The following is a 144,179-nucleotide window of genomic DNA, read 5'->3' as shown; positions in this document are numbered from 1 at the left end:
TGACCCACAATTAGCAGGGTAGGTTTGAGTAATCTGCAGGCACTTGGGATGGCCCAAGAGCCCCATAGGGAGCAACTAGGGCCCAGTGACCTAAGGCAAGTTGGGCAGGTCCCAGTGACCCATGTTGTGTTAGGTAGGCGTAAGATACCTGCAGATGGTGGGTCAGAATAAATGACCTGCAAGTGGTAGGATCAGCTCAAGTAACCTGCGGGCAGCTGGGTCAGAACGAATGACCCGTGATTCGTAGGGTCAGCTTGAGTAACCTGTGGGTGGTTGGGACAGCTCAAGAGCTACACACAGGACATGCAGGTCCCAGTGACCCACAGCAGGTTGAGCCAGCCCAACTAACCCACTTTTGGATTGGGTTGGCTCAACTGACCGGTCATGGGTTGGGCACCCTCAGTGACCCATGATGGACTGGACCAGCCAGAATGATCCATGGTGGGCTGGGTGAGCCTGACTGACCAGTGGCAGGTTGGGCCAGCCCAAGTGAACTGCAGCAGGTTAGGCCAGCCTGAGTGACCCACAGATAGTCAGGTTCACTAGGGGGATGCACGTGTAGTCGGGTTAGCTTGGGTAACCCCAAGGTGGTCAGCCTGGCCCAGGTGACCTGCAGGTGTTTGAATCAACCTGACTAACCCACTGCAGATCAGGTAGGCTCAACTGACCCTGGGGTGCTCAAGCTGACTTGGATGACCTAAAGGTAGTTATGTTGGCCTGACTGACCCACAGGTGCTCAGGTCAGCCAGGGTGATCTGAAGGTTGTCACTTTAGCCCATGTGACCTGCAGGTAGTTGGATCAGTCCAAATGACATACAATTGGTTGCATCTGACTGAGTGACATACACGTGGGCAAGTCAGTTCAACTACCCTGTGGGGGACTGGGTAGCCTAGACAGACATACAGGTCGTCAGCCAGTGTGACCCGTGAGTGGTCAGGTTATCCCAACTGAACTGTGGGTGCTCAGGTCCACCCAGGTGACCCATGGCTGGTTGAGTGGCCCCAGTTGACCTGTGGTGGGCTGTACTGGAACAACTGACAAGCTTGTGGTTAGTTTAGACTGAATGACCTTTGGCTTCTCAGGTTGGCCAGAATGACCTGCCAGTGATTGGTTCGGAGGCAGTTGGGCCAGTCTGGGTGATTTATGAAGTGGGTTGAGCTGGCCCAAGTGATGCATGGCAGGTCAAGCTGACCCAAGTGATGCGCAGCAAGTTGAGCTGGCCCGAGTGATGTGCAGTGGGTCAGGACAGCCACAGTGACATGCAGAGGGTTAGGCCAGCCTCAGTGACACACAGGGGGTTGGGCTAGTATTAATGAACCATGGCAGCTTGGGCAGGTTTGAGTAACCTAAGGGAAATTGGGTAGTAACAAGCAGGCAGGCAGTAAAGTTGGCCTGAGAGCCATGCAGGGTGTTGGGCTGAAACAAGTGTCCAGAGGCAGATTGGGCCTGCTTGTATGACCCACAGTAGGTTGGACTGGCCCTATTGACTTGCAGAGGGTCAGGTCAGTCTGAATAACCTGCAGTGGGTGACCCATGAGGGGTCAGGTCAGTTTGAGTAAACTGAGAGTGGTTTGGTAGTAAAAAGTGCCATACAGACAATAGGGTTGCCCCAAAAGCTTGGAGGCCTCAGGCTAGCCCAAATGTCTTGTGCCAGAGTTGGCTGGCCAAATGACCTGTGGCTAGAAGGGTCCCAATGGCAGGCAGTGGGTTTGGAGTACCTGACTGGAGTGTGGCAGTCCAGGTGAACCCAAATGATGCATGATGAGTCTGGCAGGCCCAACTGATGTGTAGCAGGCCAGTCTGATTTACCCACAGCAGGTTGGGAGTTCCAGAGTGCCACACAGCAGGTGGAGACTGCCCAAGTGATGCACAGCAAGTTGGGTCAGGCCAGCTTGTGTGACACACGGCAGGTTGGACTGGCTCAAATTACACATGGTGGGTCAGGCTGGCCTGAGTGACACTTGGCAGGTTGGACCAGCTTGAGTGATGCATAGTGGGTTGGGTCACTTTGAGTAATGGGAGGGCAGTCAGTAGCATTACCCCAAGAGCTGCTACTGGCTGGCCTGAGTATCCCATGGCAGATTTGGCTGGCTTGAGTGATCCATGGCAGGCTGCAAGGGCCTGAATGGTGGGCAGTGGGTTTGGAGAGCCTGACTGAGGTGTGGTAGGTTGGGTGGGCCAAATGACAGGTGGTGGGCTGGCTGGATTTAGCTGTGGAAGGTCAGGAATGTGAGTGACATGCAGTGGGTCAGGAGTGCCAAGTGATATGTGACAGGTCACACTGGCCCAGGTGACATGGTGGGTTGGGTCAGCCGTACAGACCCATAGTGGTTTGGGCCAACCCCAATGATCTGCAGTAGCTGGGTTGGCTGGAATGACCCTCAGCAGGGTGGTCAGGCCTGAGTGACGTGCAGTGGTATGGGCTGGCCCAAGAGCTCCATGGCAGAAGGAGCTGTCCTGAGTGATGCATGGTGGGTCAACCTAGCCCAAGTGACCCATGGTGGGGGTTGGGTTGGCTTGAGTAACCTGAGGGGGGTGATGTAGTAATGAGTGCCATGCAGACAGACAGGTCACCTTAAGAGTCACATGGGGTGTTGGGTCGGCCCAAGTGATCTGTGGCAGACTGAAAGGGCTTGAATGGTGGGCAGTGGGTTTGGAGGCCCCAAGTAACCCATGGCAGCCTGGAGTAGGCTGACTGGTCCACGGTGGTTTGGGAGGGGACATGGGAACTGAAGCAGTCCAAGTCCCAGTTATCCATGGCAGGTCAGACCAGTCTTATTGTCTCACAGTGGGCCACACCACTCCCGGTGCCCCGAGGGTGGTCAAATCAGCTCAAGTGACCTGTGGCAAGCTGGAAAGGCCCAGGTGTGTTCCGACAACCCAAATGACATGAGGTGGGTCAGGTGATCCTGAATGATGTAGCAGCCTGGCTTGATTCACCTGTGATCACTCAGAGTCCCAGTTGAACCAGCCCCAATGAACTGTGGTGAGTTGGGTAAGCTTGAAAGACCTGTGGCAGGAATCCCGAGTGATGCATGGTCGGTTGGGCAGGCCTGAGTGACATGCGGTGGGTTGGGCCAGCCCAAGTGACCTGTGGCAGGCTAGTGAGTTCAAAGAACCCAACAAATGCATGGTGGGTTGGCATGCCTGACAGATGCACAGCAAGTCAGGCTGGCCTGAGTGACATGTGGCAGGTTGGACTGGCCCAAGTGATGCCCAGCAGGTCAGTCTGGCCCCAGTGACCTGAAGCAAGTCAGGTTGATTGGAATGACCTAAGCCAGGTTGGGCTGGCCTGAGTGACGTGCAGCTAGTTGGGCAGGCTTGAGTCTCACACAGCGGGATGGGATAGATTAAGTCAGGCATGGCATGGTGGGTTGGGTAGATGCACTGACTTACAGGGGTTGGGCTAGCCCCATTAACCTGTGGTGACTTGGGTTGGTTTGAATGATCTGCAGCATAGATTCATAGAATGTAAGCTGGAAGGGACCTTGGAAGATCATCAGGTCCATCCCTCCTGCACCAAGCAGGAAAGACAACTGGGGTCAAGTGACCCTAGTAAAGTGATTGTCCAGTCTCCTCTTGAAGATTTCCAGGGTGGGCGATTTGTACTACCTCTGGAGGGGGCTTATTCCACAGTCTGGACACCCTGACTGTGAAGCAGTTTTTCCTAATATTGAGCCTGAAACTGTCTTCCAAGAGTTTCTAACCATTGCTTCTGGTTTTCCCCAAGGGTTCTCTGGTGAACAGTTGTTCACCGAGTCCTTGGTGCACACCCCTGATGTAGCGGTAAGCTGCTACCAAGTCCCCTCTCAGCCTTCTTTTCTTCAGGCTGAAGAGTCCCAGGTCCCTCAGCCTTACTTCATAAAGCTTGCCATGCAAGTCTCTCATCGTATAGGTGGCCCTTCTCTGGACTCTCTTGAGCTTTTCAACATCATTGTTGAAGTACAGCACCCAGAACTGGATGCAGTACTCCATCTGCAGTCTCACCAATGCCGAGTAGAGCAGAAGAATCACTTCCTTGGTTTTGTTGGAGATGCATTGATTGCATGCCAGAGTGTTATTTGCTCTGCTGGCTACAGCGTAGCACTTCTGGCTCATGTTCATACTGTGGTTAACTATTACCCCCAAGTCTCTTTCATTCATAGTGCTAGTCACATTGGCATTGTCAAGCCTGTAGGTGTGCAGGGGATTGTTCATTCCCAGGTGGAGCACTTTACATTTCTTGATTGTTAAACCTCATCTGATTCTGATCTACCCAACTTGCTAACCTGTCTAGGTCTGCCTATATCTGCAGCCTGTCTTTAAATATGATCATACTTCCCCATAATTTGGTGTTGTCCGCAAATTTGGACAGTGAGCTCTTTACTTCCATATCCAAATCATTGATGAAGATGTTAAAAAGCGCTGGACCAAGCACCAACCTCTGAGGGATACCACTGACTACTTCTCACCAAGAATTCAGAAGAATTCTCTGGGTCCTACCCTGTAACCAGCTTCCTACCCACCTAACTGTCTTGCAGTTAAGCCCACAATCTTCCAATTTTCTCATGAGAACATCATGGGATACCAGATCAAAAGCCTTTTGGAAGTCAAGGTATACAATGTCAACCTCCTCTGTCTTTATCCAGGTGGCAAGTTTCCTGATCATAAAAGGAGATCAGGTTGGTAAGACAAGACCTGCCCACGATGAAGTGATGCTGCCATTCAGAATCCTACCTTCTGCAACCCTATTGCACTTAGACTCCTTGATGAGTTTTTCCAGGGTTTTCCCTGGGATAGAAGTTAGGCTAATTGACCTATGGTTGACCAGGTCCTCCCCTCCTCCACTTCTTGAAGATGGGGACAGCATTAGCCCTCTTCCAGTCCTCAAGGACCTCTCTGGAGTGCCATGGGTTTTGGAAGAGCTTCACCAAGGGTTCCGCTATGACTTCAGCCAGCTCCTTCATCACCCTTGGATGAAGTTCATCTGAGCCTGCTGACTTATATGTCTAACTTTTTAAATTGATTACACACCAGTTTTACGGCAATAGTAGGAAGGTGGTCCTTCCTACCCTGCTCTTTCTGTACCCTGTCTGGCATGTTTTTTCTCTTGGCCCTGTGAAAGACTGAAGCAAAGTAGTCATTCAGAAGTTCAGTTTTCTCCTGAGCACCAGTAACCAGCTGTCCTGTATTGTTGAGCAGTGGCACCGTTTTTTTTTTCCCCTCCTGTTCCCTACATACCTAAAGAAGGACTTCTTGTTGTCCTTGATCCCTTTTGCTAATTTTAGTTCAGTTGCCACTTTAGCCCTTCTAATGTGTTCCCTACAACTGCGGGCCATTGTTGTACAGGCCTCCCTTGGGGCATGCCCCAAACTTCCATTTGTTGTACACCTCTTTCTTCTTTCTTAAGAGGACTATGATTTCCCTGTTTAGCTAGGAGGGCTTCCCAGCCCTTTTGCTATGTTTCCTCTGTGTGGGAATGGACTTCCTTTGCGCTTCAAGGATCATGTCCTTAAGGAATGATCACTGTTCATGTACTCCTTTTGCCTTCGGTCCCTGATCCTGCAGCACTTCCCCTACCAGTGACCTGAGTTTGTAGAAATTTGCATTTTTGAAGTCCAAAACTTCAACCCTGCTATCTGGTTTGTCTACCTTGCAATGGACAGTGAACGTGATGGTTTCATGGGTGCTGTCACCCAGGCTGCCCTCTGTTTAAGTCAGTCATCAGGTCATCTCCTTTGGCCAGGACCAAGTCTAGAAGAGCATTGCCTCTGGTTGGCCCTTGTAACTTCCAAGGCAAAAAATGTTCTTTGATGCAGGTCAGAAAGGAATGCAACTGATCCAACTTGGCTAAGCATTCCTCCCAAGAGATGTCTGGGTAATTGAAGTCGCCCATGATGATGATATCCCATGCATATGCAGCCTCTCTGTCAGTTCTCGGGCAAACTCTCTAGATTGGTTCCTCCCCTTGGTTTGGTGGTCTGTAGTATACACCTACAGTTAGATCTCTCTCACCACACCCCCCTGCCCCTCGCCCTCCACACAGTTTGACCCAGAGGGTTTCAAGTCATTCTTCCTTGGAGGCCGACATCAGCCTCCAAGGAGGTGTATTGCTCCTTCACCTAAAGAGCCACACCCCCATCTTTCTTCCCGACTCATTTCCTTCTATGAAGGGCATAGCCATCTATGGCTACTCTTCAGTTGTGTGAGGAGTCCCAACAGGTCTCCATATTCCCTACTAGATCATAATAACCACTAGAGAGTAGGAGGGCTAGCTCTTCCTGCTTGTTCCCTGTGCTTCTGCCATTAGTATACAGGCACCTCAGCCCTCTTTCTGAGGCCCTCAACTTCCTGTCATGCTGATGGAAACTACTCCCTCCGCTCCCATGAGAGTGGCTTTTCTAGTGTCTCTATCTACGGAGCTTTCTTGTGTGTCAGTCCCCAGGCACACTCCAGTCTGTGTTTCCCCATCCCCCAACAATCTTAGTTTAAAGCCCTTTCTAGAAGATAGGCCATCCTGGCTGAGAACAGGAGCTTACCTCTCTGTGTGAGTTGGATGTTGTCTCTTCCCAGGAGTCCTTTCTCCCTGAAGTACACACTATGGTTGAGGAAACTGAAGCCCTCTCAGTGGCACCACTGTCGGAGACATCAGTTTACTTCCTCTATGCATCCTTCCATCCCTCCCTTCACCAGGAAGTTGGGCAGGCCTGAATAAGGTGCAGCAGGATGGGCCAGCCCGAGCAACGCATGATGGGTCAGGTTGCCTTGAGTAACTTGAGGGTGGCCAGGTAGTAACAAGTGTTGTGCAGGCAATAAGGTCATCTCAAAAGTCACGCAGGTCATTGGGCCACTCCAAGTATTCTGTGGCAGGTTGGGCTGGCCCAAGTGAGCCCATGGCAGACTAGAAGGACGTGAATAGTGCATAGTAGGTTCAGAGGCACTGATCAACCTGCATCAGCTCAACTGATGCATAGCAGGTCAGGAGGGGCCATTTGAGCTGCAGTGGGCCACTCCGGTCCCAGTTATCCATGGCAGGCCAGAATAGCCCCATTGCCCCACAGTGGGCCACACAGGCCCCAGTGCCCCAAGGGTAGTTGGGTTGGCCCAAGTGACCTACAGCAGGCTGGGCTGGCCTGAGTTTCCTGGGGTTCATGTGGGAACAAGTGACCCATGGGTGGTCAGTCTAGTACAACTGAGCGGTGGGTCGGGACAACCCATTTGACACATGGTCAGTTGGGAAGGCCTGAGTGATGCACAAAAGTTTTGGCTGGACAAAGTAAGGTGTGGCAGGCCAAGCCAGCCCCAGTGCCCCGTGGCAGGCCAGACTGGCCTCATTACCCCTCAGGCAGCCTGCATGTGATCAGAATGATCCCAGAGCTGCACGGGGGCAGCCCAACCTCAGTTACTTGTGGCAGGTTGGGCAGGCCCAAGTGATCCATGGTAGGTCAGGGGGGCCAGGTTTCTTGTAGGTGCTAGGGTCAGAACGAATGACCCACAAGTGGTTGGATCCACTCAAGTTACCTGTGGGTAGTCAGGTCAGAATGAATGATCCATGATTTGTAGGGTCAGCTCAAGTAAACTGCAGGTGGGTGGCATGGCCCATGAGCTGCACTCGGTATGGGCAGGCCTCAGTGAGCCATGGGAGGGGCTGGAAGAGAAGGGGGCAGGCCACAGTGGCTTGAGCAGAGCATGCTGGCCCCAGTAACCTGTGAATAGTAAGGTCAGAAGAAATGACCTGCAAGTAGCTGGATCAGCTCGAGTAGCTTATGGGTAGTAGGATTGAAATGAATGACCCATGATTGGTAGGTCTGGCTCAAGTAATCTGCGGTTGGTCAGGACAACCCAAGAGCTGCACAGGGGGTAGCCCAGCCCCAGTGACCCACAGTGGGTCTTGCTGGCCCCAGTGACCCATGGTGGACCAGGCACCCAATGGCATGCTGCCCCCCTGCACCCACCCAAACCAGCCCCTGTGCCCCGTCATACAGGCCAGGACCTGCACCCCATCCCCACAGCCAGACCTCTGGTAAGCTTCCATAGGGCCACTGCCCACTGTCCCAGTAAGCCTGCTGCAGGTCAGATAATCCACTCGCATGCAGTGGCCCACCACAAGCTCTGGTTTTTCACATACGCTGGCCTGCCTTGAGCTCAACCATTCACTTGCAGGCGTCTCTCTGGCCTCCCAACTCCCCTTGCAGCTTCTGCAATGGTTCTCATGCATTAATATTCAAACCCAGTGGTTGGCAACCCTTTCAGAATGACTAAGCTCATGTCAGGGACAGGCAATTGCTAGGACCTGTCCACCACTGCTGCCACTTCTCCCCACTGAAGCCTGAGGGAATTCACCATTGCCAAATGCTGCCAAAGTCACAGGTCCACAGATGAGATCCAATGGCTCTGTGGGCTGGATATGACTGGCAAGCTGTAGGTTGCTATCCCTTGTTCAACTTCCCTCCACCTTGAAGTTTAAAGTTTTTAAACTTCAACTTTAAAGTCTGACCAAACACTAAACCAATCCACCATGTCCATGGTCTTAGCTAGCAGCGCCATCTTGTGTCTTCTACAGGCAGCTGCAATGAGACACCACCACTGCTGGCTAAGGACCTATTCTTTAATTATTTTTTTCATTCTCCCCTGAAACAAGTAACAGAGCTTGCAGCACCTTCCCCAGACACCCACAGTATTCTCCCTACTTCCCTTCAAAGCCACCCCATGCCTTGTGGCAAACACAAACTCAGGAACCAAAATATAAACATTTTCTTGTTGGTTTTTCTCTCTCTAGTCCCACAGAGCTTCTTCCCTGAACCTAGTATGGGCCATTCAAGTTCATTAACGTGCAGTAGTTACTGCACTTTTAGTTTAGTACTTGATAAATGAAGTATTAACTAAATACACAATAACTACAGTTAGTGCACAGTAGCACAACACAGTTTTTTTTGCGATGCTTACTTCACAGTCGCCTAATACTACTGCGCAGTAGCATATTAGCATGGTTTTTGCCCAGCATGCTACTGCAGTGTTATTAGGCTACATCAAGTGTCTTGTGCAGATGCACCCACTGGGACTTAAGCTCAGTAACCAGGCTTATATAGCCCCTGGCTCTGCACCCCACCCCCTTCTAAACACATACCTTTTTTGCACCCAACGGTTACAGGGGTTTTCCACTAGAATCATCAACAGGTATGAGGCTCCGTTGCAGCTCTTTCAAGCCTGAAATAGCCCTGTCAGCTCTGCTGCAGCTCACAGTTTGCATCAAGTCGGCTGTCTGCAGATTTTGCAGCTATATGGTCCTGCCACTCCATTTATGTAACAGGCATTAGGGGTCTCTGTTACAGCTGTGCGAGTCTATGGGCAGCAAGCAGACAACAGTGAAACAAAGGCATCCTGCAAAAAGAAGCACTGGTAACATAACCCTGAGGAAAAAGCTGAAAGAGAGAGCTTTTGGAGCTGAGCATTGGTTGATTTTTAAGAGGCTTAGAAACACCGATGCATTTCTGTTCTTGAAATATGGGGGGAGGGAGAGGGGTTGGAAATATAATTACATGAAAAGAACATCTGCTTCCATCATCAATTTCTCCTCCTGAAAGAAACACTTTCAGTTGCACCCTCAGCTCCCCAAGCTGCATTGCCCTGCGCTGGGGTAGGGCAGGCAAGTGAAAGTCATAGGAGGCAGAGAAACCCAGCAGTTGTTGGTATAACCAGAGCGATGAGGGGAGTGGCAGCCAAGGAGATCCAGGGATGACAACTTAACCCCTCTCAGGCTGCAGGCCACCAGTTAAACAGCTGTGCTCTAAACTATCTAAATCCAAGATGCTGAAATAAGATGAGATGTGTGAGACCCACCTCAAAGGAATGCCAAGGTGGAGATGGAACTGGATCTAGCTACCTGGATCAAGGACAAGAAGAAATCTCTTTTTAAATACATAGGGGGCAAAAAGAAGGTACTGGGCAACGTGGGGCCCCTGAAAGACATGCTAGGAAATTTGGTCGTCACACCAGATGACAAAGCTAACCTATTTAACGACTTCTTTGCCTCCACTTTCCTGAGCAGGGAGCAGATCAGCCCTGACACTGGGCCCCCTTCAAGCCCAAGGGGAGGTGCACCTAGGCCAAGGGTCAGTGAGGATCTAGTCAGGGAACTTCTGGAGGGCCTGGATGTAGTTAAATCAGCTGGTCCAGATGGTCTCCACCTCAAAGTGCTGAGGGAATTAGCTGAGGTCATTGCGGGACCCCTGGCACGGCTTTACGAGCACTCGTGGTGCTCAGGTGTGGTGCTAGAGGACCGGAAGAGGGCCAATGTGGTTCTCATCTTCAAAAAAGGGAGGAAGGAGGACCTGGGGAACTATAGGTCAGTTAGTCTTACCTCCATCCTGGGCAAGCTTTTTGAGAGAATTATTCTGGCACATATCCATGAGGGGCCAGCGAGGGAGATTATGCTTAGGGGCAACCAACATGGGTTCATTAGAGGCAGGTCCTGTCAGACCAACCTGGTGGCCTTCTACGACCAGGTCCCCAAATCCTTAGATGCAGGGGTAGCAGTGGACAAAGTCTTCCTGGACTTTCAGAAGGCCTTCAACACTGTCTCTCACCCCATTCTCATGAAAAAAAAATGGGGAACTGTGGTGTCGACACCTACACAGTCAAATGGGTCACCAACTGGCTGGAGGGCTGTACCCAGAGAGTGGTGGTGGATGGGTCATTTTCCACCTGGAGGGATGTGGGCAATAGGGTCCCCCAGGGCTCAGTCCTCAGGCCTGCACTGTTCAACATCTTCATCAGTGACTTGGACAAAGGGGTAAAAAGCACCCTGTTCAAATTTGCTGATGACACTAAGATGTGGGGGGATGTGGGCATGTTAGAAGGAAAGAATAGGCTACAATCAGACCTAGACAGGTTACAGGGGTGGGCGGATGAGAATAGGATGGGATTCAACACTGCCAAGTCCAAGGTGCTGCACCTGTGGAGGAAGAACCAGCACCATACCTACAGGCTAGGAAACTCCCTTCTCGTCAGTGCAGAGGCAGAAAAGGATCTTGGAGTCATTATTGATGCCAAGATGAACATGGGCTGGCAGTGTGAGGATGCAGTCAGGAAGGCCAACCGCACCTTGTCATGCATCCACAGATGCATCTCAAGTGGGTCCAGGAAGGTGATCCTCCCCCACTATGCAGCACTGGTCAGGCCGCAGCTGGAGTACTGCATCCAGTTCTGGGCACCACACTTCAAGAGGGATGTGGACAACATGGAGAGGGTCCACAGGAGGGCCACTTGCATGATTGGGGGCAGCAGGGCAGGCCCTACAAGGAGAGGCTCCGGGACCTGAACCTGTTCAGCCTCCACAAGAGAAGGCTCAGGGGGGATCTAGTGGCCTGTTACAAACTAGTCAGAGGGGACCAGCAGGCACTGGGGGAGTCCCTGTTCCCCTACACACTACCAGGAGTGACTAGAAATAATGGTCACAACCTGGCAGAGGGTAAATTCAGATTAGACATCAGGAGGCGCTACTTCACGGTCAGGGCGGCTAGGATCTGGAGCCAACTTCCAAGGGAAGTGGTGCTGGCTCCTACTCTGGGGGTCTTTAAGACAAGGCTTGACAATCACCTTGCTGGGGTCGTTTGACCCCAGTACTCTTTCCTGCCATGGTAGGGGGTTGGACTTAATGATCTGCTCAGGTCCCTTCCCACTGTACTGACTATGAAACTATGAGGAAGATAAGCACAATGATTTTCTGGGTACTTGCCTGTTCATCTTTCAATTGATCTGCCCTCATTCTATTCCTTCTTGATTGCTCTCTTTCAAATCTCTCCTTATAAAACAACCGATTGCCACACTATTGACACAAATTCAGTAACAGTTAGGTTGCTGGTATGCTGACACCATTGCCTGCCACATAGACCAAGGAAGTCTCATAGTTTCTCCGGGCTTCTTAGTCTGTCCTCACTCAGCTGTGTCTTTTACTGTTCAGAACTTAACCCAAAGGGGTCTTTGTCCATGATGAAGTGGTGACGCATACAGAGGCGACACATGATGCAAGTGGGAGTGGCTTGGACGAGGCGGTTGAAAGCACATTGTCCAAGTTTGCTGATGACACTAAGATGTGGGGCAAGGTGGGCACACTTGAAGGGAGAGAGAGAGGCTGCAACTAGATTTAGACAGACTACAAAAGTGGGCAGATGAGAATAGGATGGGGTTCAATGTAGACAAATGCAGAGTGCTGCACCTTGGGAGAAGGAATCCACAGTATACATACAGACTGGGGCATTCCCCTCTTGAAAGCACAGAGGAGGAAAGGGATCTCGGAGTCATTATTGGCTCCAAGATGAAGATGAGCCACCAATGCCAGACCGCAGCCAGCAAGGCCAGCCATACTTTGTCATGCATCTAAAGATGCATCTCAAGCCAGTCCAGAGAGGTGATACTCCCCCTCTATGCGACATTGGTCAGGCCACAGTTGGAGTACTGCATCCAGTACTGGGCACCGCACTCTAAAAACGAAGTGGCCAGCCTGGAGAGAGTTCAGAGGAGGGCCACCCACTTGGTGAGAGGGCAGCAGGACAGGCCCTATGAGGAGAGACTGAGGGACCTGAACCTATTCAGCCTGGGCAAGAGGAGGCTGAGGGGGGACCTGGTGGCTGCCTACAGACTCATCAGGGGAGATCATCAGCAAATAGGAAGAGCGCTGTTCTCCCCAGCAGCACCTGGGGTGATGAGGAACAATGGTAACAAGCTGATGAAGAACAGATTTAGGCTAGAGATCAGGAGGCAATATTTCAGTTAGGGTGGCTAGAATCTGGAACCAACTTCCTAGGGAAGTGGTCCTTGCCCCTGTGGCAGGCCAGTAGGGGGCGCTCCTGCGTTGAGCCACCCACCTCCCTGCACCCGACCACCTTCCAGGCTCCGAGTGCCTCCCTAGGGATGCCTCGCATCTGGCTGACCCCCTTCTTGGAGCACACGAGGGTAACGTAGCTGCCACCACCACAAGAAGGGACTGTTTCGGCTCTGTCCTCGGGGAAACACAGGCCTAATAGTCCTACGGTACCCAGTACAGGCACTTGGGGCACTTCCCCAAGTCGGGGGCCAAAAAGGAAAGTCTCCCTTAGTCCGCAGACCTAAGGGGCCTCTTAGGCATAATTTAGACCCACCCTTCAGTAAGTCTCCTACACTGGTCACAAAGGAAAACTTTATTGATTACAGGGGTAGGGTGAAAATAGGGTACAGGATAGAGCAATCTCATAGAAATCCCATAGAGCAAAACAGTCTGGCTGAAGTAACCTTTTGATCACGCATCTGAGTTACTGCCAGCTAGATATCTAATCAGATCTCGAGTAGCTTACTCACAAGCATCCTCCAGAGGTTGCTGGAGATTCCCTCTGGAGGCAGGCCATTCCTAGCTCATGAGTTATGGGGGAGAGAGCCAGTTTCAGATGGTAAAACTCCTCTCTAAGTCTGAGTCCCCCACATGGCTGCTGCCCCCTCCTCCTGGGCAGTCTTAACTTATATAGCCTCTGTGACCTCATTCACCTGGTCCAGTGGAGGCCAGCTCCAGTTGGCTGTCAGCCAACCAATCTGAAATACATCACTAGCTGCCGGGCACACTCTATCCCACCAAGTAGAAGCCCCTCACCCAGGTTAGGTGATACCAGTCATGAGGCAGAGAGAGCAGGTTTCCCCCCGTCACTCAGGAATGTAGCCAGCTCAGATTACCTAGAGATAGGGTAAGGGTGTGTCTCCTCTGCTGGGCCCATCCTAATCAAATTGTCACAGCACAGAGATTTTGGGGAGAAACAAAGGTGGCTTCCTGCCACAGCCCCTACTTTGGGTAAATTAAAAAAGAGGTTGGATGATCACCTGTCTGGGGTCTTGAGAACCCAGTATTCATTCCTGCCTGTGGCAGGGGTTCAGGCTAGATGATCTCTTCAGGTCCCTCCTAACCCTAGCTACTATGAAACCAGTGACCCCCACTGCGAGCGCCAGACAGGGAGTGGGAGTGCCGGATGTAGGCCACAGCTGCTTCCAGAAGTGCTGCAGCTGCTTTCAGAAGCAGTGCAACTGCTCACCGGTCAGTAAGTTTTGCAGCGAGGGGACCTCTTCCCCGCCCCCCCGACCCCAAGTCAGTGAGATTGGCCATGGCGGGACCCTCCCAGTTAACTGGTTGCCAGGGGGGCATGTGCCCCCCCGACTCAGGTGGCACCAGTCGCCCATGCCAAGATAAGCTCCTAGGTGTAACAGAAGTTTAAATAAATAACAACACACTCATCAGCCTTAAAAATGAGGTTTAGGTTTAAGTGTCTCACGAAAGGGCAGGTTTTATATTTTTCAAACTATTCTTGTAATTCTCCTGTGAATCCTTTCCAAATTTGCACCACCTTTTTTGCCACATGGACATCAGAATTGGACATGCTATCCAGTAATTATCTTGCCAGTGCCATGCACAAATAAGATACCCAGGTTTCTTCTCCTTTTCTGTTTCCTGCTTACATCTGAGGATCATGTGAGGCAAGAGTTTCACACCAGGAACCTTTTAGATGGTTTTCACCAGGACTGCTTGGTGTTTTTTACAGTTGCATTTTTCCAGATATGCATCCATTTTTGTTTCTGGATGGATCAGCTTGAATTTGGTTGTACTGAAGAACATCATACCCAGTCATACTCACCTACTTGAGCAAGGGTTTGGTATCCATTTCAGTTTCTGGGTGAGGCTGTTTGCATTTTCTATCACCTATAAGAAGACTGCCTAGCCTGCTGGGCTCTGAAGGCAGGTTTGACTCCATGATGAGCTCCTCAACCCCCTTCACTTAAAATACAGTCTTTGAGCATCGAACAAATGAACAAATAAACAAGAAAACTCAATCCCTCCTGCCCTATGAGAGGACTCCCTAGATGCCCCATGGCTAGGCTTCCCCAATAGGGCTGATTATTTCATCTTAAAGGGCCAGACCATCCTGTTACAGCTCTCTTGAACTGGATAGAAGAGGAGTAGGAAATATAACTGTAGATACTGGTGAGGATAAGTCAGAACATTTGGTGTCCCAATCAAATAGCATGAGTAGTAACAGGCAACTGAGAAAGGACAAAGGTGCTTCTACACAAATGCCAGAAACCTAAAAAATAAGATGGGTGAGCTAGAATGTTGGTATTAAATACTGTTTTGACTTAATAGGCATCACACATACCTGATGGAAGGGTGATAGTCAATAGGATACTGTTATACAAGGTTACAATCTACAGAGGAATGCCAGGGTAGGACATGCAAGTGAAAGAATGGTATTATAAGTAAAAGGATGATAGGACCATAGCCAGTAGTATTAAGCACTGACTGAGCTGGGGGGCACAAAACCAACATCTGCTACCACAGCTGCATTATCATGCTAGCAGCACAGCAGCAGCAGCAGCTGGAAGTCACCACTGCCCCCATGCATCCCAAAGCCCTGAGAACCTATCTGCCATGTTATACCTCTGGCCATAGCAGAGGAGCTAAGTAAATTGTTTTCATTGATTTCTGCAGCAAAAAAAAAAAAAAAAAATACTGAGGGAATTCCGACACCAAATCAATCCTTCTTAGAAGATAAGTCTGAAGAGCTGTATCACATTGAAATGACAACAGAAAAACGTTTGGAACAAATTGATAAATGAAATACTAATAAGTCACCAGGACTGGATGACATGCACCCAACAGTTCTACAGGAACTTAAAGGTGAAACTGCAAAATTGTTGGCACTGGTATGTAACATACTCCAGTCTCTGCCTCACCAATCTGCTGGAGTTCTTTGAGGGTATTAAGAAACATGTGCACAAGGGGGATGCTGTTAACATAATATATTTGTACTTTCACAAAGCTTCTGGCAAGGTGCCTCACCAAAGATTTTGAAAAAAACTGAGTTGCCAAGGGATGTGGGGGGTGGGGGGGAAGTTCTTTTATGGATCAAGCACTCATTAATGATTGGAAGTAAAGAGGGGAGCTAAATGGTCACTTTTCAAGATGGAGAGACATCAAAAGAGGGGCCCTGCAGAGATCCATGCTGGGTCCAATTTTGTTCAACATTTTCATCAGTCCCCTGGAAATGGGGGTTGTAATAGAGAGTCAAATCCGTGTTACTGAGAAGGGGCAGAAAAGCCTGGAAAACTGGTGCGGCCCCTTTACGGCTCAGACTTTATGGGATGCCAGTAGCCAGAAAGATTAGGCCAGAAGAAAGAGGGCACTCAGGCCCAGATGGCAGGAGAAGACAGATTGCTCCCTGCTAGATTGAGGGAAGACTGTGATGGCAAGTGAGTAGACCCAGGTGGGGAAATCCTTCTGAGACACTGTATTTGTGTTGGTCAGATAAAGATAACAGAGGCTTGGGACAGACATTCAAAAAGTCAGAGACTGAATTGATTCAACCTTTGCAGGTCAGTCTAACCTGTTTATGTTGAACCACTTTGTAAGAGGACAGACATTCGATATGGACTGAGGCAATGTAGGCAAATGCCTGCACTTACGCAGGCTAGGACCTGGCGGGGGGGCTAGAGCATGGCCTCAGCTGAAGGGAAGTGTGCTGGGGGGGGCTGGCCAATCTGGGCTGAACTGGTTAGAGAGTGGTTTAATTCCCCGCTTCCTGTCCCACTGGTAGGGACCCATGATGGGTCTGCCCGCACTCCTTCCTCACTGCTGCAGCAGCAGGGCACCATGGCTCCTGAGGCAAAAGGGGACTAAGAGTGGGGTTTGTCTACACTCTACCTACACTGGCAGCCAGATCTGCCTGCTGTGGCTGTTGCAGTTACTCCCTGGGCAGAATAAGCCCTCTGCTGTCCCCTCTGCTGGATGCTGGAGGGAGCGGGAATGACCCCAATCCCTGCCTGCCCCTCCCCCCCACCAAGAGGCCCTGCTGGCTGGCATCTGGTTGTGCCCCCACCCTGCTGCTGCAGCAGGAGGAGGCAGGGCCCTTGATTGGGGCAGCAGCCCTGCGTCTGATGTTGGGGAGTGTGAGCCCCTTCCCAGTGGGGGCGCTGCACTGCAGGGCGGGCAGAGCTGCAGTGGACTGCACTTGGCAGCACCGGGATCCAGAGGGCACTAGACCCCTCCAAGGCCCTGGCAGCACTGCCTCGCTCTGCAGCAGCTCTGCCTGCCCTGCAGCGTGGCCTCCCGCCGGGAAGAAGCTTATGCTTAGGGAAACCATGATGAGGGTTGCTGCCCCTATCATGATCACTCACTGCTCACTGCTCCACACAGGGCACCTGGGGAGGAACAAGGAGCAGGGTTATTCTGCCCTCTGCCCCCAGCGCACCTCAGTCTGTCCAGCCGCAGCTGCCACTCGGTCTGTGCTCAAGGCAGCGTATGGCAGGATAAGCCCCCTCCTGCTGCAGCAGCAAGGAGGGAGCACCCAGCAGACCTGGCTCTGGTCCCTGCCAGTGGTATGGGGGGGGGCATTAAACCTCTCTCCTGCCAAACCCCTACCCCTGCCTGTCCCTGCTCTGGCTGGGGAGCAGAGGGGTGAGGCTGGAGCAGAGAGGCCAGCCCAGAGAGCATGCTGGGATGGTGGGGGACTCTGATTTAAGCTAAACAAGCAAGGGGTCTGGGACAGACATTTCATAAACCAGTTTGAACCAAATCACTTAAGTCTGATACTACATTCAGGCAGGTTTATCTCAAACTGGTTTCGGCCATTTTGAAACTGGTTTATGTGCACTGAGTGTCTGTTCTGTTACAGGTTTAAACCAGTTTCTGATCAATTAAACCTGTTTATGTGTAATATCTGTCCCTAGTCAGAGTGTGGGCAATCCTTTGTAACTAGGAGAGAAATATTTGCCTGCTAGAGGAGTGAGCTGAAGGAACAAAGCTTCATATTACAGACCATGTCTTTCTACCCAGAGGGGAAACCAGCTTAAGTTAGAATTTTTGCTTCCTTAGTAAGCTCGAAGAGGCAAAGCTTCACTTTACAGCCTATGTCTGTTCACCCAGAGCAAGGGATGAATTTAAGTTATAATTTCAGTTTGATTGACATCTGGTGGACCAGGGACATGTCTACATGAGACATTTACTGAGGAGTTGCCTAATCAGCTCTGCAGTAAAAAAGTCACCATCTACATATGCAGTGCTGTTAGGACAGAGTAAACTAATTAACTCTGCTTCAGGATAGTATTGCCAAACTCAAGTACTATCCTATGACAGTTATTTACTCCACTGCAACACATGTGTAGATGCTGATGGGACTGGGTGGGGCACAAGGATGCTTCAGGGCAGGGGCTGCCTGCAAGCTAGCCCAACACTGAAACTGACTTGTGCCCCATCCAGCCCCTCCACAGCACATTGAATTGGGTTGGAGCAGCCCCAGGCTGCCAAACTAACCCCCAGAGCTCCCTGCCAGCCAGAGCTGCTCCACCCCAGCTCAACATGCTGCGGTCCTGGGCACATATGCAAACAGCTTGCCCAGGAACAATAAACTCCAACATGAACTGCGCCAGAGTTTACTGAATCGCTTTAATAGCACATGTAGATGTGCCCCAGAAGTGGCTATTAGGGACCATAAGGAGGCTGCAGAGCAGAGTGCTTGACATCCTGAAAGTTACACTCCAGTAGAAAGAATATGCTGAAAGGTGTAGACATAAAATTTCTAAGCCTAGAAGCCAAGCTGGGTGTGTGGGGCCTGAGAGCCTGCTGCTGTGGCCTAAGAGTTAGGCTGTGGCCTTGCCAAACTAGGGGCTCTGACTTCTAGACCCTGTAGGGGCTGAGTTAAGAAGGTGGTTGATAGGTTGGGTGAAAGAGTGGAGCACATGAAGACCACAAACCTAGTAGGACTGAGGTCCAGAAAGGGTTGGAATCATGGATTGACCTGGGTATATGTCACAGTACAGATAAGATAGCCAGATAGCAAGTAAGCACTAGAACCCCTTGTCATCAGTTTCCTTCCTCCTATAGAAAGAGAACAGCCTTTCTGATTAATTCTAACAGCAATGCCTACAAGTGAATTGGGGAAAGGGGAGAGTGGGCCAAGAGTGACAGGAACTGTCACAGAATGCACTGTGAAATCTTCAAGTTTGCCGATTATACTAAATTATTCTGGATAGTCAAATCCCAAGCTGCTGGAGAGGAGCTACAGAAAGGTCAAGCTGAACTAAATGAATCAGCAAAAAATGGGAGATGAACAACTGCAAGGTAAGGCACACGGAGAAATGTAACCTCAAATATACGTATACAATGCTAGGTTCTGAACTAGCTGTTGTGACTCAGGAAAGAGACACTGGAGTCACTGTAGGTAGTTCTCTTAAAAACATCTATTCAATATGCAGCAGAGACCCCAAAAAACCCCCAGTAAAATATTGGATATCATTAAGAGGGGAATTGAAAACAGAACAGAAGATGACATCATGCCATTATAAATCCATGGTGTGCCTACCATGTGTGTAGTTGAATACTGAATACTGTGTGCAATTTTGGTCTCCACATCTCAAAAAAGGATAGAGTAGAATTACAAAAGCTACCAAGAAGGGCAACGAAAATGATCAAGGATATGGAGCAGTTGCCATACCAAGAGCGACTAAAAAGACTAGGGCTCATCAGTTTGAAAAAGAGAAGGCCAGGGGGGATAGGAGAGAGGTCTATGAAATTGTGACGACATGGACAAAGTGAATAGGGAATTGTTGTTTAACAAGTCCCAGAATACTCAGACTAGGGGGCATTTGCTGAACCTAATAGGAGACACGTTTAAACCTATCAAGAGAAAGTATTTTTTATGCAATGAGCAGTTAACTTGTGGAACTCATTGCCACAGGAAATTGTAGAGATGCATAGTACAGCCAGGTTCAAAAAGGGACTAGACAAATGCATGAATGATAGAACCATTAATAGCTATTAAACAGCAGTCAGAGATGCTTCCTCTGGCATCTTGAAACCAATGATGGTAGATGCCAGGAAGGGTAATGAACAGGGGATAAATCACTCTAGATAAACCTAATTCATTGCTCTCCCTAAGGCATCTACTCCTGCCACTGTTGGAGACAGGGTAGCGGGCTATATGGACCATTGTTCCAACCCAGTATGGCACTTCTTATGTTCACCCCAAATCAGTGAGCACTTGGAATTTTGGGGCCTGAATTTTAGAAATTTGGCCTTGTTTCCCCACCTGTAAAATGGGAGTATTGATCTGGGTTTAAATAACTACATTTCCAGTAAAAGTAACAAGAATATTAGTGCATTTTCGTTCTTACTCTGCTACCAATTAGTGAAATAAGTGCATTAAGCACAGCTAGAGGTACATATGAATCATGTGGCCAGTAGGGTTTCAAAACACCATGCAATTAGACTTCTTTGCATTTGCACGTACTTCTAATCCTCTTTTGTACCAGTATATACTGAAACGATAGCAACTGCCAAGTGGACCACCCACATTGTAAAGAAGGAATACTTTCACACAATTGACAACCTCTGGGTTGTATTCTTTTATTCATATTCCTCTAAAGCTGTCATTTATAGAAGAATGGATGTAAATAATGGTGGCAAAGTTCAATTTTCTATATGTTCATGCTGTTGACAAAAGAACATCAAAATTAAAGGATGAAATTTTGTCCCAGTAAAATGTGTAGGTGGTGAGATTATTTCTGCTGTAATTCACATTTGGATCCTCCCTTAAAATGCAGCACAGTTTTATTGTCAGGGTACCTGCAGCTTTGCATCAAATTAATGAAAACAGCATCTAAAAATCATTGATTATGTATGAGGTGTCTTCATGTCAGTTCAGATTTCCAAGTCAAGAAAAACAATGAATCCAACACACACTGACCCTAAAAACCTCTAGTGAGTGATCAAGTATGGGTTTGTACATAATCCTATGACAAGCTTCCTGTAACAGGAAGTGGTTTCATCAATCCTAAACTATCCCTGATAGTGATTTGTATGAAATCTAACCTAGTTCAAATTTCTAGAAATGCCCTATCTTGAAGGAAAGCCTCTGAGAATAACCTAATGAACGTTATACCAACAGAATCCCTCCAATCCTACCTAAACAACACAAGAGTCAGGATTGTCTTGTAAAAAGTAGCACCCCTTATTTCCAGGAGCTTTAGCAATATTTGTATACTACTGGTTTGGAGTTTAGCTTGGGACAAAAATACACTATCTGCTATACATGTGGCTTCCAAAACCTCCACCCCAACCCATGTCCAGCAATGCTGCCCCTGAAGTAATCTTTTCTGTCAATCTGTACTTGAAAGTTCTGTCCTAACAAGAATATCTTCCCAATCTTTTTGACTGACTTTCTGTCAAGGTATTAGACACATTAGTCAGTCATTTTGTTTCCATCACTCTTGAGTCTTTGCAGCTGGATAAAAGAATACAAAGGAATCCATCTCCCCAGCTGCAAGGCTGTCAAGACAAACGTGCATTTTGTAATGGGAGTTGGTCTCATCTTAGACAATGGCTCTCCATCCCAACTCTGAACAGTCAATTCCTGAGTAAATACAGCTTGAACAAGAGGCAGTGTGCTGGAAACCAAGGTAAGCTAGGAAGGTTGAGCAGAAGGAAAAATGGGTTGGGTTTTTATTTTCTTTGGATCCATTTTACTCTCATTTTCATAAACAAATGTGTAAAACTAGGTGCACAGTTTTTTTTTTCTGGGTCCGCTGCAAGCCCAGGACTGCTCTGAGTGGGCCCTATGGGCTGTGGAGGGGCTGGCTGAGGCACAAAGGTGCTTCAGTGCTGGGGCTGTCTGCTGGCTAGCCCTGCGCAGGAGCAGCCTGTGCCCCAGCCAGCCAGGGCAGTATCTACACATGTACTGCTATGCACAAAAAACCCCTCTGCAGTAGGGTAGTAGTTATATTTTACAAAACTGCTTGGTTGCAGAATTTATTAGTTTCATGCACCCTAACAGGGGCTTATATGTAGAGGCTGAGACATTTACTGCACATTTAATTAGTTGACTGCACAGTAAATGTCTTGTGTAGATGCACCCTCTATATATCTTATTTAGTCTATAGGGGCACCTATACACGTGCAGTGAGACTGCTCCGATGTGCTGTAATTCCATGTGTAATAGAGTCTGCTCGACTTGATAATTGCTGTGCCTCAGCAGACTCCAGCGTCACATGTATCAGTGACCCTACACTGAAAAATGGCTGCAGGGTTCCTTTAACTAGAGCCCATTCAATGAGCTTTAGCTAAAGCACCCCTGCTGCCATTTTTCGGTATGGGGATGCTGATACACATGATGCTATGGGAGCTTTAATTAGAGCAGATCTCGGAGTTAATCTTTAATTAAAGTGCTCTCCCCCACTCCTGGAGCAGGTGTATAAACGCTGTAGGGGTGTGTATCTACCCTGCCTTTTGTACTTTGGAGAACATCTTGGTTTTGAATGGACAGGGGCAGCTGGACAGCACAAAAACATGGCTGAGGAAGTTTAATGCAAATCTGACTGAAAGCAGGGGCTGAGCATCATTACCACTCATCCCCTTTTTGTCCTGCTGCTGAATTTGGGGTGTGGGTGGGCAGGGAGGGCAAAGGCAAGTGGCAGCAGTGCTCAACCTCTGGCTTCAGAACCATGCAAAAATAAGGATTCTGGCCAGACCCCACGCTGATCAGCTGGTGAACTCAGAGGTCACTGGCATCCAGGATCACAAGAGTGGTGCAGCCACACACCTTTTGATTGCATACACTAGAGATATTCTTTTCATGTGAGGCTACACCTGCTTCACCATAATCCTGGATTTGCCCATGGGTAGACATTATAATGGCACTTGGACTATGCTTTTCCTTTTGCCAAAAGCACTCACTTGACTAATGAGTCTTGACCTATGAGGCCAGGCTCCTATTAGAATTATAGAAAAGTAGGGCCAGAGGGGACCTCAAGAGATAGTCTATCTAGTCCAACTCCTTGCTCAAGTCAGGTTTATGACTTATCTGCTCTTAAAAAACATCCAGGGATTGCGTGCTGCCACTTACATTTATTTTTTCATTATGTCCCCTTTTATAAAGGATTTTGGGATAGATCCAATTAAAGACATAGGCACAGGTGCCAACTTTAATCTTTGCGGGGGGGGGGGGGGGGCTAAGATGGTGACATGGCTGGTGCGCAGGGGTGGATGCAGGCTCAAGGCTCCTCACCCTGCTGCTTTTCTCCCAGGAGTACTGCACTGGCCACGCCATGGTGAGACACCCCCTGCCCACTCAGGAGCAGCGGGAGGCACAACTCTGCGCCGCCACCCCTACTGGTGCCAGGTGGGCAGGAAGTGCCTCTCCATGGTGGCATGTCCAATGCAGGGTTCCCGGGGGAAGGGCAGCAAGGCAGGAAGCCCCAACCCCACAGTGGGCAGTCCACATATGCCCCCATCCCATGCACAAATCTGGGGGACATGTGCCCCCGCATGTCTCCCTCCCCAGAGCACATGCAGCAGCAAGGAGCCACCCGTGGCTCCATGAACAACACATGCCCCTGGCGGCTGGTGGGGTACGGTAGCGGCAGAAGCGCGGCGGTGGTAAGTTGGGGAGTTCCCGCAGATACTACCAGCGCTGTTGGTGGCAGGGTCAGCGACCACCTGCAGATGCTGCCAGCAGTGTCCAGTGGGGATCTCAGACTGCCTGCAGACGCCCCTGGTGGTGTCGGCGGCAGGGTGGAGAGCGGCAACTGCCCACTGTCAGCAGCACCTTTTTGTAGGGGGTGCACCGCCACACTCAGGGGCTGCACGTGCACCCGTGTGCAGCCCCTGCACGTCGTCCCTGTGTGGCTCTGTCCCGTTTGCCGCCCCAGCCCTCATGCACCACCATGGCTGAGCATCAACCCCAGGCCCAGCCCCTGTCCCACTCCCTCCTTCACTATGGGCCTCAGTCTACTCCCACCATAGATTTACCTGCAGGCAGCTGGAGGAGCTGCTCTCTACCACTGCCTGGGCTGTATTCCTGGCCACGTGAATGTGGCACTTTCTACATTCCACTCCCTGCAGCTCCTTGCAAGCTAGAACTCTGCCAGCCTGCAGGAAGAAACCTGCCATTCCTTGTGTTTTGCCATGGTGAATGGAAAACCCAGATCCCTGCATGATACTGGTAATCTGAGAAAATGCTGTCCCAGAGTCATGCAACAAGAACTTGATATTCCCATTTTGGGACCGTCCCACTCCTGCCCAATTAGGGACAGGTGGTCACCCTACCCTCTTCCTGAGGGGGCCAAGGCCCTTGGGCCCCCATGTACTTGGTGCCTATGGATATAGGCATCACAGTGTCTAACTTCTAGGCCCCAAGCCTCCAGAACAGAATTCCAGATCCAGAGTTGGGCACCTTGGCTTCCCAGATAGTGCACTGGAAGATCAAATGTATCATTAGGGTGATCCAGAGGACTTGAACACTGAGCAAGACACTACCTAGAGCTGGCCAATAGGCAGCACTAAGCATGGGGGTGGTTTGGAGCTCCTGCCTTGCCTAGGGGCTCAGATGTCTGAGGTAGAACCTGCGGGGAGCCTCCTCCTTCTCCAAAAAGCCCTCTCTTGTGGATAGGTGTGCTCTTTTTAAACAAAACATTTCAGGGTCACAGAACTGGCATCTTCCAAGAAAGCTTTGTTTTAAACATGTTGGGTTCATAGATTTCATAGACATTAGGGCTGGAAGAGACCTTGCAAGATCTACGAGTCCAGCCCACTGCCCCAGAGGCAGGAAGTCAGCAGGGGTCAGAGGATCCCAGCAAGATAAGCTTCTAATTGTCTCTTGAAGGCATCCAAAGTAGGTGCTTGAACCACCTCCAATGGCAGTCTATTCCAGACCAGAATAGAAGTTCTTCCTTATGTCCAGCCTGAAACGGTCATGGAGGAGTTTGTGACCATTTGACCTTGTCATCCCTTGGGGCGCTCTGGTGAACAGACGTTCCCTGAGATCCTGGTGAGAATCCCTGATAAACTTATAGATGGCCACCAGATCACCCCTGAGCCTGTGCTTTTCCAGGCTGAAGAGTCCCATGACTCTCAGCCTCTCATCATAAGGTCTGTTTTCCTGACCTTTGATTATGCGCGTGGCTCTCCTCTGCACCCTCTCAAGCTTCTCCACATCCTTTTTGAATTGTGGAGCCCAAAACTGGACGCAGTACTCCAGCTGCGGCCTCACCAAGGCCGAGTACAAAGGGAGAATGACGTCCCAGGATTTGGATGCAAGCCAGCGTTTTGGTTGCTTTACTAGCTGCAGCGTCACATTGATGGCTCATGTTCATCTTGTGGTCAATCATGACCCCCGAGTCCCTTTTGTCCGTAGTGCTAGCCAGCGTTCAGGTTCAATGAACTCCAACTGAATCCAGGGTGGGGGGCCCCCAGTATTCCAATATACACTTGTTGCAAGCTCTCTACCATGAAATGGGGAACTCAAAAGCCCTAGGAGCCTGGGCTAAACACCTGGCAGGGAACTGGGGAGCCCTGGCTTGGAGTCCTAAAGCTTATAAGACTTATAACTCTAGAGCAGCCTGCATGGCATGGCTTCTTAGGAGCTGTGGAAATGGCAAGAATGGAACAACTGTGATGTCTATAGAACTTCTACTTTTCAGAGAGGTCTGGAACATTTGGATATTTTTACAGGGTTTTTGGTTGTAGTCATGTTGGTCTAAGGATGTAGGCAAGCAAGGTTCCTTGGGTCAATGTGATATATTTTATTAGATGAACTAAGTAGTTGGAGAAAAGTTCTTTGCAAGCTTTTGGGCACAAACACCCTTCTTCAGGCACTGGAAGACTCTGCTGTTGTTTTGAGTTCTCCAAGGTAGAAAAGAAGCTAAAAGTGTGACATTTTTACACACTTCTCTGATTTGGACCAAACCTACATTTTGGAAGCAAAATTAAAAAGTTAAAAAAAAAAAGAAGTATTTCCCCATGGAATAGAAACCTGCAACTTTTGGCCAGCTCTGCCCAGGATCACACAAAGGAAGAAGAGGTAGGTAGAAGAGCTGCAACAGTAGTGCCAGGCTCACGCTGGCAATCAGTCTCTGGGCTATGGAATACAGAGCTGTCTCTAGGGGACTGAATGAAAGAGCAGTTGAGATTAACACAGCATGAAGACACCCAACCAGGCCCCTGTCCTCCAGTCACAGAGGAGGGGAGGCACAGGAGCCTATAGAACAACTGCTGTGCTTGCTCAGTGCCACCAAAGGATGCCATCTGGAGATACTGTCCAGTTCCCCTATGATCCAAAAAGGCAATAAGGAATGAGTGATTTCTCATCTGGCAGCCTGAGGCACTTGATTCCTTTTTAAAATATCTAATAGGTGAATCAATGAAGTTTAAAGTATTTGGAAAAAACTGTAGGTGGCAGGGAAATTGTAAATGGAGGCAGAGATGCCCCAAACCAACATGGGGGGGGTGTCCTCCCCCCACTGCCTCCCCCACCCTCCAGTTCAATGCAACAGAATGAAATGGCTTCATACAAGATCTTTCTAGGACCTCTAGCTAATGATGTGATGTGAGAAAGCACCTTTGACTGAAAACAAGCTACAAAGAAACTATGTCCATTCCTCTTGCTAGTGAAATAAGCAGGTGCGTTTCTATTTAGACCAAGCATACCAGCCACAGACCACCAGTCAGGAGCAACACCTGTGATACTGGAGGTCCAGGGGGAAGGTGAAGCATAAGAGAACAAGGAAAACAGTTCTACAGTAATCATCCTCCCAAGCCAGGATCGCACTGAGAAAAGAAACTGGGTTCTTGTGTAGCACACATATTTCTAACACAATTTCTAATTAAATTCTGATTCTAAATGTTTTGTTGCTAGCAGTGATAATGGCCAAGCCAGAAAGTGTTCATGCTGCTTTTCTGAACCCAACTCCAGTTACATAACTATCAGTTAGACAGACTAGCTGACCATGAGTTTGGGTGCCCATCTTGAGATTTTCAGAAAGACAGAAGATCCACTCTCCAAGAATAAACTCCTTCTGCCATCTAAGAAATAAAACAGCATGGATATGTCTGAAATTTGGCACCCCTACATTTTCTATTCAGTTACAAAAAATTAAGCCCCTATCTTTTTGATGTTTGGCCAATTTGGTTTTGGAAACTAGTGATGAGCCAGATCCTCAGTTCGTGTCAAATCAGCAAAATGTATCAGTGTCATTGAGGCTTGCTTAGTCTCTTTCCCAAAAGCTGCAGTGAGATATACAGACTCTTTCTCTGCAATCTAACCCCACATTGCAGAGACTATAGTTGCACTGTACTGTTATCCCAGCTCATGTATTTCATGTTACAGAATGGAAACTACTAACTTTTTAAAGTAACCTGTATGGAATCACAATAATGAATCATAAGAAAAAAGGACTAGGAAGGACCTGAGAAAGTCATCCAACCCAATCTCCTGCTCACTTTTTGAGCCCTTCCAAAAATCATGTATATGTTTTAAAACGGTATTTATTCTTTCAGTTTTTAACTGGGGAATATTGACAAAGGAGAATGAAAGCCATGCTAGGTTCTCCTGACAAATGCATGTACTGACTGGTTTCACAAAGACTGGGATGGGCACACTTCACAGACTTAAGTAGTAAGAGTTGTAGGGCAAAATAGCTGCGCCTACATTTTTCTGTTACCCACTGGCTTCAGCTGCTGAAATGTGGGATACACTTTCTTGTGTACTTAGCTACGTCTGACTGCCTCTTTATATGTGCAGTGATACAGAACGCTGGGCTCTGCTACAAGCATTTGATCAAACTGGTTTTTCACACTGAAACACCCTCTGAACTTGCAGAGCATACCAGACAACTGTGTAATAAACATGTTAATTAAAGTGACAGCTGCTGAACCAATGTCAGGGACTTTACCTGCATTTTTCACAAGGGCATAAATGCCCCCATACAGAAGTGGATCTGGGGGGGGAAGGTACAGTGGTGCAGTTCCTCCCCTCCCACCCCTCTTTGATTCCCAGTTCACCCAAAGTTTAAAAACCGCCTGACAGCGGCAGCAGCATTTCTATTCTGGCTGCAGTGAGGGAATCAATTAACCTCATGGCTCATTATACTCTACCTGATTCCTTCTAAATGCTTTATTGCACAGGTATTAACAGCACTCTCTCCTTTTTAGTGGTCTTGATAGTCCATTAATTAAGCTATCTTGTTTTCTGCCATTCTGCTGTCTGCTAGTGGCTCCTGGTAATGGAGCACCTATTTCATAGCCCCAAAGACTGTTTTTTAATTCTAGCCAGGAGTGTTAACTGAGGTGAAGATTAACTCAGACATGAAGAAACTTTTAATGAAGCGTTGGATGAACTGTCAAGATGTTCAAGAAGGCTAGATTTGCCTTATGAATCTGAAAAGTATGTACATGTAATTCTAATGACTATAAGACTAATGAAACAGCATTCTTTGATGATATTTGCCTAGTTTGTTGTGTTGTTATGCATAATAGATGATACAGCAAATCAGTGCACACTCCAATACACTTATATTTCTTTTTATTTCAATCTTAAACTGAATAATATAGCCCTAGCCCCCAGTATATTAGTAAAACTTGTAGTTTTTCTTTAACTGGAGAAAAATATATATTGTGTTGTATGTGATGATGTACCATGCCATCTGCATCCCACACAATGACACAAGATTCTCAGATTAGCCCTTTCCCCACATGAACAATAACCATCCAAAAACACCCCACTTTCAACAAGAAACATCAAAACAAACAATACAACCACATAATCAAATTGCAGGGGGCAAATCCATTCTGCTGCCCAGCAAAGAGAAGTACTGCCACCATGCTGTAATCAGTCTACTTGTGATCAGATTAGTCTACATCTACTTCAATGACTCCGCCATATCCTGGGCATAACATGGCGTGATGATATCTCCAACTTTACTGTTCTGAAATGGGCCAAGAGACTCAGTATGTTTGTGCTCCTGAGACAGAGATATCTCCATTGGTTAGGACATGTGAATCATCTGAGCAATGGCCAAATCCTCAAGGACATACTCTACAGCGAGCTGGCCACTGGCAAATGTCCACTTGGATGGCTGAAGCTCCATTTTGTTGATGTCTGCAAGAAAAACCTTTGCAAATTGCGCATCAATGGCGAATGCTGGGAATCAATCACTTTGGACCACTGCCAGTGGAAAGCTGCCATAAAGTAGGGCCTACATTGCTTTGAGATGGAGAGGGTCAATGATGAGCTAGAGAAGAGGCACCAGAGATAAGCAAGACAAGACAGGACTCAGTATACCTATTGGAATAGGAAGTGACAAGAGTTGCAACTAAACTTTCCCCACAAGTGCCACATTCTGAAAGCTAGTCCAAGACAGCCCCCATCACCTGCCCCTTCCTCTGGCCTTCCTGATGGCTGAAATGCCACCTCCCTCTCCATGCATAATTCAGTGGCCTTGATTAATTTTGACAGTCTCCCTAACTACAACCAGGTCATGACAAAACTATGAATGGTGGCACATATCTGGATTATCCCATGACTGGGAGGTTTTGTCCTTTGGCTGCACTGCAGTGTACCCTTTCCAGGTACAGTTAGACTGGATACTTCTTTAATTGATGGAAGCCACAGTCCTTAGCTACCATTTATAAAGAGATGTTCATGCTCCTCACATTAATTTATCCAATGCTTACAGCTGTGGAATAGCAAAGATCATAACAGAAGCTTTTTATTCAGTTGGGAAAAACATTAGCTGAAGTATCAACTTGTGCAAACAGTAACTTCACTTGTTAGCCACGTTTGAAGTCTTTCAGCCACTTGATGTTTGATGATCAGCCCCTGCTCTCATTAGTCCCAGTGATGAAGCCCTGCCAGGTGTTCTGCTCTTTCTTCAGCAGGTCCCTGAGGGTAATATGGAGCAGTTACTAGCAAGGGCTTCTCTGTGCAGGGTTCTCTAGAGGACCATTTTGTGACTGTCCCTGTTCAAGGACTTAAGGACACAGCTTGTGCCCACATTCTCCTTCATGACAGTCTTTGAAATACCTAAGCCATGGGGATCCAGGTACTATAATGACTGATGTCATACCAATGGGACATTTGGCCATTTTAGAATGAGGGGGACAAGAAGTTGCTGGAAGTTCAGTCCTGATGAAACAAAAGTGATGCTGGAGAAATACAAGAGTCCATACAGGGACTGACTGAGCTCCCACTGAACTCATTGTAAACTGGACCAACCCCCTTAAGTTACGGGATAGTGGGAAGTTAACCCCAAAGTGGTGTGTGATGGTCCCAGATGTAGGGTGTTTTGAGATGTTATTTCTTCTGAATCCTCAGGTGCTAACATTGATTAAAACAAAATGTTGAGTTGTATTAGACCAAGCAGTTGCCACCATTTTTTGTGTATAATGCCAGAAGCCTAGTATAACAATACTCTGAGGCTGTGGCTCTCAACTATGGTACAAAATGTCTCACAGACCACTAAGCATGAATGAGTACAGTGCCTTGCTCTTGATGTTGGCCATCCACTATGATTCCATCAAGTCTTAAAGTGCTAACCCGGTCACAGTTATATTTAATCATTCAAAAGTGTCGATGGGATTAATTTGATGCATGAGGTAACTATCAGTTCAGACCATCATCTCACGCTGGACAGGGTTTTCCTGAGAACTGCATTGTTTCTTTCTTACTCAGACCACTCTAAAAGAGCTTTTGTTCACCTTCTTGTCTCACTTCTGTTTTGGCTTCAGTTACTCACATGGGTAATTCCATGTGTTTCAAAACTTCCCGTGCTTTGAGCTTTTTGCACTAAAACAGCCATTAGATACCAAGTTAAATAGCAAACTTCAATTTTGTGATTTTTTTCTTGACTTAAAGGATTTGGTAATACAAATAATATGTGTGCAGGAGGAAAATATGTGCAAGGCTAAGCTTTGCAAAGTTTTCTCATTGGTGGGATGTTTAAGGTGGTTTTATATGGAAAAAACCTCCATGTTAGCACTATTTGAAGGCAGTTTGAGCTGTATCTCTGGTTCAGCTCATTTTATTGTGTAGCTACGTTTTGTTTTGAAGATAATCGATGGAAGAATGCTTTTCTTCATACAGATATGTTGCTCAAAAAAGCTGTGAGTATTTCCTAGATGTGTCTAGTAGTTTTGGAGGGCCCATCTGTAAGGCAGCCAGAGCTGCAAAATGGCATTTTTGGTAAGAGGCATTTTCAAAGAACTGTCCCAATCTAATAAAGAGGTGGGTGGAGGCAGTCCAGTACAGTGGTGAGGGCTGGGGGCAAGAGCAGTGGGTTTAATCCAAGAGGCCCCAAGCAAGTCATGGGTCTTAAACCAGGAGTCAGGAATTAAAGAGTAAGGAATTGAGGCAGTTATAAAATTCAGGAGCAACACAGCACTTAACGCCTGTTGTATGCATAATTAGGAGGCCTGTTTGTGCTTCTTGGGCTGGCCTGATGGACTCTGAGGTGGCCAGTCAGGTGGGTGGATCTTACTACTATAAGTCTTAGCAACTAGATAACAATTGATAATAAAAAAATTCCCATTAAATGTTTTTGCATTAAAAAATTACAGCTTGACAAAAAGAGTTTCCAGGAATGGATTTCTCACTTCAACAAAACTTAAAAAAGGTAGCTTGAGATTGTTGAGGCATTTTTTATGACTTTTTTAAAATGAAAAGTTCCCTTTTTAGGAATTTGAAAAGATTATTTTAATATAAATTCATTTAGAGTAAAACAAGTAAGAAAAAAAGAACAAAATATATTGACTTACCTACTTATATTTTACAATCCAAAAAAACCGAATAAAAACCTTTGAAATTTCAACTTTTCAACCAACTTGGGAAAAGAAAAAAATTGCCATCTCCAAGATTCTTGTAGCTTCTAGTTGGATAACTTCAGAGCTAACTAAAAGCTTTTAACAAAATGTTTCTCTTCTCCACCAAACATTACTAACTTGTGAGGGAAAAATACTCACAAAAGGACTCTTTCTAAAGCAGAGACATGTGTTTGTCAAATCTTTTTATTGGTCCTGTCATTTAAGCAAGCAAGTTAAGGAAGCGTGGGTTGAATGAATGGACTGAAGGTGGGTAAAGAGCTGGCCGGTTCATCAGATTCAACAGGTAGCAACCAATGGCTCAATCTGTAGTTGGCAGCCAGTACCAAATGGAGTGTCCCAAGGGTTGGTCCTGGGGCCTTTTGCATTCAATATCTTCATTAACAATCTGGAAGATGGGATGGATTGCATCCTCAGCAAGTTTGCAGATTACATCAAGCTGGGAGGAGTGGTAGATACAGTGGAGGATAAAACTAGTATTCAGAATTACCTAGACAAATTGGAGGATTGGGCTACAAGAAATCTCATGAAGGACAAGTGCAAAGTCCTTCACTTAGGATGGAGGAATCCCATGCACCATTACAGGTTTGGAACCAACTAGCTAAACAGCAGCTCTGCAAAAAACAGCCTGGGGGTTACAGTGGATAATAAGCTGGATGAGTCAACAGTGTGTTTCTGTTGCCAAGAAGGCTAAGAAGCATACTGGGCTGCATTAGTAAGAGCATTGCCAGCAGATTGAGGGAAGTAATTAGTCTCCTGTCTTCTGCACTGGTGAAGCCACATTTGGAGCACTGTGTCCAGTTTGGGCCCCCCACTACAAAAAGGATGTGGACAAGTTGGAGAGAGTCCAACGGAGAGCAGTGAAAATGGTGAGGAGGCTGGGGCACATGACTTCTGAGGAGAGGCTGAGGGAACTGGGCTTATTTAACCTGGAAAAAAGAAGACTGAGGAGGGATTGGATAGCAACCTTCAGCTACCTGAAGAGTGGTTCCAAAGAAGATGGAGCTAAACTGTTCTCAGTGGTGGTAGATGACAGAACAAGGAGCAATGGTCTCAAGTTGCAGCATAGGAAGTTTCAATTGGATGTTAGGAAAAAACTTTGTAACTAGGAGGGTAGTGAAGCACTGGAACAGGTGACTCAGAGAGGTGGTGGAATCTCCATCCTTGTAGCTCTTTAAGGCCTGACTCGACAAAGCCCTGGCTGGAATGCTGTAGTTGAGGATGGTTCTGCTTTGAGCAGGGGGTTGAACTAGGTGACTTCCTAAAGTCCCTTCCAATCCTAGCTTTCCATGATTTCACTTGATTTTCTGTAGGGAAGTGCTGGGAAACTACTGGTGTTGTCATTGATAACCAGTTCCTTAATCACACCATCTGGCTTTCTTCCCTGGCCACAAGCTCCATGAGATGCTGACTGCACAGTAGTCATAAGCTACTGCTTAGTCACCATCACGAAAAAGCCATTACTTAGTGTGACTGCTCGGTAACTCAGGTTATTGTGCAGTCATTTAGCACTTGTTTATACAAGTGCTAAATAACTGCACAGTAATGACTTTGCAGTCAATGTCTCATGTAGATGCAGCCACTCAAGACTATATTTGCTATGTTCTCTGCAAATTGCTTCGCTCAGTCCCATGAGCTGTGTAGCCTAGCCTTGGGGTGAATTTCTGGGTATGAGGTCAACCTGTTCATACATGGCTCCTTGCTCACACATCTTTTCAGTGTGTTTAGGACTTCCTGGGTGTGCAGGCCTCCTGCAGCAATCCCACAATAACCTTTTTCTTCTACATCACACTTCCTATTTTCATTACCTATAGTAAGCACAAAGCATACAGGGAGAGGCAAGTACTAGGTAACTGATTCCTAGAAGGATTCTGCCTAAGGAAAAGGAAGTGTCTTTTCAATCTGTGCAGGCTAGTCAAACCTGCATAGATGAAACCAATTTGCAAGTCTAGAGACATTCACTTTTAACTTCAGAAATGTGGGCACATGCCTGCAATGGCTCAGGCCAGAAGCTGGGGGTTGCTACAGCATTCCCTCAGTCGCAGGGAAGCTGTGCTGGTGGGTGGGGCGGCGACCAATCTCAACAGTAGTCTCAAATGAACTGGCCAGGGAGTGGGGGGAATTAATCCTGAACTAAACCTGTCCCACCAGCACGGACCTGAGCCAGGTGTACCTGGTACTTCCCCCTCCCTGGTACAGTGGCAGGTGTGGGGACATGGCCAGACTCCAGCTGGCATGGCCCCCTGAGGCAAAGGGGGTAGGGAAGGGATTTATTCCCCCCTCCACCCTCTCTGCCCCCAGGGGACCACAGCCAGGGTCTGCCAGCCCAGATTGCCACCTCCACCAATCGGTTCCTGTGTGGGGCAAGCGGCAAAATAAGCTCCTTCCCTGTCCCTTCTGCCAGATGCCAGAGGGAGGGGGAAATAACCCCCCTCCCTGCCCCTGTTGCCTAAGGGGGCCATGTCAGCCAGCCTCTGGCCATGCCCCTGCCCCTCCCAGTGAAGCAGCAAGGGGGGAGTGACCCTCACTGGGCAGCAGCCCCTGTCATGGTGTTCTGGGAGTGCAAGCCTCTTCCCAGGGTAGGGCAAGGAGTGACTGCACTGTGGGCAGAAGCAGGGGAGGCAGAGCTGCCACAGACTGCGCGGGGTGAGTGGCGGCATCAGGGCCCAGAGGGGCAGCCATAGCCCCCCAAGTCCCCCCTAGCAGGGCCAAGGCCAGCCCTGCTCTGCTGGAGCAGAAACAGGGCTGCAGAGCATGCCAGGATGCTGGGGGACTTTGGTTTAGCTTAAATCAGGAAGGGGTCTGAGGCAGAAGTTCCATAAACTGATTTGAGCTCAATCAGTTAAGTCTGATACCGCATTCAACCAGGTTTGAAACTGGATTATGTGCACTGAACTTATGTTCTGTTACAGGTTTAAACCAGTTTCTGATCACTTAAACGAGTTTATGTGCAACTTCTGACCCTAGCCCTGATGTCATCACAAATCGGTGCATACTCTAAAACAGTATTTCTCAATCCATGGGTCGTGACCCAAAAGTGGGTCACAAGAATATATAAAAGGGTTACGAACTTTAAACATGGATTCTTTTTTAAAGAAGAAAAACATGGGAAACCATGGCTTTTTCATACTAGGGGCTGGAGCCTGGCAGTGGAGGGAGTGAGAAGCACTGGATCAGGACTGGCCAGCGATGTTTACAAATGGGTTCCTGGTACAAAAACGGTTTGTAAGAGAACTGCTTTAGAAGTGAACAGGAATGCAGCTTTCAAATGTGCTAGCTCTAATAGGGCACCCAGAGTTCTTTGGTTTTGTTTTCCATTCTGCTTGCATTTCTTTCTACCAGTTTTACAGTGAGACTGCACAGCTAATAGAGCAATAGAAGGACATCATGTGCCAGCAATATATTCCCTGAGCACCAGACACACCCCATGTATATCGCAGTCCAACTAAGTAAAGACTCCTGGCAGGCAGTGTGGTCCACTGACTAGAGTACTGGACTGGGACTCAGGGGTTTGTCTCTACATGCAGCTCTGTTACTAACCAGACAGGTGACAGTAGGCAAGTCTCTTCCTTTCTCAGGACCTCAGTTAGCATTGCAAGTGTAACCCGGGCAGTACTCCGAGAGGTACCCCTCTCCAATTGAAAGGATCAAAGCAGGTGCACAAGCACTGTGGGAGGTATGGGGACTCTCCTCCCCCTATAGACCAGAGCCAGACCACCAATGGAGACTTAACCATATACCTTTTAATACTGGAAACATAACAGGCATAAATCAGAGGGTATAGTGGATACTACAGTACCCCAAGGGGACAGGATTCAACAAAGGTTAGACACTTTCAATCATTGACATAAAACAGGGTTAACAAAATATAAAAACACAAACAGCAGAACAAACAATATGGGTTGGTGAAATATAAAAAGGCACAAAATGTCAAATAACAAGGAAATATAGGGCCTTAGTACCTGGCGGGGGAGAAAGGGAGGGAAAAATGCAATGGCCCCTTTCCACTGCAAGATTTGCTTCTTGTTAGCTCACTCACCCCAAGTCACCTTAGCTAGGACTTGAGCCCAGATCTCCCACATGATAAACAGGAATATTACCACACAGCCACCACAGGTAGCACTGCTCCAGCCTGCTAGGGGTCTTGACCTTCCTGAAGCCCTGGCCTGACATTGAGCTGCCTGGCCTTTGATTGGAGGAGCTGGAGGCAGAGCTGGGAACCCCTCAGGTCACTGCTCAGATCCTTGCTGGAGCTGGGGAGCCTCTCCTGCTGGCTGTAGCCTCTCCTAGGGGATCCTGGAGCCCAGCGGGGAGCCTCTCCTGCCAGCCGCATGCTGCGCTGCTGAGGGTCCCACTGCTGCCTGCAGGTCCTGCTCTTTTACGCTCTTCCAGGGCACTGTGCCTGCCCTGCTGGCTCAGCTCTTGCCAGCTCTGTGAAGCTCCTTCCTTGTTGTCCCTCACTGGTCTCTCCCCTGAGTCAGCCCACGCTGCCCCTTTTATCCCCCTCCAGGTGACCCAAGAGGCCAATCGGGACACGGGGGGGTTAGTCTCTGGGGCCTGATTGGTGCGGAAAGGGAATCCCAAGTCCTCCAATCATCTTGTACCCCTTCAAAACCCCTGGGCCAAATCATTACCAGATCGGGGAGGAAAGGGAATCCCAAGTCCTCCAATCATCTTTTGCCCTTCCAAACCCCTGGGCTAGGTCACTGCCAGCCAACCCATCACACAAGTTTCAGGACCAGTGGCTTGCTTGCAGTGGCCCTATTAAAGACATCAAAGCCACTACCCTGAGAGTTTCCACAGGGGCAGTGGCATCTGTATGTAATACAATACTTGCATACAAGATGACAGAAATGCAGCACCGTGAAACTCGTCAGAAATGGAGCATATGTGCACTGTGCCTTTATGTAGGGCATTGGAACGTACGTCTACATGGTCTGCTTCCCAGGTGTGGCCTACAGGGTGAAACTTTGGGTCTAGATTTAAAACCCATTTCCTTTTGCTAGACCTGAGGGATGACTGTGTGTACCGGACAGAGGTCATTGGATGGAGGCAAGGCACACATTGAAACTGTTTGTAAAGGCTGTTGAATGTTTGTGACTGTGTGGTAAAAGCTCCTCAGGATTTTGGTGCCTTGTTCATGTTTGCAGGCTCCATTCGCTCGGCTGTTTCTAAACACCAAGTTACGCAGCCCAGCTATATGCTCTGGCTCTTAAATGTCCACATTGTATGCCAAGAGCTGCAGTGAAGAGAAAGGAATTTTACATTTGCCTAGTGCATACCCTTAGCATGAAGTTTGTTCACAGTAAAGGATGATGGGAATTGATATTTGGAAAGCTTCCCTGACCCACCAGGGTCTACAGAAAACTGCTCTGTGTGCTGGGTGGTGAGCTGCAGCTTCCCTTAGGGCTGTTCATGGCATTTTTCAGACAGAAGTTTCACCTGAGCCAAGGAAAGAGCAACTGTGCGTGTGTGAGAGCTCCACACCTATCATAATCTGAAAGGAAATGTCACCCACTCCCAGCTGCCGGAGCCAGAAGCTGTAGGCAATACACTACCTAAAGGATTAAGGGAAGGCCCTGAAATTCATTCACCCCATTCAGAGTGATGGGCAGGAAAGCACTCTTGGGCTGGAGATCCACAGCAGCTATTCTATAAGGATTATTCACTGTATGTTTTTGTCATGACTTCAAACAAAAGAATGCCCAGCCTACTAAGAAAGTCAGATTTCTTTGCTGTACATAACTCACTCCAATAGCTCACTCTTTGTCCTGAGATAATGACAGCATTAATACTCTTCTTTTCTAATTAGTGGAATGCTATTTGCAAGGCATTGTTTGTACATTTCCTATGTACTATTTATACCTTTTATCTGATGAACAATACGTGAACTTTTTAACTCTGAAGAATACAATGAGTGGATTTCCCTGCAACTTTCCATACATGACAAAATTCTTTTTCTTCTTGGCAGTGTACAGCATGTTTTTCATTACAGTAACAGTGCATTTAAGACAGCAGGCATGTTAAGGACAAGTTCATTTACACAAGGCAAACTTTCAAGTTCTTTGCAAAAAAAATCTTTTGCATCCACTGTCAAAGTACCTGCCCAATATAGGTCGTCCAAAAATTTTGGACATTACATTTTTCTGTCAGAAGATGCTGTTTTGTTGAAATTAAAGTCTCACAGGAATGTGTGGATTTCATTTTTTTTCAATTGAAGACATTATTAAATTATTTAAATTGAAATGAGATAACTTTGTTTCAACTTTATTTTTTTAATTTTGAAAGTATTCTAATGTTCTACTACATTTATATATTAGGCAATATTTTATTATATAATAACAATTTGACATTCTCAGAAAAAAAAGTGTTTCAATTAGACGGTTTTGGTTTGGTGGAATAAAAAAATTGGAATTTTCATTCCATGCTAAATTTTAAAAATTTCATAGTTAAGAAAGAAGGGAAATTTGGGAATAATGGAATGTATTGTGGGACAAAACTTCTGTTTTCCAATTGTCCTTCCTAATAAAAATTCTCTTCCCTATTTTCCCCAGTCCACTACTGTGTTTTCCACATGTCAAATCAACTGTGAGAACTAATCTCTTTTGCCTCCTGTCAACCGACTTTTGATTATTTTTAATTTCCATGTTGAATGGTTACCCAGGAAATAGGAGCTGTCCTGACAGGCCAAACCACTAGTCCATAATACATGGCTGTCACACACCTCCTGCATGGGCTAGTTCAGAGTTACTCAGAGGAAGGCGGTGCCTGCCCAATGCTCCTAGGCAAGTTCAGAACACTGCATGCATAGCTGAGAAGCCAATGGCCTGGTTTCCAGGTGTGCTGAAAACCTTTACGTCCCCAAGAACCCAATAGGACCTGAGAGAGTTGAGCCCTGGTAACACACAAGCTGTGAATTCCTACCTAGTTCCTTAAATTAGTAGAAAAATGTAATGAACTGGATGTTTCCCAAATTGGCCCAAGCTGAGAGAGAGAAAACAAAACTAAAATTGCACTACAGAAAACCCCGAAGTCACTTAGAAACGGGTCTTGAATATCCAATCAAAGGAAACCCCATTCTACTAGAAATGCATAGAAAAAACAACTGTTTGTCAGTGTAGCACAGCTTGCCTGCAGGTCACACTTATCCTGATGGGGACTACCAAGCAAAAAGCACACCCTTGAAATAATGGATATAACTTACACACTGCCCACCCCTGCCACACAAAGTGACTGACTAAATAGCCCCAAGTGATTGCTCCACTTCTGTCATCTATGTTCTGCATCCATTACTCCTCCAGATAATCCTTACTTCTCTGGTGTGGGTGAAATTGTGGTTCTGAAGTCAGTGCAAAACACTTGTGCATTTCAGTGGAGTTGGGATTGTACCTACACAGCTCCACCAAAGCACTTGAGATGCCATCTTGGTTATCTCTTCCCAAAGAGTCAAAACAAACAGATTCTTGTGCTCTGGATGGCAGTGGCAGCAACAGAGGCTTAGCCAACTGCCATTTTTGTGCTTCCTCCAAGTTGATGGTGCCTTGGTCACCTACCCTTAATTATGCTAGTACCCCTTCTACCTCACCAGATGCCAGGTAGGGAAGATTCTCAACAATTCAAAGTGCATGGGCCTTCCCCCTCCTGCTGCCACCAATAAATAAATAAATAAAAGAGCGCGGGTAGCTGAGGGAGGGCCCATAGCAAAGCACATCACAGCCAACATGGCTTTATTGCGGGCAGGTCATATCTGACCAACCTCATCTCCTGATATGATCAGGTAACCTGCCACCTGGATAAGGGAGATGAGGTCAACATCATATACTTGGATTTCCACAAGGCCTTTGACTTGGTCTCCACACCATGTCCTCATGATCAAATTGGCAAGTTGCAGCCTCAACAAGTTAACTGTCTGGTTGCTAGGAAACTGGCTCTGCGGTTGGACCCAGAGAGTGTTAATAGATGGAACCAAGTCGATGTGGCAAAAGGTGACCAGTGGTACTCAAGACTCAGTACTCAGAATAGTGCTTTTCAACATTTTCATCAATGATTTGGACACAGGTGCGGAAAACATATTGGCAAAGTTCATGGACAACACCAAGTTATGGGAAGTGTCGTCATGCTGGAAGACAGGCTGAGAATATAGGCTGACCTGGACAGGCTTGTAAAGTGGGTGGATCTAAACTAGATAATGTTTAACACCAAAAAATGTAAAGTGCTCCATCTGGGGAGAAATAACCCACAACATACTTACAGGCTTGGTGGTGCTATGATAGTCAGCACCACAACCAGAAGAGACCTAGGGGGTCACAACTGACCATAAAATGAACATGAGCCACCAGTGCAATGCTATAGTCAGCGAAGCGAACACCACCCTGGCATGCATCAACCAATGGATCACAAGCAAGACAAGGATGCCATCGTCCCACTCTACTCAACATGGATGAGGCCACAGCTGGAATACTGTGTCCAGTTCTGGGTGCCACATTTCAAGAAGGATGTGAAGAGGCTGGAAAGAATCCAAAGGAGGGCCACACAAATGATTAGAGGTCTGGAGAACAGACCATACGAGGAGAGGCTGAGGGACATGGGACTGTTCAGCCTGGAAAAGAGAAGACTTAGAGGGGACTTGGTGACAGCCTTTAAGTATATAAGATGTGAACATCAGGGGGTAGGAGAACACCTGTTCATCAAGAATCAAATGGTAACCTTGTGGCTACACCAGACAAGAAAGCTGATATTTTTAACAGTTTCTTTGCCTCTGTTTTCTTGAACAGGGACCAGGATATCCCTCCTACCAGAGGTAGGGACAGCCTCGGGGATAGCTCTGTCAGGCCTTGGGTCAGCGCAGATGTAGTTAGGGATATTCTGGAAGGGCTGGACATTTTTAAATCTGCAGGCCTAGATGCCCTCCACCCAAGGATGTTGAGGGAGTTGGCAGGGGTCATTGTGGAGCCTTTGACCCAGCTATATGAGCATACATGGTCATCTGGCCAGGTGCCAGGGGATTGGAAATTAGCTAATGTGGTCCCCATTTTTAAGGAAGAGAGGAAGGAGGACCAAGTAACTATAGGTCCATAAGCCTCACCTCGGTCCTCGGGAAGATCTTGGAGAAAATCATAAAGGAGCACAGCTGTGGGGGGCCAGCAGGGGAGATCATGCTCAGGGGCAATCTGCATGGGTTCATCAAAGACAGGTCCTGCCTGACCAAACTGATTACCTTTTATGACCAGGTAACTAAATCCTTGGATGATGGATGATGGTGTCACCATTGACGTAGTCTTTCTAGATTTTAAGAAGGCTTTGACACTGTCTCTCACCCCATTCTCATCAATAAATTAGGCGCCTGTGGCATTGATGCCTACACAGTCAGATGGGTAAAAAACTGGTTGATGGGGCGCACCCAGAGAGTAGTGGTGGACAGGTCATATTCAACCTAGCAAGATGTGAGCAGCGGGGTCCCCCAGGGCTCAGTCCTTGGGCCCACACTGTTTAACATCTTCATCAGTGACTTGGACAAGGCGGTTGAAAGCACGCTGTCCAAGTTTGCTGATGACACTGAGATGTGGGGCGAGGTGGGTACACTTGAAGGGAGAGAGAGGCTGCAACTAGATTTAGACAGACTACAAAAGTGGGCAGATGAGAATAGGATGGGGTTCAACGTAGACAAATACAGGGTGCTGCACCTTGGGAGAAGGAATCCACAGCATACATACAGACTGGGGCGTTCCCCTCTTGAAAGCAGAGGCGGAAAGGGATCTCGGAGTCATTACTGACTCCAAGATGAACATGAGCCTCCAATGCCAGACTGCAGTCAGGAAGGCCAGCCATAACTTGTCATGCATCCAAAGTTGCATCTCAAGCCGGTCCAGAGAGGTGATACTCCCCCTCTATGCAACATTGGTCAGGCCACAGTTGAAGTACTGCATCCAGTACTGGGCACCGCACTTCAAAAGGATGTGGCCAGCCTGGAGATAGTTCAGAGGAGGGCCACCCGTTTGGTTAGAGGGCAGCAGGACAAGGCCCTATGAGGAGAGACTGAGGGACCTGAACCTGTTCAGCCTGGGCAAGAGGAGGCTGAGGGGGGACCTGGTGGCTGCCTACAAACTCATCAGGGGAGATCATCAGCAAATAGGAAGAGCCCTTTTCTCCCCAGCACCACCTGGGGTGATGAGGAACAATGGTAATAAGCTGATGGAGAATAGGCTTAGGTTAGAGATCAGGAAGCAATATTTTACAGCTAGGGTGGCCAGAATCTGGAACCAGCTTCCTGGGGAAGTGGTCCTCGCCCCTACTTTGGCCAAATTCAACAAGAGGTTAGATGATCCCTGTCTGAGGTCTTGTGAACCCAGTTTTCATTCCTGCCTGTGGCAGGGGGTCAGGCTAGATGATCTCTTCAGGTCCCTCCTGACCCTAGCTACTATGAAACTGAGGCACCACAGGGGAAGACTAGGAATTATGTTCACAAACTGATAGAGGATCACTTCAGATTAGACATTAGGAAAATTTTCTTTATGGTTTGTGTGTCCAGAGTCTGGAATAGACTCCCCTCAGAGGTGGTATAATCACCTTCCCCGGGGATCTTTAAAAGATGACTGAACACACACCTTGCTGGGGTCATCTGACCCCAACAGTCTTTGCTGCCTTGAGCAGGCAGCTGAACCTGATGATCTCTAAGGTCCCTTCCAGTCCTTAACTTGTATGAATCACACTGAGTATTTGAACCCATGTACACAGAGCACAGTGGATTCACAGTCCATTTCCTTCATCACTCAGCCACCTTATGCAAGGCCAGAAAAAAAAGCATAGATGGACCCTTTTTAAAAATAAAATAAAATTACCAAGACCTTTATTATAAAAAAGGTAGAAACAAAAAATGAAAGTGCAGAAGTGAATGGCCTCATTGTGACAAGGTACCATCTCTGTGGGTGGCTGCAAAGCCCCTGGAGACAAAAAAAAAAGTATTTTTACCCTGTTCTATGGGTAGATTGCCCTTCTCACCCTTCATGTCTTGATGTAATTAGTTGCATAAAATGCAGAAGGCTGCCCTAGCCTTATTGTAATGGTCACCAGGTTCATGGTCAAGGCCTGATGGGCTAATTGTGTGGCTCTGTTTCACCCCTACACTACGCCCCAAGCCCCACAGATGGCATCCTCACTGATGTTCTTTTTCTGTCTCTTGTACAGCTCTTCTCTGGCCCTCAGACCCTTTGGTCTCTCACACAACTCTTCCCTGGACTGCCAGGCCCCTCAGTCTCTTCCTGGGCTCTTTTGACCCCCACTCTCTCTGGGCCCCACTCCCTTGTGGACCTCACTCCCTTGTGGGCCCCCACCCCCTTTGGATCCCCTTCTTATGGGCCCCTCTTCTCTCTTCATTCATTTCTGCCATCTTTCTGGGGCTGCAGCCATCCCACTGATCTGATGTTCACTCAGCAGGCTTCAAGATCTTGCTGCTGGCTTCTCTCAGGGCCTGGGTTTATATCTGCTCTCAGCCCAGCCCTCCTTCTGAGACAGGTGACTCCCTCCATCAGGCTTAGCCTCACCTGAGGCTCTCTGGTTTAGCTAACTCCCAGTCAGCCCTGGCCCATACCTACCAGCAGCACTGCAGGCTGCCTGATCTCTTAGTGTCAGGCACCCCAACTGCCCTGCCACACTCACCAGGACCCAGGCATTAAATATTCCTCACTAAGAAAAGCCCATTATCAACAGAGATTGAAACCTCTTATTCCAACACCCTTAACTGGGTCACACATTTGGTTTTGCATCTTCTACCATACAGAGTGCTCCCTCAGTGGCCCAGTGGGGGACAAACTAGTTTATGTTCCCTCGTAGGTTGACACATCTGAACTCAAAGGAGATACACGCCTGGACCAGGAACTGAAAGAGGTGGAGGGCATCATCACAGCCAGCTCCAGCTCTTCAGGGTCACTATCTAGGCCTGGCCCAAAAAGGAAAGTAGCCAGGCAGGTCATACTTCTCTCAACCTCTTGGTACAGGACGGAGAAGTCTAAGTCTAGTGCACCAAAGAGGCTTCTGAAGAAAGAAAAAGCAAGGAATGATTTCTTTTTTTAAGCAAAGAACCACTAACACTTAAACTTTGCTAGTGTTACTGAGTCTTTATAGCATTTCTCCCAAGAGTGGATTTTATGTATTGCATTTGAGTTCCAAAATTTCATGTCAGAAGACAAAGTAAGCCCCGATCATTGGTTTTGCTCCCAACAATCCCAGCACAATACAGGAGTCTGGGCAAGGGAATTAGTTTTCTTTTTGGATGATGAAAGGCTGTTTTACTTTATCCCATAGTGTATGAATAGTAACTTGAAGTTCTAACATATTTCTGCTTCTAGAGATTTGCACAGATCAGCAGCTTTAACAGTTTCAGTTTAGCTAGATACTTGAGTCACTTATGTTTTCAGGTAAAACAACTGCAGATCCATTCTGAGTTCCAAGAAAGAGCATTTTCTTACAAACCATGCCCAGCTGCATTAAGAAGAGACGATGCCTGTTCCTTATAGGTTGGCACTGTCTGAGATATTCAGTATTTCTCATATTCTTCCCTTCATGAAATTCCCTGTCTTCCTACAAAAAAAAGAAAAGAAAAATCTTCTAAAAAGTCGTTCTAAATTAACTATATTTTAATGTTAACACAGTAGGACAGAATTAGACTATTGTTATAGGAATGTCACTGGGTGGCACTACTGCATGTAGTCTTCCAGATCCTGTTACTGAGAATATAAACAAGTTTTGAGCCTTGGAAAGACAGGCTGAATTGCTGCTACCTTTCTAAAGTTTTAAAGATTCTTCAGCGAGACAAGCTGAGAGAGTTGGCTTTGTCTCATGGGCTCTAGAATCAGCTTTTCCTGGGATCTGGGCTGAGATCCCTGGAAGAAGAGATTGTTTTGAATGTTGTTTGATCCTTTTGTGTCTGGGTTAGTGCAGATTGCATGGAAAAGGGTCACACAGATTTCTCAGAAGCATCAGGACAGCCCTTCTGTAACCTCATGCTCAGAGGGAAAATGATATCTCTGCTATTTTCAAGCTGCAACATAACTAATTTTGACTTACTTGTGAACTGTATCTACCGCCTACAATGGATCCTTTCCTCAGAGATAGAGATGATTACAAAATAGTAGGCCAAATTTAAGCCTGATGCAATACAATCCCCATGGACTATAGTAGTTCCAGAAGAGCTTATCATACAGTAAGTATTGCTCAGCCCAGATTTGTCTCTCTCACACATACAAGTATATGAATAAGTATTACTCCATCTATGTAAAACTATGTTGGTCTTATTACTTATTATTTTTACAGCACATTGGATTGTGTCAGGTGCTTTACAGAATATGCAGGAAACCAGCTTACTGAAGTTTTCAATTGCATTTGTATAAACAAGGACCCTGCTGTGTAGAATCTGATGCCTATAAAATATGCTTATTTGTTATTTTTGACATAAAGGCTAGGGACAGACATTCAAAAAGCCTGAGCCTGAATTGATTCAACCTTTGCAGGTTAATCTAACTTGTTTAAGTTGAATCAGTTTGCAGCTGTGCAGACATTCCCTCTGGACTGAGAAAATGCAGGCACATGCCTGCAGTGGCTCAGGCTAGAAGCTGGGGTGCCAGAGAAGCCCTCCCTTCCCTTCTCCAATGCGGAGCTGAGGGGGTTGGGGTAAGCTTGGCCAGGACCTAGCAGGATGCTCTGATTAGGGAGGGTTGTAAGCCCCCAGCCTGCCTGTACCTTCCCAGGCTTTTCCCCGCTCACTGTTCAAGGCATGGGAGTGTTGCCAGCCTCCAGCCCCCAGCTAGCACTCGGAGGCAAAGGTTGTGTGTGCAGTGCATGCATCTGTTGATGATACTGAGTTTTTCAATCTCCCTCTCCCTGCTTCTTCATACTGTCTGACAACTTGACAGGTGAGGGAGCCAGCAGGGAGCTGACAACACAGCGTTTATCAGCCCATTAACAAAACAAAATCCTCTCTCATTAGTTACAGCTCTTCTTAAACAGCTTTTTCCAAGGAAGGAACAGAGGGACATTACCAGCTGACCCACTGATTAGCTCCACAAAGCCCTAAGCAGACACTGTTTTGTCTGCCTGTCCCAGTGAACTTGGAGACGCACACAGACACCTCTCAGTATTACCGAGCATACCACATGCCTATGGTCTGTGGGGTTCAGGTCTGTGCTATGGGAGATAGGAGGGAGGAGTGGAACCCTGCTTGAACAGCAATCGGCAAGGGGAGGGGGAAGCCAGGCAGATACTGCTGTCTGCAGTCCTGAGCAGAAGGCCAGGGCTAACCCTGTTCTCTGGAGCAGAGAGTACCGCCCAGCCCAGGGCTGTAAATCATCTGGGATGCTGGGGGACTCTGGTTTTTAAATCAGGAAAGGGTCTGGGACATAAACTGGTTTGACCCAAATCAGTTAAATTTGATACTATATGCAACCAGGTTTATCTTAAACCAGTTTCAGCCATTTTGAAACTGGTTTATGTGCACTGAACTTATGTTCTGTTACAAGTTTAAACTAGTTTCTGATCACTTAAACTGGTTTATGTGTAATGTCTGCCCCTAGCCAAACTATGGAGGTTTTCTGCGTGGAGCATTTGAAAGGATTACTTCACTTTCCATTGTGATGCAGTTATGCTTTACATGAATTGGAATTGACTTCCAGAGAGTCTGATGGTCATAAATTTCAGTTCACTTCTTCTTTTGTATGACAAAAACAGTGTCTGTATCTTTATCTTGGTGCACGTTGGCATTTTTGTGGATTTGGGAGCTCTTGGCCAGAGATGTACCAGGGATCACTACATGGAAGTGAGTCTCATCAATCCCCTCAGTGCACTTAATGGTTCAGCAAGACATAGTGGGGATTCGGGACCCCAGCTTCACCTAGCTTCTGGAGGGGGCTGTTCCCAGTGTGACTGTAGCCAGGTACTGCTCTGCACCTCTGGTCCAGCGGCAGCTCCGGCTTCTGATCTTGCCCCTGCTGTGCTGCATTGCACCATGCCACTCTGGATGAGCAGTTTTAGTCAGGCAGCTCCTACACCAGTGCACGGGACTCCAGCTTCAGCCCCCACCTGCCTTCTGGTGGATCTGGAGCCACATACCTGCTGGGAGTGGCGCAGCATGGAGTGGCAGGAGTGGAAGGAGGAACTGCTGCTAGAAGCAGGAGGCACAGAGCAGCACCCAGCCCGCTGCAGCTGCACTAGGAACAGCCCACTCGAACCTGCCCCTGCCATGCCATGCTGTGTCATGCCATGCCATTCCAGGTGGGTGGGTAAGCAGCTTCAGCCAGGTGACTCCTGTCCCAGCACTGGGGCTCCAGCTTCAGCTCCCAGTCACCTTCTATGGAGCTGGAGCCAGAGCCCTGAGCACTGGGGCAACAGCCAGCTGAAGCTGCTCTCCCTGGGATGGTGTGGCATGAAGTAGTGCAGCTCAGGACCTAGCAACCAGGCAGCCCTCTCCACCCCAGACAACATGCATAACCCCGCACTCCCACAGAAACCCCACACCCCAGAGGGCAGGGGCATGTGATCCCAGCCTCTCCTGTCCCTCCCACTCCTGAACATGGCTCCCTGCCCACCCACAGACCCATAGGGATTTGATTTCCGTGAGTTGTTGGGGGCAGTGGGGCTGCTGACCTGGCCCGTAACAGTTCATCAAAGCTCCCTATGAGGCCCTTGGTCCCAAATAATTGCTCTCTCTTGACTTAAATGGATGCTGCCTGGCCTGGAAATCCTACATTTTGACTCCAGTGAAAAATTCCCTGTTCTTTTCATAGACAGCAGATGTGTTTAATTAAAAAGAGAGGGCTGAAGCCAAACCTTAGCTTAAAGAAAATGGCAGCATCTCATGAAACACATGAACCTGATATGCAAGTAAATGGCACTGCTTAACTAAGGCTTATGAGAGTCCTGCACAAATTCATGTCAGTCACCCAAAGTTAGCATGACTGAAACCTAGGGAATTTTGTAACATTTGCTCCTCAGCTGTACTTGTTTAGACAGACCAGACAAAAAGTACCTGTTTTAGTCTGAAGAGGGAAGCTGGAGTCCTCAGTAAACATGTATGGGCAGCACTTTTGAGCAGCCTGCCTTTCAAGTTTCATAAGAGCAGCTATGCTCAAAGAGTCTGTAATGAGGAAGGATTTTGTTTGCTGAAAGATTTCTGAGGCTCTGTTGCTCCAGTTGCAGGTGGGGGCCAGTCAGACAACTAACAAATGAAATGGCTTCTGTTGGTGGGTAGCAGATATTGAACTGAAAGCATTTCAGAACCATCTACTCTTCTGTGTCTTCTAGGCCTTTAAAAAAAATCCCCATCTGCCTGCTACCTTGGTATCGGAAAACATGGAAAGGATCATGGTGATAAATAAGCCTGGAAAAGTCAGAAATGTTCTCTATTCCTACTGTCTATGGGCTATAATCATTGCCTTGTACCTAGGACATGAAGAGGTCCCCTCACCATGACTGCCTGGGTGAAATCTTTTAAGGCACACGGCCTTTCCATGTTTAGTGCATACCCGATTGCACCTTTGGAAACAGCTGGTAAGTTCCACCAGCTTCAGCCAGTGCCAGTTTTCTGTCTTTTTCTTGCAATACTAAGTGAGCCCACCTGTGGCCTGACCAAAAAAAAAAAGGGGGCGGGAAACATTGTATGAGAAAAAAGTTAGTTTCCCAGTTTTGGCTTGCTTTCTTTTGCAGTTTTCCCAGTTTTTTTCCTGCCTTTGGGAGAATGCACCCTGCAGAAAGAAAGGGAGCCAACAAACAGATGGAGCCCTTCGTAATTAACATTGATTACTACAGCTGTGCACAGTTACCCATAGGTCTGCCATATTTCCATCATCCTATCCTGGATGGATACCAGAGTTGGTGGCCTGGACCAGACAATGGAAGTCTTTCCACTGATTTCAACGGGAGTTGAATCTGGTGGTTTGAGAATAACTGTCTCTTTGGAGGTAATTTTTCTTCATTCATTAACAAGCCCATTGGAAAAGTATCTCCACATGGACAATCTCAGTTGCTATTTTGTGGCAGCCTCTGCTGGGAAAAGGCTTGCAAGAATCTGTGACATGCATTGTGCTCCAAAAGAGGTTAAGTACAGGCAGTCAAAAAGCCCAAGGTGGAATCAATTCAGTTTTTGCAGGTTAGTCTAAACTGCACAGATTAAATTGAAACAGAAGTGAACAGACATTTACCTTTGATTCAGGAAATACAACCGCATGCCCTCAGTGTCTCTGGCCAGAAGCTGGGAGGCGCTAGAGCTCCGCTGCTTGGTTGTGTGTTCACTTCCTCATCCTGCTCACAAACTGGGCCCTGCCCCCAGACCCAGGAGGCACCAGTCACCCTTGACCAGGAAGGGGTGTGGGACAAAAGTTTCATAAACCAGTTTGATCCAAATCAGTTAAGTCTGATATTGCATTCAACCAGGTTTATCTTAAACCAGTTGCAGTCATTTTGAAACTGGTTTATGTGCACTGAGCTTCTGTTCTGTTACAGGTTTAGACCAGTTTCTGATCACTTAAACCAGTTTATGTGTAACTTCTGTCCCTAGCCCAGCTCACTGGGCTGAGCACCAGGTCCTTTGCATCTGAGTCAAGAGGTAAAGTGGAAAGCAGAAGTTCCAGAGATCTGCATGCTTCACTGACTGCTAAATGCTGCTGCATGAGCAAACTCAGGGAGCTTGTCTCTTCCAGCATCAGTGTCCAATGCCACTAATGAAATTCCTCCCCTTAAGTGTTATGACAAGGAAGCTTGAATCTACACTTAACTGCTTAAAGGCTCTGCAAAACTCAGCTCATCCAAGTGGAGACAAGAAAAGGAGAACCATGGACAATACCTACTTAAAGAGTTAATGTAGTGTGGTGCTTTGAGTGGGGCATCTGTTATCACAGCCAAGGGTTTGCAAGGAGAAGAGTGGAAGCAAACAAATCATGAAGCTGAAACAAGGACTAGCTGGCGAGATAAAACCTGCCCTCCTGCCATGCCTAGCATTTCTCTGGAATGTTTCTCCACTCTGACTTTGATAGCTGGGTGCTGGCAGATGCCATGAAAACGTTTGCTGAGATAAAAAACATTTCTCTTGCTGAGGCAAAGGCATCCTTGGCCTCATTTCTCTGGTGGCCATACAAGAGTGACCCATTACATTCCCTCTACAACAGCTTCTGTGCTTGTGTCCAGGAATTGTTGTTAAAGCAGGATGCACAATAGATTTGATATAGAAATATTGCCATTCACTTGCGATTTAAGCTAACATACGCGCAAATTCAGGAACTGATCCTGCATTGGAGTAAGACACTGTCACCTGGCTGAAGCTATTGGAACCATACTGAATTACACCAGCAGTGAATTTGGCCCCCCAGAGTTATGGTTGCCACTTACCCATTACTGACTTGACCACAAGAGTGTGAACTCACAGCAGTGAGTCCTCTTCTCTCCTTTGCATTTTAATTACATTATTTAGAGCTTCCCCATAACAACTGGGACTTGACAGACAAGGTTTCAATAGTGAAGTGGCTAGTTCAGGGTACAAATCGATGGAAGAGAGTTTAGAATGAACAGCATTAAGGGGGCTGGGATGATAATGACCTGGTTTTATCTGCTTAAAAATCATAAATTCTCTGATTAAAAAACCTAAAATCTGTGATTAAAATTAAATGCCACTATATATATACAGGTCTCAATTGAACACAATGTTCTACTGATATATTTACAACTTTAAAGCAGTGTGGAAGCCTACCTGTGCCTCAATCACTATAATAAAATTAATTCTAAGTACCTATACATTCTGGTATTTGATCTGGGGCTTTTTATCATGGAAAATCAGAGCTCCCCTTCCCCCTTCACTCACCAGAATACAGGTCCAGGCCCCTCACTGCCAAGCCATAGCCCCCAAGCCCTGCTGGTACCCCTCACTCCACCCCTGCCGGTGCCTCTCACTCCCCACCCACAGCCTCCTACCCCAGCCCTGCTGGAGGGGGCACCCAGCCCTGCTGGAGGGGGCAGCCAGCTGCCAGGGCCGACCCAGGTCCACAGCCCCCTGATCCCCACAGCAGCATCCGAGCCCTGGCTGTTACCCACAGGAAGCAGCAGCTCCTACAGCAGAGTGGAGCATGAAGCCTAGCTCCCCCTCCCCCATAGTGCCATGGCCAGAGTGGAGCCTATGGGGATAAGGGGGGTGCAGGCTCAAGGCTGTCTACCCTGTGGCCTTCCCTCCAGGTCCTTCATGGCCCAGTGGGCAGGGCCTGGTGCAGCAGAGCAGCACTGGGCAGGGAAGCTTGTTGCCACCACTGGGAGCTGTGCCACCATGGCACAGCTGGAGAAACAGTAAAAGGGGTATGAGCAAGAGTCCAAGCTGTCCAATGATTCCTCTCATCCTTTCTATCACAAAAAGGGGTAGCCCCATGAGACTGTATTTAATATGATGTCAAAGAAGCCTCATATGCATATATGTGTTTAGAGATGATGGTGCAGCCCAGGATGTAGTGCATCACATGCTGCCAACATGCCATTGGTGATGCATAGGGGATGCACACAGGCGCACGTGCATTCCCTGAGATTGGCAGTGCACCCCCTGAGACAGAAGGCCACCTCTGTTTCTCCCCAAAAACTCTGCTCTATGACAGTTTGGGCCCTGCAGAGGGTACACACCTTACCCTATCTCTTTAGGTAACTTAAGCTGGATACATTCCTGAGGGAGGGGGGAAACCTGCTCCCTCTGCCTACATGATTGGCATCACATACCTGGGTGAGGGGCTGGGGCTCCCTGGTGGGCTAGAGACTGCCAGTCTGCCCAGCAACTAGTGTTGCATTTCAAATTGGTTGGCTGACAGCCAACAGGTGCTGGTCTCCATTGGATGAGGTAAATGAGGTCACAAGGGCTATATAAGTTAAGGACTGCGCAGGAGAAGGGGGTAGCAGCCATGAGGAAAACTCAGAGAGAGAGAGGAGCTGAACCATCTGAAACTTGCTCTCTCTCTCAAAACTCATGATCAGGGAACTGCCTGCCTCCAGAGGGATTCTCCACCTGCCTCTGGATGGTACTTGTGAGTAAACTACCTGAAATATAACTAGATATATAGCTTGCAGTAATTCAGATGCATGATCAAGGGCTACTCCAGCCACCCTGTTTGCTCTATGGAAATTCTCTGATTCTGGTCAACTCTGTACCCGATTCCAAACCTATTCCTTGTAACCAATAAGTTCTCCTTTGTACCTACCATGGGAGGCTTATTGGGAGCAGGTCTAGATTATGCTTTGGGGTCCCCTTTGTTCAGCTGACTAAGGGAGACCACTACTTGTGCTTCCAACTGAAGGAAGAACCCCAAGTTCTTGAAGTCAGTCAAGTACCCTCAAGGGGTACTAGGCCTGTGTTTCCCAGGGGACGCAGAGCCAGAACCAAGCCCATCCCTGGGTGCTGGCAGGTCTACCCCCAGGCTAGTGGGTGTGCTTCTGGAAGGGGGTCAGCCAGACATGAGGCGCCCCCAGGGAGGCACTCGGAGCCTGGAAGGTGGTTGGGTGCAGTGAGGTGGGTGGCTCAATGCAGAAGCACCCCCTACTGGCCAGCCACACCTTCTACCAGGAGCTCTATGCCGAGAGGCCAGTGGACCAGGAGGCTGTGCAGCTGTGCCTGTGAAACGTCACCCAGACCTTCATGGAGGACAAGCAGCAGAAGCTGGAAGAGGACTGGATGCGGAGGAAACTTGAGAGGACCATCCAGAGTTTCAAGAATGGTAAGACTGATGGGTCAGATGGCCTACCCAAGGAGTTTTACCTGACCTTCTGGGACCTGGTGGGCCCAGACCTGCTGGAGCTCTTTCAAGAGTGCCTGCAGGAGGCCCAGTTGGATGTGGGGATGGACTGGAACCTCATGACCCTCCTGTACAAAAAGGGTCTGAGGGAGGAGTTGAAGAACTGGAGGCCTATCACCCTCTTGAACTTCAACTACAAGCTGCTGGCCAAAGTCTTGGCTGAGTGATTCAAATCCATCCTAGGTACCGTCATCCATGAGGACTAGTCAAGCCCTGCTGCAATTGAGAGACACACTCCAGCTGGAGAGGGAGAGAGGGCAGAGCATCACTGTCTTGAACCTGGACCTGGAGAAGGCCTGCAACAGAGTATCCCACTGGTTCCTGTTCAATACCCTGGAGCAGATGGGAATCCTCCCGACCTTCATTAGCTGGATCAGGATCCTGTACACAGACATGAGCAGCAAGGTTCAGGTCAGTGGGTTCCTGAGCACCTGGATCACAGCACGGTCAGGGGTCTGGCAGGGCTGCCCACTCTCCCCGATCCTATTCATCTGCACCATTGAACCCCTGGCCAAGCACCTGAGGCAGGACCCTGGGAACCACAGAGTCCACATCCCAGGCAGCAGCAACCGAGAGGCCAAGATCCTGGCCTACATGGATGACCTGAACATCCTGTGCTGAAGCAAGAGGTTGCTGGAGAGAGCCTTTTGGGACACACAGATGTATGCATCAGGAGTGCCTTGTGGAAAGCCAGGAACCTCCTGAAGTACAAGCACAAGGATGTAGAGGTGGTAGATTGTGTTAAAATAGCTCTGAGTGAATTCCAGACCTACTACCAGAGAACAGTAGCAGGGTACAGTGAGGATGCGGCCAAAGCCACCTGGCAAAGAGATCTTCCAACCCCCACACAGCAGCGAAATGGACTGTGACAGTGATGACTGGCTCTAAGGACAGCCGCAGCAACAGCAACAGCAGCAGTGAGTCCTCCAGCGGGAGCTGGAGCAACAGCGACATGGACAATGGATGATCTGAGTTTGTGACCTTGTCATCAGTGTGGGGATGAAGGGACTGTGATGTCTGGTCTGTGAGGCCAGCAGATTTGTATATAGGTGCACGGGTGCATATATTGTAATGGATTTAGGTGGCCCACAGGCCTTTGTACAGGTGCACGGGTGCAAATTTTGTGACGGGTTTATGGTTTTCCCTTTTGGTGTGTGACTAGGAGTGTAGATGCATATAATTTTATATATATATTTCTATAATAAACCCCACCCCCAGCTTTTGTGGTGAAGGAGCCCCTGAAGGTGGGGGCCTGTGGCAGGTGTGCCTCTTCGGGGTCTGGCCACTAGTAACCCTGCCCACCTGTTATGGACCAACCACCTGCCTTCTCTTCTGCCATGCCTTGTTGTTACTTGCTTAATTAGAGGATGTGAATTAAGCAGGAATCTACCCATTTTCTGCCCTGATGCCAGGGGATGCTATCTGCAGCTCCTTTCCTCCGCAGCCCAAGCCTCGCAGATGTACCAGATGTTGTTCGGTCAGTCTCACTCTCCACGCCCTCTCTGGTGCTCAGGCTCTCCACGGCCCTCGTCGCTCTCTGCACCCTCTCTGGCACTCGGGCTCTCCTCGGCCCTCACTGCACCCTCTGGCGCTCTGGCTTTCTGTAGCCTTGTTTCACAACTGTGCCCCCCTCTGGGGCTCGTCAATTGCCGCCCCCTCTGCTCTGGGGCTCAGGTGGCCGTGCCTAGCCCCCCCCCACAACTCTCCTCCTCGGGATCTCGAACCTCCGCTGGGCTCAGGCAGCCTCGGCCTTACTTGGCCTCCAATTCTCTGCTCCCCCTTCTCAAGGCTGGGGTCAGTGCACCTCAAATGCAGCACCCACTCTGGCGACGGGGTCCCCATGCTACCGTGGAGCCCCTATAAGGCCTCCTCCAACCCCTAATAGCCTCACCCAGTCCTCAGGTCTAAACAGCAAACACAAAAACACAACCGCCTGGGCTATAACATAAAATGTAAGCCTTCCGGCTAAACAACATTCAGTCCCTACCACGGAATTCTCCACCCCATAACAGCAATCAGGAGCTGCTCGGGCAGTCAGGCTTCTCCTCACTGTTTGCTCTGGCACAACTCCTTCTCCCTTGGCTGCCAGTAGGGAACTGCCTGCCTGGTCTCAGCCTGGGATTATATGGGAGCCAGGCCCTGCCCCTTCCAGTCAGCTGACTCCCACTGGTTACCCAGCTGGATTCCTTACTTATCACTCCACAAGTAGCAGGCACCTCAGTGCCCTGCTACAGGGCCCAATCCTTTTCTTGTCCATGGCCCCAAAACATCTTAATTTGGCTCTGTACAGGAAGTGGAGCAAGGGTTTCAGCAGTCACTGAAACCAAGCATGGCTGAATGGACCAACAAGAGAGCCCTGGTTTCACACTGTATGATAGGATGGACTGGCTGGAAGGGCAGAGAATAAAAAATACTTGCCCTCAGGCCTGCAAGCTCACTTTAGCCCTGGCTAGGGAATGATGAGGACCTCCCAGGCATGCTGCTGTGGAGCCTGGAGTGGTGGTAAGGGGATCCCTGGCATGCAGGCAGAGAAGTCTCTTTCTTGTTTTAAGTTTGCCCAGGATGGGGGTTATTTTGAGTTCAGATTGTTTTTTGTTTTGTGAATACCTGAACAGGCTGTGTCTTTTGTTTTGCTGGATAGAGACAGTAAATAATGGAGACCTGGTTTTGGCTGTAGAGGTGTTTAGGAGACCATGAAAGGGCGTCAGAGAGGACCTCCAGGTTTGACCCTGCCAGGGTACTATAGGCAGAGAGAGAGGAAAAGAGGTCTGGGTCAGGCTGCAACTGAGAAGGCTAGAACCTGAGCCCCAAGAAAGAGAGAGGCTAAGGCCAAGAAGCTATGCCAGACTGGGCTCAGGCTAGAGGCCTACAACTAGAGTAATCTGCAGGCTGAAACCAAGAGGGCTGGAGCCTGTACAGGAGAGTGAAGGACAACCGAGAGATACCTGTGAGGCATGGGTGTGGTTATAAGGGAGGATGGAGGCCACAATTGGAGCCCTTAAGGCTTGAGTTTGGGCCACTAGGGTCATGAGTTGAATGCCAAGGTTGAGTTGTGTCAGCAGGACCTGAGTATTTTTGACTGGGTATGTCAGCCACCAGCAGAAAAGCAAGCAAGGGTCTGGTAGCAGACAGAGGGCCCAGACCAGAGACTGAGTGAGCCTACAAGTGGTGTCATGGCAGCCTTCATGGCCCAGGCTGTAACACTCCTGATTTCCATGCTGCTTGTGGGGCCACTTACTCCTGTGCTAAGTGGGCAGAAATGCTGCTGGTAGTGTAACAGGGTGCAAGAATCTGATCTGATAGCACCTCCTTGTACTCCCTTTTGCACTGGTTTAACTGATAGCTCCTGGGCTAAAAGATGCAGTCTTCAGGGGCATAAGGGTTCCCATTTCCTGATGCAGAGGAAGGTGCTTTGAGTGCAACAACCTCTGCATGAGATAGCATTTTCATAGACATATGTTTATTCTACTGTACCCCAGGGTGGTACAAGTGAGTTCTGAGAACATACGGTGTAACATATAATTACCAGATGCATATTGCATCTTCTGCATTGGTACACTAAATGCCTGCAGAGTGCTTGGAGAGTATAGAGTGTTTCATGTTAACGTGGGCCTTCATATAGCAAAAGTTAAATTAAACCTGCCTTTCTGTGTACACCTGTACTGTTCCTTCCCAGGAAAAGACAGTGGGACTGGCTTTGTGGGGCACAGTAACAGGTTAGGTGCTTGAGGGCCATTGTGATGCCCCCTACGCCCCCAAATCCCTTCTAGGCTCTCTCTCTCTGTACTGTCTCTCAAGGTCTCGCCTTGCCTTCTTACCTGCTACGTCTTGATGGAAACTTCATGGAAGGGAGGCTGCCTTCTGAAATTGGCAAACCTAAGGTGCTCTTCCTTTTTCAGTGGTCATCTCTCTCAACCTTGCTTGCCTTACTGCATGGCTTTGACTGCCCCTACACCACACTCCATGCCTTGCAGGTGTTTTGAGTGCCTACATCACCAGGCCATCTCAAGCCTTTATTCTCTTGTTAGGGCTTCAGTCTTCCTTGTTTCTGCCTCTCTACTCTGGCTGGTCCCTTAGCCAAGCTCCACAGTTATAGACCTGGCTTCTGGGCCCCAGCCCCAAGCTCTATCCCTACCTAGGCTCTGGGCCCTGCAGCCCTCAAACTCTGCGTGTATCTGGGCTCTGGGCCCTATGGCCCTCAAGGTCTGCCCTTCCCTCAGCTCTGGGTGCTTCCCCTAGCAGGACTCAAGGTAATCACATGCCCCTAGGACACTAATGGGACATCCAAAACCCACCCCACACAGTCCACACAAACCACCAGTTTACACAATGCAAAAACCCCTGTGGCTACAACAGAAAACTACCTCCCATGCTGCGTCTTAACATAAACATTCACTCCCAGTCTGAACCACCAGGCTATCTCCGATACTGAGCCCTACTTCCCTGCAGGCTGCAGGCATCTAGTTTGCAGGTCTCAGGGCCTCTCCTCTCAGCCAGGCAGTCCCCTTTAGCCTCCCTGCACCAGAGCTCCTTCCCCTGTAACTTGCAGGGCCAGACTAACTGCCCTGGCTCTGTCCCTGGCTTATATTTCACTCAAGCCCTGCCTCCTTGTGGTCATGTGCCTTCCATGTCAGTTGACTTGACTACAGGGCTTTTTCTTAACCCCTGCTCTGCCAGCTGCCATAGGCCAGTGTGCCTATGCTACAAATACCCTGCCTTTAAAGGGGCCATGCCACTTTCCAGTAACAGGGCAAGGGCTCTCTGTTACAGGCACCATTAATGAATCTGCTTGGTACCTGTTTCCTTAGCAAAAGATAAGCTAGAGGTCCAATATCCTCCCAGCTATGAAAAGATGGAAGCACGTAAAGCAGGTTAGTTAAGAGGCGTGGGTATAAGGAAAGCAAGATTTGGAAGGTGAGGGACAATGAGCAGGTAGGAAATGACAACTCTGGTCAGAGTTGAGTAAACTATTTGCAGTGTAAAATTTGTGGGGCAACTTCAGCCCTTCCATTGTCTGTGAATCATCAGCAAGCAGATGGTGATGTTGATAAGCCTGCCCCATAGTGTAGCGTGAAGCTAGGATAATTCAAAAGCTCCACAGCAGATAGAACTCTCCCTGACTATAAAGACAATTTCCACTAGCAATCTAATTTGCAGTAAAATGATATTGTCAGTCCCTGGGGTTCAAAGTCCCTGTGAGTAATTAATTGTACATACCAATAGAGGTCATATTTATATACCATAAGAACCAGATTCTGTTTCATGTATTTGGCAGCTAAGTGCACTTAGGCAGGTGAAGTGCATTTCTATTCCACCCTGCTCAAGCCCCTGAAAATCCATATTACGACTCATTTTGTAATGTACCTTCATCTTACTCATGAGACTAGGTCACATAAAAACAGTAAGGAGGAAGAAAACATAAAGTCTGCATACACACATTCAAATAATCTGAGAAAATTCTCCCAGGTTTGTTCTGGTAGAAAAACTTACCCAGAGCCATGTGAAGGCCCTCTTGCAGGCCCTAAAGAGTGAGCTTGACCTTGTGCAGCCAGAAAGAGTATTTGTGCACATATCTCAACATGTTATTCAGGCTCCCTTAGTCTGCCTAGCAACATGAGGCAGCAGTTCATAGGGCAGCCCTGATTGGCTGACCCAGATTGCCCATGGTCAGCCTGTATTTCCCTGAAGTATGATGTGGAGATTTTGAAGACGGCAAGTTCTTCTCCTTGCTGGAACAGTCAAATCCAATGAGTGACAGACTGGGTGTATCTACACGTTATTTGCATGGAACAATAAACTCTGATGTATAGCTGACCTGAGTTTATTGCTCCTGGGTGCCACATTTGAATATGTACCCAGGAATACAGAATGTTAAGCCAGGGTAGAGCAGCCCCAGCTGGCGAGGGATGTGAGCCTACCAGCCTGGGGCTGCTCCAATGCAGCTCAGTGTGCTACAAAGGGGTTGGCTGGGGCACGAGGGTACTCCTGTGCAGGACAGCTGCCAGGCAACCAGCATAATTGAAGCATCCTTGTGCCCCAGCTAGCCCCATCATCATCTACATGTTCATTCCTGTGCATTCAAGAACTCCACTGTAGGATAGTATTTGTATTTACGAGTACTAACCTGCAACAGAGCTAATTAATTTCCTCCAACTTAATAGGGCCGCACGTGTAGATGTTGAGACTTTACTGCAGAGCGAATTAGGCAGCTCCACAGTAAATGTCTCATATAGGTGCACCCACTGTCTCCTTAGGCGGGTGTGGGGAGAAAGGGGGGATGCTGGAGGACTATGTTCTCTTCTGAGAGAAGCCACAGCATGTACAGACATGCACTCTTCCAGGAGAAACTCTCCTGTGAGGGATCTTACCCTGGTTGTTCCTAGGTTATTTTTCTTTTGGAGTGGCTGTTTTTACTCTGGGAGAAGAAGCCTGAACATTTGTACACTTGTGGCTTCTCCTGGTAAAGCAGCATCTCTCCCAAGAAAAACTGAACATCTGTACAAGGCCAAAAATTGCATTAACATTTTTTCAGAAACTCAAGCAAGGTGGAATGGAATCACACTTAGGCATCTAAGTCCACATATGCCTATAATAGGTGGGAAAGAATTTAATACTGCCTAATTGTGTACTGGCACCACACTACATTTTCACTGGAAACAAGTACTTCTGGGAAAAACTACATTGTTTTTCTAAATAAAAATGTTAGGTTTTTTTTTTAAATTGCAACAAAAAAGCCCACTGGAACTTTAAAAGTTTTCAATTTGTTATCATTTATTTCATAAAACAGGGTGAGAGGGAGAAAATAAGGGGAGGGCAGAACAGAATAGTGTGTGGGGGAAACTGAGCAAAGAAAATTTTACAGAAATATTATAGAAACTGAACGTGTTTCTATAATTTCCCATGAAAAAGCTAATGCCCATTGTAACCCATTCTATTCTGTACACATGCTAGCACCATCCACCTATGCATACATTCATTTCTGAACAAAACTCCTGTTATAGCATCCGTTGCTCTGTGCTTTCACTATTCATTATTTGCCCTCTGCACTATGTAGGTGGTCTCATAAGTCATATGGTACTGGTTTTGCTCTCTGATTGGCTAGTACCCAAAACAACAAAATGCTTTCAAGCTGGCCACCCAAGCACTTTCCCCACAAGTACCAGCCACATTCATTCGACCAGGTTTCAGCCCTCCTATTAGTCTGTAGGGGAACCCATAGATCTACGAGGGTCATTGTTCCCATATTCTTTTCCTGTCCCCCCACCTCTTGCATAGAACAAAGTATTAAAGCTACAGTATGTGCTAATTGACAGCTTCGTCCCTCAGCATGTGCAGCAAGAGAGCTACTGCTCCCTGCCACCCAGCCCCAGGTGGCACAGGTCTGAACGCTCCTTCAGTCTGATGCATGAGACTTGGCTGAATAGCAGCTGCTCCTGGCATCTCTCTGAACAGATGGGTGGATGAGTTGATCCCATTTTTGTGTGAGAGCTGCTAAGGACCTAGCAGTTCATTAACTTATACTGGCCTTATGCGGCTCCATAGATTTTTGTCCCAATCTGTCCAGCTATTTCAGCTGGAATACAATGTTTGTGCTCTGCATTCAATCGTTCTTGACATTGGTTATCATTTTATTAATCTGGTAGAGATGAGTTTCAGAATGTACCCAAAGGGTTATTGATATTTTAATAGCCTAGGACAACGAAGAGGCAAGTGTGGGAGTTATGCAGACTAGGCAGGGCTGCAGAGATGCAACACAAACACTGACACAGACAAAAATCCTAACCAGCCAAGCGCACAGAAGGCTCAACCATGCAGGAGAAGTCAGGGTGGAGGAACTGCATTTGCATGCCCCTCTCTGCTCCTTCGCAGAGTAGAAGGAGGGAAAATGTAACCCTGTTTTTTGTCTCCTTGAGGACAGAAGTGCCAAAGATTGTGTTCAAAGGCAGGGACAGAAGGAGAAGTCTTGATCCAACCAGTATCAATGTCAATGCTCAACAGTTTCATGGGGAACAGGATTTCATCCACCATCTCACGGTCTGCTCAAATGTCCAAACAACTGTTAATTTGAGTTTCCATAAAAAGGGAGCTGATTTTAAAAGCACCATGATTTCTGCTTGCCCTCTGTAAAAACCACATCCTTCTTGTTTTCATACATGCCTCTTCAAGAGAATGGTTTTCTGTTCCCTTGGCTGAACTCAGACAGGCCTCTTGAGCAAGACTAAGACTGGCTGACGGCACAGAGGAAATAGTGAAATACACTGTCCGTGTGCACAAGACTGGCCTGTACATTGGCAGCTTACACATACAGCAGGACAGCATGAAGCCACATTGCCCGGGGAGCTGCCTAGACAGGGAACTGGTGCCCCAGGACACAGTTCTGTCTGTACTCCCCCAACTGGTAGTAGCCTGCTGCATCTTGCAGCAAGAGAATTCAAACCCTACCCTAACACAGTAAGGACATAAGACCATAAAAAGTGCCATTCGGGGTCAGATCAATGATCCATCTAGCCCAGTATTTTGTCTCTGCCAGTGGCAGGACAAAATATCTGCCTCTATCACCTCCTGAGGCAGTGACTTCCAGAAGTTAGCTACACCTTGCATAAAATATGACTTTTCTCTTGTTAGTTTTAACTCTCTCCTATTAACTTCAGTTGTTATTTTGGATCTTGTCTTGACCAACATGGAAGAATTGGTGGGGGATGTGAACGTGATGGGTGATAGCTTTTATTGGACTAGTTACATGGTTGGCATAGACTTAGAGAAGCTTTGAGGTATCACAGTACCTTTCCTCAGGTCCCTGAGAAAGAAGTAGGGACATCAGAACTAAAAAACACATGGAACAAAGGCTTGTGTAAAACGCCATACATAAATAAAAACAGGATATAAAAGAAATTATTGGGTAGCCAAAAAACAAGAAAGATATAGAAAAAAACTCTTCCACTGTTAGGGTAGGGTCTGAATTCTCCTGCTGCAAGGAGATGCAGCAGGCTACTACCAGCTGGGGGAGTATGGACAGATCTGTGTCCTGGGGCACCAGTTCCCTACCTAGGCAGCTCCCCGGGCAACATGGCTTCATGCTGTCCTGCTGTATGCGTAGCTGCCAATGTACAGGCCAGTCCCGTGCACATGAGCAGTGTATTTCACTGTTTCCTGTGTGCCATCAGCCAGTCTTAGTCTTGCTCAAGAGGCCTTTCTGAGGATGCGTTGGATTTGGCTGCAAAGATAGAACCATCTTGCACAAGAACCAGAAGCAGGGCTACTCCTGACCCCAGGGAATACATCCTAAATAAATCAAAGGATAACAGCAAAGGTGTGGCAGGAAAGAGATTGGAGGTAAGGTGGGGCCAGAAAGAGATAGCAGGTGGGCTGGTCCACAGGGGGCACCATGGGGGCATTCAGGGGTTTTACTGGTCTGCTTGGTACCCTTTTTGATTTGTGGTATGCACTTTTAATATTGTATTTTCAAACAGCTTCCAAGTTGCCTGCAGGCCTTTTACTTTTTTGATTGCTCCTTTAAACTTTCTTGGTAACTTTCTCATTTTTGTGTAATTTCCCTTCCTAAAGCTGTATATTGGCTTGGTGGACTCTTGTGGCTTACTCTCTCCCACTAGAAAGTTGAGTGTGATTATTTTATGGTCATTATTACAGAGTGACTCACAAAAGGATAGCTCTCGAACCAGGTCCTCTGTGTTACTCAGATGAGGTCTACAATTGCATCTTTTTTTGTGGGTTCCAACACAGCTACTATGTCTAGCTCTTCAGAGAGCTAAAAAGGGGGCTGTGCCCAAGTTCTGCTGATCCCTGCCTCTCCTGGGCTTCATATTTATGCTTCCACATACATGCTGCAACATGAGAAGGCCACACAGGAGTTCAAGGAAATCTAATTCACCTTTATTTCAACCCAAGAGCTATTGTGAAAGCTGGGATACTGGTGCCAGGTTAGGGGGTTATGTATTGTGTTGTGTCAGTGTTGACTATGTAGTTTTACTGAGAGGTTAGATTATGGATTTTTATAGAAAGATTTAGATAAGGGTTATCCTGCCTCCAGCAGAGAACTGGACTAAATGACATCTGGAGGTCCTTTCCAGCCCTACTTCTCTGTGTTTCTATGATACTGCCAAAGGCAGAAAGTAGACACAGCAAAGGGAAATGTCAGCAGTAAAATGGCTTGGATGGGTGCATCCAGATGAGTCTGCAGCACCACATACTGCATGTGTGCATTCATCTGTGGTGCTGCAAACTGCATGCACCACATATGCAGGCATTTGCCACACTGCTAATTTGCAGCATGGTGGGTTTCTTGACACCGGGAGGTCCTGGTGTAAAAAAAACCCATGCCAGAAAAAAGTAGGATGGCACATGTGGTGGCAGCATTCGTGTTGGCTAAAGCCAGAGCCTGGCTGGCTAGTGATGCTCTTCCTGCCAGATCGCTGCTACTGGAGCCCTGGGAGACCCCAGAACCTCATGAAAGGCTGCTGAGGCCAGCCTAGGTGCTGGCTCAGCCTCCCCTACCCCACCCGGGGCACACTGCTGTGCTCCAGAGTGTGCATGCAGGGGCATTCCTTGGGGACAACTAGAAGCAGTACAAATATGTGCCACTGCTATTTGTCCTTGGAGAAAACATGTTCCCGCTCCTGGGGAAGCACCTAATGACTTCTTCCAGTTCAGACTGTTTAGATGACGGACAATTACTGTGCAAATTCTGTGCAGTACACATTATGGGAGAATTAAAAACTGGCTGACTGATACATCATAAGGGAATCTTTTCCCAGTCAGAGTCCTACAGGGAGTTATTCATAGCCTAAAGCTATTCCATATCTTTATCAATAATGTAGGAAAAATATAGTTATTCATATACCTGAAAAGGTTACAGATGTAAATTTTTGTAAAGGATACAAAACTTGACAGAGTGACAGAAAGAAGTAAGAACAGTTCTATGGAACAGGGGGACCCAACTCATCCAGCCCTGGGAACGCCAATTAATGCTGCTGCCAAATTTCCAAACCTGCAAGGAGCTCAGTTGGCCAGATGATGTGGCTCTGCATACTGCATCTGGCCTGAGGGCTGGATCTTGATCACTCCTGCTATAGATCTGTTCGGATGACTTAGTAAGCTAAGAACATTTAAAATGTATGCATCTTACAACATGAAATACAGGATCATACATCTAGGAAACAGGAATGTAGGTGACAGCTGCATGGTAGACTATATTTTGGAAAGGACTTGGGGGTCCTGGTGGAAACCAGCTGATCCAGAGCTCTCAGTGTAATGTCATAGCTCAGAGAGCAAATTCATATGTTGGCTATATGTGCAAGGGAATATTAAATAACAGTTGGAATGGAAAATTAACTCTGTATACAGTGAGATGGTTAGCAGGTACTGTATTGTGTCCAGGTCAGATGTTCAACCTTTGGAAAGGTTTTGAAGATGAGTCTCTAAAATGATGTGAAGTGTCTCTGTGAAACACTAAAAAAGCTTGATCTGGTTAGCATAACAAAGAGCAGATTGAGAATCACTAAGTGCCTGAATGTGGAGAAAATTCCTGATAGCAAAGGGGTCTTTAATCCATTAGAAAAAGACATAATGAGATGCCAGGGCTGAAAACTGACACTAGATTAGCAATTAATCTTATTTTGTAATGAGGGTAATTAACCACTGGAACAATTAACCTGGAAATGTGGCAGATTTCATACGGTTAAGAACATTGAAATCAAGACTAGATGTCTAACGAATCTGTTCCAACTGTAATGATGGGATGGACACAGGAGCCAAAGGCTGTAATTCTCTATCCTCTATCCAACATCATGGCCTTAGCACAGGGGCAAGCAATTTTTTTGGGCAGAGGGCCGCTTACTGAGTTTCGGCAAGCCATCGAGGTCTGCATGACAGGTAGCCCAGAGCAGATTAATATTAATTTTCTAAATTTTTTAGGGGCCCTATGGGCCAGATAAAATGGCCCGGCAGGCCACATCTGGCCCCCGGGCCACATTTTGCCCACCCCTGCCTTAGTATGTATGAGCCTAGGTTTCACTCCTGCATTGGGCTTACTCATGTATTGCCTGTGAGCAACGACCACTATCTCTGTAAGGGGACCAGCCACACAGAGCTGGACCATTTCTTTCCAGATGAATCATTTAGCCACTAAAAAAAATACTGTTTTGGGCAAATGATACCAACCATCATTTTTTCCTGAATTTAAAAATAGTTTTTTGGATGAAGGAAAAAAAAGGGGGGCGGGGGGCTGCAGGAATTCTGAAAAGTTGAAACATTTTGTATCAATATTTTCTAAGTGACATGTTTCAACTTTTCATTTCAGAACTGACCGTTCAGTTTGAAAAGTAAAAAAGGAGTAAAATAACACATCCAGAAATGAAATGCAGGGATTTAGGGGTCAAATACAATTTTATTTTTGATCCAAAATGAAATTTTTTTTCAGACATTTGTTTCAGCATGAAAACTGATAAATTTTTGTTTGAGATTAATCCAAAAAGAAAAAAAAAGTCATTTTTTCGCTTAGCCATTGAACGAAAAAATTGTCTATTTGCATCATTATACTCAACACCCCCTGGGAATGCCCAGGCTTTTGGAGGGCGTTGGCACAAATAAAGGAGTGCGTCTTCCATGCTGATGATGCCCACATCCTCTTATTGGTTATGAGTAAGCCTGCGAGCTTAGCCCAGCTGCCATGCTGAATTTGAGCCAAACATATCAGAAAGGTTAAAGCTATCTACTTCTTTGGCTTGTTCCATTTTCAAGTGCCTTTTCCTTACCTAGTTTATATTTTCATGATTATATATTCTTCTCTAGTGCCCCTGCCTCACTCACAGCACTGGCTGGGTGGAACACAAGTGTATGTATACATGCATGCATATATGTACAAACATGTATGCCACTGAAGAGCACAAGTTACTGCCTTTCAATGACTGGAGGCATTTACAGTACAAGTTTTGGTAGTGTTGAAGTGATAAACAAAATATGTGAGATGCAAGAATTTTTCTTCAACGGATGAGCCTGGGGACAAACAATCATCAGCATATTGGACACTAAGAATAAAAGGCTCTACATAGACAGTGACTTTACGGTCCATTATAATTTACCTGACTCGAAGCACACTTCAAATTATCAAAGCACACTGCAAACAGTTCTTTACATGCAGCAAACTATTTAAACACTTTGTAGCCGGGCCCCATCTAGTTTCTCTTGGAAATAAAAGTGCACTTCTTTCTGTAATTTCTGCAAAGTCTGATTAGCAACCTGATGATTGTTGAATACCTTCACAATCATTGTGCAGTCTGACAATATTGTCTTCATTATATTCACACTTACTGTGTCCTTTGCCAGCAGATTCAATCCATGAGCAAGACAGCCAAATACTATTAAATGAGGATACTTTGCCTTTAATATTTGCCATGCAGCTTTCATGTTATTCACATTATCAATTAGAAAGGCTTGTACCCTGGAGGGACCCGCACTTTCAATCTCTTCACTCAGTAATTTGGCTATGTAGTCACCTGTATGACGAGAAGATTTGGTAGCAATTTTGTAACAGGGAACCCTAGCCCTGTTATCAGGAAGCAGGGCGGCCCCTTTAAATCCAGAACCTTCCACGTGCAGCGAGCCAGTCGAGCAGGGGATAAGGATCGAGTCCTGCCAGCTGGTCAGGTGACAGGAAGGGGAAGGCCAGAACCATATAAACCTCAAGCAGAGAAGGCCAAGAAGGCAGCAGAGAAGGAGACTCCTGATGACTACGGAGCAGCTGTGGCAGCCTCCTTTGGAATATGCCAGGCTGTTGGACAGAAGTGCAATCACATGTAAGCAGGCACTTTGCCCCTCTAATTTTTTTTAATTTTCATTATATGACCATAGGAGCCTATGGTTTATGTTTAATGTTAGATGCTGGTGGTTTGTGGCTGAAGCTGTAGGGGAGGAGGGGACCTCATTAGCACTGAAGGGTACCATGCTAGAAGGCTCAAGAACTGCTGCTGCACTAGGGCCACAAGCCCAGAGTCACTTGAAGGGAAGATAGGAGCCTTGAAGCCAGGCCCTAGTGGGTGGACTTGGGCAAACAGCCCTAACTACAGAAAGAGGGGCAAAGCCAGAGGGGGCTGAAGCCCCAACAACCTGGTGCCACAGGGGCACAGTGTAGAAGGGCCAGTAGGCCTGGTGTCATGGAGAGTATGAACAGAGGGCTTTGAGCCCGAGTGAGTTAGAGAGCTAGAGCCTCAGGGTCAAGCCCTGCTCGGTGGGTTTTTGACTGACAGGCCTACCTAGAGAGAGAGCGGGTAAGCCCACAGCAGCTGAGACCCCAACAAAAAGAGAAAACTATAAAAGATCTGCGAGGCACAGGGCATGTCAAGGGGAGGTAGGAGTGTGCATTTTGCCCTTAAGGCAACAGCTCATTATCCTACAGGTAGTGAGCCTGGAGCTTGTCTGAGAACCTGTGGGTCAGCCTCCTTCCTTTTTAAGAACCAAGTAACAAAGTCGTGGCAAGCGACTAAAGGGGCAAAAGCCAATCCCCAGGGGAGGAAAATTCAGCAAGACTTGGCGGGAGCACAGTCACCAGCCTATTAAAAAGAAATAAAAAAAGTTGCCAAAGACGGCACCCTGTCACAAACTGTTTTCAGGAATACTAGTTCAGGTGTTGCTAACATAATGTTCAATAAAGGATCTCCTTGTATATCAGCCCATCCATCTGACGTAAGAGTCAGTGATTCTTCTTGACCAGTCCTTTAAAAAAACATTATTTGAACTCTAAGGGAGAATGTAATAAGCAGTAACATGACAGTAACTTATATGATGGGCAAATCAGTTTGTAACATTCCTTCCAGTATTGGCTCTCAGTTATGGAAAGAGGTGTACCACTTGCAAATATAGCTCGAGCTAATGTCTCATCTGCTTTTTCTTGATCTTCATTTGACATTTTGTCCACACAGCTTGATAAAAAGCTTGACTGTCTTGAACACCTACTCATGGTGGATCGCATATCTAGTGACAGTGATCTTGAAAGTGAGGATCCTGCTTCTTTTTCCTCCAGACGTGTCAGCTGAACTTCTTCGTTTTCTATTTCACTTGATCTACCAAGTTCCTGGAACAAAAGGGGGTAAGAATTTTATTTTGGCCTATTCTAGTCTAGCCTCATCCATCAGAAGGAGAAGCGGCAGGGAGCTTGCTTCTCCCCTCCCTGCCAGCAAGAACACTCTGCTGCTCAACTTGCTGCTTGGTTGCCCTGGGACTGCAGAGCCAAAGGGAAGTATAGACTAAGCTCGCTCTGCTGTGTTGAAATAGTTAACTATTAATCTATTATGCAACTTTAAAAAAATATATATTGTTAAGCCTGAGCCACTTTGGGTGTTTAGTGCAGGCAGAAAAGCAGAATACAAATATTTTAAATAAATAAATAGTCCAGAGTTGCATTAACTTCTTACAACTTTTAAAATTGTAAAGTTTTAAAACAATATGGATGCTAATCTATATTGTGTGTTTATTTAATATTAATTTGTTTACTTACATAGGATTCCCGAAGTAGATTTCTCTCAGGTGATGTTGTTCCACCACTTCACTGTACTAGCTTTCTGTATATGGGTTGTACTCTTTCAGGACAGTACCAAAATATGAAGGTGAAGATAGCAATGTCAGAGTCTCCTGCACATGATGCAGGACATATGGTGGGACTCAAAATCTGGGTGGTCTCAAACAGCAATTTCTCACTTCTGTGAGGGGAAAAAAATCGAAATGAAGGATACCTAAGGAGATGCGTGTGTCTGTGCTACGCATGTTCCTGGATCTGCAGGTGTTACTCAAGTTGTAATTTCTGCACTGAATGCATACAGCAGGGCATTTTCAAATAAATCCATTGCTGCACATTTAGATTTTTCTTCTTCATGCTTAATACCCAAAAGGAAGACTGGGGGTCAGGTAGGTGCCATGGCTTATGCCCTGTGCTGAGGCAAAGGTCACCAGGCAGCACAATACCCTTCATCATAATAAAGCATAGGTCAGAAACTAACAGAATCTGTACCCCTTCCCCCTTAAATAATGTTATACACAGGAAACCCTAGCTATTCATGAATCAGCTATTCATGGATTCAAATATTCGTGATACACTGCATAAGCAGGCACAGAGCAGGGGGGGGAGAGGAAGCAGAGCCGAGCCAGGCAGACGGAGAGCGAGGGCAGAGAGCGAGTGCCAGAGATGGGGAGGGAGGTGGCAGTGGCAGCATCTTCTCCACCGGGGACAGCCATGGTCAGTCCCCAGGTGCTGCGGGGAAGCCCCGCGCTTCCAGTTCTGGGGGTGGTGGGGAGCAGGGGGTGGCTGTGGGGGCTGATGGGGAGCCCTGTCAGTATTTGCAGACTTCAACATTCACGAGGATCTCCAGAATGGATCCCCCATGAATGGCGAGGGTCTCTAGTAATTTCAAACAAAAACAGAACTGGTTTCATCAAATTCATGGTTTCTAGGATTCCCGTGACAAATAAGGCTGTAATTTTTGTTGTTACTATGCTAATCACCTAGGAACCCAATGATAGATCAGAACCCCACAGAGAATATAGAGCAACAAAAGTTCCTGCCTCAAAACCTCACTATACAATCCAAGAGACAGATAAATAAAAGGTAGATGGAGGAGTAGAAGGAAATAGTGAGGCAACATTAGTCAGTTTAATAAGTCCCACCTCCCCAGCAGCATAACCACTGTCAAGGCTTTCTAGGAGTGTTTGAAGGAGAGCAACGAAGTGCAAATGAAACAATGAAGTAGTACAGTGTTTATGCAGAATGACATGCTGACAAAGAAAATGCTCATTCTTATCTCCTTTATTAGGCAGATCTCATCCACCTGTGCTCTAATTTCAGTATAATAGTTCCAGATTCTTAGGTGTTATATAAGAATTTCCTACACTTTACAATGCCCAGGTGAGGTCCCTAGCTAGGCTGCTTTTCAGATTTGGGCATTGCATTTATAACGGCAAGTGATGATTGAGGCCAAAATTTACACCTGGACAATGGAAAAAAAAAAAAAGAGTACAGAAGAGTACTCCTGGGAGAGGATTATGTTGTCACTCACCAAACACAACAGAAATAATTTTCCTTTTAACTGCTTTCGACAAGTCCTACTTCATACCAGAGATCCTGTTCCAGGAGGATGTTGCTGTGAGATGTGGGTACAGTCTGAAGATCAAATCTTATTTTTCTTGCTGAGAATATTCCTGATGACGCCTGGATATTAACTAGGATTAACGTGCATTTAGGAATATTCTTCTCAAAATATTAAATCCTATTTTGTTTTGTTCTTTATGTTTTGACAGATTCAGTACAAAAATTTACTTTTTCAAGACTCATGCTAGAACACAAAGGATACATTTTTCAGACATGCCTCAGATGACTTAGGTGCATGGTGGAACTTTCAAAAGTGCCCAAGAGCCCAAGCAGCCCAAGCACCATGAAATACCTGTAAAAATCTGGCCTTTCCACTCTTATCTGCATCTTTAAGCATTTAAATGTCCATGGGTGGATGGCGGGTGCAGTTTCACCTACTTTTAATGCCTGCTTCACCCAAACTTTAAAACCAACTGCTTGGGAAGGCATTTCTAGTCAGGCAACACAGAAGGACTCAACTGATTTCATGGCTCATTATAATCCATCTGATTCTTATTAATCTCTCTTCACTTCATATACACCAATGGTCCTCTCTCCTTTTAAATGGTTTTGATGTTCCACTATTCAAAGTATGCTTTTTTCCTGCAGTTCTGTCATCTGTTAAATAGCCATTCCTGGCAACATCTATTTCACAGCCCCGCAGACTGTTTTTAACTCTAGCTAAAAACCTTAGTTTGGGTGTGGTAATGTTAACTCAGGAGTAGAAATGACTTACAGTGACGCATTGAAGCCTTCTTGACAGTGCCTAGATTTTGCTTTACAGATCAGAATAAGAAATGCACACTTAATTATAGTGACTACAGGACTATGGAAGAAGTATTCTTTTGAATATTTTTGTCTAGCTTTTGTGTTTTTTAAGCTATATATAATCTAGCAAACATACATCTGTTTTTGTTTTGACATTATTATTCAGTTTAAGATAATATAAAAACATAGTGCTAGACACTTAGCATGTGAGTTAAGCTTATAGTTTCTGTTTAACTGTAGAAAATAGTGTGTTATTTTTGACGTACCATACCATCTGCACCCTGCTCTTCAAAATCCTAGATCCATCCATTTAAGTGCCTTTCAAACCTGGCCCACAGTCGCTTATGAAAATGTTGCCGTGATATGCATTTCACTAAAAATTAAAATGACTGAAGTTGGTACTAACTGCCTAACAGCTCAAGCAACTTTTGATTAGCAAGTTGTTGTCAAATGGATTTTAGCTTCCATTTAATGGAAACTAAGTAGATCTTGGTTTCCATGCATTTGTTATTCCATTCAAAAGATGGATTGGGCAAGCAATTTTCGACCAATAGATTGTTCCCAAACTGTTCACTTTGAACATTTATTGTTCAGGTAGCCACTCACTGAAGTCTTAGGATAGTGTTTCTGATGCCTAATAAGATGACTAATGCTTTTGAAAAAATGAACGTAAGGCACTTTGGGTGTAACTGTGATTCATGACTATATTCACAAATCAGCTTTTGACCCAGATCCAGAAAGGCACTTCAGCCCCAAAGTCTTTCTGTGGCTCCAGTCCCCTGCCATCATTCAGCCAGTTGTAGTTTTGACACAGAACAAGCCAGCAGTCCCTCTGCATATAGGTAACATAACTTGCCACAAATCACATTTCAGATAACCCAACTGGGCATATATGATACCCTAATTTAGAATGAGACACTAAAAAAATGCATTAAGAAAAAAAAGTAAGTAGGAGAGCAGAAGAACTCAGGAAATGAAGCAGGACTTTGGTTAGTTTACACATAGTAACAAAGAAGTTAGAGAGAGGGGGAGGGAAAAAAAAAAGTCTTGGGCCTAATTTTGCAGGGTACTGATCACCTTCCTTGATTGCTGCAGGATTAGACCCAGATATTTGGGAATAGGAATAATTCTTCCAGGACAGAAAAGGCCACTGTCTGCTCAATCAGAAGGATTCTGGCTTTAAAAGTCTGCTCTATCATGAGTCAGCTTCAATATAAACAGTAACCATATTTAACTCTGATATTTGATTGCACTGTTCCTCTTCAAAGGCTGTGAAAGATCAATCAAGCTAGTAAAACATGGCTAACTGTCTTATGGATGGGGAAGTGCAAACAGGTATAACAATAAAAAAAGGGGAGTTGAGGCACTGGGCTGAAACTTGCAAGTGAAAATAAGCTGGCTCTGTGCACACAGCCTCACTGACCTTGTTGAGCTTCTTCCAAACAAAAAACAAAAAATCATAAAGAGATAAGCTGGGCTAGTCAAGGCAATGACAAGACATCTACACACCAGTTCCAGGCTCCACACAGGCATGCAGTGAATTATGAGCAATTATTTAGTGTTCATTATTAGTTGAGTCCTTTCCCATGTTGAAGACAGTGAAATGAATGACATCCGGGGTTCGGTTCAGTTTTCATAGAATCACAGAAGTAGGGTTGGAAGGGACCGTGTAGATCTTCAAGTCTGACCCCCTGCCTGGGCAGGAGAAAAATTAAGTTCAGATAACTCCAGGTAGGCATCGAGCCTCTTCTTAAAGACCCCCAGGGTAGGAGCCAGCCCCACTTCCCTTGGAAATTGGTTCCAGATCCTAGCCGCCCTGACCGTGAAGTAGGTTCTTACGGATGTCTAATCTAAACCTACTCTCCAACAATTTGTGGCCGTTATTCCTTGTTATGCCAGGGGGCACAAGGAGAAACAAGGTCTCTCCCAAACCCTTCTGATCCCCCCTAATGGGTTTATAGACGGTCACCAGGTCCCCCCTCAACCTTCTCTTGCAAAGGCTGAACCAGTTCAGGTCCCGCAGTCTCTCATTGTAGGGTCTGCCCTGTTGTCCCTGGATCATGTGGGTGGCCCTCCTCTGGACCCTCTCAATGTTGTCCACATCCCTCCTGAAGTGGGGCGCACAGAACTGGACACAGTACTCCAGCTGTGGCCTGACCAGTGTCGCGTAGAAGGGGAGAATCATGCTAGTGAGTAGTGAAAATAGGCCACTGCACATTAAGTATCACCCAAAAAAAGCATGTGCTTTCATTACTGTGCATTAGGGCAGCCTAATGCACATTTATTTGGTATACCTTACTGTAACAGGGCCCTGACAGACCCTGTTACTAGAGGGACATGGACAGCTGAAGACAATTACAAGTCGGGTGGGGGTGGGGGGAACGTTTCTTTTCAGTTTCTTCCTTTGAATAAAGATAAGTGGATTAGGACTCAGACAAGAGTGGACCCTGAGGAGGCAGGGATCTGGCACCCCACACCTGAAGAGGAGAAGGGGGTCAGAGACAGGAGACCCCTAGTACACGGCAGGCCCCAATCCAGGAAAGACGCGGCAAGGGAATGCTAAAAGGTGCCGCTAATGAGGTAATTAGCAGCTGATACCAGGACTTTGTGCAGTACTTACCTATTGTATTAGTGGACCGGGACCAGCCAGGAGGCCTGGGGGATCCCCGAGATTGGTCTGTTGGACTGCTTCCTCCTCCAAAGGGGGTTCCTGTAAATAATAGAAAGAAAAGAGCTGAATAAAAGCATCTGAATTATGCAGCGCGGTACTTCCTGCAGGTACTCCCTCAAATAACACCCCCTTCCTCCCTATTTCTATTAAGATCCAAGTTGTGGCAGGTGAGAGTCAAGAGGCTTGCGGGGGTGGTACTCTGCGCAGACACGTTGACACTTACATTAGAGGTACAGGCAATCCTTGGACTTGCAATACAACTGGTTCCTGAAAACTGCATCAAGTCGAAATGTTGCAACTCGGAACTAATTCTCTCATAAGAAACAATGTTATAAATGGGGGATTGGTTCCTGAACCAAGCCCCAATACCCTATTTTCACCAAAACTACCCCAGAATTTTGTACTCGATCAATTATAGATGAGTAATATAGCTACACTGATGTATTTATATTGTAATAGCAATCATATGGATTTGGAAGGACTTCTTTGGGGTCACTTCCCTGGGTGTTTTGAAAGGTTCTTGGCTGGAGTCTTGGCTGCAGGTTTTTCTGGAGTCTTGTCTGCTTTCTTAAAGAAAGCGCCCAAGAAAATTTGGCCAGATGTTCTCCAGGGAGATGAGCAATACAGCAAACTTGTTCACTGGCATGCCATGACATCAGATCAAGAGTTGCAAGTCAAAACAGGGTGTCAATTTATAAACGTTGTAACTCAAAACATTGTAAGTAGAGGACTGCCTGTATTCAATTTAATGCGCAGTAGCAAAAGCACGTTGGGAGCATCTACATGTTCATTAATGTGCCATAAAACTGATATCAATGTTTTAGTGCTTGGTTTTCAATGTCTGGCTAGCTTATGAATTTTTAGTTTACCTTTTATTTCACCTTCAAAAAGGTATTAGGTAGATTTCCTTTGAGCATGAGTAGAGGGAGGTCAGAGAGAGAGAGAGAGTGGCTGTTCCAAGAAATGTGCTTCTAGTAGCACATGTGCATGTGTCCTTATACAACCATGCCCCCTTAATGTTTGGGACCTGCTCTCAGAAGAGACACATGGGCCCCATTGTGCCCCGAAGAGCCAAAAACCCCCAAAGGACACCAACCCCCAGTGAGGAGATAGGAGGTATGTAAAGGCAGGTGGGATGCAGTAGCCGAGCGGAGCCAAGGAAGCAAATGCCCCACTTTGACTCCTACTTAGCCCAACCCCCCTAGAGAGCTGTGCAACCAGAGAAACAGGAACAGAGCATGCAAACAGGTGCACTATTGTGCCCAGTGTACCAGTTAACATGGGATTTTGCATGGAAGGGCATGCAGGAGGTGTACAAGGTGCTGGGCAATGAGCCTGAGGAGATGCGAGTACTTGGTAGCAGCACAGACTATCACCTGTACACTGGTGAGGACACACTGTACCCCATGGATTCCCGCTCCAGCTATAACTGCTGCCCCTGCCTCCCACAGTACCACTGAGGCTTCCAGCCAGATGGAGCTCATGGTTCCAACCTCTATGCAGATGGAGCCCTTGGCCCTAGACCATGGGAGCTGCCTGGTGCAGCTACCATCAACTGGGCATGGGAACAAGGTCATCTCCACTTGTGGGGTATGCTCCCTAGTGGAGTCTCTGAAGTGCCAAATAAAGGAGTTCCAGGCTGATATAAGCAACTTGTGTGCCATCAGGGCCCATGAGCAGGAGATACATGACCTCTTCCAGGCTCTTCTCCAGAAGAACGAAGAGGAAAAGAAACAAGGATGGCTGACAACATGAGGATGGACAACAAGAAGATCAACTGAGAAGCCCAATCAGGGGCCAACTGGAAGACAGTTATCCACGTCCCCAAGACATGCAGCCCCAGGATTACTCCCCTTGCCCCAAACTGCGCAATAGGTATGCACTCCTCATGGCACCAGCAGAAGCACCGGCTCCTGAGGAACAAAGGCAGCTAACTTCTGCCCCAAAGAAGAAATGCAGGGTGGTCATGATGGGTGACTACCTCTTGAGGGGAATAGATGGAGCAATCTGCCACCCCTACCCCCTAGTCTACGAGGTCTGTTGCCTCCAAGGGGCAAAATTTCTGGGATCCCTAAACTCATCTGGCCCTCTGAACATTACCCCATACTTCTCATCATTGGCAGAGGGAGAAAAATATTAGGGGGGCGGGGCCTGAGTGCACATGCACATCTGCAAATACCACCCCCTAATAGGTAAGTCTATTGTAGGCAAGGGGCATGCGGTGGGGGCAGATTGAGGACCCTGCATTGAGGGAGTAGGGCCCTGGGCCCAGGTGGGTCGTGGGACACTCGGAGCCCAGGTAGTTTGTCTAGGGGTGGGGGGCTCCTGCCACTGCATGCACCCCAAAGAAGGCACAGGGGGCATGTGTCCCCCAGATGTGTGCAGAGTAGGAGATGGGCTGCTGCTGCAGGCTGGGTTCTGTGCCCTGTTACTGCTGCCCAGGAGCAGCACACCATTTGCCTGCCCCCATCAGGCAGGCAAGGGATGTGGCACAGTCAGCATGTGGCATTGCACTGCTTGTGGGGCAGGGACAGTGGGGGACAGAGCCTAGCCCACAGTGGTAGCCTGCTTCAGCCCTGCACACAGATCTGGGGGGGGCACATGCCCCCCAGGCCTCCACCAGCATGCTCACAGCAGTGAGAGCCCCAACCCCCCTGGATCCCTTGGATGAGCCACCTGGGCTTCAAGCATCCTATGACCTGCCCTGGCCCTGGGGCCCCATTCACCCCAGCCCCTGCCTCTGCCCCTGCCCCTACTCCCTCCCTCACTGGAAGGGCCTCAATCTGCACACCCCCCTCCATGACAGACTTACTTGCTGTGGTGGGCAATGCTCTACACCCCTCCCAGGCTGCTGCAGGCTGCAGCTCCATGTCTGAGTTTGTGTGCAACCTTTCCCGCCCCCCCCCCAGCTGCAGATGCCCGAAGCCCATGCCAAGGCTGCCCTATGGCCCTACCCATTGCCCCACATTTGTGGAAGCTAAGCCCCATTAGCCCCAGCCTTCCGCTGCCTATGCACCTCATCCATGTGGGCACAAGTGACATCGCCAGGAACAATCCTGGTCAGGTCATGATAGAGAGGCCTAGGCTCAAGGGGTCAGGGGTGCAGGTAGTTTTCTCCTCAGTCCTCCCGGTTATGGGCCGTGGGCACAGGAAGGGTAGTGAACAGAAAAGTCTGGCAGTGGTGCTACCATAAGGGCTTCAGATTCTGCAATCACAGCACACACCTTAGAGACAGCAGCTTGTTGGGAAGGGACAGCATCCAACTCTCCCCAAAGGGGAAAGCACTTCTTTTGGCCAGACTGGCAGACTTCCTGTATATAGGGCTTTAAACTGAGACCATTAGGGATGAGTGAAAAGCTATTAGAGCATGCCCAGGAACTGGCAAGCAGGAAACAAGGAAAATGGAAAATGACAGGAAGAACACTAACAGGGGCCAAAGGACCAGACTCTCCCCAGCGAAACAGGATGTCAAGGAGCTCCAGTGGTAGATTTGCATGCTGTACACAAAAATGCAAGAAGCATGAGGAACAAGCAGGAAGAACTGGCCCTTCTGGTAACCAGTAAGAAATACAATCTTATTGGGATAGCGGAGATCTAGTGCGACTGCACCCATGATTGGACCACAGGTATAGAGGGCTACACCTTACATAGGGAAGAAGGGTTGTGGTGTTGCTTTCTAATGTGAAGGAGTAGTATGCGTCCCTGCAAGCCGAGATAGGCACAAAAGAAGGGCGACTCAAGACCCTCTGTGTTAAGATACAGGGAGGGCATGGAGAAGGGGACTTGGCGGTAGAAGTATATATTGCAGATCTCTGAACCAAGTGAAGGATCTTGAGCCGGAGTTCTCCAGAGAATTGGCAGAGGCTGCACATTTCACAGAACATGGTCATTATGGGTGACTTCAATTACCTGGACATCTCATCGGAAGAGCACTCAGCTAGATCTGAGCAGTCCCGTAGCTTCCTCACTTGCATTGAGGAGTTCTATTTGACTCAAGAAGTGTTTAGGCCAACCAGGGGGAAGGCACTCCTGGATTTGGTTTTGACCAAGGGGGATGATCTAGTGAGTAACCTAAGGATTGAGGGTAACCTAGCTGACAGTGACCATAAAATTATCACTTTTACCATCCATCATAAGGTAGGGAGATCAGTCAGTAAGGTAGAAGCCCTTGACTTTAGGAAAGCCGACCTCTACAAGCTTAGGAGATTGGTGGGTGAGGCCCTGCAAGACCATGATCTGATGAGGAAGAGAGTCCAAGAACAGTGGCTAATTCTCAAGGATATGAAGCTTAGAGCACAAAGGAGGACCATTGTTAGGGTAGCTTGTCATATTTTATGATTTAAAGTTGCACCTATTTATAGAGTGGTGAATTATAGCATTGTTTAAAGTTCTTTCATATTCAGCCTAAAGTTCTGTATAGCCTCATTGTTATCTGAACTTTTCATTTTGCTGGTGTTTGCAATATCAGCTGGCCTTGTTTCTTGCAAGCAGCTTAAGGCCTTGAGTTTGCTTGCATGATGTTTCTTTCCTTTTTCTATCACTGTGAGAAAGTTTTTTTCTAACACAACATAGTAATAGTTTTGTTACCAGCTCAAATCAACTGAACTTGGCACTAGCCAGCTGAGTCAGAAGAATGAAATGAATGGATATGTTAATGAAAGATGATAAAGGAGACCAATGTACAATGCTCAAAGTGAGACACTGGAAAAAGGCCAAATTAAGAGGTGTGCTTGTAGTGGGGCTGTTGAACAAAGGAATGTGCTGACAGGATAAAATATTAACAAGATGCTGACTGCAAAGAGACCAATCCAAAAGCAAAGAGTCAAGTTAAAAAAAAGCATAAGAGGGAGGAGCAAAAAATGTAAGTGTGTTGTCATCGTCATTATCATCATCATCATCTCCTACATCATGCCTCTAGCTTTCAACACCTGCCTGGATCATCCCAGCCAATGACACACCCTTTGCTTCAGGAACCTAGTGGCCGTGTATTCTGTGAAGCACAGTAACATCTAGGATTGGGCGAGATCATTGTATTAAGTGTTTTTCTCTCTGAATATAGGAAGTGCTAAGGTAATACTTATTGTACTTATAAAGTTAGACTTTGATTTTAAGACACTGAGTTGTCTGTGTTCATATTTCACATTCCATTTAAGGGTTAATAGTGCTTAGGGATTTTAAAGCAATTTGCTAGCCAGTGGTGCAAACAGTTGGTGGAGAATGAGGGCAGGGAGTCCAAGAACAGCGGCTATTTCTCAAGTATACAAAGCTTGGAGCACAAAAGGAGGTCCATTCCTGTTCATAAGCAGGCTAGCAAAAGGGCTGGGAGATGCCCCAGGCTCAGTAGGAAGATCATGGGTGTCCTGAATATAGAGAGAAGCCTATAAAAGATGGGAGCTGGGAATTATCTCCAAGGAGGAAGACATGGGAATGGCCCACACCTGGAGGGATTGGATTAGAAATGCTAAGGCAGAAACCAAATACAAACTGGCAACAGAAATCAAAAACAATAAAAAGTCCTTCTTTGAGTACGGAAGAAGCAGGGAAAAAGGGAAACATAGGACCTCTGCTGAACACAATGGGACAGCTGGCAACTGACACCTAGCAGAAAAAAACTGAACTCGTAAATAAATACTTTGCATTGGTATTCCACCAGACAAAGGACATTAACTTGCTGGACAGAAAGCTGGATGGACAATGTGGGGGTGATCGCTCACCTATAAGTCAGTGAGTATTATGTGAGGGAATACCTAAAGAGTCTGGATATCTACAAGTCAGCAGGACCCGGTGAACCTATATCCTAGTGCTGAAAGAACTGGCTGACATCAGTTGTGAGATGATAGCAAAGCTATTCAAGAATTCACGTGCTCAGGTGAGGTCCCAGAAGACTGGAAGAGGGCCAATGCAGTGCCCATCTTCAAGAAAGGAAGGAGGACCCAGGAAACTATAGGATGATCAGTCTGACCTCAGTCCCTGGAAGAATTCAAATCAAAGAGTCAATCATTGTTAAACTAACAGAATACAGTATTCCAAAAGACAGTCAACATAGGTTTGTAGCAGGCAGGTCACGCCTAACCAACCTCATCCCCTTCTATGATCAGGTAACTTGCCACCTGGATAAGGGAAATGAGGTCAACGTCATAAATTTGAATTTCAACAAGGCCTTTGACTTGGTCTCCCACCACGTCCTCATTGGCATGTTGCGGCCTCAACAACTTAACAGTCCGGTGCCTATGAAACTGGCTGAGGTTGGACCCAGAGAGTGTTAATAGACAGAATTGAGTCAACATTACAAAAGGTGGCCAGTGGTGTCCCTCAAGGCTCAGTACTCAGACCAGCACTTTTCAACATTTTCAGCAACAACTTGGACATGAGCATGGAAAGCATACTGGCAAAGCTCACAGACAACACCAAGTTATGTGGAAGTGCGGTCACGTTGGAAGACAGGCTGAAGATACCTGCTGACCTGGACAGGCTTGTAAAGTGGGTGCATCTAAACTAGATTATGTTTAACACCAAGAAATGTAAAGTGCTCCATCTAGGGAGAAAAAACTCACAACATACTGACAGGCTTAGTGGTGCAACATTAGTCGGCACCATAACCAAAAGAGACCTGGGGGTCATGACTGACCATAAAGAGAACATGAACCACCAGTGCAATGCTGTAGCTGGCAACATGAACAACACTAAAGCACGCATCAACTGATGCATCACAAACAAGACTGAGGATGTCATCCTCCCACTCTACTCAACACTGGTGAGGCCACACCTGGAATATTGTGTGGGTGCCACAGTTCCAGAAGGATGTGAAGAAGCTGGAAAGAATCCAAAGGAGGGCCACATGAATGATTAGAGATCTGGAGAACAGACCATATGAGGAGACATGGGACTGTTCAGCCTCGAGAAGAGAAGACTTAGAAGGGACTTGGGGGCAGCCTTTAAGTATATAAGAGGCAAACAACAGGGACTAGGAGAACACCTGTTCATCAAGGCACCTCAGGGGAAGACTAGGAATTATGGTCACAAAACTGATAGAGGATCACTTCAGATTAGAAGTTAGGAAAAACTTCTTTACAGTTCGTGTCCAGAGTCTAGAATAGACTCCCCCAGAGGTGGTACAGTCACCTTCTATGGGGATCTTCAAAAAATGACTGGATGCACACCTTGCTGGGGTCATCTGACCTCAGAAGTCTTTCCTGCCTTGAGCAGGGGGGCTGGGTCTGATGATCTCCAAAGTCCCTTCCAGCCCCTAACTTCTATGAAGACATGAACAAATTGCATACTAAGAAAACAAAACAGCCAAACATCTACTGTAACTAGGACAACCACCTTTTTAAAATGTAAAGGTGAAATACATGACTGCCGCCCACCTACTTCCCCTTCAGTGGCATGACCAGGGCAGAGCCAAGTAGGGCAGGGGTGGGGACATATGTGAGCTGCCAACTGTGGGATTGGGCTGCCTGCCCTGCTGCCTTTCCCCTGGGAACCCCACACCAGCTGCATGCTCCCTACCCACCTGACAGCACAACTCCATGCTGCCACAGCCCCAGTGGCTACCAGACAGGCAGGGGCATGTATGTCACCATGGTGTAATGGGGCTTCTGGTGGGGAGGGCAACAGGGTGGAGAGCTTTGAACCCACAGCAAGAGGACTGCATCTGCCCCTACCCCCACCTTGCACACAAATGTGCCCCCACCATTCTCCATCCCCTTTACCATGCCCCAAGCCTCACAGATGGCATTCACACAGCATCCCTCCAAGGCCTTAGTTTCACTTGGCTTCTGGTTGTCACCAGGCTCTCTGCACCTACACTGGCACTGGCATTGGGGTCCGTGCACCCTGCATACTGTGCCCACAATGAGGCCTCCTCCTTCCCCAATAGCCTGAGCCCAATCCACTGGTTTACAAACAGAAATCAAAATACAAGCCCCTGGGCTATCACATAATGCAAGCAGCTCAGAGTGTGCTCTGTCCCTATAAATCAATCACCCTTCCCCCAGGACAACATGCCTTGTAGGCCAGGGTCTGGTGAGCTCCTGAAGTCCCTTAATCTTACCAGAAGGAGATGGGCAGTCAAGCCTCTTTCCTAAGCTTCCTCTAGGACAGCTCCTTCCCCTTTAGCTACTAGCACAGAACTGACCCTCTAGTCCCAGCCCTGGGGTTTATATATGCCCCAGGCCCTGCCTCTTCTGGTCAGCTGTCCGCCAGCGGGTACAGGCTAATTCCCTCATTTGTACTGCCATGGTAACTTGCAGCTGAGGAGTTCCTGACTGACTGCAAGGGCTCTCTCCCTAGCAGTTTCAGCCCTTAAAGGAACAGGCACCTTAGTGCCCTGAGACACCCTGCTTTATATTTTTTTTTGAGTGGTGGGTATAGAGGCTGTAACCCAGGTAGTACTCCAAGAGGTACCCCCTCTGCAACTGAAGGGACCAAAGCAGGTGTACAAGCACTGTGGGAAGTGTAGGGATTCTCCTCCCCCTATAGAGCAGAGCCAGACCACCAATGGGGACTTAACCATGTTAGAAATGGAGTATTGTTAGAAATGCACAGCTTGCATCTTGCACCTGATAAGAAAGAAACACTGCCAAGGACTTTTTTCCTTGCCCAGCCTTGCCACAGCTCTTCTTATACTAAATCGCAGACTCTCCCCCAGCCTCCCCCTAGCTTTTCTCATGCAGATTACAGAAGCTGGAATTCAACTGACTGTGTCCTTGAAAGGGGGGGGTTTAAACTCTTGGTGACCTATAGTACTTTCTGAGCATGCTCAATTAGCTGATGCATATTTATCTCTCCACCCTGCATATTTAAGTAGTTAATTATAATGTACATGCGATGGATGTAGTGATGTAACCACATGTATGTTTGTATGAAATGGAAATGAGCTGTAAGAGTTCCTGTTTCTGCACACGCACCCAGGAGGAAAAAGATAAATACAGCCTGCAAAAATTCCTTGGTGGGTTCGGAGTAATCTGAGTTTTTGACTCTGCTCTGACCCTATTTGCAAATACACCTTTTGTGCTGCTAAATGACTGTGTCTGAGATTCTTTGCGAGCCTCCAAGAAACAAACCGCAATCTTTTGCATCAACCATATGCCTTTTAATGAGGGAACAATACTAGGAACATAATGGGTATAAATCAGAGGGTATAGTGGACACTACAATGCCCCAAGAGGGCAGGATTCAACAAAGGTTAGACACTTTCAATCATTGACAAAAGACAGGGTTAACAAATATAAAACACAAACAGCAGCACAAACAGTACCGGTTGGTGAAATATAAAAAGGCACAAAATTCAAAATGACAAGGAAATATAGGGCCTAGGTACCTGTAGGGGGAGAAAGGAGGGAAAACACAGTGGCCCCTTTCCAATGCAAGAAGATTTGCTTCTTGTTAGCTCACTCAACTCAAGTCACCTCAGCTAAGATGTGAACTCACATCTCCCACATGGTCGGCAGAAATGCTGCCACACAGCCACCACTAGCAGAAGTGCTCCAGCCCCCTAGGGGTCTTGACTATCCCAGAGCCCAGCCTCATGTCAAGCTGCCTGGCCTCTCATTGGAGGAGCTGGAAGGAGAGCTGGGAACCCCTCAGGTTGCTGCTCAGATCCTTGCTGGAGGGGACAAAGCCTCTCCTACTGGCTGCAGCCACTCATATAGGATCCTGGAGCCCAGCAGGGAGCCTCTCCTGCCAGCCACACACTGCACTGCTGAGGGTCCCACTGCTGCCTGCAGGTCCTGCTTTTTCAGGCTCTTCTGGGGCAACTGCTCCTGCCCTGCTGGCGCAGCTCTGTGAAGCCCCTCCCTCATTCTCCCTCACTGGTCTCCCCTGAGTCAGCTGTGCTGCCCCTTTTGTCCCCCTCCAGGTGACCCAAGGGGCCAATCAGGGGACATGGAGGGTGAGTCTCTGGGGCCTGATTGGTGAGGAAAGGGAATCCCAAGTCCTCCAATCATCTTTTACCCCTTCAAAACCCCTGGGCCAAATCATTACCAGATTGGTGAGGAAAGGGAATCCCAAGTCCTCCAATCATCTTTTGCCCTTTCAAAACCCCTGGGCTAGGTCACTGCCAGCTAGCCCATCACAGAGGCAATTGCATAATAGCTCAAAATAGTCTTATTCTTGTTTATTGGGAGGGGGAAGGGTGAAGGTATGCAGGGTGTGTGTGTTTGGGGGTCAGAGGGTGTGGGCGGGCTGCCAATGTGCTATGTCCTGAGAGTTGGCCAGGAGTGGGGGAAGGGAGGGGGCAGGGAGTGCATGCAGCAGAGCTCACCCAGGCAGTGAGTTGCAGTTATGGTCTGCACCATGCTCCCCGCCCCACTCCAACTCCCACCTGTGCCTGTCCTGGCCCCAGCCCCAGCTCTGGCCAGTGCACAGTTTCCCAATGGGGCTGCAGCTGCTCAGCCCTGCCTGCCTCCAGTGGCTCCTCCTCCTCCTGCCCCTGCTGCTCCACTTCAGGCAGGGGGGAAGCTGCAGCCAAGTGGCTCTGGCCCCAACAAATGGGGCTCTCACTCTAGCTCCTGACCACCTGCCACCCACTCTGCCTAGCTGGCACGATGAGCAGCCACCTGCAGGCAGCTGGGTGTGTGAAAGGCAACTGGAAGCTGAAGCCCCACACACTGGGACAGGGGCCACGTGGCTGCAGCTTCCCCCCACACCCTGAGTGCTGCAGCAGGGGCAGAGGAGGAGTTGCTGGAGACAGGGGGAGCTGAGCAGTACTTGTGTGGCTCTAGCCCCACCAGGAACAGCCCTGCCAGCAAGATGTGTGTACTGGCCAGAGCCAGGGCCAGGGCCATGGCCATCCAGCAGGCTCAGGTGGGAATGATGCATGGGCTACCCTAAGCAGGAGCAGATGGGGCTCAGCACCGTGTAGAGCCCCATGAGGGCAGCTGTGGGCCAGATTTAATCAGCTGGCAGGCTGGATTTGGCCTGCAGGCTGGATTTTGTCCACCCCTGTGTTAAGCAGTCAGCAGCAGTTCTTATCTGTTGCTCTCTGGCAGAAGGTACAGCTATTGAGGCACTGAACAGCTGGACTCACTCCGGCCTCTGGATTTTGTCTCAATGGTCTAAAGACAGGGTGGCAGGTCTTGGGCAGCCTCCACTTCTCCATACTCTTGCTTAAGCATATGCATCAAAGGTCTTGGTGTGATGGTTTCAGGACTCCATACAAGAGGATTCATCAGGTATCTGACTCTTATGTGTACAACCTGGTCCAAAGGATTGACAGTTGCCTACCACTAAGAGAATTATCAGAATATGTTCTAAATGCATTTTTCCCCTCTCTAGGTTTTTCTAAGGTGACCCATTAATATGGCATCTGAGTACTTTCCTCCATTCTCTGACTCAGGGTCCCTTTATTTCCAAAAACCCCAGGCCCTTAACATACAGGCTGCTGTTGAGAGTTTGCCTGTCATAGTAGCTGCCGGGTGAAGGGCTAATATCCATATGGCAGTATGTGGATATTGCCAGGTACCAGGCATTGGACCACAGCAACACAAGTTAATAGATTCTGGTCTTGCCCCTTGCAATCTCAGCCTTGCAATGCCTTGAGCCTCTGTCTGCTCATATGACTTCAGAAGTCTGACAAGTCTACCTGCAACAGATTGAAAGTATGTTTATCACAGTATCATGCCCAGACCAGCTTACAAGGTTTCCATTTCACTAGTTGAGAATTAGTTACCCAGCATGAAAACCACCAGCAGCATCAGAAAACCTGCTTATGGAGGCAGCATTCTGGCAAGGGCTGGCTCTAGGGAGACAGAGTATGTTGCAGCCTCCTATATGACTGTGTCCTTGGAAGAGATGGCAGGGGACTGGGAGAAACAGGTAGCCCATCAGGGTGTGTGTCCTTATTTAAAATATGGAACAGCTCTGTTTTGTAACCAGACTGAGCAAAAGCCATATTGGAACTTAGTTATGAGCATGGCTGATTTTCAGGACAAAACAGACCTAGAAAACACATGGTATGCAGGTGCCAACAGTGTTTACACAATGTTTGCTTTTGATCCAAGGAGACCTGGTCATGTGCTTATTGGAAAATGGCTGCATAAAACAAAAAAGAGACCCAGGATATCTGCCCTCTTTCTACATACCTAAGCCAGGCTGCTGAGTGAAAAGGAAGAAGAATCTCTCCCGAACTTGCTAGGCAGGACTAGATCCTATTGCACAGAAAGATTGTCTGCACCAGTATTTGCCAGGATTAGACCAGCAAGGGCCATCTTTTGTGGCAGGTATGTCACAAATTTGCCCTGCATCCTTCCTGATCACCTGTTACACTGACGTATCTGCTGTTCTGCTTTCTGCTACCTACTCTGCTCCATCACTCATATGCTGCTCTGCCTTCCACTTCCTGCCCTATCTGGCACTGTACTGCCTGTCCCCTCCCTGATCTGTTGTGTGCCACAAGCAGAGGCTGCCCTCATGCCACAGATTGGCCATGCCTGGTTTAAAGCATCTCCTGCCCCAAGGGGTCACCCCAATGGTCTCATAACCACATGGCAGAGATTTGCAAAGCAGCACTTCATGCTAGTAGGAGACACATGTCTAACCTGCTGAAACTGCTTTGAAAATCTCACCTGCTGAGCTTGCCATCTGGGTGAGAAAGGGGCTTATGTCCAGAAGCAAACTGTTATCAGTTCCCAGGGCAATCACTGAAAAGGTACCTTCTTGTCCACCAGCAGCGTGAAAAGCAAGGTACAGGGGCAAGTGAAAGAGAGTGCATAAAACAACAAGAATTGAGAGATCTTGAGGGGGCACTTACAAAGTGAGCTGTGAGTTACATTTTCAGATGCCTATACAGCTGCTGAAATTACAAGGGGCAAAATCCTGATCTCATTGAACTCAATGGCAAAAATCCCATTGACTTCAGTAAAGCTGAGATTTCACCCTTCCTCTTTATTCTCTCAGAAAATCAAAGGTAGGGGAGAGATGGGGAGAGACAGGGATAGCATGCTTCAGAGCACAGTAGGTGACCAACTGCCTTTTTTTAGTTTGCCTCCCTGCTACCAAGGCCTCAATGGAATTGATGCCTGTAGTAATTTGCTGCTGCTGCCACTGCCATCTTGTGACATGCATGTGTGCATAAGAAAGTTGAGCAAAGTTCCCAGTGACACACTGGTGAAGAGCATGATAGTTTATAAGCAGAGCCTGGTTTAAATTGCGATTTCATATTTTTCATGAAAATCGCAACTAAGTGATTCTTATGAAAAATGCAGTTTGTAACAAAATGCCACAACATGGCCGCTTGCTGGGGAGTTCTCCAGCAAGCAGCCATATCATGGCATTTTGTTGCAACCAGATGGCTGCGGAAGGCTGCGAAAAGTATTCCCCAGCCAGCAGCAAAAGCCTAGCAGCCCAGGGTAGGGGGGAAGGAGTCACAAAAGGGACAGGGGGAGGAGAGAGCTTGGGGTGGAGCTGTTTGCTTCTCTGGGATGGGGAACTGGGGCATGGGAGAGTGGGAGTGCCTGGGCACTGCCTTGGCAAATGACCCTGGCACTGGTAAGGGAGAAGCTGTTTACTCCTCCGGGTGGGAAAACTAGGGTGCCATGGGTTAGGGGCAGGGAGAGAGAACACATGTGTGGAGGAGCAATCAGCTCCTCTTCTACCTGGTGCCAGGATCATCTGCCAAGACAGGCCCTAGGCAGCCCCAGTCCCTATGCCCCAGTTTTCCTGCCCAAAGGAGCAAAAAGCCCTTCCTCTACCTATCCCCAAGCTCCTTCCTCCCCCTGTCCCTTTTGTGACTCCTTCCCCTGGGCTGCTAGGCTTTTGCTGCTGGCTAAGGAATGTATTGCCTGACATGCAGCAGTCATCACAGGGTGTGTGAGGGGGTGCACCACAATCTGGGTGTGAAAATGGTGGCCCCTGCCAAGATCAAGCCACAATATTAGCGAGCTAGGACCACAGTTTAAACCAAGCCCTATTTATGAGGTAGTTTAACCGTTACTCTGACAGCTCCTTGGGGTTGCAGCCATTGTCAGAATAACTAGTATCAATTTAGTTTTTCAGGGACAGGGTTAGCCATGTTACTGCATGGAGTAGAACATTACAGGAGAGCTACACTGGTATCATCAGCATGAGAACATGTCTATACCCAAGGCAGACACTGGCTATAGTATTATGTGGAGCCCTTACCTTATAGTTGCTTACCATTGTCAGAGATAATGGCTAATGACCAATCATGATACTTACAGTCACAGACACAAATCTTATCTAGCCCATTCTTAAGAGATACACTATTCCATGGCATTTTGGAGATTCGCCTCCTATGGAGATTTTATGTATGCAGCCTCTACCAAAGGGGCAGAGACCTTGAAGCTCACATTTCCAGACCCCTAGGAGGTAAACAAATAGTTTAAACTTCCCTCTTTAATGGGCATCAATTTGCATTTACTGACACTGTTTTGTTTGCTCACATCTTGCCCAGCCACCTCACCCTAGAATTACTCAACTTCCTTAGCAGTTTTTTTGTATAGGGAACAGCCAGCAGAGATGATGTCAGACAATTGTTTCTTCCCCTGTTGATACTCTCCAAGAACTCTGCATGGTGCCAGACACCATTTTTTTTTGCATCCCCCAAGCTGGTGAGAACTCAGCAACTGTGACTGTTCAGGTGTTTCATTATTCTATTTTTAGTGATCAGTTCCAATTTAGCAGGTTCAGATATAAGGCTGACAGCTCTATGGCTAAGGACAGACCACCAAAAAGCCCACGGCTGAATCAATTTAGTCTTTGCAGGTTAGTCTAAAATGCACATATTAAACTGAAACAGAAGTGAATAGACATTTACCTTTGATTCAGGAAATGCAGCCACATGCCTGTAGTGGCTCAGACCAGAAGCAGAGAGGAAGACACTAGAACATGGATCTCTGGCTCTATGTTTACTTCCTCTTCCTGATGCCCCTAAGTTCTCTGGGATTTGCAGTCCAGAATTACAGCACCAGGACTCTGCTCATCACTTCCTCTTCCTGTTTCCAGGTGCCTCTGGGATTTTTAGTTCACAGTTGCAGTCAGCAGTATGTTTGAACAGGGGAAGCAGGGTTTAACCCTCCTCCCTGGCCCAAGACCCTAGCTGGAGTTTGCCTGGGGGGGCAGTCCCGTCCCCCCCCCCGTAGACTGGGCTGCATCCCCAGCCAGGCTTGCCTCTCCCACCCTTTTGTCAGCCAGCCCTAACTTGTCAGCTCTCTAACTAGGGAGCAGAAGGGTGGGGCCAGCCCTGCTCTCTGGAGCAGACAGCTCAGTTCAGCCCAGCCCAGGCCTGGAAAGCATGCTGGGATGCTGGGGGACTGTGATTTAACTTGAACCAGGAAGGTTCATAAACTGGTTTGACCTGAATCAGTTAAGTCTGATACTACATTCAACTAGGTTTATCTTAAACCAGTTTCAGCCATTTCAAAACTGGTTTATGTACAATGTTACAGGTTTAAACCAATTTCTGATTATTTAAAATGGTTCATGAGTAACTTCTACCCCTAGCCTATGCCTCAGATCACCCATAGAGCTTTTTAAAACCACAGCTCCAATATTTGCTATCCAGTGTTTAATAAAGTGCACCAATTTTTGTTAGGAGCTTAGCCACTTCACAGCTAAGCTCCTTCTGAAAGCTTGGATGTTCACTAACCATGCCTGATGATTTACTGGTTTTTACAAGATCAGTATATTTCAACGCCTCTTTTTCTGAGACCTCAGTCTCTGCTACTTTATATTTCTTACCAGAGAAGAGAATTTTTGGGACAAGCATCTGATCAACAGCATCTGTGATGAAAAATGCAGCTGATATTTTCAGCAGCTCAGCAATGACTTTGTCTACCTTGATTTTTAAAGCTTTATAGAAAAAAAATTCTCCCTGGTCTATACACTGAACACTGATTCCCAGGTTCTGCTGCTGAGAGATTATTCTTTGGATTATTATCCCTTCTTTAGAGATCTGAGGTAAGAAAATAAAGACAGGAAGCCGGAGGGAGCCCCTAAAAGAGTCAGTACCCCTTCTCACTCCTCAGCTAAGACTCAGATTTTCATTTTAGCTGGACCTTGCTACAAAGGTTGGTTTTACTGATATTTGAAACCTCTGTAGAAACTCTTAAACTTCTAGCCTTCTCTGTTCATACTTTGTTTCTGTAAACATTATTTAAATACCATGTACAAAGTTACGCCTTAAAGGGATAGCCATTGTCTTATTTCCGTTTACTTTTTTTTTTAAATAAAGAAATATGTTTTCCAGTCCTGTGCTGTGGCAATTAGTATGAATCCATTCAGCAGCTTTCATGCGAAAGAGCCTGCTTTTGCACAGAACATGCATGGCTATTGAGTTGCAATAGATACTGCTAAAATTTTGATTATAGTAATTTGTTGTGTTTTTTCCCCCCAAAACTTTCATTTTGCAGCAGTTAAACTGTCAGCCCCAAACCACAAGATCTTACTACAAACTCTGCTTCTCTTTGTTTTACCTGAACTTCTCATCCCCACCACCTCTTTCTGCAAATCCTAATGCCAAATGAATCATTCCTTTGGGATTAGTTCTTATTTTTAACCTTTCTTACTGGTGTTGCCCAGACTAGTTTTGGAGGTAAAAATGACACTCCTCGTGCAATGAAGCTGAACTACAAATGACTAGAAGGAAGCAGCTCCCATACTCAACTGGGGTGTGCCTGCTCCTTTAAGGGTGAAAGCAACCTGAGAAGCCGGTTGCAGACGGCAAAGGGGCTAATGAGAGACTCACCCAACAGAAAGAGGACTCAAGCTGGAGCTATATAAGCCCAGAGCTGGTACTGGCCAAGCAGTTTCTCCCTGGCCACCAATTTCTCCCAGGCCTGCAGGGCTCCTGAAGGGACCTGGGTTTATCTAAGCAACTCTGCAGGCCTGGGAAGAGAGGCAAGTTCCCTGGGCCAAGAAAGACTGGGTTTACAAGCAAGTGGCCTTTGTTTATGTCCTTCAAGAGGATTTGAGGTGTCTGTCAGAGGGCTGAGATGCTTCTTGTTTATTTAAGTTACACTGGTATTTTTATCCTTGAGCCCTGTGGTGGTAGACTCAAGGCCTGTTTAGAAAGCTGGTAACCAAGGAGCCCTCACTCTGAAGGTGGGGTGCAGTAGGGGTTCAGGAGCCTAGGAAAAGGCTGAGACTCAGACCAGAGGGTTGATGTACCCAGGGAAGGGCTGAGCTGGGCCAGAGGGTCCACGAGCACAGAATGGGCTAAGCCAGACTAGAGGACCTACGAGCCTGGAGGAGGGACTGCTTGTGGGACCAGAGGCCTGAGAGCCTGGAGGAGGGGCTACAGGCAGGACCAGGGGCCCAAGAGCTCAGAGGGAGACTGTGAAAGGGACCGGGGTCTGAGGGGCCAAGGGGGCTGAGTGTACAAATAGCATCAACAAGACAGAACACCTGTGAGGCTTGGAGTGTGGTGTAGGGGAGGAAACAGAGCCATGTGTTGCACCCTTAAGGCTATGGTGCCCCTGAAGGGGCACAGATATGCATGTAGCCCTTGAAGCTACAGGAGTCCTGCAGGGGCACAGGCCAATTGAGAAGGTCTGTTGAGCTTAAGGGTTGAATCAAAGTGGCTGAGGGTCCACTAGGGAATGAGCGGTACTGCAAGTGGAGTAAGGCGCACTTGAAGGCCTGTGGGCAGCCTTTCTTATTTAACCTCTAGGAATAACAAAGTATAGCAGGTGAGCACTTAAGGGACGGCTGTAATAGACTGAGTCAGGCAGGGGTCACATGACCATCGCAGGGCTATACAGTTGCACTGGGGCACAAACCTGCCACATATATTAAAATTTTTTTATAGATGCAGGACGTTGGCTGCTGTGGCTCTCCTGCTTTACCTGTGGCAGGTTAAGTTGTTAGGTCTTGTGCTATGTCAGGGTTGACAGTAGTTTTACAAAGAGTTTAAATTATGGATAGTATAGGATGGTTTGTGTAGCAGGGCACTAAGGTGCCTGCTACTTGGAGAGCCGGGATAACTCCGCAGGTGCCGGTTGCTAGGGCAACTAGAGGGAGCCAGTGACTCACACCTGCTAGCAGTCAGCTGACCGGAAAGGGCAGGGCAGGGCAGGGCCAGGCTCTCATTTAAACCCCAGGATGGAGGCCAGGCAGGTAGTTCCCTGCTGGCAGCCAAGTGGGGAAGGAACTCTGCTGGAGTGAGTAATGAGTAGAGGCCAAACTGCAGGTATGGCCTGAGATTGGAGACAGATGGAGCAACTTGGGAGCCTGGAGGAGAGGAGGGATCCAGGCATATGTGTCCCGCACACACGTGTGCCCCCTTACCTGACCCAAAGCGGAGGTGGATGCAGCAGCAGTGGGGGCAGCAGCAGCTGATCCCCCTAAAGTAAGTGGGCAGGGGGACCAGACACAGCTGAGCTGAATCCAGAGGGGAAGTCCCCTGGATCCCTCTTAGCTGAGCCGGTAGGGAGCTGTGCTCCCAAGCTGCGCCGCATGAACACAGTGTACAAACAGGAGTGCTCTGTAAAAGCATGCTGGCGTTTGTGCTGGTGGGCGAGCAGGAAGGGCCAGGAGGGAGACTCCTGCTAGGGCAGGGCAAAGGCACTGCACTAAGCCATAAACAAGCAGCAACTCCTATGATGGTGTTGATTCAGAGTGCTGCCAGGGCCCCTGCCCAGGGGGCACAACCTACCCGAGGCTTATCTGAGGCTTCCATCCAGACAGAGCCCATGGGGGGGCTGATGTCCCCCCACCCCCTGGCCTGCGGGAGTTGCCCAGCAAGGCCCAGGGGGGCAGGGATTGGGGACCCCCACACGTGTCCTGCAGGCACCTGCCTTAGGGCCCTGGAGGTGCAGGTGAGGGAGCTCCAGGAGGAGGTTAGCAGGCTGAGGGGAATCAGGGAGGCGGAGGATGAAATTGATGGCTATTTCCTTTCCCTGCAGGGCCACACACCCAAGGAAGAAGCACCTTGGGAAGTGCCCTCCACTGTAGAGTGGCAGATGGTCACCTCCAGAATCAGGGCTGTTCATAACACAGCAGTACCAGTTCCTCCAGTCCAGCTGGAGAACAGGTACAAGGCCCTAGCAACTCTGGAGGAGAAGGAAGGAGAGGAGGCAACCGGAGAGGAGGCAACTCCACATTCTCCATGATCTAAGCAGGCTGAAGGAGCCAAGCAGTCCCAGAGGAAAAAGGGTTGAGTGATCGTCATAGGTGACTCCATCCTGAGAGGTACAGAGGGGCCCATCTGTCGCCAGGACCCCTCGACATGTGAGGTCTACTGCCTACCCAAAGCAAAGATTCAGGACGTGAAGGGAATGATCCAGGTTGTGATCCAGCCCACTGATTACTACCCCATGGTCCTAGTCCATGTGGGTACTAATGATGCGGCCAGGAGAAGCCCTGATCACCTGATGGCGGACTACCATGCTCTGGGGGGTGTGCTGAAGGAGATAGGCACACAGGTGGTTTTCTCTTCTGTCTTAGTGACCAGATGTGAAAGATGGCATGATATATGCATTGCAGACACCAACTGGCGGCTTCAGGAATGCTGTCTTGAGGCGGGCTTTGGCTTTCTTGACAATGACCTGTACATCACGACAAGAGACATGCTTGGATGGGATGGGCTCCACCCTTCCCCTAAAGGTAAGCGTGTGTTTTCTTCTAGGTTGCTGGATGTCCTCCGGCGGGCTTTAAACTAGGCTCGTTGGGGGAAGGGGAAGATGAGAGGGGAGGAAGCTTTGGACGGCTAAACCAAGCGGCACCCACAAGTGCAGCCCAGCCTAGACCAACGAGCGGAATTATATATGTAGGTAAGCACCTGGGGCCAGGGAAATGCTGAAAGTAGGGGACCAGTGCACACATCCTCAGGAGGCCTCAAATGCCTCTACACAAACAATCGTAGTATGGGAAACAGCAAGAGGAACTTACCCTCCTTCTAGCTGACACCAACCCAGACATAGTGGGGCTCACCGAAATGTGGTGGGACCCAACGCATGACTGGGTGGTAAATATCAAGAGTCAGAGGAGGGGCACACTGAAGTGCTCTGGGTTACAATACAAGGCAGTTGAGGGGAAAGATTTAATGGAGGGGGTCAACCAAGGGGAAGAGCTAGACCAGGAATTCTTAAGTCAATTCACTGAGGTAGTTGCGTCAAAGGACATGGTCATCATGGGTGACCTGAACTTTCCAGACATCTGCTGGGAAGAGCAGTCACCCAGGTCTGACCGCTTATGTAGGTTCCTAGCCCAAATGCAGGACCTCCATCTAACCCAGGAGGTGCACAGCCCCACCAGGGGAGACACCTTGTTGGACCTGGTGCTGGCCACCAGCAACAACCTGGTGAGGGGGCTGTGGGTGCTCGACCACCTGGGCAACAGTGCTCATCGCCTGCTGGTATTCACCATCCAGCGCATGGTGGCAAAGGCCTGCAACAAGGCAGCAGCCCTGGATTTCAGGAGGGCAGACTTCAGTGCTTCCCCGACTATTGTCCTTAGCTCATTGAAGTCCCGGAGTGGAGGGGAGCCAGGTGTCCATGAGGAGTGGTTGTTCCTTAAGGAGATGATTGTCCAAGCCCAAAGGGAGGTAATCCCAACATGGATCAAAGGGGGCAGCAGGGCGCAAAAGCCCCCATGGCTCACCAAAAGCATCCGGGAATGTCTTCTAGCTCAAAGGGAGGCATACAACCAATGGACGGGAGGGGCCATCACCAGGGAGGATTATACTGCGGTTGTTCAGGGGTGCAGGGGGGCGGTCAGGAAGGCCAAAGTAGAGATGGAACTGGGACTAGCTTCCCGGATCAAGTACAACAAGAAGTCCTCTTTTTAAATGCATGGGGGCAAAAAGAAGGTTCCGGGTAGTGTGGGGCCCCTGCAAGACACACTAGGAAATTTGGTCGTCACACCAGATGACAAACCTAACCTATTTAACGATTTCTTTGCCTCCATTTTCCTGAGCAGGGACTGGAACAGCCACCCCGCCTCTGGGTCCCCCTTAATCCTCAGGGGAGGTGCACCTAGGCCAAGGGTCAGTGAGGAACTAGTCAGGGAACTTCTGCAGGGACTGGATGTATTCAAATCAGCTGGTCAGGACGATCTCCACCCTAGAGTACTAAGGGAATTAGCTGAGGTCATTGAGGGACCCCTGGCATGGCTATACGAGCACCTGTTGTGGTCTGGTGTGGTGCCAGAGGACTGGAAGAGGGCCAATGTGGTTACCATCTTCAAAAAGGGGAGGGAGGAGGACCCGGGGAACTATTGGCCAGTTAGTCTTACCTCAATCCTGGGCAAGCTTTTTGAAAGAATTATTCTGGCATATGTCCACAAGGGGCCAGGAGGGGAGATCATGCTTAGGGGCAACCGACAGGGGTTCATTAGAGGCAGGTCCTGTCAGACCAACCTGGTAGCGTTCTATGACCAGGTCACCAAATCCTGAGATGCAGGGGTAGCAGTGGACATAGTCTTCCTGGACTTCCGGAAGGCCTTCAACCCTGTCTCTCACTCTGTTCTCATTTAAAAAAAACCGGGGGGCTGTGGTGTCGACACCTACACAGTCAAATGGGTCGCCAACTGGCTGGAGGGCAGAGAGTGGTGGTGGATGGGTCATTTTCCACCTGGAGGGATATGGGCAGTGTGGTCCCACAGGGCTTGGTCCTTGGGCCCGCACTGTTCAATATCTTCATCAGTGACTTGGACGAGGGGGTAAAAAGCACCCTGTTCAAACTTGCTGATGACACTATGATGTGGGGGGATGTGGGCATGCTAGAAGGGAGGAATAGGCTACAATTAGACCTAGACAGGTTACAGGGGTGGGTGGATGAGAATAGGATGGGCTTCAACACCAACAAATGCAAGGTGCTGCACCTGGGGAGGAAAAACCAGCACCATACCTACAGGTTGGGGAACTCCCTTCCTGTCAGTGCAGAGGCAGAAAAGGATCTTGGAGTCATCATTGACTCCAAGATGAACATGGGCCGGCAGTGTGGGGATGCAGTCAGGAAGGCCAACCGCACCTTGTCATGCATCCACAGATGCATCTCAAGCAGATCCAAGGAGGTGATCATCCCCTCTATGCAGCACTGGTCAGGCTGCAGCTGGAGTACTGAGTCCAGTTCTGGGCGCCACACTTCAAGAGGGACGTGGACAACATGGAGAGGGTCCAGAGGAGGGCCACTCATATGAGCAGGGGGCAACAGGGCAGACCCTACGAGGAGAGGCTATGGGACTGTTCAGCCTCCCCAAGAGAAGGCTGAGGGGGGATCTAGTGGCCTGTTACAAACTAGTCAGAGGGGACCAGCAGGCATTGGGGGAGTCCCTGTTTCCCTGAGCACTACCAGGAGTGACTAGGAATAATGGTCACAAGCTGGCAGAGGGTAGATTTTAGGCTAGATATCAAGAGGCGCTACTTCACGGTCAGGGCAGCTAGGATCTGGAACCAACTTTCAACAGCAGTGGTGCTGGCTCCTACCCTGGGAGCCTTTAAGAGGAGACTAGATGAACACCTTGCTGGGGTTGTTTGACCCCAGTACTCTTTGCTCCTGCTTTCCAACATGTATGTAATGGCAGGAGAGGGAGCAGGATGCATGTGTGCCACATATGTACCCACCTCACCTCAGTGGCAAAGGCAGCAGCTGCAGAGGAGACAGCGGTGGGGGCAGCAACAGCTGGTTTCCCCCTAAGGTAAGTGGGGCAGAAGGTACAGCGCAGCTGAGGCGGACCCAGAGGGGAAGCCCTCCGGAGCCCTCTTAGTTCACCCGATGGGGAGCCACGCTCTTGAGCCACGTGTCAGCAGGCAGACCTTGGGGGGGGGGTGGAATCTAGCGGGGGCCTTTCCCCCAAGCAGGGGGCAGCTCCGACTAGCCCCTTCCGGTGGTAATCCCTGCCACCCCGGGATCCCAGGGGGAAGGTCGGTAGGGGGCGGGGCCACCAGCAAGCACATCTGGCCTAGCCGGAAGGCCTGATTGGCTGAAGGTACAACCGTGGGAATTTCAAACTGCAGGCTTTAAAAAGCCACAATTTGAAATTCCGCTGGCAGCTGGGGAGCAGGAGCAGAAGGAGCAGGTGTGCACGTGTGCCACATGTGTACCCACCTTACCTCGGTGGCGAAGGCAGCAGGTGCAGAGGAGACGGCGGCGGGTGCAGCAACAGCTGACTTTTTTTTTTTTTCTCCCCCCCCCACAAGGTAAGTGGGGCAGAGGGTAAAGCACAGCTGAGGCAGATCCGGAGGGGAAGCCCTCCATAGCCCTCTTAGCTCGCCTAACTGGGAGCAGTCCGTGCGCTGTAAGGGTGCGCCGGCGTTTGCGTAAGGCTGGCACAAGGTAGCTGCCCAGAGTGGCACCTCCAGTGAGCAAAAGCAGCAGGTGCAGCTCTGCAGACATGGTGCAGACACAGAGCGCGGCTGCCTGCCATGGGCTTTTCTGAGGCCTCCACCCAGAAGGACCTCATGGTGGGGTCAGTGGCCCCTTGCCCCCCTGTCTGTGGGGGGGGGGGGCTTGGTAGGGTCCTGGGGGGGAGTGGGGCCTGCTGGTCCCCTTGCCTGTCCCTCCTGTGCATGACTTAGGTCCCTGGAGGAGCAGGTGAGGGACCTCCAGGCTGAGGGGGATCAGGGATACAGAGGATGAAATTGATGCCTTTTTCTGTTCTCTGCAGGCACAGTCGCCCACTGTACAGCCCCCAAAGGAGACGCATCCAATGCAAGAGTGGCAGAAGGTGTCCAAATCCAGAGCTGCTAGGCCTAGAGTGGTGGAAGATCCCCAGGTTCACCTGGGGAACAGGTTCAACGCCCTGACAGCTGTGGTGGAGAAAGACCATGAAATTGCCTCCAGCAGGGATGATGCCACTCCCCACATGATAAAGAATGGGCAGAGAGCAAACACCAGCAGGAAGAAACACCGGGTCCTCGTCATCAGAGACTCCATCCTATGAGGACTGGAAGGTCCCATCTGTCTGCCTGACCCCATGACGCAAGAGGTCTGCTTTATGCCTGGGGCTCGGGTTAGAGACATCAAGGAGAGAATCCCAGCCTACATCTGACCTGCAGACCAGTACCCCATCATTGTCATCCACGTGGGGACAAATGACATGGCCAGGGGCAACCTTGACCGCATTATGAAGGATTTCAAGGCTCTGAGGGACGAGCTTAAGGAGACAGGGGCACAGGTGGTATTCTCCTCTCTTCTTCTGGTGGCAGGGACGGCAACATGAGGCCTGCATTGGCAAGGTCAACCGGCACTTATGCAGTTGGTGCCACCAGGCAGGCCTTGGGTTCCTTGATAATGACCCATGCTTTCAGGCAGGGGACTTGCTGGGGTGGGATGGGCTTCACCTTTCTCCTAAAGGAAAGCGTGTCTTCTCTTTCAGGTTGGCTGATCTCATGCAGCAAGCTTTAAACTAGCATCGCCAGGGGAGGGGGCCGCAGGAAGACAAGGAGCCACCACCCGAGCAAGACAGGTGACAAGTGCAAGGAGTGCCCAGGTAAGAAACAGGGGTCCAGCCAGTCTCCCAAATCAGAGGGTGGCACACACAGCTAGGCAAGGCCTTAAATGACTATATACCAATGCTTGTAGTATGGGGAACAAACAGGAGGAACTCGCCCTCAGAATAGCCAGTTCAAACCCAGACATGATAGGTCTTACAGAAACACGGTGGGATTCATCCCACATCTTGGCAGTTAGCATTAGGGGCTATAGGCTTTACAAGCGGGATAGAGAAGGAAGAAAAGGTGGGGGTGTGGCACTCTGTTAAGGAGCAATACACATTCTCTGCCAGCAGAATGAGGTCAGAGGAGAGGCAAGCTGAAGTGCTCTGGGTCAAGATACAAGGAGGCTGTAGGGAGAGGGATCTAATGGTGGGGGTCTACTACAGACCCCGCAACCAAGGAGAGGAGCTAAACCAGGAGTTTTCAGGCCAGCTTGCAGAGGCACTTAAGGAAAGGGATGTAGTTGTCATGGGCGATTTTAAATTACCCGGACATCTGCTGGGAGGAACAGTCAGCCAGGTCGGACTATTCCAGGAGGTTCCTGGCTGAGATACAGGACCTCCACTTAATTCAGGAGGTGCACAGTCCTGTAAATGTCTTATTTTATTTCTGTACAACTGCCACGCGGCATTCTTACATTTATGTAACCTTGTAGTTTTAGCTTCTAATCAAAATGAAAGCTTTATATTTTCCCACACTTGTATTAAGCTGCACATGCGTATTTTGTAAGTTTTACTTCTTATCTATAAGTATCACTCCTGCAGAAATGAAACTTATGTAGAAAATCTACCTAATAACTATTATGTAAAAGAAAACTATCCTATCCCTGTATGCTTAGCTTATATCATAGTTAGTGTCACAGAGGCAGTCCGACCAACATCTATAAAGAGGCGTAGAGGCAAGAAGTAGCAGAGACGACGACTGAATGACCCTTCAGGCTTGATCACCCTGTAGCCGGTCTTCAGCTCCCCGCCTGGGCGTATCCCAGCGAAAACCAAGGCCTCGAAAATCCAACAATCAACAACAATTCAATGTGTTACAGTTTTGTTATCCACCATCCCGTTCATGAACTGTTGACCAGCCCTAGGACTAACTAGTGAGTAGCCACACCTATCCCTCAAGGGGTGGAAAGCAAGGGCTCGCTAGTGAACCCTGTGGGCCAACAGACCCCCTTTGTATCCGGCATACTGTAACTGAAGAAACATCAGAGACTCCACCTCTTGACTGCCTCTCTTCGTAGCTTAGACAGCATATCTATGCTTTCTATACTTATATTTACTGCAACTTCATTCCAGCCGGTCTCCCCTCTTATTCGTAAGAGGGTGAGGCCAGGTAAGTGAATAAAACAAATTTTTACTTTACCTTATATTTACTCCGTAATAACTTCTACCACTAACACCCTATCTCAATGAGCTGTTGACCAGTTCTGAAACTTAAGGAGTTGGCAGCCGGAATCGCTAGCCCGACATTCCGCTACAAGTCACACCAGAGGAAATGCCCTGTTGGACCTGGTCCTGGCCACAGGTGACGACCTGGTAAGGGGCCTCCAGGTTCTTGACCACCTGGGTGATTAGTGATCATCGCTTGCTGGAATTCACCATCCAGCGCAGGGTGTCAAAGGCCTGCAGCAAGGCTGTAGCCCTAGACTTCAACAGGGCCAACTTCAATGAGTTGGGATTAGTGGGAGAGGCACTGGGGTTCTCGAGAGGGAGGGGAGCTCAGTGCCCAAGATGAGTTGTTGTTCCTTAAGGAGACGATACTCAGGGCTTAAGGGGTGACCACCCCAACAAAAAAGCAAGGGGGCCAGGAGTGCCCAAAAGTCCCCCTGGCTCACCAAGGGTGTCCGGGAATGCCCGATTGCCAAAAAGGTGGCATACAACCAGTGGAAGGGGGTGCTATCTCCAAAGAGAAGTATACCTCCTCTGCTCAGGCCTGTAGAGGGGCTGTCAGGAAAGCTAAGGCGGACATAGAGCTAGGACTTGCATCCAAAATCAAAGATAATAAAAAGTCCTTTTTCAAATATATAGGGAGGATGAAGAAGGCACCGGGAAACATGGGGCCCCTGCAAGATACTCTGGGCAATCTGATGGCTGCGCCAGAGGAGAAAGTGGACCTCTTTAACCAATTCTTCACCTCCGTTTTCTTGGGCAGGGACCGGGACTTCCCCACTGTGATGTAAGACGGACTCAAGGGGAACTCCTCCAGACCTCAGGTTGGGGAGGACTGGGTTAGAGAGCTTCTGGAGGGGCTGGACATGTTTAAATCAGCGGGTCCAGATGCTATCCACCCCAGGGTGTTGAGGGAGCTAGCAGGGGTTATTGCAGGGCCCTTGGCATGGCTTTATGAGCGCTTGTGGTGCTCGGGCCAGGTGCCAGATGATTGGAAGATAGCCAACATAGTCCCCATCTTTAAAAAAAAAAAGGGAGGTGGGAGGACCCCGGCAACTATAGGCCCATCAGTCTTACCTCAATCCTAGGGAAACACTTTGAGAAGATCATCAAGGAGCACATCTGTGATGGGCTGGCCTCAGGGATGATGCTCAAGGGCAACCAGCACAGCTTCCTTCTGGGTAGGTCATGTCAGACCAACCTGATTGCCTTTTTATGATCGGGTCACAAAAGCATTGGATGCAGACTTCACCATGGATGTAGTCTTTCTGGACTTCAGTAAGGCCTTTGACACAGTCTCCCACCCCATCCTCATTAAAAAAACCAGGCAACTGTGGCATTGATGCCTACACAGTCAGATGGATTGCAGATTGGCTAAAGGGTCATACTCAGAGGGTGGTGGTGGATGGGTCATATTCAACCTGGGGGGACATGGGCAGCGGAGTCCCCCAGGGCTCGGTCCTGGGGCCCGTACTGTTCAATTTCTTTATCAGCGATTTGGATGACAGGGTGAAAAGCAACCTTGTTAAATTTGCTGATGATTCCAAAATTTGGGCTGAGGTGAGCACGCTAGGAGGGAGGGAAAGACTGCAGCAAGACCTGGACAGGTTACAGGGGTGAGCTAACAAAAACAGGATGCATTTCAATACTGACAAGTGCAGGGTGCTGCACTTGGGCAGTAGTAACCAGCAGCACACTTATAAGATGGGAAACTCCCTTTCTTCTTGAGAGCATGGAAGCAGAAAGGGATCTTGGAGTTATTATTGACTCCAAGAAGAACATGGGCTGATAATGCGAGGTCACAGTTGGCAGGGCTAACCGGATCTTGCCATGCATCCACAGATGCATCCCAAGTAGGGCCAAGGAGGTGACCCTCCCCCTCTACATGACACTGGTCAGACCACAGCTGGAGTACTGTGTCCAGTCCTGTGCGCCCCACTTCAGAGGGATGTGGACAACATGGAGAGGGTCTAGAGGAGGGCCACCTGCATGATCCGGGGACAGCAGGGCAGACCCTACAGTGAGAGAGCATGGGATCTGAACCTGTTCAGCCTTCACAAGCAAAGGCTGAGGGGGGACCTGGTGACAGTCTATAAACTCACTGGGGGGGGACCAGAAGGGTTTGGGAGAGACCTTGTTTCCCCTAGCGTCCTCTGGCATAACAAGGAATAACGGCCGTAAGTTGTTGGAAAGTAGGTTTAGATTAGACATCTGTAAGAACTACTTCACAGGGCAGTCAGGATCTGGAACCAACTTCCAAGGGAAGTGGTACTGGCTTCTACCCTGGGGGTCTTTAAGAAGAGGCTTGATGCCTACCTGGCTGGGATCATTTGAGCCCAGTTTTTTCTCCTGCCCAGTCAGGTGGTCAGTCTTGAAGATCTACAAGGTCCCTTCTGACCCAACTTCTATGATTCTACGATACACACCTGCCTGTGAGTGCTAACAGAAGTACTCACACACTTGACATGCTAAATGTCCGAGTACCAACAAATGCCAGAATACTTTGGGGCCTTAGAATCCCAATTTTTTAGTTACTTACATGAACTTTGGGGGTCTCAGATTTACAGCTTTCTATAGCCAAATATCAGCGAAGGTCAGGCACCTCATTCTCTCAAAGAATTTGTGTTGTATTCTTTGATTGCCATTATACGTTGTAGTGTTTATTTAAATGCTGGAACTGGGCATGTTTACATGTGCTTTTGATGTAGGACCAATTTATTTGCAAGTAAATACAAGTAAATGCAACTGGACAGGTATCTACAAATGCAGGGATGTGGGAACAGATTTGCTCCCTGCAATGGGACTCTGCTATCACCAGGGGGAGGTGAAGGCTCTGGCTGCAGCCACCTGTGGCTGGAGGCAATCTTTAAAAACCACCCCTGCACCCTCCTCCCCCAGCCAGGTGCATTTCTGACCAGGATCAGCATGCACAGCACGGGGATAGCACGTGGCAGCTCTTGTTCCATATCCTCTGCTATCCCAGCCCCTGCCCTTGGCAGCAATGCCTAGCATCCTGGGCTCCTGCTGGGCCACCACACTGGCCACTGGCTGGCCCACAGCCATCTGAGCTCTGCTGACTTGCCAACATGCAGAAAACACCTGCCTGGCCCCACCGCACCATTCTGGAGCCCTGGACAGGACCCACATCCCTGTCACCTGCTTGCCCCATGCTGACCGCCCCTACTACAGCTGGCAGGGCTTTCACTCCATTGTGCTCCAGGCCATCTTTGACTACCACAGCACCTTCACCAATGGGAGTGCCAGCTGGGAGGCAACACCCACAATGCCCACATGGTTTGGAACTCCACCCTGCCAGCCATGGTGCAGAGTGGGCGCTTTGCGTTGCGGGGGCACTGGATCTGCAGCTGGGTGCCATGGTGGTCCCTCCCCTCCTCATTAGGGAGCCTCCCACAACTCTTCCCCTGGCTCATGAGACCCTACACCAGCCAGCTGGGTCCCCGCCAGGCCCACTTCAACCAGTGCCTAGGCTAGACCTGCACCCTGGTGGAGTGAACCTTCGGCTGCTTCAAGGGACATTGGCACACCATCACTGCCTGCCTTGATTGTTGCCAAGGACAACATCTCCCAGGTCATTGTCACAGCCCGCATGCTGCATAACATCAGTAAGGCCCGGGGGGAGCTGTTTCACAAGGCCTGGGCACAGGAGGTGCATGGGGCAGAGGATGCCTGGCAGCAGGAACACCACCGGTGACAGCAGCAACAGCAGCAGGCCCACCCAGCTGAGGCCCCAGGCAAGCTGCACATCCACCATCAGGGGCCAAGACACTGGCTGTGAGAAGCACTGGCCAACCGCCTCATCCTGCACTCCCCACTGTAGCCCACCTAGACAGATGCTTATGGAGTCCTGCTCCACTGACCACCCCCAGCACCATGCTCACTGAAGACAGTTCTCAGAAAAAACAAATAATTGCCCTCACAACAAACAGATCCCACCTCCCTGCTCCCTCCCCAACATCAGAGACCCTTCACCAACCACCCCACTCACCAACAATAAAACACCCTCCTCCCTGTGAAAACTATTTACAATGTGGCTTGTCTGTGTACCCTCCTGGCTGGCATGAAGGTGACCATCAGAGCCAGGATGATGTCCAGCACCTGGCAGTCACTCCTCTGTGGCCTGCACTGACCTGCCCTGGCCAGGACTGTGCCCTGCTCCTGCAGGGCCTCCACCCATGCTTGTACTCGAGGGCCAGAAGCTGTGACTGGAACTTCTGGTCTGCCCGGTCCCATGCACCTCCTCAAGCCAGTTCCACGTGCAACCTCATGGGCCATGTGTCATCCTTCCTGCCACCTATCCTGGTGGGCCACATGTCCTCTGCCTTGCACCTATCCTAGTGGTCCATGTCCTTCATCCACCAGGCCCATGCATCCCCTATGCCATCACCAGCTCAGTCTAGGAGTGAGGGTCCTGTCCTGGGTCCTCCTCTTGTGCAGAGCTGGCTTATCCCCCACAGCCCCAGCTGTGAGCAGTGGCAGTGACTCTGAGGCCTCATCCTAGCTGCTAACTGTGGCCTCTCCCCTGTGTGAAGCTGCAGGCCCTGTAGAGCCATGAGAAAAAAGCTGTTTGTGAGAGTTATGCAAAATTTCAGAGATAAGATGCTTTTTAGCAAGGGGCATGTGCAGTGCCCAGCCTCAGATCAGGGGTCAGGCATGCACAGGTGCCCTGGGACCATGGTAAGTCAGTCCAGGCAGGCCTGGGTTCAGGCAGCTGCTGAGCATGAACCCCCACCCCATCCCCACTCACTTCCCTGGGGCTGGCAGGCCGCTGGGTGCTGGCCGCAGGCAGTCTGCCTCTACCCAATGCCATTCCCAGGCTGGGACAGCCATGCTCCTGGCAGCACTTACTGTCTGCCATGGCTCTAGACCTCACTTCCCCCTCTTCTCCACCTGTAGGCCCCCTGGTGTCCTATGCTGCCACCAGATCCACATTGTGCCTGGCCTTGTGGGGCATATGGCTCCTGAGACAACTGGGACAAGGAGCTACCTGTGCCCCCACCTTTCCTACAGCTGGCCCCTCTGAGGGAGGTGCCTCAGGGCCAGCCCCCCACCCCACTGCCAGCACAGTGCCCCAAGCATGTCCCTACTGCTGCACATGTCCTGGGTGCTGCATGAGAAGCTGTTTGGGTGGACTGAGAGGTGCCCAACCCACTATACTGTGCTGCTGCTGATTGCCATGGTACCCGGGTGCAAACCTGTAGTATCCGGAATGGGGCCCCTGAGCTTCAATGGGTGCAGGAGGCAAGCCTTGACTGCCCCATGGAACCTCTGATACCACTTGGAGGGCTACCTGTGACTGCGCTACATGTCCCTGTCAGCTCTGCAGCCAAGGAGGACATCGCCACCAGCATCGACATGTTCCTTAGTGTGTGAGGCGTGTGCCCTCCTACCTGCAGGGGCATGGGCTACTCAATAAAGTTTTGCACTGTCTCACACTTCCCTCTGTGCTGTGGGGGTGGGGGAGAACCCAGGGGCCAGTGAAGTGTGGCTGCAGCCCAGGCCCGGAGTGGGGTCAGTGATGGAAGGGCTGGAGTCAGGGGCAGGGGCAGGGGCTGGGGCTTACCATGTGGGTGGGACCAGCATGCCCAACAGCTCCAGTTTGCCTCGGCTGGTGGTGATGTCATGCAGGTCCCAGCAGACTCATTGGGAGGCAAGGTGTTGTATACAGGTGCCTGCAGGCACACCCCTCACCCACTACCCGGGGAGGAGCTGGCACTGCTGGTGGCTGGCAGTGACATGGCCAGCCATGCCTCATGGCTGCGGCTGAGGCTGCAGAGCTGTAGGTGCAGGGCACTACCCCAAGCTCCCCAAGCTGCCAGTGGAGGCTGAGGTTGGGGAGCTCAGTGGGACAGGGTGCTGCACCTCTGAGGGGCCCACTCCTGGTGACATATCACCACAGGTGCCAGGCCAGAGTGGGAGCTCAGGCAGGCTGCCCATGCTGCTGTACATAGCATGGCTGTGGCCTGGGTCCCAGGGTGCAAGAATGGCATCCAGTTGCCACATAAAGGGCATGGACTTGTAGGACACTCCCCAGTGAATGGTTGTGGTTGGTGATGGTAACCCACTGTGCCTGCAAGGCCTTGACCTTTATGCGGCACTGCCACACTGACCAGTCATGCCTGTGCTCCTGCATCTGGTCTGGCACCCCTCATAGACAGGGGCATTGGAGTCCCTGCCCCACACATGAACTGCCACTGCACCTCTGCCTCCCCTTACAGCACCACAAGGTCACCAGTCTCCTCCTGTGACTAACTGGGATCCCAGGTGGCAGCATATGGTGTTGGCAATGAGGCCATAGGGGCTCCCATGCCAGCTGTCTGGGTCTTTGTATGGCTGTCCCTGTGCTGCCAGGCCTGGCAGCTGCCTTCAGCACCCAGCACAGGGGCACAACATGCAACTAGCAGCTGCATAGCAAGGCAATGCCCTGCAACACCTGCAGGGTCTGAGCAGGCTGGTAGGGGTTGGCTGTGGGTAGCTGGTGCTGGCCTCAGTGACCAGGAGCTGGCTGTAGCTGGGCCAGTGGGCTGACAGGCCTGGCAGGAGCCTGCAGCAGCCTGCAGGGCTGGATGGCATGTGGCCTGGCAGTCATCACGGCATTGCAGCACCAGGGTGCAGGTAGGCTGGCATAGGTAACCCGTGGCCTGTGCAGTGGCAGCAGGGGGCCAAGAGTCCCCCCAGGCTCCCTGCTGTTGTGCCCTGGGGCTCAAAATGCCTGCAGGCTTTTAAAGGGCCTATAACTGTGGCTACCAGAGAGGTGGCCTAGCCCTGGGGCAGGAGAGGCTTCCAGCCCCAGGGCCCGGGGGCTGAGCTCAGGCTGGCCCCTAGTGGCATCTACACATGTGTTACTGTGCAGTAAGTACTTGCAAGTAAATTTGCTACTTGCATTGGCAGGTAGCAAATTTTCTCACAAGTAGTGAAGTTTATTGTGTGGTAAGCATGTCCACATGTAGACGTGCATGCTTAATGTGCAGTAAACTACACTACTTAGCAGTAAAGCATCTCATGTAGACCCAGCCATTGTATTCTTCCTCTGGCACTGTTTGCTTTTAGTCTGCGTCCCTGCTCAGAACAATGAAATTACCAGCCATGTAAGCTGCATGATGCTCTCTCTCCTGGGCTAGTCTAACCTCCCCACTAGAGTGGAGCCACAAGATGTAACAGAATTGAACAGGAAAGTCCTAGTGAATGCCAGTTTAGATAAGGCACCTCACTCCCACTTACATCCAAAGACCAGTGAATGCTTAGGCTAGCAGGCAGTGCAAGGGAGGTGTGTAAACCCTGCTTAGTAAACTAAGGCCCTGCAGCAACCAAACTCTCACAGATAACCAGTCAGAAGTCAAGCTCAACCTGCAGCAGGGTATAAAAAGGAAAGCCTGTGCAGTCTAAAAGAAGCTCTATTACTGAGAGGAACCAGTGGGCACACCAGCTGGCTACTGTAAACCCCAAGCTAGAGGGTTGGGGAGAGGAAGTAGACCAGAGGTTTTGGTATAAATGTGAGGGACTGAAAAACTTAATTTTAGGGCACTGGGCTGGAAGTTAGTGGCGTGGCAGTGGGTGTTTATTTGGTATCTCATTCCTTCAGGGTGATAAATACCCACCTGCCCACAAATACCAATGTGTGGCATGCACTTTACAAACCTGGTCAGTTAGACCAGTGTTTCCCAACCAGTGTGCTGTGGCACACTGGTGTGCCATGAGACATGTCCAGGTATGCCATGGAATTTTGGGCTGGAGCCATACCCCCGCCTGCTGCCGCCATGGACATACAGATGGGGGTCGTGGCTCCAGCCAGTGATTTGCAACTACGCGCTGTGTTCAGCTGTGCCACTCCCCACCTCCTGCTCCACATTCGACCGGTGTGCCACGGGATGGGAGAGGCCGGGTAAGTGTGTTGCCAGAACAAAAGGTTGTGAAACACTGAATTAGACAGCAGCTGTTGGTGAATGCTATAAGATGTAAAGAACTTCATTGCCTTGTGAATGTTAGGCATCCCACTTCTGCAAGGTCAATTGCCAGTAATTGCCATGGGCTTGACATGCCTCATGCACATGGGGCATATGTGCCCAACTGCTGGGGTATGCTAAGAATGCTAGGTGCCTTACATCTTCAAGGTATTAGGTGCCCACCTGCTGGTAAGTCCCATATATAATTAGGTACCTATTTTGCTTCCATTCCCAACTCCCCTCCCTCCTTTTCTATTGCTCTCTCCATCGCTGGCAAACCCCTTATCCTTCCTGTGAGGGTCCTCACACTCTGCTCCCCACTCCCTCCACCTACTCTCATCTTTGTGCTTCTCTTTCATGTCTCCAGTAATGCCTTTGTGCCCTGCCCTGTGGCTGGCAGGAGCTGTCCCCCTCCTCCATGGAGGTACAGCAGTTTGTTCTTGGAGACATAGATATCAGGCATGGCTCCTCTTTCTTCCCTCTGAGACCTTTAAGCACTGATCTAAGATCCACATAGGTTGAGTCTTGCCCTTACTGTTTATTTCCTCCGCATTTTAGTATCTTCATCTTCGCAGCATATGGCACTGCATGTAAGGCTAGAATGTGAATGGTTTTCAGGTGACCTACCTCATCAATTTGAGGTGGGAGTAGATTTGTGCACCCTCTCTGCAGTATGGGGCCCTGCTGCTGAGGTGTATGAAACACCATGGCAACGCAGCTGGTGGATGAACAATGCACCCCCCTCTGCATCTCCCTCCCCAAACACAAAGAAGCAGGGATGCCTTATATTACCACCTATTACCATCACTCCATGTTCCAGTCATAGGGATTAGTCCTATATCACTTACATGAAACAGAAAGGAGCCAGATATTTCTCTAGAAAAAAACTATAGAATGAACAGCATACTTATCTTTTGGTCCAGATAAGAAGATAGCAATATTTCACATAACATGAGAATTATTGCATATAGGAAAATAATAAATGGTGTATTATGCACTTCTGCTACAGATTTCCAAACAAATAATCATTTTTGTTAAAATATATGGATTTGTTTACAATTCATGTTCTTTCTTTTTTATTTTCAAAAGAACCTTCATGAAGGGAAGAAAGACCAGCCTAATTCAGTGTTCCTGCCCAGTTAAATGCAAAAAAGAGAGCTGTACAGAAAAATTTGAAGGTGAAAGTGTTGGCCTCAGAATTTTTCTTGTTCTTCTGATACTCCCACAAATTCTGTTTCTGAGGATGAACATTTCACCAAGAACAGCTGTCAGTTCTGAAATAAGCAATTGCTAGATGAAATAATTGTGAAAAATGGACTAGCATCTGGCAAATCTGAAATTTGCATTGAAAGAAATATAACCTGAATAAACAAAACTGCCAAAGCCAGGTGAGAGAAGAGCTGAGCAGCTGGTATTTTTAGACATAATTTTGCCTGCGTCTTTGGGTCATTTCCCTATTTCTTTGCTATAACAGGATGTGAGCATATTTGATGGAACCCTCCGGGAAATTAAATATCAACCAGTGGGCTACACCGACTTTAACAGGTCTCCACTTAGGGACACAAATGTACTTAAAAATTCACTGTTTTGCTCTATGCCTAACAGTATGGAGCAGTCTTTGATAGACAAATATCCAGAACAAAGAGAAGCTAGAATATGAATTATCTGAGGGAGTAACAAAAGAAAGCTAAATCCAGGATGTCCAAAAGTAAGAAACAGGCTTTTTTTAAACTCCTGCTGCTATTTAAAAATGAACAACTCTTTCCAAATCTTATTGTAGTTGCGCTTGTAAATGCATATTTGGATGCACAAACTTTTAAAATTACAGGGTCAATTCCTTAGCTAGTGTAAATCAACGCAGACCCACTGACTCCAACAGAATTCTACAGTTTCACACCAACTGAAGATCTGACCATGGAACCAAGGATGAAAGGTTACTGAGCATGTGCAATAAAACCTTTTCCTCATCTAGCAGCAGATTACAGCTATGTGAAGCTTCAGTAGCCGATTCAATTTGGAGGAGATTCAGACTGATTCAATGGCTGAATCTCCGAATGCAAATTGAATCAAGAGACCCATTAAAAGGTCCAAATAGAATCAGAAGCCTCCAAATCGATTCAGAGAAATTTGGAGATGCCGAAGGCTTGCATCAGCACACAGAAACTGAGATGAGGGAGGGCGTGGGGTGACCTTCTCGATATGAGAAAGGCTGAGGAGGTGGAAAGGCTGCTTTGATATTGACATCTGTAGCTGGCCAGTGGCTGTGATCTTTCTCTGAGTTCCCTTCCAATCACAGTGCTCTGGGGGTGGAATGTAGAAACAGCATATAAAGCTGTGTCTGAAGTGATCTGTGCCTTTTGTGAACTGTCTCTCTCTTGGAGCAGCAGTGTCTGAAAGGCTCTGGCTTGCTTGCTAGCCTCTTGCTAGCTAGTCTCTGTTCTTGTAAGTTGTATCCAATCCTTTCCTACTTACCCTTGCCCACAATCGGTATTGTTATCCCTATCCATTCCTTTTGACTTATTCTTCCCCCAAAATCCTCTTATTTGTTTTTGTTAGTCTGTCTTGAATCTTTTCCCCCACAAAAATAAATCTGTATTTTCCCTGACAGTGTGTCATCACTGTACAGGAAAGCACAACATATATTACACACACACACATTTTGCAGCACACCAAACGTTATAAAGTATAGTTTCATAGTTTCATAGTAGCTAGAGTCGGAAGGGACCTAGGTAGATCATCTAGTCCGACCCCCTGCCTTAGCAGGAAAGAGCACCGGGGTCAGATGACCCCGGCAAGGTGCTCATCTAACTAATGCTGGAAAGGTAGGTGCCAGGTCTTCTGGTAGGAGAGGGAAAGGGGGCAGAGGGAGAGCTGCAAGTTCCTCCCACCCCAAACATAGATGCACGCTCTTTCCTGGCAGCGATGAGTCTTTTGCTGCTAGTTAGAGCAAGGAAGTGGTAGCAGTGCCTGCACCACCACGACTAACACCACGAACCAGCAGTAGCATAATATTCTCCACCCCAATTTCAGTTCCCACTGTGAGCCTTTCAGTGCCAGAGGAAGAGCTGGATCTGGAAGCAGAGGAGCTAAAGGCCCTAGTGAAGGAAATTCTGGGGAAGAAGGGAGAATCTGAGTCAGTTCTCCACACCCTTCAAACTTCCCCTAGAGGCAGGTCTCCTTCTCTGGAAGGCACTTCAAAGGAGGTTGTGGGAGCAGATGGGTCAGCTCCTCCTGTTGTGCCTCTGCCTGGTGAGGAGGGACATAAGGCAGGATCCCCACCCTCAACCCAGAATCAAGTGGGTAGTGTAGTGTGGGATCATTTTGAGGTGGCAGATGATCCCAGGTATGCTACCTGCCAGCACTGCTGAAGGCAGATCAGCCAGGGCAAGGGGGTGAAGCAAGAACCCCCTTGCCCTTGTTCCTCCTCAGCCTGGCACCAATGGGAGTGTGCCCAAAAAGAAGTCTCCCTCTCGCTCCAAAACTCCCATCCCCGAGAAGCAGAAGCAGGCCACCGTGGACCTCTGGGGGAAAGGCAGAGACAAAGGGGGATGCGTTCTGAAGGCAAGCGAGGTCACCCAGAGCACTGGGGAGATGCTTGGTCTAGATGGCCAGCCCTTCTCCATTGTTGAGCATCCAGGGTTCAGGTGGCTTATAGTGCTTGTGGCCCCATCCTACCAAGTGCCGGCATGCACCACCTTTATCGGGACGGTGGTGCCCTCTCTGTATGAAGCATGCAGGGAGTCCTTTAGGAAGGAACTGCGGAAGGCAGGTCCGCAAGTAGTCTTGCACTTCACCTCGGATATCTGGAGCAGCTGGGGTGGAGATCATGCCTACCTCTCCTTCTCAGGGCACTGGTACAATCAATCAGGGCGGCGATGCGTTTCCTTCAGGCAGAGGTGATGGATGAGTCCCACACAACAAGGAAGATCATGGTGGCCATGAACTGCATGGTGCAGGGGTGGCTCATTGGGCAGAGTGAGCTCACCCATGGGTTCATGGTCACCAACAACAGGGCCAATATGGTCAAGGCGGTGCATGATGCCAACTTTGTTGGCATCCACTGTGTGGCACACAAGTTCCACCTTGTAGTCAGGGATGCCTTGGAGGGGGACAGGGCTCCCAGTGATAGCACTGTCACTACCAGCCAATTCATTTTGAAATGCAGGAAGGTGTTGGGCTACTTCCACTGGAGCATCAAGGAAGGCAAGATGCTGAGGGACAAACAGGCCGAGCTGAGCATCCCGCAGCACAAAATCATGCAGGATGTGGATGTGCAGTGGAACTGCACATACCTGATGCTGGAAAGGCTGGTCAAGCAACAGAAGGCTATCCATGAGATGGTCTTGGTCAGGGAGATGGGATCAGTGGCCTTCTTAACAAAATGGAGTGGGATACCATCTCTCAGATCTTGGTGGTCCTCAAGCTGAGGCCACCAAGAGCCTCAGCACTGGCAATGCCCTCCTTAGCCAGGTGATCCCCATAGTGAAGGAGCTTGAGAATGAAATGAAGAAGTCCCAGGTGATCAATGTTCCTGGCTGGGGCAAGCTGCTTTCACCAGAGGTGCAGGCACTGGTGAAGCAGCTGAAGGAGGGCATGAAAAACCATCTGGATACATTGCACTCCAGTATGTGTGGAGTGTCCACGTGCTAGTGGGTATGTGTGACCCACGTGCCAAGGGGAGCGTCACTGCCCTCAGTCACTAGATGGAGGTGATAGTGAACAAAGTCAGGGAGGCAGAAGGGCAGAGGCAGGGGGATGTGGAAGAGGGGGATCCACTTTCTTGTGCTAGCACTCCAACCACAAGTCAATCTCCTCCACCACAGCCACTGCCAATATGGGTCAAGAGCATGGCTTCAATGTTGGAGTCCAGAGACACCAGACTCCACCATCAGGCAGGCAGCACAGAGGTTTCATAGATTTCATAGAAATTAGGGCTGGAAGAGACCTCGGAAGATCATCGAGTCCAGCCCCCCGCCCCAGGGGCAGGAAGTCAGCTGGGGTCATAGGATCCGAGCAAGATAAGCATCCAATTTGCTCTTGAAGGTGTTCAATGTAGGTGCTTGAACCACCTCTGATGGCAGGCTGTTCCAGACCTTGGGGGCTCAGACAGTAAAGAAATTCTTCCTTATGTCCAGCCTGAAATGGTCTCGCAGTAGTTTATGACCATTCAACCTCGTCATCCCTTGGGGCGCTCTGACGAACAAACATTCCCCCAGATCCTGGTGGTCACCCTTGATAAACTTATAGGTGGCCATCAGATCACCCCTGAGCCTGCGCTTTTCCAGGCTGAAGAGCCCCATGGCTCTCAGCCTGTCATCGCAAGGTCTGTTTTCCTGACAGGTCTCAGTGGCTACCTATTTCACTGAGGATGTGGAGCCGCTGCACTATGACCCCTTGGCCTGTTGGGTAACCTGCAGCCATGTGTTGCAGAATCTGGCAACAGTTGCCCGGGAACACCTGTCCTGTCCAAGCAAGAGGGTATTCAGCATTGCTGGGGATGTTGTGACACCCCACCGCACCTCCTTGGATCCTGGTTTGGTGGAGCAGCTGGTGTTCCTCAAGGCGAACATCTCGCTGCTGGGGTTCCATGGAATGAGTGCCACCCTCCTCTCTCCCCACCTATTTGTGTTTTTCATTTGCTTTCAGAACCTTGAGGTGCACTTTCATAGAAACCCCTGCACCACTCTGCCTGAAACCTGGCAGGCCTCATGCCCACACAAGAGGCTACCATCCCTGCTGTTTTCATCCTGCTTTGCCTTAACACACACCCAGGGGTGCGCACAGCAGTGGGAGCCACCCCTTTCATCCCCCGGACAAGCTGCCAGCTCTGTCCTATGCCCTCCCCAACCCCAGCTGGGCAGCGCCTGCTCCAGTCCCAGCCCAGTCCCATTCCCTCCCTCACCACCGGGGTCTTGATTTATACTCCCACATTCCTTCCCTAACAACAGACTTACCAGTTGGGCACTGCTCTTCATGCTGCCAGGCTGCATATCAGCAGTCAGATTGGTATCAGCCAATATGCCTGGTCAATAATCAGCCACTGGTATCAGCCCAAAAAATTTTTATTGGTGCACCTCAACTAATCACCCTTTCTCCTTTTTAATGGTCTTGAAAAAATGGTTAAAAGATTAGCCTTGGCTAAAAATTAGCAGAACAGAGGCTAATTAATCTAGCATTTCATCTGCAGCTCTGCAGTCTGTTAGCTGTTCCTGGTAATGTAACTCCTATTTTACAGCCCTGCAGACCAGTTTTAACTCATTCCAATGAAAGTTATATTTGTTTTTGCTTCAATGTTAAACTGTATAATACAGCCCTAGCCCCTAACATGCTAGTAAAGCATCTATTTTCTTTTTACCTGAAGAAAAGTATGTGCTGTGTTACAATACTAACCATCAATCCTCCTGGAGCATAGCATATGCATGAGGGCCACCCAGACCTTTAATACACATGTCTGGTCAGGAATTTTTAGAAGAGTAGAGGCTGCCTAAACCTTCCATCCTCCACTTAGGCCATTAAGATAGAATCCAAAGATCAGAGTGAATTCAGATATCCAGTGCTTCTACGGCTGAAGGGGTATATATATATTTGAGAATTGAACCCAGGTCTCCTGTGTGGTAGACAAGGAATCTACCACTAAACCACAGGGGACTCCTGCTGTGTTACTTCGGATGATGAACCACACTATCTGCATCCACTTTTCAAAATCTTAGATTTGCCAGTGCATAAGAAAAATGGTCTTCCTACTTAAAATCCAGGTGCCCAGCCCCACCTACAACCCAGGCCTCCAGCAGGCCTGATCAACCATAGGATGGAGAGTGCTCCATGAAGGCAGAAGTCTTAGGAAATTTTAATACAAAGTTCTAGCAAATCCCAGCAGATCATGTGCAAACTGTTTTTTGTTTATTTGTTTGTTTGTTTTTTGAAAAGCTCATACCTTAATCAAAGTTAGATGAGATAGCAAAAAACACATCTCCAACACAAAGACCAACCCATCTGCAAACTTCCAACTCTTTCCTCCAATGCATGGGATTGCTAGAACTTGGGCATTCTTATGTGTTACCCTTATGCCAGAGGCAGACAATTATTTTGTCTGGAGGGCCGCTTTTGGTGGAGGGCCGCTTACTGAGTTTTGGCAAGCCATTGAGGGCTGCATGACAGGAAGCCAGGGGCAGCTAAATATTAATTTTCTACATTTTTTAGGGGCCTCGCAGGCTGGATAGAGTGGCCTGGTGGGCCACATCCAGCCTGCGGGCTGCATTTTGCCCACCCTTGCCTTATGCCATGATAAAGGCACTTAAAATGCAAGTGTCTACATGTTAAATCAGGGGAACTCATGCCCAGTGCTCTCTGAGTGTCTCAAAGTAATGCCACTTCAGGTGAGTAGTACCTCTTGGCCATGCTACCCAGCTCGTGTTGTGGTACCATTAGTTAGCTCCCACAAAGATAAAACAAGCAATTTGGGTCCTCCCATATCCCAGGATGCTCCACTCCCAGCCCTCTCCCCTCCCACTCCATAGACAATCTACCCACCCTCCAAGTCTCTACTGCCCAGGGCGTGGTACTGCCAGAAGCAGCCCCATGGCAGCCACAAGCCTCATGCAAAGCAGGCAGAGTTTGCTTCTTTCCCTCTCAGTAACTCCATTTTCCAGCATCCCATAGGAACATGGAGCTCCAGCTGCTGGAAGTGGGGAGGTTTGCCTGGTGGGGGCATGGAACATGCTTCCCCCTCTCCCAGCAGCTCCATGCTCCCACTATGCAAAACCCCATCCCTGAAGCTATGGCTCCATGCTTCTAAGGGATTCTAGACCATGGAGTTACCAAGAGGGAGGGAGGAAAGCTCCATGCTCCCACTGCACAATCTCCCTTCCTGGCAGCTCCATGCTCTAGCTTTCCCTTTGAACACAGTCACAGCCTCTCTTCAACACAGCCCTCTACTACCTCCTCACCCCAGGATGGATACATGGGTAGGTGTTGAGGAAAGTCACAACCCCCATCAAGCTGCCTGGTGAGGGGAAAGACAGCAGGGCTTGGGGGAAATGTTGTCAGGTGGTGTGGGAAATTTTCAATTAACTACAAGTAACTGAGGTTAATTGAAGTTTCCCATGACTTTCATCTAGCTCTGGGCAAAATGTGCACCCCTCTCCAGGAAGGACTGAGTACATGGACCCAAGAACAGAGGGGGCTGGGATTGAGTCAATGGGTTGGTGGAGCTGCCTGATGTGGGGCTAGCCAGCTGGGCCCAGCTCATGGGCTCTCTGTACCATAACCTTCCACCTCCCTCTCAGACCTGAGATAAAACTCAGGGTTCTGGCTCCTAACTATTAGGGTTTTGCAAAGCTTTAGTCATTGATTCGATTCAGCGGAGATTCGGCCCAATTTGGTGGCTGAAGCTCCAAATCCAAATCAAATCAGGAGACCCTTTAATTTCTCTGAATCGAATCAGAACCCTCTGAATCAATTCAGAGAGATTTGGAAAGATTCAACGATTCAGACATAGACACAGCTTTAAATGTTTTTTCTATATATCTCAAGGTATGAGATGGCTCATCAATGCTGCAATGGTGGGGTGGATGGACCATCCCATAGAAGCACAGGGTGGTCCCCAGCATGCTCAGCAGCAGACCCGGAAGCGGACCAGAAGCACTTTTGGCCCACTTCCATGTCTGCCAGGAAGCGTGCTGGCCACCCCCCCCAATACCACCCTGGCTCTGCTACTGGTGCTTCCTGGGTCTGGAGTGGCACCCAGGGTCCCCCCCACAGCCAATCACCAAGCCAGAGGGCGGGGAGGTGGGGGGCATGCACTCCCCGGTGGACCCGGAAGTGGACCAGAAGTACTTCCGGTCCACTTCTGAATTCACTGCCTAACATGCGGCGGGGGGGGGTGCTAGGTCCTCAACTTCAGGAGAGCTGACTTCTGTAACTAAAAAGGTTAGTAGGAGAGGCATTGGGGTCTCGGATCTTCAATGAGATGGGAGTGCAAGACGGATGGTTGTTCCTCAAGGAGACGATCCTCTGAGTTGAAAGGGAGTCAGTCCCAATGCACACTAGTGGGGCAGGAATGCTAAGAAGCCCCCATGGCTCAGCAAAGGCATCCAGGGATGCCCTGTGGGGCAAAAAATGAGGTGTACAAACAGTGGAAGCAAGGGGCCATCACCAAGGAGGATTACACCTCTGTTGCTCAGGACCACAGGGAAGCTGTTAGGAAGGCCAAGGCAGAGATGGAGCTAGGGCTAGCGACCAGAATTAAGGACAATAAAAAATCTTTTTCCAAATACATAGGAAGTAAGAAGGCACCGGGTAATGTGGGGCCCCTACAGGATAGGTTTGGCAATCTGATGACTGTGGCAAATGAAAAATCTGACCTCTTTAACAAATTCTTTGCCTCCATATTCCTGAACAGGGACTGGACATCTCCCCCACTAGAATTGCGGATGGACCCAGGGGAGGCACCACCATGCCTAGGGTCATGGATGACCTAGTTAGGGAACTTTTGGAGGGGCTGGACATGTTAAATCAGTAGGTCCAGATGCTCTTCACCTGAGGGTGCTGAGGGAATTGGTGGGGGTCATAGCGGGGCCCCTGGCACAGCTCTATGAGCACTCGTGGGGCACTGGCCAGGTACCACAGGATTGGAAAAGGGCCAATGTGGTCCCCATTTACAAGGAGGGGAGAAAGGAGGACCCTGGCAATTATAGGCCAGTCAGTCTTACCTCGGTCCTTGGGCAGAGCTTTGAGAAAATTATCAAGGAGCATATCTGCAAGGGCCAAGCAGGGAGAGGTAATGCTCAGGGGCAACCAACATGGGTTCATTGAGGGCAGGTCCTGCCTGACTAACCTGGTTTTTTTTTATGATCAGGTCACAAAGTCCCTGGATGAGGGTGCTGGGGTGGATGTCATCTTCCTGGACTTTAAGAAGGCCTTTGACATAGTTTCCCACCACATTCTCTTAAAAAAAAACTTGGTGACTGTGGCATTGATGCCTACACAGTCAGATGGGTGGCAAATTGGCTAGATGGTCACACCCAGAGAGTGGGGGTGGATGGGTCATTTTCAACCTGGAGGGATGTGGGCAGTGGAGTCTCCCATGGCTTGGTCCTGGGGCCTGTACTGTTCAACATCTTTATCAGTGATCTGGATGTGGGTGTGGAATGCATGCTGTCCAAATTTGCTGATAACACCAAGTTGTGGGGCAAGGTGGGCACACTGGAGGGGAGGGACAGAATCCAGCTAGATCTAGACAAATTACAGAGGTGGGTGGATGAGAATAGGATGGAATTCAACGCAGACAAGTGCAAGGTACTGCATCTAGGGAAAAGGAACCAGCAACACGCACATAGGCTGGGGAACAAACACCCTTCTTGTCAACACAGTGGCAGAAAGGGATCTTGGAGTCATTGTTGACGCCAGGATGAACATGAGCCACCAATGCAAAGAAGCAGTCAGTAAGGTTAACCACACCTTTTTGTGCATCTACAGATGCATCACAAGCAGGTCCAGGGAGGTGATTCTTCCCCTCCATGCAGCATTAGTCAGGTCACAGTTGGAGTACTGTGTCCAGTTCTGGGTGCCGCACTTCAAGAGGGATGTGGCTAGCATTGAGAGGGTCCAGAAGAGGGCCACTTGTGTGGTCAAGGGGCAGTGGGGCAGGTCATATGAAGAGAAGCTAAAAGGCCTGAACCTATTCAGCCTCCACAAGACAAAGCTGAGAGGGGATCTGGTGGCTGTTTACAAACTCACCAGGGGGACCAGTGGGAATTGGGGGAGGCTCTGTTCCCCCAGGGAACCACCCATGATTACTAGGAATAACAGCCACAAATTGTTAGAGCCAAGTTTCAGGCTGGATATCAGGAAGACATTACTTTATAGTTAGGGCTGCCAGGCTCTGGAATGGGCTCCAAGTAAGGTGGTACTCACCTACCTTAGGGGTCTTCAAGAGGAGGCTGGACAGATATTTGGCTGGGGTAATATGACCTCAGCACCCATTCCTGCCTGGGGCTGGGGGTCCGGCCTGATGATCTGTTTAGGTCCCTTTGGACCCTAAGCACTATGATACTATGACATCTCTAACTCTCTTCTCTGATGATAGGTGAGAGAAAAGATTTGGGGAGACATGGGGTTGGAAAGATCCTGGCAGCAATAGGGGCCCCAGAAGTTAGTAGGGGCCTGGCAGAGGGGAAGCACAGAGTAAGCCCCACAGCCCCACCACCAGAACCCTGCTTACCTCCTCACTCCAGGCATCTCTGTTCTCCCTTCCTGTCTATCTCCCCTCCCTGTAGTGGTGGGGGGCGAGAGGAGAGAGGAGTGAAGTAAAGCCACAGGCAGATCACTGCAGCCTCCCCTAGAGCCCTCTAGCTGGAAACTGCCCAGCAGGGAGATGCCACAGGGGGCTGTACATGTGTCCTCTGGCTGTAACAATGCCACTTAGAAACAATGCCAAGCCTGTTTCACTTGGACAATTTTCAGAATTTGCTTTGGTCAGCAGCCTTGAGAATGTTGCTCAGAGGTGCTCCAGATAGTCATCCGAAGTCTTGAAAATCACTGTACCATCCATATTTGCAGTTCAGTCTCTTACAAGCTCTTTGCAAAAAGGCCATCAAACCTTAGAGTGCCCAGTGTGTCATCTAATCCAAAAGACGTTATTCTGAACTGACTACAGACCCAGGAGCACATTTCCAGGAGCACAAGGAAATGAGATATAGTTGCTCTCTCGCTAGGGTACACTGCATGAACAACTGGTGCCTCCCACGACTGGAGGGGCACCATGGTGGCAAGCAGAGACTGCCCATAGCCACCGCCAGCAGTGTTGGCAGCAGGGGGGAGAGGGGTGGCGAGCAGAGGGCTGCAAGTGGGGACCACCTGCAGCCACCAGCAACCGCATTGGCAACAAGGGGATGGGGCAGCAACTGCCCGCAAAAGCCGGTGGTGGCTTTGACAGCAGCCAATCTCAGCAGGGGCATGTATGTGACCCCCCTACACATTGCCTGTGGTATCCTATGGAATCAATGGGTGCTTATACACGTGCTTCAACATCTTCTAATTAGATTAATCAAATCTACTCCATGTTCTAATTAGAATGATCTAGCATTGCCTCAGATTCATGTATATAAGCCCCTGCAGGTTTAAAAATATCCTCCGGGGCACTGCAACTAAAGCTCATTTATGAGCTTTAGTTAAAGCATCTCATGGCCATTTTTAAATGTCTGGGGGCTTAAGACACATGACACTATGGCATTTCAATTAGAGTGGCTCTCCAGGAATCACTCTAATTAAAATGCACTCCCCTCTCCCCCCACCACACACACACCCCACAGCGAGCACATGTATAGGCATCCCGGCTGCTTGTACACACCATGGGGGTTTAATTCAGTTTAGTTCTCCCTAAATTAAAATGGTGAGGTTTTAAAAACACCACTTCAATTTACAGAGAATTAAACCAAAGTAAACCCCCGTGGCATGTACACAAGGGTGGGAGCCCAATCCTTATCTGCCTCTTCAGTGGCAGGGGGCATGGGGAGAGCTGCTGGCAGGCCAAGCGGTCCCTGAGCTGTGTGGGGGGGCCCCCCAGGCAGCATCCGCCCACTGGCACCTGGCCCAGACAGTCCCAAGTGGGCACTGCAGTTGAGTAAGGAAGCACTAGCCCCCCCGCAGCCGCAGAGGGAAGCATTCGGCCTCCACACAGCTCAGCAGGCAGGAAAAAAAAAAAAAAGAAAAGATCAGGCTCACAGCTTTTTTTTCCCTTCAGTGAAGCCTGCCTGCACAAGCTGCCACCAGGTCCCACAGCCGCTGAGCTGTGGGGGGCCCACCAAGCCCCAAGCAGGTCAGCTTCCAGCTCCCTGTGCACTGTTGTACTTCATAAGGTAGCAAACTAAAACACCTCAAAGGTGTTTTATCTTGCTTCATACCAAAGTCATTTAAAGGGGAATACACCGCCAGGCATGCAAACAGCAACACCATTAAAGCAGTGCAAAAGGGCATTTAAGCCACATTAAAGGCCAATATTGTGGGGTGTACAAAGATTCTCTATGGTCACAATGCTGCTTGCTCCACAGTGTGGTTCTGAAGTGAGGCATGGGTCTGTGCACACTGCAGAGAAGGGAATTTCAGGTGTTGTGCTCAGCCCACCACTCCACGTCCTGGCAGTATTCCCAAGAAGTGTTGAACTGGTGTACAGATTTATGAGTATTATAATGGAATTGAACATAACTAATCTGTAATGAGACTGACTAAACTGGTGATTTGATAGGCAAAACAAAGAGCCTTCTTTTCATTGCCAAGAGCCTAGAGGCTATTCAAAGATGCTGGCCAGGAGATTTTCATGAGGCACTGACACACAGAGGCTTGGATGGAACAGCAGTGATACAAAACTCACAGCAATTGCAATCAAGCATAGCGAGAAAATTTCAACTTACATAAAAGAGTATTAAAATGATTTGCCTGTTCCCAGCAAGAGTCAGATCCTCCTTTTAATGAATGCGACAGATTTGCATAGCCACTTCTGATTAGCTCTTCATAAAAAAACAGCAATCAGAAAAAAACATACATACCTCTTGCCCTTGACGCTATTCAATGCTAAAAACTGTTTCAACGGAGGACCAACACAATGCTTCATATTGAATTCATACTAGGTAAGATCCTTTTCATAAAGGGAACTTACTCTAGAGCAGACATGATGCGTTGACTCCTCTACTATTGTTTGTGCTGCCCATGCTGTTGCCTGTTGTGTTGGTTAGTTTCTTTTCCAACTGAAACAATTGCTAGCTGTGAGTTTCCACTGGTAGTAAACATGTTATATCAGCTGCTTCAACCTGATGTTGATTAGTATTAGCAGAATGAAGACTGAATGGTGCATTGCCCATGTATGGTGAAAGGCTAGTAGGAACTGTCCCTACTAGCCTCATATGCCAAACCATTCTCACTTGTCCAAGTGAAATACATTTCACTTCCACAAAGGCCAGTAATCAGCTCTGATGCAGGAAGAGCTGGGAGGGAAGGACAGTGAGGTTGGTCAGGTAAAATGCCTCTGCCCAGTGTGAAGCCAGGATATGGAATTTTACACAGCCAGAAATTTACCTTATGTTCACTAAACACACACACACACACACACACACACACACACATTCATTCTACCCCTCTGTAGATTCAGCACTATTTATGCGAAGTGATAAAGCTACTGAATCAAGGGAACTGGGATCCTGTCACAGTCCTCTAGACAAGCCGAAGTAGAGCCATCTTGCATAGATATAGGGTGACCATATGTCCTGTTTTAGCCAGAACAGGACTGGATTTCAGAGGCTGGTCCTGGCCGGCTGTTGGGAATTATAACGGGTGTCCTGGAATTGCAGGATGCAGGGTGCAGTCTGGCCAGGAGTCAGAGCAGCATGGAGCACCTTGCAGGCAGGTAGGCAGGCAGACACCTGGATTGCAAAGGGGGACAGTGTTCCAGATTTCATGGATGATGTTCCAGATTTACAGGATTTCCATACAGTCAACTTAAGAATACAGCTCTCCATGCTCCAGGACACTCGAGAAACAGGCCCCATCCTTCTCCTTCCCCCATCCTGCTGGCCATGCCCCTCTCCACTGCCAAGCCCCTAAGCAGGACTTCCCTGTTGCTCTTGAACCGGTTGCCAGCACAAAAGGTGCTTTTCATCCTGAGTGTGAGTATACACATGAGCAAGCTCCATGTGCCTGTTCATAACAACACCATGGCTAGAAATACAGTAAGGGTAAGAACTTCTGTAACATTTTTATTCTTCATTTTAGATTCTAAGCAAATTCTTATAAACACCTCAAAAGGAAATGTGACCCTTTTACCAGGGATCATCTGCAGCAATGAAGACCTGGGTTAAAACTGACAGATTCTCATACAGATTCTGGTGTCTAGATTGAGCCCCAACCCAGAAACCAGGGAAACCTCATTTCCTTCTTTTAGGCAAGCATGGAATTTGGCCATAGAAACTTCTAGTCAGTGGCATAACAAAGGGAGAGGAATGACTGGAGCATCAGCCACAAGTGCTGAGCATAGGAGGGGAAGGACACAAAAATAGTAGGTGCACTACCGTGGCTGGATCCAGGATTTACTGGGGGGGGTGCAGTACATTGCCCCTCAGACCAGAGGAAGATGGGGGGTGAAGTTTGATTGGAGCCCCAGGTCAGAGGGGAGCACCAGGAAACTGAACAAGGAACAGACACATGAAAGGGAGGACTTGTCCCTTCACTGGCATCTCTGCTGTTGTTCCTGGCTGGCCTGTGGGCAAAGCAGGGCGGGCGGGGAGACAGCCAAAGCCTATGGGGAGAGGCTGCATGAGATGCCGGGCTTGACTGGGGACAGCAGCGGTGGCACAGAGTTTCCTTCTTCTAGCACCTGCTCCCTTCCTGCCCACCTTCTCTCACAGGCAACCATAGGCATCCCCTGTAGGCTGGGAGTACATGCAGGAAGGAGGAAGCTGTGCACTGCTGTCACTCTCCCCAGCTGAGCTTGGCTCCCCACATAGGTTATCAGTTAGGTTTCCACTCTTAACAATAAATGCTGTTGCTCATGGTAATAGATTTCACTTGCTTTGTTTATATGTCAAAAAAAACCAGGCAGAAAAAAAAATGGCGGTGCACATGATGCAGCAAATGCCACCCAAAAGCAGAGCTTGGCCTGATGGAGCCATGGTCTGGCTGCTAGCCAGACTCCAAGCAGCAGGAGTGCTGTGGCTGCAGTATACCCAGCCCCCAGGACCCCAGGTAAGGATGCTGGGGTCAGCACAGTTGCTGGCCCCAGCCCCCCCTAACCCACCCAGGATAACTTGCTGCATGCTAGAGGGCATGTGGCACAGTCTTTCCCTGGGGGCAAGTAGCAGTGGCACAAGGTGTGCCAGTGTTTCTTATCCCTGGGGGACCAAATATCCACACTTGTCTGGATGCAGCCTTTGAGTACAAGTAGTTGTCACTCTGCTAAGGCATCTCTGTATTAGGCTTCTCACAAGCAATCCCACACACCTCTCTGTGTATATACAAGGGCCTCTGCTCACTGAAACAGCAATTGCTGATGTGCATTCATGGCCTGGGAATATCATCAGTTGGATCACTTTACCAAATAACTCATCAGGCCCTTATATTTAACCTAGATAAATATTTTCCATCTCAGATTTGTTTTGCATAGATGTTAGAACTCACTGTTCCCTAGCTGCCAGCTTTCACACTGCAAAAAGTCCAAATGTATCTTCCCAGTAAAGCAAGGGAGTGCAGTAGAACCCTTATGGAGCAGTGTATGAGACCCCCATGCAAAGCTGTAGGATCCCAAGGCAGCAGAAAAGTGATCCATTAAAGCCAGTGGGGCCCAAAGTTTGAGCCAAATCATCCTGCCAATGGGGCTCCCCATGGGTCTGGAAGTTCAGTAATAAGGGAGTGATAGCAGTACTAATTGTCACAGCTCTGGAAGCCCTATGGCAATTAACACTGCCACCACTCCTGCTACATTTTTTACCTGTTGGGAGCCCCAAGGCTGGATGATGTGGTCCTGTGTACTTGACTAGTGTGTTGGGGGCAGACCTGATGTGTAGCTCCGGACCCAGCATGCAGAGCCTGACCTAGCATGCAGCCCCAAATCCATTGTGCAGGGCTGGTCCTTGTGCACAGCCCTAGTGCACAGGGTTAATTCTTGGGCCAGATCTGGTGCATGATGTCAGTGTGCACACCAGATCCAACCTGAAAACCTGGGCTTACATGCTGGATGCTGCCTGTGGACTGGATGCATCCCACTTATCTGGCATACGCAATGGATGGATGGATGGACCCTCTACATAGGAGAAACCAAACAACCGTGTACCAGAATGAATGCACATTGAAAATCTATCAAAGACAAAAAAAAATACTCTGGTACCTGTGGGTGCACATTTCTCACAAGACAGCCACTCTCTCTCCAATCTCTCAGTTCTAATCCCCAAAGGGAATTTACAAAGCACCTTTCACAGGTGAGCCTACGAACTTCACTTCATCAACCTACTGTATACAAGCATCATGCACAAAATACAGACATTGGATTTATTGCACCTTATAACTTGCCTGTCATCCAATAACCCCAGGTAGCCTCGCTACATTTTATCACAAGTCAACATTCCCTTAATCTCTGCCACACATACCCCCCTCACCTGTCTCCACCTATTAATTCCCATCCCCTCTGATCTTCTCTGCCTGGTATTTGCATTTTCACAGACCTGTATTTTGCATATTGACTTAAGCTTCTATTCCATCCAGGAGAACACAAGCCAGCAGACTCTCTCCATTCCTGAAGAAGGGTGTCTGTATACAAAAGCTTGTAAAGAACATGTTTTTCAACTATTTAGTTGGTCTACTAAGAGATACCACACTTACTCAAAGAACCTTGTCCATCAATAAGCAGATGTACCTTTATGCAGCCCCTTCTCTCTGGTCATAGCAGAGCTTTGTAATACAAGGCAGAATCACTAGTATTACCAGCTGAATCAGCTTCCTTAGGATGATAAATCCCACAGGTCAGGTTAAGAAGTATCCCTGCTAAAACTGGACAGAATTGCATTAGCCATTGCTAAGAGCCACACAAATGAATCTCAGCTTTTCTTCTCCAATCCTGTCTGACTCTGTTTTCAGACGTCCCCTTCTCTCACTGGCTTCCCTTGTTTCTCTAATGCTGTTCTCTAACACTGTTCTCCACCCATCTGCAGGAATGAAAATGCTGAACAAACAGCCCTGTTTAACGTGCTGAGGAGTCAAACAGGAATAGGCAAAGCAAAGGGGCCAGGCCTGGGCCCTTGGAGGAAGCAAGGCTGGAACAAAGTTTGGGAAGCCGAGAGCTGCAGCTCAGTGGGCACCTGAGGGCCTCCCTCCCTGGGCCGCAAAAGCTGTTAAGCTTCCCCAGCCCAAGAGCTGCAGGATGGGGCATGAACAACCCGTGCCCCCGGTGGCTGGGGAGGCGGGGCATGGTGGCAGTGAAACACCGCAATGGCAGCGGGACCACGGTGGCGGTTAAGTGGTGAGCTCCCGCAGACGCCACTGGCTGTGTTGACAGGGGTGAGTGCTGAACAGAGGTCAGCAACCACCCGCAGATGCTGACCCAGAGGCGATCGCTGACCATCCGCAGATGCTGCCGGCAGTATCGGTGGCAGGGGGGAGGGGGAGCGGCAATCGCCCTCAGGCACCACTGACAGTGTCGGCGGTGCCTTTTCATAGGGGGTGCACCCCCACACTCGGGGGTGCACGTGCACCCACATGCACCTCCTCCGTGTCGCCAGTGGGAGGAGGCCTGGCGGTGCCTGGGACAACAATGCTGGCAGCTGGTGAGGCCGCCTGCAGGCTCCACCGCCTGCAGCAGTGTGCCCCAGGCCTTTCCCATGCCAAGTGCCCCTGGGGGTGAGGAAATGGGGGCAGAGCAGCAGTGGCTGGGCAGAGCCAGACACAGGCATGGGCAAACCAGGCGAATGCGACAGAAAGGGAGCCCGAAAACAGCAAGTTTTTCCCATTGTCCGATTAGTATTATCAGTGAGTATCTGTGGCCGAGGAGGTCCGATGCGAAAAGTTCCCCCGGGGCCACCAGCAGCCACAGCTGTAGCACAGGGGGCGCTACAGGCGGCGGCGGCCGGGCAGGCGGTGGTGCCGGGGGCTGGCGGGGAGGCCCCGGCCCCGCGGTCCTGCGGCAGAGCGGGACCTCCGGCGCCGCCGGAGCGCGGCCGGGAGAGGCATTGCGGCTAACACCGCAGGGACAGACAGGCCAACGCGGGCGGCCTCGCCTCGCCGTCGGGCCGGGGGTTTGGTTTCTCCTCCCAAGCCTTGAGCGCAGCCCGCACCGGACCCGCCCTTTCCCCTTCAGCCCCGTCCCTCTCCTTCCAGGTGTCGCCTGCGCCCGCCCCACACGTGTCTCCTCTCGTTGGTTTGCTTCGGGCCCGGGCTGCCTTGATACATCGCATTACATTTCATTTACAATTCAATTTCAGTTTTTCAAACTATGAATGAACGGCGCGGCAGCCTTCGAGAGGTGTGCGGCCGTGACGGCCCGGGGATGACGCGAGGGCGAGGCTTGGGGGCGGGGGCGTCTTTGATCGGACGAAGAATGCCTTGCGTTGGAGAGCCTCCCTCACTTGACTCCAGCCAGCAGCGGGTCCAATAAAAGATGTCGCCCGCAAAAATCCTTGCCTCGCATAATAAGTAGCATTGAATTTAAAACTTAAATGGAAGAAAATGGAAAGGAAACGACAAGTTCCCGGTAATTTGCATGAAGGGAATAACGCAAATGTGAACAAAACAATATATTCGTGCTATATCTATCTATCTATCTACATATATATGTGTGCGTGTGTGTGTGTGCGCGTGTGCGTGTATATATATACACATCCACATTTTCCCATGCTTAAAATGAAACATTACTAGATACATAGATAGGTAAGGCATTTCTCTCTCTAGATATGTATACACTATATATAGTAACGCCTTATCTATCTACCTGTCTGTCTGTCTGTCTATGTATCTGCCTGTCTGACTGTCTGTCTATCGTTCAAGAGAGGACGTTGCAAGCACCCGGTCCTCTTCATTTTAACGAATTGAGGGGAAAATACGAGCGCAGGAGAATATTCTTAACATCATTTCAAAATATAAAGACGAGGCTGAAGCATGGATGCGATCCTGCTGTGCTGTTGTAAAGGAGCGAGGGGATTTAAAGCACAGACGATACAGCTGCTTCTTGGAGAATAAAGGAAACGTTAAAGAGCCCAGGCCCCCGGTCGCTTTGCCGAGTTAGGGCGTTTATTAAGGAAATCAAGAGGGCGCTTTGGCTGCAGCCACCGCTGGAAACAGGCGCCCAGCGCTCGGGCACGCCTCGCCGCCTCCCGTCTGGGTTGAGCCGGGGCCGAGGCCAACCACTGCCGGCTGCAGCGGACACGACTCGTGCTCGGGGCCGGGCAGTATCAAGACCCCTCCGCTCTCTCCGCAGCCCAGCTCCGAAACCTTTTCGCGAAAGGTGCGAGGAACGCTCTGGGTTTCCCTTCACCGCCCCCGGCAGCTGGACCAGGCATTAAGGGCGCTGTGTCCGGGCTGCAAACCCCCCACCCCCGGGGCCGGGTCCTTGTACACGCAGAGCGCCGCGAAGCGGAAGCTGCATAAATCTTAACGATGCACACGTGCTTGTGTAAACACACGAGTACTTACAGGGTGCGTACGCATCAGTGGGCGCATCCAGATGCGCATTCAGGCACTTTTGCTACTGCGTATTAAGTGTAGTACTGCCAGTATGAGGTACTACATAAAGGTGCATTAGCGCGTCCTAATATGCGGTAGCAAAAGGGCACGACTTTTTGGTGATGCTTAATGCAGAGTACCCTATTTCGACTGCGCATTAGCATATTAGCGCTTTTTTGATGTAACACTTTAATGCACAGAATAGGCAACTGCATTAAAGAGCACATATAGAGGCAACTCAGTGAGCATGTCTACACATGCATTCATGCATCTTTTCTAATGTGCAATGAATTTAATACCTCCAATGTGAGTTAGGAAATTAATGTGCATTAGGCTCTATTTGCATACTTTTTAAGTGACACTTAAAGTGCAGTGGGCTATTTTACTAAGCATCAGTGGAATGTCACGGGTTTTTTACGTGATGCTTTAATGAGCAGTAAAATAGTCTACTGCACATTACAGCATACGTGTAGAGGCACGCACTGTGTCTAAAACAACAAAACCACATATGCACCCCTCTATTTAGGTATGCATGGCCATAGGGATGTGCATTCTTGTGTATATGTGTGAATATATGATATTTTTGTGCACATGATACTCAGGCACGTGCTGTGCCCAGCATTTTAACTGAATTAACCTTATGCCTACATAGTCACACGCAGTGATACCTGTGCATAGGTATTAATAAACGCCTATACATATATCATCAGTTTGCTTAGAGACTTAAAACAAAATCATATAATTAATGCTATATATAAATGTCCAATACTTGAAGCACATAGATAAAATTCGTATTCATGTGTGTATTAATGGGCATATCTACATGTGCCAGATACAAAGACAGAGAGATATATATACATATATGTCCTTGTATCTGGCACACGTTGACAACATGTTATAGCAGCAGGAGGTTGGCTGCCGTGGTTCCCCTGCTTTACCTGTGGCAGGTTCGGGTGTTAGGTCGGCAGCCTTATGTAGAGTTTAGATGATGGGTTTGCATGCAATGGTTTGGCTAGGGATGATCCTGCCTCAGACAGGGGTCGGAATAGATGACCTCTGGAAGTCCCTTCTCGCCCGGCTTCTAGGTGCACATCTGTACCCACGACCACAGAAACAGCTGCTAGACCGGATCTACCTAGACGCTAACGCCCATGCACAGCCCAGTGCTTACTCGCACCCGGTGCAATGTCTAGCGCGGTGTTTCTCGAGCGGGGCGCTGCGCCTCGCAGTCCTTTCACGGGCTGCCCCACGGCACCAGCGCCCTTCAAAGGACTCGCGCGGTACAAAGCGGAGCTTTCCGGCGGTAAAAGCCTCCCCGCTCTTTGCACCACCAGGGCGGTGTTCTGCAGTCAAAAAACCGAGCGGCGAGCGAGGGCGGGCACTTCCCCAGGGCCCCCCCTCCCCCGGCCGGGCCGGGCCGGGCCCTCCCCCAGGTGTGGCGGGGGCGGGGGAGCCCGCCCAGGTGCGCCGGGGCCGCGGCATAAAGGGAGCGCGGGGGCCGGCGCGGCCCGGCCATGGGGGCTGCTGCTGCCGCCCCGGTGCGCGGGTCCTGAGCGCCCGCCCGGCCATGACCGCCGAGAGCCCGCCGCCGCCGCGCCGCGCCAGCCCCGCCGAGCCCGCGCCGCTGCCGGCCAAGGCGGAGCCGGGCCCCGCGGCCGGGGCGGAGGCGGAGGCGGAGGCGGCAGCGGCGGGGCGCAGCGGGCGGCGACGCAAGCGGCCCGTGCAGCGGGGCAAGCCGCCCTACAGCTACATCGCGCTCATCGCCATGGCCATAGCGCACGCCCCGGAGCGGCGCCTCACGCTGGGCGGCATCTACCGCTTCATCACGGAGCGCTTCCCCTTCTACCGCGACGGGCCGCGCAAGTGGCAGAACAGCATCCGCCACAACCTCACCCTCAACGACTGCTTCGTCAAGATCCCCCGCGAGCCGGGCCGCCCGGGCAAGGGCAACTACTGGGCGCTGGACCCCCGCGCCCGGGACATGTTCGAGAGCGGCAGCTTCCTGCGCCGGAGGAAGCGCTTCAAGCGCGGGGACCTGTCCACCTACCCCGCCGCCCCGCTGCCGGCCTACGGGCCCGCGCCGCCCGCCGGCTACCCCGCCTCGCCGCCCGCCCTCTTCGGCCTCAGCCCGCTGGCCCCGCAGCCCGCCCAGCCCCTCAGCCCCGAGCTGGCCCCTTCCCCTGCCAGCGCCTGCTCCTTCGGTGCGGCCGGGGCCTTCCCCGCGCAGGCCTGTGCCCTGCCCCGGGGCCCCAGCACCGTGGCCTACAGCTATCTGGGCCCTGCCGCCCCCCTACAAGTCAACCAGGGCTCCTACTCCCACGGCAGCGGGCAGCTCTTTGGGGCCCCGGCTGCCTCACCTCCGCTGAGCAATGATGTTGTGGACTTCTATGGCAGGGGGTCGCCCACCACTTACTCCGCGCATGGCTACGGTGCCGGTGGGCAGCTGGCTGGGCATGGGGCCTACCTGCATCACGGGTCCTACCCCAGCAGTGTGGAGAGGTTTGTTTCTGCCATGTGAGGCCAGCAGGAAAGGCACTATCTCTCTTTTTAAGACATGGAGGACCCGGCCTTGAGCATGGGGTAGGACTAGATGACCTCCTGAGATCCCTTCCAGCTCGGTTTTCTTCTCACGATTCTGCAGAGGACACTGTCTCCGGGCAGGAGCCCCTTACCCTTGCCTGAGTTGGGTAGGCTCTCTGTTCATGGCAGGAGCAGGCTCCAACAGGTTCTTTTCCAGGGCCACCAGACTCCACCTGGCTGCTCGTCATGGAGACTCTTCTGTACAATGCAGCGTGGAGGAAGTCAGGGAAACAAGACTGGACAATGATGGCCCCTGCCATTAGCCAGACTAGGAGTTTACTTAATGCAAAGGACCTGTCCTGAGCTTGGCCGCTGCTCTGTGGGGAGTCTTAGCTGGGGTGCTGCCATACCCAGCAGCACTGTGCAGAGACTGACTATGAATACACCAAGAGCTTTTCCTCCCCAGGTATCCAGGAAGAGGCAAATTGTCAACGCATTCTAGCAAATGCACATTGATTCATTAGATTGCATTTCCTTTAGGTCCCAAAGCTAGCAGGCAGGGGAGTGCCTCTATACAATTCTCTTTCTACTGACTCTTAATATAACAGCAATAAATGGTACTGTTACCACTCTGGGCATCTGAATATTTGCTATTTTAAATAAATATACTGGGTTGTAATTTTCTTTATGGCAAAGTAACTTCCACGTGGCAATTTCTGGGCAACTCCCTCCTTTAACCATGTTTGCTGCAGGTCAGCTTTCTTGGATTTGTGCATGGTGTGATTCATGTTTTCCCAAGCCAGCTGTAGTGGCAGACTGGCTGGGGAGGGGCAAGGGGTTGTTTAATCTCTTGGGGTAAGCCTATGGAGCAGTGCTTATCTGAGCTTGGGTGGTAAAAGTGCTTCTGACTCTTCTAACCAGCCTGCTTAGGGACAGGAGACGGGGAAAATAAAGTTAACTAGAAAATGAGGGGCTGATGTGAAGCCTGCTGAAGTCAGTCTGTGTATTTTTGAAGCAAGCTCTTTTTCTTTCTTTCTTTCTTTCTTTCTTTCTTTCTTTAGGATGCAGACAGTCTTATATTATTAAAAAATGTGCTTCTTTCAGGTTACTTTATGTTGTTTGGGAAGGGATGTAAGGATTGTGTTTTTTGGACTTGGCTTCCTTCCCAAGCAAGAAAAAGTAAACTGAATGAGGCACTTCTTATAGTAAGGTAAGGATGGCAACACAGAGAGTAATAGAATGTAATATTGACAATGTAAGCAGGAGAAGAGATGCATGCACCAAAGTCTCCTCAAGACCAGTTAAGTGTTCTTTCCCCTTGGCTACACTGCCTTTCTCCTGCATTTTGTCTCTTCATTTCTCATAGATCTGTGGTTACTTGGTCCTACTAGATCTTCCCCTATCCTGCCCATCCAAGAATCTACTATCCTTATTTATTGGTTTCCAGGTTGATGTTTTGTTATGCAACCCTCTGAAGTTTAAAAAGAAACATCTCTCTGTGTATTAAGATTATCTGTGTAGTTTCGTGATGCTCAGCCTCCAGCCCAGGAGCTGTATTCAGCCTACAGAGCCATGACATTTGGCTTGTGGGACTCCCCATGGGCCCAGAAATCTGGTATCTAGGGAGCAATAGCAGCATTAATTGCTTTGAGAGCTATGGCAATTAATGTCGCCACAGCTCCCCTGCTGCCAAATTTCTGGAACCTTCAGGAGCCCCAATGTCCAGACTGCATGGTCCTGCACACCAGATTGCACCAGCCTGCTGTCACTTCGCAGCTGGATTCAATGCGTGAGGTCAGGCCATGGTCAGATCTGACATATGGGGTTATGCCAGCATTTGAGATCACAACCTCAGACTAACCCTACAAGCCACTCCTGTGCTGGATCTAACTCACAGATGGACCGTGTGGGTAGAGTCTGATCTGCAGATTGTCCCTGTACCAGTCGTCTGGCCCTGGGGGCTGGAGAGCTTGAGCACCACTTGTGTAGTTCTGTGGGGCAAAGATGTGGAGAAGGGATAGGGGAATGATGCTAGCAGTTTAACTTTGTATGTCCAATTTGCTGTTGTTTGCTGTTTTTAATATTGACTCTTGTTTATATGAATACATATTGCACCAAATTCTTTGGCAAACCATTTTCTGCCTGCTAATACTTGCTCTCTGAGGGCCTGATCCTTTACACACTGATGCATCTGAGTCTCTTTGCTCATCCCAGTAATCCTGTTGTGCTAAACACAGATACTGTCCTGCATATGAAGCTCATCTTGAGTTCACTGGCAGCCTGAGCATACAGGGCTTGCATGCCACAAACCCTTAGTTGGTAAGATAGTCATGTTAAGTCACTTCCTTACTTTCTGATATAAGGATTACTCACCTCAGAAAGAAAAGCTGGATTCAACCCTTTTTAAATCAAGTGTAAGACTAAAAGATTCATCCTTTATCTGAGAAAAAGATGCCTACTGTGACAAAAGCTTCTTAAGTAACTAGTGATTTTCTTTTCTTTTCTTTTTTTTTTTTTTGCATAACCCAGAATGGTGGTTTTCAGAGGGAAGATCCTCAGCACCAGAAAATTAGCTTTTCCTCCCCACCCCCCACATCCTTTATGGTGTGTCATACTGGTGTCAAAATACTCTTTACTGTGTGAGGGGTGAAACTGAACTGAGATGCCTATAATAGACACTCTTTCCTTACCTGGGTTTATCATAGATATTTATTAGAATTTTGTGTCTTAATATACTTATATAGAATTTCATTTTGGTAGTTTTTATCATTGCAGATCAATGTTTTGAATTTATACAATTCTGGAATATGATTTGACAAATTTGAAGAAAAAACAGATTGACAAACTGAAAACACCTAGCTGCTCATGTGGGCTTGTTCACACCCACAAATTTTGCTGAGTTTGTTTATACCTGCATAGTTAAAGTGGAAAACCTATTTATTTTCTGTCCACACTATCTCAATTTAATGTTGTGTTTAACTTGGTATAACTGTATGTGTGCTATAATAGGATATAAAAATGGCACCTCTAACTTTATTCAGGAAGATACAAGAAGCACTGATTTTTTTTTGATTTTTTTTTTTTTGGGGGGGGGGGTTATATACATTGACTGCTTATTTAAAATGGGTAAGTATGGATCTAGGCTAGTGGCTAATGTTACAGTGCTTACTTGGGAAAAACTCCCACTAAAACCTGTGCTCAGCCACTCAGTCTATTGGTCCTGTTGCTCACAGAACCCATTTCAGTATTTTCTCAGTGCACCTAGTGTCAGAGGATTACTTAGCGGGAATCTTTTGCTTTCAGGACTGTGCATTAGTATGACTGAAACCAATTGGTATTGTCCTTCTGATGTCAATAGGAATATACCTGGGTGCTAGGTGAGCCACTTTGGCATTTGGGCAGTCATCAATGGAGCTGCTGAGGTGAGGCAAATCTGAATGAGACAAGAGGGCTGGATTCCACTGGCACTGGCACCATGTGTTGACATGTAACAAAAGGAAGTTTGACCAAGAGGGGTAGATGAGAACAGGTTGCCTGCTTTTATAGTTCTAGCCCAGGGGAAGTTAACTTGACTTTCTAATCATTATTACCGTGGCTTTTCTGTTGCAGATAGTAGTGTAACTAGGGTGGGGTGACCAGGGCATGAGCCCTGAGCACCAACTAAAAAGGGGTGCCAGAATGGAAGTCCCTCCCAGGCGTGTGCTCTGCCCTAATGTGGTGTTGAATCCACTGTTGCCCCTTGCTTCCAGCAACAAGAATTGGGGGCATTTGGGAAGGTGACATGGGGACCCAGAGCCAGTAGGGCTCAAGGCTCTGGCTGTGGAGAGGAGGGACAGCAGGTTGCTCAGAGCCAATGGGGCAGTTGGGGGCTTATGGGGGTCATGTCCCAGTAACAAGTCTCCTTCTCAACCTCATGTTCCTGCCCTCCTTCCCCTCCTTCCTCGTGGGAGATGCTACTTCTGCAGGCAGACAGGTCACTATGGCTTCTCTGTTGCAGCTGCTGCTTGCATGTCATCAAATTGTCTATTGCCACTAGTGACAGGAGTGGGGGACACTTGGTGATGTGGGTGACTAAGGGCTACAGGTGCAGAAGGGGGCCATGAAAGGATACCTGCACCTAGTGGTTGCTACATTAACTCCCTGGCTGTTGGCCATGCTGAAACCTGCTGGGCTGGGGGCAGAGCACGCATGCGCATGCACACACACTCAGTCCCCCACCTCAGCCTGGGATTAACTCAAAGAGACTCCAAGATCTATTGATCTAAGAACCAACTAAGGTGTGGAGAAGTGGCAGCTCTCTGAACCTGGATTTTGGAAAACAATCCACTATCCATCCACCCATCAAATGTGTATGCGCTCTATATAGTCCTGTGGTGCACACAGTGAACAACACCTTCGTCAATGAAAATGCCTAAGCTAGATGCACACATGCAGGGACTTCACACGGAAGGGCTGCAGACACAACTGGGGCAGCAAATATAGTTTTAATGTGGCCCTTAGAATCAAATCATGTATAAGACACAGGCAAGGCCAGAAAATTGATACTAAGACTATTACCCATGTGGGTCTAGGGACATAGGTAGGTAAGGTTCTTTGGGTAGAGGTAATATCTTCTATTAGACCAACTGAGTAGACGGAGGGAAAAAAGTTTTTTGGGAAAGTTTGCAAATAACTTTTTTGCCAACTACTCAGTTGGTCTAATAAAAGATATCACCTCTACCCAAAGAACCTTGCCTGACTAAGACTATTTAGTCCTTGACAGACTGTCCTCCATATAGACCCAGTATGAGGCTCTTGGGGGCCCTGAGCAGAAGCTAAGTTGTGAGCCCCACAATAGATGACCTATACTGCGGATATTGTGAGCGCCGCCGGATCAGTCGAGATGTGATTTTTCCAACAATTAAAACTACCAGCATGAAATTCTATATAAGTATACTAAGTCACAGAATTCTGATAAATATCTATGATAAACCCAGGTAAGGAAAGAATGTCTATTATAAGCATCTCATCTCAGTTTCACGTCTCGCACAGTAAAGAGTATATTGACACCAATATGACACACTGTAAAGGTTTGCGGGGGGAGAAGCTAATTTCCTGGTGCTGAGGATCTTCCCTCTGAAAAACCCCATTTTGGGTTATGCACGCAAAAAAATAAATCACTAGTTACTTAGGTGTCTATCTAAGCCACCTCCCCTTCCATCCCCCATGGACTGACCTGCTGGGCTGGGGACGGGGCATACACGTTCATGTACATGCACTCAGCCCTCCACTCCACTCTGGAATTGACTCCAAGAGGCTCCAAAATCTACCAGTTGATTGAGATCTACTGGTTGGTGACCACTGCTTTACGGCTACAGCTATAATCAGAGTAGAAAATGATTATGCACACTGCTTTAACTAACTCAAACCCATACTAGTAACAGGGAATATTAAAGAGTACTGGGAATCTGGTCACGGAGCCTAGAGGTGGGATAGGATCTAGTCCACAAGGTCCTAATTCTCCAATTTGAACATTTGCTTAAATAGGTCCACCAAGAAATACAGGCCTTGTGTACTTGAGAGAAGATTTCGCTGGAAAAAGTGTACCGTGATAACGTTGTTGGTGAAATTCCCTTGTGGAGATGCAGTTTATACTGGCAAAGGAGAGCTGAGCTAGCATAGCTCATGCCAGTTGCCTAAGGCATAAGCAACTGTAGCAGAAGGGCATTCTGACCAATTCAGACTTGCTGTGACTTTTGTGAGCACAGCAAGGTCAGCTGAGGTGATTTTTCCACCTGCTTAAGATGATAGAGCTGTGCTGGCAAACTGTGCGGTGTAACCAGGCTGTAGAGTAAGAAGTCTAAAAGCACCTAAGAGCAAGGGGTGTGCAAAGCGGGCCCTATTCAATTCGGATTCAGATTCGGCCTGAATCAGGGACAATGATTTGATTAGTTGATTTAAATCACTGTCCTTGATTCGATTTGGCTGAATCCAAATCTGAAGATTCAATACTGATTCAGGGAATGAGTGATTTGGACATAGACACAGCTTTGAATGTTTTTTCTACATACCTCGAGGTTTGTGAACACTGCAATGCTGGGGCACATGAAGTGTCCCACGGGAGTCCAGGGGGTCCCTCCACATGCTTCGCAGCAAACCTGGAAGTGGACCGGAAGTACTTCCAGTCCACTTCTTGGTCCTCCAGGGAGCACGCAGGGGGGCTACACCCTTGCTCCCCCATGCTCGGCAGTTGCCCATGGGGGGACACTGAGTGCCCCCCCAGACCCAGAAGGCACCAGTTGCCAAGCCAGGCAGACCCAGAAGTGGACCAGAAGTGCTTCTGGTCTATTTCTGGGTCTGCTGTCGAGCGTGCTGGGGAGTCCCCCACGCTTCTGAGGGATGCTCCATCCACCCCACCATTGCAGCTACCTAGAGGCATGTAGAAAAAACATTTAAAGCTGTGTCTGTGTCTGAATCTCCAAATCTTTCTGAATCTCTCTGAATTGATTCAGAGGGTTCTGAATTGATTTGGAGAGATTAAAGGGTGCTCTGATTTGATTTGGAGATTTGGCCACTGAATTGGGCCAAATCTCTGCCGAATCGAATCAGGGACCAAAGCTTCGTACAGGCCTACTAAAAGGATTTAGGAGTCCTAGTCCAATGGTACAAAATTTAGGCACTTCTGAACCTAAATCTTACAGACAGACCTATGGGTTTAGGGCCAGGTCTGGCCTGCAGCCTTCTCCAGTACAGTTCCGTGGCTCAGGAATGTGGTAATGGGTCATCCTTTGATCAACATAGTTCTGCCAAGGAAAACATTTATCAGAGATGCCATATCACTTTGGCAAAGTGCCATTCTGTTAGGACACAGGGCATGCATACTACCTGCATGTCCCAGTAGTATCAACGTAAGTTTCTCAGGGACAGACAGACTGGATTTGCTGCTCTCTTCTTCTAAAACATGGCTGGGGTAAGAGGGGAATAGAAACCCTCCATTGACATGAGGCTCTTCGTGGCTTTCCTGGTTGCAGGATCCACCAGGGAAAGGAGGCAGTGAACTTACCTCAGGTTCAATGGTACTTTGGTCCACTGACAAAAGCAGTAGGTTGTTCCCAGATAGGCACAGGAGTTAAAATGTAGTAAAGGCCTGTTGGCTTTATAGGGGCACCTGATCCTCTGTGAGCAGTGTGGACATGCTGGAAAACGTGTACTACGCTAAAATCAGCAGAATGTGTTATTTCAGAAAGGGGAAAAGAGCTTTGCTTTTCCTGGTGAGGCCTGCCAGAGCCTGCAATTGCTCAGGTCTAAGGCAGAAAAACACCAAGTCTTATTTACCCCAGTCCCTCATCTAATAACCACAGTAAAATTTTACTTTGACACCCTCTAGAATGTGGGAAGACCTGAGAGTTATATACATCAACAAAAATACCATTTTAGAGCAATTGGTTTAATTATCTTGAAATCAGAGAATCCCTGCTCCAGAAGCATCCCCTCTGGACCTGCACCATACACATGACTCCCTGCAGTGCCCAAGGAGGTGTGTGGGCTGAGGGGCTGCAAGACTAGGCACCTATCCATCTCTCTGTGTAGACACTGGGCTGATAGAAAGGGAGCATAATTGCCTGGAACTAGGAGAACAAAGTAGAGGGGACATTTCAGCTGCTTGTGGTGTACTGTATTTCAGTGCTTAACAGGATGCAACAGTGGCCTTGGTGCATCTTGTGATCACAGGACATTTGCAGACCCAGAAGTGACAAAAGAAAATATCACTACAGCAACTGAGCAATGGCAAGTAAGACTGCTACAAGACAAAATACTCAGTGCCAGTGTGGTATCTGCTGGATAACGATAAATACAGGTTTTCTATCCTTAGATTGTTGCTGTTGGAAACTAATTCTGGTGAGAAATTCAGAATTTTTTCATTGCATCAGTAAAGCAAGGGCTGTGGATGGTGAAACATATGAACACAAAACTGAATATGGGGCTATCAAGCCCAGTTTCTTGTATTTTCAGGCACCCATTTACCCAGGAAGTCCCTCAAATTACCTCTTCAAACCCTCATGCACAGGTACAAGGCACAAAACCCGAAACTCCAAGAACATCCCACAACATGCAATTTGAGGGTTAACCCCCTGGCTACACTGACACCCCCCTGAAGCAGTAGCATTTCCCTTAGGAACAGGGTAGTAATGAGGATGGTAAGGAGACCCCTGCCACCACTCCTTGCAGCTGGAGCCTCTAGCCCCACTACTTCCATTCTGTTCCCTCCTCCTGCCCCTTCCTTTCTATGCTTAGCACCTGGGGGTAATACCCCAATTTCCTATCTAGTAGTTACACTACTGCTCAAGGAATTCTTGAAAAAGGGCCCCACCTGATGCTACAGAGGAAGGCAAAAGCTCCCCACAGTTCTGAGCACTCTAATCTAGAGGAAAAATTGTTTCCTGATCGCAGATTTGACAACTAATATAACCCTGATCAGAAGATCAAGTCCCTCCAGCCAAAAACCTCTGAGTTTTGAAATACAAGTATCAGCACAACCCAGCCAAAACCCACAGCCTTAGCTGTAGCCAACATGCCAATGCTCCAGAAGTATGTAAAAAATACCGCAGAAGCCAAATAGAGCATTTATATGGGGAGAAATTAATTCCCAGCACCTTCAAGTGATCAGCAAATGCCTTAAAAACATAGGGTTGCCTATCACAGCTGGTCTGTTATTGCCATCTTGTGGCTGTGGGTTAAAATCACAAATGAGAGAATACACAACTTGGGGATATTGTTTAACTATCTTGGTTTGTAAATTCATTTTTAATGGAGGACAGAATAGTTTCCAGTTAACAGATGGCCAGAGTCTAGAGGCAGTGAGAACACTGACTGCTGTGTGGACACAGATAAAGAAGTTGCACAGTGTCCTTACAACACTTGCACAAATACACAGGGGATTTCTCCATTTACCCACAGCAATTTAATAGCTACTACTGTTCACACTCATATATATTGTGAGAACCAAGGCTGAAAGAGCCAGTTCCATCAAAATCAAATATGCACAAACATAAGGAGAGATAAATTTTAATAGCAAATTTAATAATGAAATACAGAAAAGATATACATGGCTAAAAAAGTACAGGTCAGGCGTACCAAGTAAATGATTAAACATTTATAAAGTGCACATTTATCTAAATGCTTAACAATCCATTGACATTTGAATGTAAATTAATCTTAATATTAAGTTCTAAAGTCTTAAAAAGTCTCTAGCAACTGACCAGTCTGATAGTGAAAAGGATATTTTACCTAGGTTTCAAGTGAAGTTTTAAGAGTAACCTTAGCCCATCTACAGATGAGCTATTCCTCAAAACCAACAGGTCAAGGCTGAAGACCAAAGATTCCTAGATGAACCCAGATTTTATACTCTGGGCTTGGCTAAAATATCAAAAAGCTTACTAAGTAAGGTACACACACACACACACACACACACACACACACACACACACACACACACACTAGCCAATTGCCTGTCAAGAATGATGGGGGTGGGGAGGGCGGGGACAGAGGCTTGTGTCCGGCCCCTGTCCCACACTTCAGGTATGGCCATGCTCCCCTGTCCCTGCCACTTCGTCTCCAGGCCCATTCCCCCCACCCCTGCACTCCAGGTCTGCCCAGCCTGCATCCTCCTGTTTCCCCTCCCTGCTCCCCTCTCTCCCAGCTGTTAGCAGGGCCTGGCAGCAGCAAAGCACCATCACCGTACCCCCCCCCACCCTCCCTGCCTGCTTTTATCAGTGCCTCGTGGCAGCGGGATGGCGACAGTGTGCTTGCTGAAGTCATGGTGGGTGGGGACAGAGTCCTGCATCCGGCCCCATCTCCACTTGTCATCCAGTTGGGGGAGGAGGCAAACAGGCACACTGGGCCCACCCTTGCCCCCTACCTCAGGGCTGAGCCCGTCCCGTCCCCCCCCACCATTTTGGAGCTGTTGCTGGGGTATGGCTCTGCCACCATGCCCCCCGCTTTCCCCAGGGCCCAGTGGCCCCACATACACTCATGTCCAGCTCCACCCCCACTTTTCATCTGGCTGCAGGTGGGGGGAACAGGCTCATTCCCCCCACCAATCTGCCACCACTGCCTGCAGGGAGCGGTGGGGGTGGGGGCAGGTCAGCTGTTCCCCCATTCCATCCCCTGTGTTCCCACCGTCATGATTGGGGGGGCAAGGACAGAGGCCTGCATGGATAGACTAACTTACTGCGCATCTGCATGTGTAAATGGTGATGCTTTACTATGCAGTAAATTAGTCTACTGCATAATAAATAGTCTTGTATAGACACACACAGTGTTGCCAGTTGGTGCTTTTCTAATTCATATCCCCATTCTTATTATATATTTAAACTATATCTTGTCTAAAATTAGCCATGTCTAACCAATAAATGTACTTTAAGTGACTTTTAGTGAAACCTTTGTCCTAGTTTTTTTCCATTCCATCTTTCTTGAATTTGCTAAAATGGTTCACACCTTGTGATACTCTCTGGTCTATTTATTTCCTTTGCCTCTTCTTCTCTTAGCCAAACTTTGGTCAAGCAAGTGCTATACCAAATCACTGCAGACAACTTAAGGCCTACAATAGTGTACACTGCTTTTATTACATGCATATTATGTCTTAGCATGATTGAAGGATCACCACAGGAGGGGCACAAGGGGGCCCCTGCATGCTCAGCGGCAGACCCTTAAGTGAGCTGGAAGTACTTCCAGTCCACTTCCAAGTTCACCACCGAGCATGCGGGGGGGCCTCCCCATGCTCCTCTGAGACCCTCCATCTGCCCCACCATCGCAGCATTCACAAGCTGTGCCTGGTACCTCGAGGTATGTAGAAGAAAGATATAAAGCTGTGTCTATGGCTGAATTGCTGATTTTCCGAATCAGTATCACATCTTCGGATTCAGCCGAATAAAATTGGGACAGTGATCTGAATCAACTAATGGAATTGCTGTCCCTGATTCAGGCTGAATCCAAATCTAAATCAAATATGGCCTCTTTTGTACACCCCTAGTATTCAGTCTTAAGAGTTGGTCTCTGGCCTTGATTAACTCAAATCAGGTACATTTTTGCATGGCCAGTTCTTGCTGAACTGGCTCACTAGGCCAGCAAGGACTGGCAGCTGCACATCATACAGCAAACTTGGGACATGAGCAGTGGTGGAGGCATTCCGCATGACTTGGACCACCTTCCAGGATTCCCCTGGAGTAGCTCTGGCCACACCTGGAGTAGCAGGATACCGCCATGCTGCCACCCCTCCCCACAGACACCTGGCTGGCCCTTGCCTTGCTCAAGTTGCCCACAGCCACCATCTTGCAGTACATTGGCCACCTGTATGGTGTGGGCAAGACCCCTGCCAGGGAGTGGAGGGGTTCCATGGCCTGGGATTCCTCCAGTGCATCAGGACCATTGAGGGGCCCCACATCCCTGACACCTGCCCACCCCACAGAGACCACCCCATTACAGCCAGAGGGGCTTTCACTCCATGGTGCTTCAGGCTGTCATGGACCACTGTGGGGCCTGCATGCATGTGAGCACTGGCTGGGTGGGCAGTGCTCATGATGCCTGCATCTTCAGGAACTCTACCTGGCTAGCCCTGGTGCAGAGCGGGCGCTTCATGGTGGTGATGCCAGACCTGCAGCTGGGCACTGTGGCAGTTCCGCCACAACTCATCAGGGACCCCACCTACCTGCTCCTGCCCTGGCTCATGAGGCCCTAGATCAGGCAGCTGGACCCCTACTAGGCCCTCTTTAACTGGTACCTTGGCTGAACTTGTGCCCTGGTGGAGCACATCTTCAGCCACCTCAAGAGCTGCTGGCGCACCTTCACTGCCGGCCTTGAGTTCACCGAGAACAACTTCCCCTAGGTCATCATCGCAGCCTGAGCACTGCATAACATCTTTGAGGCCCATGGGAACTTTTCCATGAGGACTGGATGGAGGAGGTGCAGCAGGCAGAGGATGTCTGGCAGCAGGAGCACCACCTGTGGCAGTGACAGCTAGGGTTGTCCCGGGGGAGGGGGATCAGGGTAACCACCCTAGGCCCTACGCTTTGGGGGGCCCACGCAGTTGGGCGGAGTGGCCGCATCCAGCTGCTCACTATCCCCTCCCTCCCAGGGTGCACAGGATCAGGGTAGGGGCGGGGCCTCGCACGGGCTGATTTGCTTCAGGCCCCGCACCATGCTTGGGTCAGATCTGGTGACAGCCACCCCCTGCTGAGGCCCCAGGAGAGCTTCACACCTGCCAGTGGGCCCAGAGCACTGTAGACACATCTCAGAAGAGCAAATTTTTATTCCTTTCACATCAAACAGACCCTCCTTCCCCAACAAACAGATCCCATCCACCACCAACCCCACCTACCACCAAAAAAACACTTTCTTCCCCATGAAAACATTGTACAATGTCCTTTGTGTGCTGTCATCACAGCTGAAAGCATGGAAAGGAGACAACTCACCTAACAAGTGAGAAGTGTTTTGTTCTGTTTTGTTTCTTTTCAGAGGCAAAAGGTAAAAACAAAGTTAATAATGCTTTCTATAGTGGTTAATGTAGATCATCGCTGCATGGAAAAGATGGAATACAAATGATCTCCAGTATAACAAAATACAAACCCAGAGATTGGCTAGTAGCAGAAGGGAGTGGAACACAATTACAAAAATAAGGGAGTATGACTTGGAAAAATCTCTATAAACACTGGAAAACTGGACCTTTATAGTGGGCAAAAAGAGATGCATATACATGGTTGTCAATAAATGACAATGACTATTGCAGTCAATCCCTTTCCCATACAGGGTGCCTAGTGGTCCAAGTTACAGCAATACAGTTTTACTTTTGGTTAGAAGTATCCTTCCATGCTTTCTCTAGTGCAAGTGAAAATATTATATACACACATCTTAATAATAAAGTTTAATCATACAGGGTTATACCAAATTGCATGGAAGCTAGTTTCCTAAGTACAAAATTACTGCATATTCCACAACCACCATCCAAATACCTACAACCCCAGATCCTGCACCCTGTAGTACAATAATCCCTGGAAATCCATTGCAAATTAAAATTGATGGTAAAGCTATAGCAATTAAAATACAATACTGAAGACAATAACATGGGTTATACCCTTAAATGATTTAAATATTAGTCAGATTTATAAAAACTGTAGCAGATATGTCCAACCTATTAATGATTTTTTAATCAGTGGGAAAAAGTGCTCAGGATGGTAGTAAACACGGTGGGGGGAGCCAGGGGCAGAGAGTGGAAAACAACAGAGGAAGACAAGATCACTTGGCCACAGTCTTGGAAGGATCAGGAAGGGCCTGGGGACCCTAAACCCCATGGATATTGAAATTTTAGTTAACAAAGCTGCAGCAATGGGAAATTAAATGAACAAATTTGGGAAAATATAGGCAAACATAAACAATGGATTGTCAACACTAAATTATATGGTGATAGATGTAATGACTGGTGTAGTTCTTCAAGCTTATCCAAAATAGGAAAGGAAGTAATAGCTATTAAACAACTTAGCAGCTGAACAGGCTGGGCTCTAGCTTGCATGCAAGCACAAGAATCTCTCCAAGAGGAAATCAAAGAAACAGTGTTGTTCATTGGTTTTCAACAAGTAGCACTAGTTTTAAATTACTAAGCTAATAATTCTCTTTCTAATTTGCAAGAAACCACCAAGACTGTTGGAAGATATTTGTAAAGGCGTGACCCAGATCAATGTTTTATTACTATAGTAACACCAGAAGAAGGGAAAAAGTATATCCAGTAGTCTCTATTAGTGTACTAGTAAATTAAATAGTTATAGAACCTAACTATCAACCCAAGTGGGTAATAAAGAAAAACACAATACATGGGCATCAGTAGATCTATCATTCTGCCATTAAAACCCTGGAGGAGGAAAAGGTTAACCTGGTCAGTGGCAATACTTAAATGAAAATTGCTGGGAAAGCCAAACGGCGCATACCTTAAGGGGAAAATAGGGAAGTAAACAAGAAGTCTAATATCATGGGGAAGGGAAGGCGTGTTTTCATTCTCTCCTAGGTGATGTGAGCATAAACAGAGAGATGTGCCCACTGCAAGTGGGAATATATTGCCGGAACAGAATAGTGACTTGTATGATTTGAGTAGATGGAGTTCCATTCAGAGTTACAAGAATCATGAAGGAAAATTGAGATGTTCAACTAAGTTTTAATTTACCTCTAACTCCTATCAATATAGGACCATCCAATGAACTTTTGCAACAAATTACAGGTTTTTCCAATCTATGACAAAAACTAAGACCCGTCAAACACTCCTCAGATCACCTGGAGCTAATTGTAAAACATAACAAAAACTGATACAAGCTTCAGCCATTATTAAAGACATTAGCCATCGCAGTTAGTGGGAAAGGTTGTTAAGTTGGTCTCCAACCACTACCTTCAAGAGGAGACTGGATAGGTACATGGCTGGGGTCTTATGACCCCCCCCCCCGCCCCCAGTGCTCCTTCCTGCCCATGGCAGAGGGTCAGACTCGATGATCTGTCTAGGTCCCTTCTGACTCATTGATTTTATGATTCTATGATTCTGTTAGAAATGCACAGCCTGCATCTCACTCTTGATAGAAAGGAATGCTACCCAAGATTTCTTACCTCCCACAGCTTCTCCCTAGTCTTAGTTTCATAGTTTCATAGTAGCTAGAGTCGGAAGGGACCTAGGAAGATCATCTAGTCCGACCCCCTGCCTTGGCAGGA

At 48.6% G+C, this 144,179-nt stretch overlaps 1 protein-coding gene across 1 annotated transcript; it reads left to right on the top strand.

Moving 5' to 3' along the window:
• The first annotated feature begins 128,436 nt into the window (after positions 1-128,436).
• On the top strand, positions 128,437-131,482 carry FOXE1 (forkhead box E1). The gene has a single exon (XM_090037265.1). It carries the CDS (start codon positions 128,506-128,508, stop codon positions 129,454-129,456), a length of 951 nt encoding a protein of 316 aa, XP_089893391.1. The 5' UTR covers positions 128,437-128,505; the 3' UTR covers positions 129,457-131,482.
• Positions 131,483-144,179: the final 12,697 nt, after the last annotated feature.

This window comes from Crocodylus siamensis, chromosome 3, assembly GCF_052110815.1.
Source record: "Crocodylus siamensis isolate JL-2025a chromosome 3, ASM5211081v1, whole genome shotgun sequence".
In the NCBI taxonomy this organism is placed as follows: domain Eukaryota; kingdom Metazoa; phylum Chordata; order Crocodylia; family Crocodylidae; genus Crocodylus; species Crocodylus siamensis.
Note: the sequence above shows the minus strand (reverse complement) of the source record. Positions and strands in the feature narration are given on the sequence as shown.

What these genes read in the sequence shown, in the direction of transcription:
- FOXE1 (XM_090037265.1), top strand. Translation starts at nt 128,506, where the DNA reads ATGACCGCCGAGAGCCCGCCGCCGCCGCGCCGCGCCAGCCCCGCCGAG.